Source organism: Panthera tigris, chromosome X, assembly GCF_018350195.1.
Source record: "Panthera tigris isolate Pti1 chromosome X, P.tigris_Pti1_mat1.1, whole genome shotgun sequence".
NCBI classification, from domain to species: Eukaryota; Metazoa; Chordata; class Mammalia; order Carnivora; family Felidae; genus Panthera; species Panthera tigris.
Genome location: NC_056677.1, coordinates 22880323 through 23024501, shown reverse-complemented (window position 1 = coordinate 23024501; position 144179 = coordinate 22880323). Strand labels below are relative to the sequence as shown.

The 144179-nt window shown below is 37.5% G+C and overlaps 1 protein-coding gene and 1 long non-coding RNA gene across 2 annotated transcripts; one reads left to right on the top strand and one right to left on the bottom strand.

The window, feature by feature from the left end:
• Positions 1–44824: 44824 nt before the first annotated feature.
• LOC122235481 lies at positions 44825–85120 on the bottom strand. Its single transcript, XR_006213564.1, has 5 exons — positions 85006–85120; positions 82985–83104; positions 81360–81469; positions 48343–48413; positions 44825–45001 (listed from the first exon to the last, which is right to left on the bottom strand). It is a non-coding gene; the product is annotated as an uncharacterized LOC122235481 (long non-coding RNA).
• Positions 85121–97802: 12682 nt separating this feature from the next.
• On the top strand, positions 97803–101224 carry LOC102968278 (serine/threonine-protein phosphatase 4 regulatory subunit 3B-like). The gene has a single exon (XM_042975114.1). It carries the CDS (start codon positions 98131–98133, stop codon positions 100489–100491), a length of 2361 nt encoding a protein of 786 aa, XP_042831048.1. The 5' UTR covers positions 97803–98130; the 3' UTR covers positions 100492–101224.
• Positions 101225–144179: the final 42955 nt, after the last annotated feature.

Sequence of the window (144179 nt, the reverse complement as noted above, 5' to 3'; positions counted from 1 at the left end):
GTTTGTTTGTCTGTTTTCTGAACCCTGCTGCTGCTTCAGCCTCCCACTTGCAGCTGCCTGCCTGGTTCCCTCAGGGTCCCTTATTTCTCCCTGCCTGATGTTAACCCTTTCCCTACTCATTCCTCCCCCTGGAATAGGTTCCCTTAACTGCCATTAGGGAACAAGGATGATATCTGGTCTGGCTTCTTCAAGCTGGCAAGGAACGGTGTGAGGGTACGGCAGTCAGAGCCTACCCAAGGGTTGGTCAAGTGTTCCGCAATATGGTTCTACAGGAAGGCTGGCACGTATGTGGTGGCACAAACATCAGCAGACACAAAGAGAAAAACACAAAGTAAAGATTATACTGACCAACCAGATGGCATCTCTGAGATAATGTCCCCAGTTCCCAAACCACTCAAACAATCCAGGAGAGACCCTGACTTTGTCTAGTTGTGCCCAAATGTCATCTATCAGTTGTGAGACTCTATGGGAATTATCGGTTATATTGAAATGACACAGGTGAGAGCCTCACTCACAGCCCAGGTGATGGAAGAGCAGTAAATAATAAATGGTGGCTCGATTTTCCAAGAGTCGGGACTTAACTTCACTTAATTCTTGATTTAAAGCATCTAATGCTTGTGAGGTGTCATTTAGAGTTCTGCTGAGGGGGCGCCTGGGTGGCGCAGTCGGTTAAGCGTCCGACTTCAGCCAGGTCACGATCTCGCGGTCCGTGAGTTCGAGCCCCGCGTCAGGCTCTGGGCTGATGGCTCGGAGCCTGGAGCCTGTTTCCGATTCTGTGTCTCCCTCTCTCTCTGCCCCTCCCCCGTTCATGCTCTGTCTCTCTCTGTCCCAAAAATAAATAAAAAAACGTTGAAAAAAAAAATTAAAAAAAAAAAAATAGAGTTCTGCTGAGTAAGAACTCTATTGCTTTATTTTGCAGTGTAAAACTTTTCCAAAAACAAGGAGTCCTACCAGACAAAGAGCTAACACAGCTGTTTATCATTATTACTTTGCAAATTTTTAGGTAAAGCCAAACCTGGGTATTATTCGTAAAGTAGAACTTTTATTACTTTTTGTGCAAAATGGAAAGCCTCTACCCAACTAGTAAAAGTATCAACCCATACCAACAGATGTTGGAACCCGTTTGACCTTGGCATAGGAGTGAAATCTAATTGCCAGTCTTCCCCTGGATAGCTTCCAGTTCCCTGATTGCCTGAGAGAGCAAGTTTGTGGTTGAGAGGGTTGTTTCTAAGACAGACTTCACAGGCTGATACTACTTGCTGAACTGTCCTTGACAAATTTTTCCCAGTAAATATCTTTTGGGCCATTTGATAAGTTTTATCCCTCCCTAAATGAAAGAAGGGCCTGATGCAGTGCTTTAATGATCTTCCAGTTCTGTGAGCTAGGCAATAGTAATTGCCTCTGCTCTGTTTGTAACTATCCTGAGGGCTGGAGACAGTGTCCATGAGTCAGACCCCAGTTCATTTCCTCAGGGGAGTAGGTGGGTCTAAATTGAGCAAGGGAGTTATCCCAAATAAGTGAAGCCTCAATAATATCTTTTTGTTGAATGGACTGCTTGGTGGTGACTTTTGCAGCCATATATGCAGAATTATTACTGACAGCCGTCTCATCGGTCCCTTTTGTATGCCCTTTACAATGCATAACAGCTACCTCCTAGAGCAACAGGATAGATTTGGAAAGTTATTGATCACCTTATGATAGGGGAACCATTTGCAGTCAGAAAATACTGTTAGAAGTCTTAATGCAAAAGGCTGGAACTTCTAAGAGCAAAGCCTGGGAAGATGAAGGTGTAGGAGGACGCTGGGCTCACTGTGTCCTGCTGATCACTTACATTCCACCTACACCTGCCTAAATAACCCAGAAAACCACCAGAAGACTAGCAGAACGGATTCTCTGGAGCCAAGCGCAGACAGAGGCCCACGGCAGAGGGTAGGAAGGGCGGAGAGGAGAGGCAGTGCGTGCTACACGGAGGACTGGCGGGAGGGAGCCGAGGCAGAGGGGCAGCCCGACGGCCAAGCAGAGGCCCTGAGTCTGGCTTGCAAAAGCGGAGGGGCCGGACGGAGTGTGTTCGGACAGCAAGCGGGACTTAACATCTGGAAGGTTATAAGCTAACAGCTCTGCTCGGAGAGTGGGAGGGCAGGAGCACAATGGGAGGGAGAGTTGTTGAGCCCCAGATGACAGAGGCACTTGCCAGCACCATCTCCCTTGGCCATCCGCCAGCCAAAATCACAAAGGGAACCAGTTCCTGCCAGGGAACTTGCTTGCACCGCACAAACACCCAACGCTGTGCTTCTGTGGATCCATCCCTCTGGCGGCAGGTCTGACTCCCTCCAGGTGCTGCAGGGCCCCTACTGAAGTGGATCACCGAAGGATAAGTGAGCTGAGCCTGCCCCACCCGCCCCTGTGCACCTTGCTGATCCACCCAGCTAATACGCCAGATCCCCAGCACCACAAGCCTGGCAGTATGCAAGTAGCCCAGACGGGACACACCACCCCACAGTGAATCCGGTCCCTAGGAGAGGGGAAGAGAAGGCACACACCAGTCTGACTGTGGCCCCAGCAGTGGGCTGGGGGCAGACATCCGGTTTGACTGCGGCCCTGCCCGTCAACACAAGTTATTCAAGACAGCACAGGGGAAGTGCCCCCCAGTCCCGCACCACTCCAGGGACTATCCAAAATGACGAAATGGAAGAATTCCCCTCAAAAGAATCTCCAGGAAATAACAACAGCTACCGAACTGATCAAAAAGGATTTAAACAATATAACAGAAAGTGAATTTAGAATAATAGTCATAAAATTAATCACTGGGCTTGAAAACAGTATAGAGGACAGCAGAGAATCTATTGCTACAGAGATCAAGGGACTAAGGAACAGCCAGGAGGAGCTTAAAAAATGCTATAAATGAGCTGCAAAATAAAATGGAGACAACCACAGCTCGGGTTGAAGAGGCAGAGGAGAGAATAGGTGAACTAGAAGATACAATTATGGAAAAAGAGGAAGCTGAGAAAAAGAGAGATAAAAAAATCCAGGAGTATGAGGGGAAAATTAGAGAACTGATGCACTAAAGAGAAATAATCTACGCATAATTGGTATTCCAGAGGAGGAAGAGAGAGGGAAAGGTGCTGAAGGTGTACTTGAAGAAATCATAGCTGAGAACTTCCCTGATCTGGGGAAGGAAAAAGGCATTGAAATCCAAGAGGCACAGAGAACTCCCTTCAGATGTCACTTGAATCGATCTTCTGCACGACATATCATAGTGAAACTGGCAAAATACAATGATAAAGAGAAAATTCTGGAAGCAGCTAGGGATAAACATGCTCTAACATATAAAGGGAGACCAATAAGACTCGTGACCTATCTCTCTACTGAAACTTGGCAGGCCAGAAAGGAATGGCAGGAGATCTTCAATGTGATGAACAGAAAAAATATGCAGCTGAGAATCCTTTATCCAGCAAGACTGTCATTTAGAATAGAAGGAGAGATAAAGGTCTTCCCAAACAAACAAAAACTGAAGGAATTTGTCACCACGAAACCAGCCCTACAAGAGATCCTAAGGGGGATCCTGTGAGACAACGTACCAGAGGCATCCCTACAAGCATGAAACCTACAGACATCACAATGACTCTAAACCCATATCTTTCTATAGTAACACTGAACGTAAATGGACTAAATGCACCAACCAAAAGACATAGGGTATCAGAATGGATAAAAAAAACAAGACCCATCTATTTGCTGTCTACAAGAGACTCATTTTAGACCTGAAGACACCTTCAGATTGAAAGTGAGGGGATGGAGATCTATTTATCATGCCACTGGAAGTCAAAAGAAAGCTGGAGTAGCCATACTTCTATCAGACAAACTAGACTTTAAATTAAAGGCTGTAACAAGAGATGAAGAAGGGCATTATATAATCATTACAGGGTCTATCCATCATGGAGAGCTAACAATTATAAATGTCTATGTGCCGAATACGGGAGCCCCCAAATATATAAAACAATTCATCACAAACATAAGCAACCTTATTGATAAGAATGTGGTAACTGCAGGGGACTTTAACACTCCACTTACAGAAATGGATAGATCATCTAGATACACAGTCAATAAAGAAGCAAGGGCCCTGAATGATACATTGGATCAGATGGATTTGACAGATATATTTAGAACTCTGCATCCCAAAGCAACAGAATATACTTTCTTCTCGAGTGCACATGGAACCTTCTCCAAGATAGATCACATACTGGGTCACAAAACAGCCCTTCCTAAGTATAAAAGAATTGAGATCATACCATGCATACTTTCAGACCACAATGCTATGAAGCTTGAAATCAACCACAGGAAAAGTCTGGAAAACCTCCAAAAGCATGGAGGTTAAAGAACACCCTACTAAAGAATGAGTGGGTCAACCAGGCAATAGAGAAGACATTAAAAAATATATGGAAACAATCGAAAATGAAAATACAATCCAAATGCTTTGGGATGCAGTGAAGGCAGTCCTGAGAGGAAAATACATTGCAATCCAGGCCTATCTCCAGAAACAAGAAAAATCCCAAATACAAAATCTAACAGCACACCTAAAGGAAATAGAAGCAGAACAGCAAAGACAGCCTAAACCCAGCAGAAGAAGAGAAATAATAAAGATCAGGGCAGAAATAAACAATATAGAATCTAAAAAACTGTAGAGCAGATCAACGAAACCAAGAGTTGGTTTTTTGAAAAAATAAACAAAATTGACAAACCTCTAGCCAGGCTTCTCAAAAAGAAAAGGGAGATGACCCAAATAGATAAAATCATGAATGAAAATGGAATGATTACAACCAATCCCTCAGAGATACAAACAATTATCAGGGAATACTATGAAAAATTATATGTCAACAAATTGGACAACCTGGAAGAAATGGACAAATTCCTAAACACCCACACACTTCCAAAACTCAAATAGGAGGAAATAGAAAGCTTGAAAAGACCCATAACCAGCGAACAAATTGAATCAGTCATCAAAAATCTCCCAACAAATAAGAGTCCAGGACCAGATGGCTTCCCAGGGGAGTTCTACCAGACGTTTAAAGCAGAGATAATACCTATCCTTCTCAAGCTATTCCAAAAAATAGAAAGGGAAGGAAAACTTCCAGACTCATTCTATGAAGCCAGTATTACTTTGATTCCTAAACCAGACAGAGACCCAGTAAAAAAAGAGGACTACAGGCCAATATCCCTGATGAATATGGATGCAAAAATTCTCAATAAGATACTAGCAAATTGAATTGAACAGCATATAAAAAGAATTATTCAGGGGCGCCTGGGTGGTTCAGTCGGTTAAGCGGCTGACTTCGGCTCAGGTCATGATCTCGTGGTCCGTGAGTTCGAGCCCTGCGTCGAGCTCTGTGCTGACAGCTCAGAGCCTGGAGCCTGTTTCAGATTCTGTGTCTCCCTCTCTCTGACCCTCCCCCGTTCATGCTCTGTCTCTCTCTGTCTCAAAAATAAATAAACGTTAAAAAAGAATAAAAAAAATAAAAAAAAATAAGAATTACTCACCATGATCAAGTGGGATTCATTCCTGGGCTGCAGGGCTGGTTCAACATTCGCAAATCAATCAACGTGATACATCACATTAATAAAAGAAAAGATAAGAACCATATGATCCTGTCAATCCACGCAGAAAAGGCATTTCACAAAATTCAGCAACTTTCTTAAAAAATCCTTGAGAAAGTTGGGATAGAAGGAACATACTTAAACATCATAAAAGCCATTTATGAAAAGCCCACAGTGAACATCATCCTCAATGGGGAAAAACTGAGAGCTTTTTCCCTGAGATCAGGAACACGACAGGGATGTCCACTCTCACCGCTGTGGTTTAACATAGTGTTGGAAGTTCTAGCATCAGCAATCAGACAACAAAAGGAAATCAAAGGCATCAAAATTGGCAAAGATGAAGTCAAGCTTTCAGTTTTTGCAGATGACATGATATTATACATGGAAAATCCGATAGACTCCACCAAAAGTCTGCTAGAACTGATACGTGAATTTAGCAAAGTCGCAGGATACAAAATCAATGTACAGAAATCAGTTGCATTTTTATATGCTAATAATGAAGCAACAGAAAGACAAATAAAGAAACTGATCCCATTCACAATTGCACCAAGAAGCATAAAATACCTAGGGATAAATCTAACCAAAGATGTAAAAGATCTGTGTGCTGAAAACTATAGAAAGCTTATGAAGGAAATTGAAGAAGATATAAAGAATGGAAAAACATTCCGTGCTCATGGATTGGAAGAATAAATATTGTCAAAATGTCAATACTACCCAAAGCTATCTACACATTCAATGCAATCCCAATCAAAATTGCACCAGCATTCTTCTCGAAGCTAGAACAAGCAGTCCTAAAATTCATATGGAACCACAAAAGGCCCCGAATAGCTAAAGTAATTTTGAAGAAGAAGACCAAAGCAGGAGACATCACAATCCCAGACTTTAGCCTCTACTACAAAGCTCTAATCATCAAGACAGCATGGTATTGGCACAAAAACAGACACATAGACCAATGGAATAGAATAGAAACCCCAGAACTAGACCCACAAACGTATGGCCAACTCATCTTTGACAAAGCAGGAAAGAACATCCAATGGAAAAAAGACAGTCTCTTTAACAAATGGTGCTGGGAGAACTGGACAGCAACATGCAGAAGGTTGAAACTAGACCACTTTCTCACACCATTCACAAAAATAAACTCAAAATAGATAAAGGACCTGAATGTGAGACAGGAAACCATCAAAACCCTAGAGGAGAAAGCAGGAAAAGACCTCTTTGACCTCAGCCGTAGCAATTTCTTATTTGACACATCCCCAAAGGCAAGGGAATTAAAAGCAAAAATGAACTACTGGGACCTCATGAAGATAAAAAGCTTCTGCACAGCAAAGGAAACAATCAACAAAACTAAAAGGCAACCAACGGAATGGGAAAAGATATTTGCAAATGACATATCGGACAAAGGGCTAGTATCCAAAATCTATAAAGAGCTCACCAAACTCCCCACCTGAAAGACACATAACCCAGTGAAGAAATGGGCAGAAAACATGAATAGACACTTCTCTAAAGAAGACATCCGGATGGCCAACAGGCACATGAAAAGATGCTCAACGTTGCTCCTCATCAGGGAAATACAAATCAAAAGCACACTCAGATATCACCTCACGCCAGTCAGAGTGGCCAAAATGAACACATCAGGAGACGATAGATGCTGGAGAGGATGTGGAGAAATGGGAACCTCTTGCACTGTTGGTGGGAATGCAAATTGGTGCAGCCGCTCTGGAAAACAGTGTGGAGGTTCCTCAAAAAATTAAAAATAGACCTACCCTATGACCCAGCAATAGCACTGCTAGGAATTTACCCAAGGGATACAGGAGTACTGATGTATAGGGGCACTTGTACCCCAATGTTTATAGCAGCACTGTCAACAATAGCCAAATTATGGAAAGAAGCTAAATGTCCATCAACTGATGAATGGATAAAGAAATTGTGGTTTATATACACAATGGAGTACTACGTGGCAAGGAGAAAGAATTAAATATGGCCCTTTGTAGCAACGTGGATGGAACTGGAGAGTGTTATGCTAAGTGAAATAAGCCATACAGAGAAAGACAGATACCAAATGTTTTCACTCTTATGTGGATCCTGGGAAACTTAACCGAAACCCATGGGGGAGGGGAAGGAGAAAAAAAAAAAGAGGTTAGAGTGGGAGAGAGTCATAGCATAAGAGACTCTTAAAAACTGAGAACAAACTGAGGGCTGATGGGGGGTGGGAAGGAGGGGAGGGTGGGTGATGGGTATTGAGGAGGGCACCTTTTGGGATGAGCACTGGGTGTTGTATGGAAACCAATTTGACAATAAATTTCATATATTGAAAAAAAAATAAGAGCAAAGCCTGATACTTAGAATGCCGACTACCTATCAACCAAAGATTTCCTTTCGTTTCTATTAGGCCGGTTATGTTATGAGGAGCATATATGGTTATGTCTGCCCCTAAGCTTATTTTGGTGGCCTCAGGCATTAGAAGGGCAGCAGCAGCTATGACCAGCAGGCATGCTGGCCACCCCTTGTCATCATATCTAGCTCCTTGCTAAGATATCCCACAGATTGTTGAGTGGGTCCCCTGGTTTGGGTTACAACTCCAAGAGCTAGTTCTTTTTTTCAGTAACATACAAATTAATTTTTTTTCTTACTGGAAGGCTTAGGGCTGGGGTTTTTAACAAGGGATGTTTGAGTTTATAAAAAGCCTGTTGGGCTTCCAGTTCCCATTGTAGAATGGAGGCTCCATCAGATTGAGTCTCCCTTAATAATTGACATAGTGGGTGACATAGCTATTGACATAGCTATTTCCCTGAACCTGGTTTCTATAGCCTAAAATATCCAATAATTCCTAAAAACCCATGCAATTATTTATCTGTCCTGGAGCTAGTAACACTGTAGTCTCTAATTCAGTTATAATGTCCCTTCCTCACAAGGCAGTGAGGCTCTCTGGCATTATTAAAAAAAGAAGGAGAAAAAAAATCAGGTTTTCCCATATGTTACCCAGGGGCTGAGAGAAAAATTAGGCATAAGTTTTCCAGAGACGCCTCTAATCATTATGCTGCATTTGGATAATTGGCTGGAGTGGAAAGGAGGACACAAAAGGTGGCTCTGGTATAAAGAAGGAAATCAACTGGTTCTCCTTCTATTCCCAGAGTTACCACAGGCTCTGGGTTTCCAATAGACAATTGGTCAGGGGAGCCAACCTGAAGAGCCCCAGGCCCCATCAGTCACTTTCAAGGACACTGGTTATCTAGCCCTCATAGATGGAGGTCCCTGAGATCATTCAGATATTCCAGGGTCTCCACACAAGGGGTATGTCTTATGGGGTTTCGACTTCTGTTGTCCCTTCTGAGGACAGTCTCGTTTCCAGTGTCCTGGCTTGCCACATAGTGGCACTTGGTGCCAGGACCTGGAGAAGTCTGGTCTGGTACAGTTCAGAAGGCCATGAATAAGGCGTCAGATTTTTCTTAAGCCTCCTTTCCTGTTCTTGACTCTCCTCTTGATCTTGGTTGTAATATACCCAATCAGAAGCTCATTTTAAGAGCTCTTCCAGGGTCACTTCCGGGACAACAGTCAATATTTACAGCTACCTCCAAATATCTAGGGCTGATTGAGTGACAAATTTGTCCTTTAAAATCATTTCAGTCTCAGGGCTTCAGGGGAGATTACCATATATCTAATGAGAACCTTCCTCAACCTTTCCAAGAAGGCCACCAGGCTCTCATTCTGTGTTTGTAAAGTAGTGGCTAAAGCAGAATTTTAATCTTGTACCAGTGTACTTTTAAAATTAATTTATTTTAACCTTAGTTTTGACCACGCATAAAATTTTTCTTAAAGCTTTCCCTTTATAAACCTTCTACAACTTTCTTATGCTTTCAGATTTTGACCTAAGCCCTTTTTCTCCAAACAACGAGTCTCATCTAGGATGAAATTACTTTCTTTTACTTTTAACAAAAATGTGTTCCCCTTTCTTAGATCTTTCTTGTATACCTCCTGCTTTTCTATATACAGAATTGCTTTCCTTATTTCCATCAGTCTTAATTATATTTAGCAGAATTTTAACTCTTAGAAACCTAGTCTCCAGTGAAAACTAAGTAGTAACAAATTGTGAACTGTCTGTTATACCAGAATTTTTTAGATGGAAATTTTATGAATAAGTTAAGGACAAAGCATGATTTTTAACATATTTAAATATCCTTAGTTCTTCTGTCATAAGAAGCCAAAAGCACAAACCTATATTTAGTAAGCAGTGCTTTAGCATTCCATCTGATTTGGAAAAGGCCTAAATGTCCAATGAATTTAATCCAGTTTAGCACCCAAACAAAACTGTAAAGTTTCAGGTTACCAAAGACCCTGAAAGCTATCTTAACAATTACCCATGAAACTTTGAGACAGACAAAATTAACCATCATTTTAAGTTTTCTTTTGCTTACAAATTGCAACAGAGATATTCATGGGCTTATTTGACCTTCAGTAAACCTAGGTAGAAAAAGTTTCATGTATTTAATGGTGTTAACTCTAAAGACATGTCTATCTTAATTAAACCAACAAACTTAAATTAGTTTAGTGAATATGTTCCACCTGTGTCCACTTAAAAGTCAATCAATTTGTTCCCCATTGTCAATTTTTATCTAGGGCGCCAGTGAGGAAATCTGAAGTGGGTGGTGTAAGTCTAAGGGGGTGTTCTTCACTCCCTGAAAGCAGGGGAGGAGGGAGAACCCATTGTACTGGAGGCACCCAGATAGTATGGAAGCCAGTTATGCAGGCTGCACCCCAGGTGGTGTAGAAACAGGAGGAGGGGGAAGGTAAGGCCAAAGATGTGTGGTATCACCTAGAAGCCTGAAGGCAGATAAAAGGCCAGAGGACAGAGAAAAAGGTTTCCTGGTCCTAAACCTTGTCAGCTCGGACATATCAGCAGATGCAGATTTTTTTCACCAACAAGTGGAAATGGGTAGTCCAAGTCACGCCAGAGAAGACAGGAAATTTCCCTGAAACAAAAGGAGTTTGCTGCTTGGGAATATTCCTTAAAGTCCCCATCCCAAGTGGACTAACCAGAGACAGTTGGCTCTAATTATTATAGTCATTAACCCAAGGAATGAATGAGGGAGAAGCCCCACATACAGTTAACCAGAGTTTATTAGGAGAAACATCAAGAGAGGGTGTCAGAGTCCCCTTCATTAGGAACAGCCTGTATTTTCTTCAGCAACCTGGGTTAGGTTTTGGAACACTTCTATATATTGATCAGGCTTGTCTGCAAATTTGCCCAGGTCCTTCTTGTTTGCTTAAACTATTGCAAGGAAAATGGAACCTTCATGGGGCCAAATTCACCAGAAGGCATTTCGGTCAATGGATACATTCAATGTGCCTTGCTTTCAGGGGGAAGATTTTTTATCCCTTGAAATCCTGGATAAGGAGGGCATGAGGGTCTAACAGGTGGCTTTTCCTGAGAAGAGGCCTCAAGGAGTGAGTCTGCAAGTACTCGACCTTCCAGTTCTCTTGTAGGGGCTGGAAGATTGGTACCTAATTTACAAGACTTACATAAGTCTTCCTGGTCCTATAAAGCAGAGAAGACCTGTACATAGGGAACTTCTGACCATTAACCCTCTCTTCTACAATATAGATCTAACTGTAACATAGTACTGTACTGAATACTTCCCTCAGGAGGCCAGGATTCTCCATCCTCCAGGCCAAGTCTGGGAGAAAACAAAACAAAACAAAACAAAACTTCATGCACTTCTTTTTGAGTGTTTGTAGATCAAATCTTTCCTAATTTTTCAGAACACATTACAGAGAAGTCCCGACTGAGAAAGGTTTCCCTTCTCATGATCCTGGTAGGAGTCAAGAACCTCAAGAACCTCTGTACCTGTTATATTTGAGAGGTAACTATGAAGGCGTCCCAACATATCAGCTCTCCCTTTTAGAATCAAGGTGTCCTTGATCTGCCTTCCCCAAAGTGGGAGGATGGCCGAACACCTTGGGTCAAAGAAGGATTGGGCCAGTGGGAGTAGCCATTCTGACCCACTGCTTTAGCCCCCTTCCCTCCTCTGGATCCTTCTCAATCTCTTAAATCTTAAGGAGTTTGGCGAGGTTAGTGATTCAAGCCTTGTTATTTATAAAAGTTATGGGTGCAAGCAAACAACTGGGGCGATTACGGGGAGGCATGTGCTGCTTATGAACGCTTCCCTGGACCGTGACCTCCAGGGCCAGTTTCCATCCTTTTACCTGTTTTGGGTGCCCAATGGGAACCATAGGGAAGATTCAGAGTGCTGGATCACCAGTCCTTATGTGCATCCCCTGGATGAACTTTTCATGTAACAGAGAAAGTCCCTCATGACCTCATTCTTCAGAGCCCCCTTGATTGAGTCCTCATTTCTTGGTCATACTAATTTGCTTGCAACCCCAACCCATGGAATCTAGTCCACACGGTCAATTATTTCCTTACCTAACCTCCAAGCATCCTTCCTTCCTGCATGCCTGATGTCCTATCAGCAGATGGGTCCCGATTCAAGGGTGTAATCCTTGAGACCTAGCAGCACTGTAGTTCCTAATTTTTTGTTCTTGAAACAAGAAAGCTTTCACAAGGTATCCTGTTAAGGTTCCCACTGCTATTGCACACAGAGAAGGCACTGGTGGTAGATCTGTTCTCCCATTCTTAATGTTCAAAATTCAGGGGATACAAAGGGATGACTCTAATATTGTCTGCTGATATTTGAAGCCTAGAGTCCTGGCCACATTTATGTCTGAGTTGTATCTGACAAAAGAAACATGTTTCACCAAATAAGTCCCTAATTGTTGGAGCATATTGATCAGCAGGGGTTGGAAAGGTTTTAAAAGCCATTTAAGGATAGGTGAAGAAAGAGTAAGGGAAGAGCAGAAAGTGAAACTGGTTAGAGGTAGGCCGAAGTTCCCCTTTCACAATGGGGGATTGACCAAACCTTTACCCAGAAGCCTGTCACCTGAGACTTGAGACAGGTGGCCATGCTACCTGCTTTTAACTGGCCAGCAGGTGCTTGATTTTGAGAGTCTTGGTAAGGCAATCCTCCATTCAGAAAAGGAGAGGAAAGAGACCGCTGTTACTCACCCTCTGATGGTTCCTGGGTTTTAGCACCAAAACGTTACAGGAGGGTGGAAGAGATGCTGTCCTTGTCTCACCGAGTTGAAGAATGAATCCCATAGACGACAACAGAGAGTGAGCAAAGCAATAGAATTTATTGAGAGAAAGTATACAACTTTGAAGAGTCAGAGGGGTCCCGACCGGGTAGTCGCCAAGGATTTTTGTCCCTGATTTTTTATTGGAAGCTTATCAGAAAGTTTGTGAGATTCCATGCATGGCATCTAGCCCAGGCAGGTCTGAAATATGTTTATACTTTTTTTCTTTCTTTTTTTTTTTTTCCAAACCCCGCTTCTGCTTCAGCCTCTTGCTTGCAGCTGCAGCCTGCCTCCCTGAGGGTCTCCTATCTCTTCCCTGCCTAATGTAAATCCTTTCCCTGTTCAATAGCATCGAGCGTGCTTGGGATTCTCTCTCTCCTTCTCCTTCCCCTTTTTAATTTTTTTTTTAATTATTGTCTTCTTAAGGACAGAGACAATTTTTTTTTTTTTTTTTTTTTTTAGTTATTGTCTTCTTAAGGACAGGGACATGTTAACATTTCAGTCAGATGCAGCTGAAAGGACATTAATCTCAATATTACAAGATCAAGATGCTAGTTTCTTTTGTTTAAACTTTAATTCCAATATAGTTAACATATGGTGTTACCTTACTTTCAGGTATACAATACAATGATTCAACAATTCCATACATCATGTAGTGCTCATAACGACAAGTGTCCTCCTTAATCCCCAACACCTCTTTCACCCATCCTCCCACCCACCTCCTTTCTGGTAACCATTAGTTTGTTCTCTAGTTACCAGTCTGTTTCTTGGTTCTTCTCTTTCTCTTTCCTGTGCTCATTTGTTTTGTTTCTTAAATTCCACATATGTGTGAAATCATATGGTGTTTATCTTTCTCTGTCTTATTTTGCTTAGCATTATATTCTCCACTTCCATCCATGTCATTGCGCATAGCAAGATTTCATTCTTTTTTTTATGGCTGAGTAATATCCCATTGTATATGTATACCACATCTTCTTCATCCATTCATCAATCAGTGGACACTTGGGCTGCTTTCATAATTTCACTATTGTAGATAATCTAATGCTGTTATAGATATGAGGGTGCATATCCCCTTTCAATTATTGTTTTTGTATTTTGGGGGTAAACACCCAGTAGTGAGATTACTGGATCATTGGGTAGGTCTATTTTTAATGTTGTGTGGAACCTCCATACCGTTTTCCACAGTGGCCGCACCAGTTTTCATCCCCAGCAACAGCGCATGAGGGTTCCTTTTTCTCCACACCCTCACCAACACTTGTTGTTTTTGACTTTCGCCATTCTGACAGATGTGAGGTGATAGCTCATTGTAGTTCTGATTTGCATTTCCCTGATGATAAGTGATGCTGAGAATCTTGTCATGTGTCTATTGGCCATCTGGATGTCTTATTTGGAGAAATATCTGTCTACGTCTTTTGCCTATGTTTTAATTGGGTTATTTGTTTTTTGGGTTTTGAGTTGTCAGTTCTTTATAGATTTTGGATACTAACTTTTATCAGATGGGTCATTTGCAAATAGCTTCTCCCATTCACTAGGTCGCCTTTTAGCTTTCCAAGACCCTAGTTTCAACTTCACTATGGTGAGATACTTAAAGAGTTTCTTAACTTTTCTGAGACTTAGATTCTTTTTATAACATATCAAAAGAAAAATATAATATATAATTTATGCTTTCCTAATAGTGCAATGATTGAATAAGATACATGGAAAATAACTTTTTTTCTCTAAAGTATCATGAAAAGAAATCTTGTTTGGTTATTATGTTTTCACTAACACTTCCTAAAAAGAAAGCAAAAAAGGACAGGGAGATGAGATACATATATATATAGAGAGAAAGAGAGACAGCAAGAAGATGCACCTTATTCCCTTTTATAAAATAAGAGACCATCATAATCCTCTAAATCAGTATTATAAATTGTCTCCTAAATGGAGAATAGGAGGGTATTGAGGAGGTTGAATACATGGGAGTGTTTTGGTTGTCACATTGTCTGGAAAGTGCTACTGTGTCTCTGGGGGGTGGGTAGCTGGGAGCCTAAACTTTCTATAGCTTGCAAGAAAAGAATTATCCTGCTGAAAACCTATACCAAGAAAATATTTTTAAGAAGCTTTTTTCATATTGGGGTGCTCAGTCGGTTAAGCAGCTGATTCTTAATTTTGGCTCAGGTCATGATCTCATGGTTTGTGAGTCTGAGCCCCACATTGGGCTCATTGCTGTCAGCATAGAGCCTGCTTTGGATCCTCTGTCTCCCTCTCTCTGCCCCTCTCCCACTCGTGCTTGCTTGCTCTCTCAAAAATAAACATTAAAAAAAATTTTAAGATTTTGTTTTCATATTTGAGCTAAATAAATTAAATCATATATCAGTACCTATATTTTAAAATTCTGGATCAAAAATAAGCATTTATATTAAACCAACTATAGTAGTACTCATATGCTATGTAATAAAATATTTTATGAAATCCAACAAAACCTATTATATATGTATATAATGTAAGAGCTTTTATAAACATTTAATTAATTATTGATGGTGTTATATAGACCTAACTTTATAATTTCAATTATTTCTATTCCATGTTAATTTTTGATATACTGTAGGAATATTTTAACATCAACGTAGTACAAAGTTTTGGGACAAAAGAAATATGTTATTAGTAATGAAGCTTGGTGCCTAAAAAAAATAATAATTAAGTTTTCTCATATTATTTAGCCCTAGGCAATTGTAAAATTTTCTGTAAAATTAAGAAACAAGCCTATTATCCCCAACCCCAATTCTTTGTTGAGGCAACTTTTAAACAGTGCAATGAATCCAATGACTTGTCTTCACACTGGAAGGATATCTTTGCAAGGAGAATTTAATCCCTCCTCCCTCCAAATTAAAAAATACCTTCCATGGCTCAGTGCTAAAATCAATGCATTCATTATACATCATCAAATCATTCACACTCCCTTGCATTTGGACAGTGTAAGATGCTTTCCAAATACCTTTATGGGGATGGTGTTCAGCTTTTGTGATTCTTTAGATAAGAATGGTCTTTTAATCTTCTTTCTTGCCATTAATGTGCGTTCTCCCCATGCTGTAAGCAAGTTAAGATCCACACACTCCATTTTATCAAGACCCATGTTTTCTGGAGACAATTTATTTTGAAAATTTGTGGCTAATGTTGTAGCTCTCTAGCTTCATCCTAATGAAATGTTGATAATAAGATTTCCACTTACAGTTCCCACTACTTTTATGAAAGCAAACCACTAGGCTAATTGGTTTTCTTCTTGGATTTCAGTAATGATTTAGGATTTTTTCCCTACCAGCCACCTTGGAGACAGATACTATTTTTTTGTTTTTCCATTTGTTCACCTAATATTTACTTCAAGGAAAGTACTGCTCATTTCCATACAATTCATACCTACTTATACAATGATTCAGTCGAGAAAGTTAAGGAGTGGAATATAAATATTAAAGGAATATTAGTAATGATAGAATATGGTAATGTCATCAATCAGGAAAAACTATACTTAGCTTGGCCCTTATGTACTCTGGAAAAGTTCAATTTAATTGAAAAGGGGGAAATGAATAAAAATTGTAAGCCTTCTGAACAAATATAAGTAGTTTGTTCTTTTATTATGTGACATCTTGGTTAAAATACTTTTATTTCTTCCAACTCCAGCATTACCTAGAGCCAAGTTTAATTTTTTTGTAAGATTTGCTAAATCAATCTTCTTCATTCTGTTCCCTTTTTATGTACAAATCATGAGGAGATAAAATTCAAACAATATGTTTCTTGACATAGGCACTTGGTCATTTCCTCTTTGTGTTGGGTAAATTAATCTTTCATCTCTCATCACAGAATACAAAATTTCCAGGAAAATGTATAAGAAAATACAACTAAAATTTTATTAAGCTGACTAAATACTGTATGTAGCAAATACGTTGAATTATTTTAAAATAATACTCATTTCACCATTTCTGTTGTTGTATTTACGTTGCAAGTGCTTGCTACATTTATTTTCCAAATTGTTTCTTGCAATGTGTTTGCCTTATTTGCTGCTTCTCAACTCTGTAAATTCAAAGTCTCCATGCACAAGAAACACAGTTTCTGAGATGTGGATAGCCCATTCATGGCCAGATAAACAACTTTTTGAGATGATATATAACTTCTTGGTGGACATTTTCTTAAAACCATGTCTACTCTCTAAGATTACAAGTTCTCCATCTAAATGGAATTTACTTAGTATATTCAAGGTATACTAAAGGCATCAACTATAATCTTTGATCTGACAGTTTTATTTTCTAGTTCTGGATCCACCACTAAATGAGTGACCCTGAGAATTTACTTGTCTTGATTGCAGTCACTCCCCTTGTTTCTAAAATGTAGGGATTAGCCCTTGTCTTTCCAGTTTATTTATGTACTTTGTGAGTATGGTTTTGTTTTCCGTTGCTGTTTTTTTCTTTTTTATTATTATTGAAAATTAGAGACATACACAACAGAAGAAAACAATACACCACCTCCAACCAACTAATAATAGAGAACATATTAAAATACTTAAAGCCCCCTGTGTACCCTTCCTCAACTACATTCCTTCTCTATTCACCATAAGATTTATTCTCTTGAATTGGATGCTTTCCTCCTTGCATTCTTAATACATGGATGTATATCACAAAGCAATATATTGACGCTCATTTTAATTACAATTTCTTCATATCTTCCAAATGCAAGTACTAGAGCTGTTACATAATCAAATATATATCCTTTGCTTCATATCTTCCCAAATTTCCACTTATAAGATTCTTTGTATTATGAGGCTACAGCATATCAGGGATTATCTCTACTGCACTTACTACTAGCAGTATGATCCTTGCTTCTATCTAGCCAGCCTTTGATATGATTCCAAAATTCATTCTTAGAGTCAGCTTCCTAAAACCACTGTCATTATCAAGTATCTTAGTTTTCCCCGACAATAGATTCTGTGATGAGAATTTGAATGAAAGTAGTTTGAATGAAAGTAGGTGAGCCAAAATCTTGGAAACCCTGGTAGGGGAATGAAAATGTGAGAGATGGAAGAAAACAAACCAATAAACAATTTGTTACTGAGCAGCTAACTCAAGAGGTTAAGTTGGGCTCAATCTGTATGGGGAACCAGGCCCCACAGTCATCTACTCAAGGATAAAGGAGGCTGTGGTATTTATCCTCTCGCTCTCCACCGTCATTGGCAGAGGGAAGATACTACTCTCTGGCACTTTGGACCTGCCCCATGGATGCACTGGGAGAAAACCCTCGTAGGGAGAGCTGCTGATGCTTCCTGGAGGATGCCATTGGCACGTACTGAAATGGTGAGTACAAAATGGACACGGGCAAGACACTGACAGCACCTGCTGCTATCTTCCACTGTCCGTGGACTTCTCTTTCTATACACAGATCTGATGACATCATAGCCCGGATTAAAAATGCTAAATGGCTTCCCAATTCCTGTAAGAAAAATAAATCCAAACACTCATATGTGAAACTTAAGAAACAAAAGAAAAGAACAAAGGGGCGGGGAGAGAAACAAAAAAAAACAGACTCTTAATTTATAGAGAACAAACTGATGGTTACCAGAAGGGAGGTGGGTGAGGGGATGGGTGAAATAGGTGATGGGGATTAATTACACTTATCTTAGGGTGGCTGGGTGTCTCAGTCGGTGGAGTGTCGGACTTCGGCTCAGGTCATAATCTCATGGTTTCTGAGTTCAAGCCTCTCATCAGGCTTGCTACTGTCAGCACAGAGTCTGCTTCAGATCCTCTGTCCCCCTTTCTCTCTGCCCCTCTCCCATTCACACACACTCTCTCTCTCAAAAATAAACAAACTTAAAAAAAAGAGTACACTTACCTTAATGAGCATTGAGTAATATATGGAATTGTTGAATCACTGTATTGTACACCTGAAACAAATATAACACTGTATGTCAATTACCCTGGAATTAAAGTTTTAAAAAAAAACCTAAAAAAAAGAAGAAAAAGAAAAAGAAATCCAAATACTAAAATAAAATGAAGCATAAAGAGACTCTTCAAAATCATTAATCTAAAAAACAAATGAACAAACAAAAATAAACAGAAACAGAATCATAAATACAGAGAAAACTGGTAGTTGCCAGAGGGGAAGGGCATTGGGGGATGGGCAAAGTAGGTGAAAGAGATTAAGAAGTACAAATTTCCAGTTACAAAATAAGTAAGTCATGGGGATGATAAGTACGGCATAGGGAATATAGTCAATAATATTGTAATACGTTTTTATGGTGGCAGATGGTGACTACGCTTACCATAGTGAACATTTTCTAATGTATATGTTGTACACCTGAAACTAATATTATCTATCAATTATATTTCATTTAAAAGGTTTTAAAAATCATTTCTAAATCTACTTAAGAAGCTATATTCTAGATGTGTCATTTTTCTCGTCCCTATCCACTTTGGAGTGTGATATTTTATTTAACTTTTAACTTATTTTTTATTCCAATTACCCAGGAAATTTATAGGCCTTTTTCATGGAGAGAGTTAGAGAAGAACCCCATATAACAATACTAGCGCAAGAAGATGTGCTTTTACCTGTCAGAGATGATGTGGGTCCGACAGATTCTCTACACTCTTATCTAATGACCACAAGTAATCTGTGTATACTATATTCAAAAAATTAGAATTTTTCAGGAATCTCAATTTCCACAGTAAATCCAGATATAATATATGATGTGTTTTATATTATATCAGTCATTTCTATAACTTATTTGAATGAAATAGTTTTCAGTTTGTATAAAGGAGAATCACTGGTTCCAGTTCTCCAGAAGCTGGGGATGGGAGTGGGATGGGGAGTGAATGCAGTAAACTCGTCTTCTCTACCCTCGTTTACTTCCTCGAATCAGTTTATATGTCATGGTGTGTGAGTTGCTCTTTCAGTTGCTTTAAAATAGTACTTCTCCTAATGTTTTTCTGTACTGGTAGTAGGCGCTACTCAGTAAGTCCCTTTGATGACAAGATAGTTCGTGTTTCTTAGATTCTCTCAGAGCACAGAGCCTGCTGGCTAATCATATGATTAAGTGCGCTTAGGCCATTCTGGATGAGTGTGGAAAGGAATAGACCTCATATTGTCCAAATTCATTTACTGCCTGCCCTTAGTACTATTTAAGGAGGTAGAGGTTTCAAATTACGTCTTACTTTCATCTGTGGTTTTGACCACAGTAAAAAAAGCAATACACTTAAGTCTCTTTGGGAAAGTTGTTTTGTCAATGCACTAACTAGCTTCTTGTTACACATTCTTTTGCATTTTACTTCAACTTTGGATTCCTGAATGCAAGTTTTCCAACAATATTTTGTGCTCTAATAAAATGGAAATAGTCTACATCATTTACATTTTCTTTTATGCATACATTTTTAAAACTACAATATTTCAATTTATATTTGGTAGTGTACAAATGAACTGAACTGAAAATACACAAGAGAAATATTCCAAAAGTGATACTAAATGTTTAGGAGGGAGAGTGTAGTGGAAACCACCCCTTGGGCCTCCTAGTTCTTCAGAAGCTAAACCAAACATTCTCTTTTATGATTTTATCTTTATTGTTGCTACATTACAAACCAAAGCACCTTGCATTTCACCTCTTATATTTTCTCTAAAATAAGATCAATAAACACAGTAAAAAGGAACTTCTTGTATAGTTCTTTTATTGACAATTTTCTATGGATTTTGCAAGTGTATGCTAGCCATTTCTTTAAATGTAACTATATATCTCAATATAGGAAAAACATGTGGAAGATAGGTTATTATTAAAAATCCTTCAGAAATATTTTGGTAACAGTATATTGAAAAATGCTTTTGTGTTTTTCTGTTGGAAAGACATTTTTAAAGGCTTAATACAGGGTTTTATGGTGTGAAGATAAGTACATGTTTATATCTATGTAATATAATTATGTTTTGGAAAAAAATGAAAATAAAAAAATTCTATAGATGCAGGACTTTAAAAACATGGGGATAAAAATAATCTTTCTAAAAGCTCAAAGACAGGGTGCCTGGATGGCGCAGTTGGTTGAGCATCTGACTCTTGATTTCGGCTCAGGTCATGATCTCATGGTTTGTGAGATGGAACTCCACATTGGGCTCTGCACTGATAGTGTGGGGCCTCCTTGGGATTCTCTCTCTTCCTCTCTCTCTGCCCTCCCCTGCTCACATGCATGCATAGGCACATTCTCTCTCAGTCTCCTCAAAATAAATGGATAAACTTCAAAATAAATAAATAAATTAATTAATTAATTAATTAAAGCTCAAAGAGTATGTAATGGAAAATTTGAATGTTATGGCCAGGAAATAGCAATTAAAAGATGGACAGGCTATTGTATTACTAAGCTGTCTAAAAACAAACTCCCCATGATCTATATTGTTTCTGATTATAAAGATTTTTTTTAGTCAGTAACTATCTGAAACTTGATTTTTTTTCAGTTCTTTGTCTTTAGAAACCAGAGAAGACAGAGAGTGGGAATAAAACTGCAAATAATTCTAATACCCCCATCTTCAGGGACAGACAATATACAGAGATATATAATTTAACAATCATTTCAGTAAAAATGTTAAATATGGAAGAATACAACAGAGGTAGTAATGCCAGCCAGGACAGGAGGATGATATGACACATCAGAAAAGCTAGTCCTGGAAGAAACATGAAGTAGATATTGTGGGAGTGAATAAACCACACTGCTGTGAACACTCTTATCCATGCCTCTTGGTGAATAGATGTAAGAATTGGTGTTGGATAGATATAGATATAGATATAGATATAGATATAGATATAGATAAATATATAGATATATAGATATCTATGGAGAGAGAGAGAGAGCAACTGAGTCATAGATATGCACATCTTCAGGCTTAGTAGATACTGCCTAAAAGATTTCCAATGTGTTTGTCCCAATCCACACTTGAATCAGCAGTATATGAGAGTGTCACTTGTTTTATAAACATGTCACTACTTGGAAGGTAAAAGGAAGACAGGGGCTGTTGGAGGTAGAGTTTGGAGGTGAATAGAATGATCCAGGCTGAGGTACAGAATATACAAAGGCCTAAGGAGAAAGGAAAACACAGCTCATTTGAAGTTATCATGGTGTGTATGTTTGTGGATGAGCAATGGTAGAAAATGAGACTAAAAAAAAAGAAAGAAAATGAGACTAAATAGGAATAAGCAAGGCATGAGATCATAAGAGGTTTTGCGTGCCATATGCAAAGATTTGAAATTTATCTTTTGTAAGAGACAATTTTATATTTATATAATATTCATTTTATAATTCATATATATATAATATTTATTTATATGTCTACTCTAGAAAGCTCTTTCCTTTTTTGCTTTTGAGGCATAGTTGACACATTAGTTTCAAGTGTACAACATAGTGATTCCACAAGTCTATATGTTATGCTATGCTCACCATAAGTGTAGCTACCATCTGTCACCATACAATGCTATTAGAATAGCATTGACTATCTTCCCTATGTTGTACCTTTCATTCCCATGACTTTTTTATCGCATAACCGGAAGCCTGTACCTCCCACCCCCCTTCATCCATTTTGCCGATCCTTCCACCCACCATACTCCCCACCCCAGCGATCATTAGTTTGTTCTCTGTATTTATGTTTGTTTCTCGTTTTGTTTGTTCATTTGTTTTGTTCCTTAGATCCCACATGAAATCATATGAAATCATGTGAAATCATATGGTATTTGTCTTTCTCTGGCTTATTTCAGTTAGCATAATACCTTCTAGGTCCATCCATGTTGTTGAGTATAAATGACTAAGTTTAAATCTCTTCTGCTTGTAAGGCCCTTATCATGGAAGGGCAAGCAGTGTCATATGAAAAGCAACAAAAGAGAATTGGTTAACCAGGACTGTCTGTGGTCTGGATTTCAAAAGAGAAAAATAAAAGAGAGTCTTTGAGATGGGTGTGAGCTGTGTCTTCTTTATCCATTCATCTATCATTGGACACTTGGGTTGCTTTCATATCTTGGCTATTGTAAATAGTGTTGCAGTAAACATAGGGGTGCATATATCTTTTCAAATTAGTGTTTTCATTTTATTTGGCTAAATAGCCAATGGTGGAATTACTGGGTCATATAGTAGTTCTGTTTTTAATTTTTTGAGGAACGTCAATACTGTTTTCCATAGTAGCAATTTACGTTCCCAAAGAACATTGCACTAGGGTTCCTTTTTCTCCACATCCTCACCAACACTTGTTATATCTTGTCTTTTTTTAACAAATTTTTTTAATGCTGTTATTCATTTTTGAGAGAGAGAGACAGAGCATGAGCAGGGGAGGGGCAGAGAGAGACAGAGAGGGAGGCACAGAATCCAAAGCAGGTTCCAGGCTCTGAGCTGTCATTACAGCACCCCACGAGGGGCTGGAATCCACAAACCATGAGATCATGACCTGAGACAAAGTCAGACACTTAACCAACTGAGCCACCCATGCGCCCCCTTGTCTTTTTGATACTAGACATTCTAACAAGTGTAAGGTGACATCTCATTGTGGTTTTGATTTGCATTTTCCTGATAATGAGTGATGGTGAGCATCTTTTCATGACTCGGCCATCTGTATGTCTTCTTTGGAAAAATGTTTATTTAGTTCTTCTGCCCATTTTTAATTGGATTATTTATGGGATTTTTTTTTATGTCGAGTTGTACAAGTTCTTTATACATTTTGGATATTAACCCTTTACGGGATATGTCATTTGCACATATCCTCTCCATTCAGTATGTGTTCTTTTAGTTTTATTGATGGTTTCCTTCACTGTGTAAAAGCTTTTTATTTTGGTGTAGTCCCAATAGTTTATTTTTGCTTTTGTCTCCCTTGGCTGAGGAGAACATATCTAGAAAAATGATGCTAAGGCTAACGTCAAAAAAAATTACTGCCTATGTTTTCTTCTAGGAGTTTTATGATTTCAGGTATCACATTTAGGTTTTTAATCCATTTTGAGTATTTTTTGTGTATGGTGTAAGAAAGTGGTCCAGTCTCATTCTTTTGCATGTAGTTGTCTAGTTTTCCCAGCACCATTTACTGAAGAGACTATCTTTTCAAGAGATTTAACTTTTATCTTAAAAGTAACAGGAAACCAATAAATATGTACAGATTTTCAAATGTTAATTAAACTTCAATAAAGCAATTTAGAATAAAAAGGAATGAAGGATTTTGGAAAGACCACAGTAGCCAACCTTAAGGAGCTCCTAACAATCAAAGCTGGACTATTTTGTGGGAAAAAAGGAAAGATGGCATTGGATTTAAACCCATAGGATAAAACCCATAGAAAAATATAAAAATATCCTTAAGTCCATACGGATATAGATAAATCACCAGATAAATAAGTAGAGAAGAAGGGACAGCTCTTTCTTTGAGCAGAATTCCAAATGACACATGTAGGAAGAAAGTGGGAAATAGAAAAATTTACTAGTAAGCGTTCACGATGGTAATAATTGATGCAGACTAGCTCCACTGCTGGAATCTAAAAATGGTGGGTAAACGTTTGTTGAGAAATAGAATTTGCATAGTGTCAAACTATCTCTTCAGAAATATTGTCAGCTACAAATGGAAAGATAGTAAATTTACAGTGGAAAAATCTGGAAACAACTATCTTACTGGTAACATGGGTAACAGAACCAGTAATAAGACATGCTGACATAATGAAGGCTTTGATGTAATGCACAAAGGGCCCAAGATCATGTCTGTGGTATTCTTGACAAAAATGTATAACCTCATTCAAATCATGAAAAAACATCAGACAAGCCCAAATTGAGGACCATCTACAAAGTAACTGACTGGTACATGTCAACAGTATCAAGATCATAAAAGACAAAGAAAGACCCAGAAATCATCAGAGATTGGAAGAGACTAAGGAGACACAGCAACTAAATGCAATATGGAATATGACATTGGATCCTGCAACAGAAAGATGGGAATTAGTGGAAAACTTGGTGAAATGTGAATAAGATTTATAGTTCAGGGAATAGTACTGAATCAATATTAATGTACTGATTATGATAGTTGGTACATAAAATGTTAACTTTAGGAGAAGCTGGATGAGGGATATATGAGGACTCTTCACTATTTTTGCAAATTTTTTGTAAGTATAAATCAATTCCATATTAGTAATTTAAAAAATATAACTGATTCTTCATGGTAGGGAAGGAAGTAGAGATGGTCATTGCCTGAAACACAGTGACTTCAGTGAGTAGCTGTGAAAAGAATGAATATATGAAATGATAACAGATAAGTTACCTAACTCACAAAAGGTGAGCAGTGGCCGAAAATGCCATAATAAAAGGGACCTAAATGCTTCTTCATCATTTATTTCAGAACAGAACATCTAAGTCAAACATTAAATTTCAAAATGTATTAAAACCCACAGCACTTAGTTCTCTTAGAACAATAACAACAAAATACAAAGAACAAATGGAATAGAAGTTTTATGTTGGAGAAAGACAGAAGCATCTTACCAAGTAGGCCTCAAACAGAAACAAAAACAAGTTTCTGTTTTTAAAACAAAAATAAAAAACCAGAATGTACTAACAGAGGGAGCAGTGATACATTTAATCCCTGAGTTAAAATACATTACAAAAAGGCATTTTAATACCTATATGTAAACACTTCATAGAAACAGGGAGATTGAAATCCAAAAACCAGTACATGTAGCAACTTAAAATACCCAGTAGAAAGGAAAGTGAGAATTGTGACACCTATGTGTTTTGTTAGCACAGTGAAAAGAAGGAAAATAAAAGCAGTAAAAATCATGAAGACGACATTTAGGACCTCAAGTTAAAGCTGCTTATGGAAGCAAAATTATTACTGCATAGAATGAGTTGCCTAGTATGTTCGCCACAAGGCTTAAGTGGTTATTGAGCACTCCAACTATAGGTAGTCCAATTCGAGTTGTGTTGTAAGTGTACAATATGTACCCTATTTTGAAGACTTAGTATGAAGCAAAGAAGTACGTTATCTTATGAATTTTTATACTGATTACATATTGGAATAGTACTCTAGACAGAGTTGGTTAATAAAATTAGTAAATTAATATCATGTAATTATTTTACTTTTTGAATGTGACTACTAGAAAATTCAAAATCACTTCTGTGACATACATTTTATTTCTGCTCGCATTATATTTCGTTTGGATAGCACTCATACAGAAGATGAAAGAGAGCTGAGTAGGGAAGTAATATTTTCAGCAGCATAGAGCCTAATCAGTAAAATTCTAGCATTTCTTTTTAATATTTATTATTTATTCTTACATTCATACTCTTTTAAATTTCCGCTGGCACCACCTTTTCACTTCAGAAATGAAATATTCATCAACTATTTAGTAAGGCCTTAATTCTGAGACATGGTGTTCTGGAGGAACATGATGACAGTGTTGCTAAAGTATCTGATGCTATAGCCTGGCAAGCCTTTGGGGTATAGGTGGACCTGGCTCCTAGGGATGGACCTCATGTGGCATGTTGTAATTTATGTCTTTCAGTATCCAGCGTAGAATTTGCTTTCAATGTCTCTTAAAAGATCCTGTCACTTTTTTCTACACTTACCCAGTTTCTGGGGGCTAAAGGACAAAAGGGACACGAGGGAAAAAATAATTTTGTTCCTCTTTGTGTTTATACCCTATCTTCCTTTCTGCTCTGAAATCCTAATGAGATACAGCACACTTCCAATAATATCAAAGCCTCTCTTCTATTTTTCTCTGTTGAAATTCAGACCATGGACAGTCCTGGTTAACCAACTCTCTTTTGTTGCTGTTCACTTGATACTGCTTGGCCCTTCCATGACAAGGGCCATATAAGAAAAGGAGATTTAAACTTAGCCATTCCTACTTGATATGTCTCACTTGAGTCCTCTATTAATTATTATCAAACTCCTTGGTCTCATGAACCCTGAACTCTGATCAAAGAGATCTGATCAACTCTGATCGAGGGCCCAAAGGAGATTTTATTAACATGCATTATAACTATCCACAGTTGCCATATGAGAAATTAAAACCACGATGTTTTTAAAAAAACATTTATCAATTCGTTTAAAATGACAATAGGGGCACCTGGTTGGCTCAGTCAGTTAAGCATCCAACTTTGGCTCAGGTTATGATCTTGCACTTTGTGAGTTCAGGCCCCACATCAGTGCTGATAGCTCAGAACCTGGAGCTTGCTTCGGATTCTGTGTCTCCCTCTCTCTCTCTCTGCTCCTACCCCGCTTCTGCTGTCTCTCAGAAATAATAAATGAATAAATTTTTAAAAAATAATAAAAAGTGAAAATGACAATAAACCTATTAATATGTTTATAACATTTTTATGAAAAATAACAACTACATTTTTTAAACAAAAATTAGTGAGAAGAATGAGATTGTTTTACATTTTTTTGAAATCTCTAAGTCTGGCTTAATAGAAGACAAGTGAATATCATATCTGTTTCTGCATTTAAGCTGGCGCAATGTATAGTTTTGGCTGATGTGTATGGATAAAATCTGGCCCCATACAGGTATAGAGGCTGAAAAGGGAGGAATATGTTAACCATTTTCTCACGTAATTGTATGTATACCTCTTCATCACTATACTCAAATGGGCAAGTGGCAATTTCTTAAAGGTTGGTGATAATGTGGGATTTGAAACTATTACCAATGATCTTTTTGTTCTTTGTTACAGTATAATCTTGCATACCAGATTTTTTGACCTCGCAGATTTCCTTTAAGTAGTGTCATGGACTCCATGGACTGTTGCTCTAGACAAAAATGCAGGCCTAAATAACCTCCTCAGTTCCTTTCTCCCGGAATGGCACTCTTGTTATGCCTGTGTGTTCATTGTAAAGGACATTTCCTTCAGTGCAGACATAGGTTAGAAAGGTCTTGGTCAAAAGCAGAAATTTTTTAGCATATCACTTTTCCCATGTAAATCTTCCTTCTCAGAGCCCTAGGTCTCCTGATGACCCTTTCTTTTTTCTTTTTTTAATTTATGTCAGAGAACCAACTCCATGACACTGATCAAGGAGCACAGGAGTAAGTTGTCAAGATTATAAATATTAGTATAAGTAGTCAATAAAAAGTTACTAAAGATGTAAATGTGATATCACACATTTGTAGTTTTCGCTAATTTCCTATCTCTGGATTGTAGATGTTAGCAAGTGAAAATATTGACTTAATTAGGTTTCCTGGTATGAAAAATAATGAGTTAAAATTCAGACATACACAAGAAATGCAAGTACAAGAGAATTTTACTTGCTGACGAATTTTAATAAAGATGGCCATATCTTATTTATATTTAAGTCCCTTCTCACACCTAGAACTTTGATTTATAGGTAGTCTTCTGTCACAATCAGTTCATCCATAAATTAACTCCTTTAATGAAATGGTGAATCCCTAATTTATGAATTTACTCATTACCCTTCCTCAATTTCTATGGTGTATCTTTAATATTGACATATAAATCTTGCTTTTAATTATTTTACTACTTTATATTATATAGTAACCTTAACATCTACAAGTCAGCATTCTTTCTCCATACTTTTAGGAGATAGAAGAGTACAGATATAACACTTTTTTCTCTCTGTTCATTGTGCCATGCGCAACTGTTAGTAAATTTTTTCTTTGGTTTCCCTAAGATTTATGTAAGGTCCACTCCGATCCTGCTATGGGGTGACTGTACCAACAGACACAGCTGCTTTGGGCTATCATATTTGAGTCATTCAGTTGACTCCCTCACTAGGCTTTTCTAACTATACTTGACTTCCTTTGGCATTTTTCCACAGGGAGAGAATGTGCTGGTCTGGCTGACCTAACTCTCCAATCAACTAGACAGTTGTGTTTCTCATTGTAAATTAATAGATTGGCATTCAGTTTTATTCTAAAGTATCCTGAGAGTTGGTTAGCGTGGGCCAACTTCCCGAAGTCTCATCAACACTAAACCACTGAAAACATGGACTTTCTAGACCTGGGTCATGAGAAATGCATTAACGAATTTCTACTGGGTGAGAGCCCTTAGCAGCTTTTTTTCTCTGTCAATGCACTTATATATCAGAATGCTATTTGTTGCTTTTCACATATCTCTGAGATAATATCCATAGTTGAGATATAACAGATGTCTTGAGTTCAATATTAGGTAGAAAAATTACTATTTCCTTATAAGGGAGAGCATTTTTCTTTAGATAAAGCTGCTTTAAATAGGCTTACTGTATCTTCCGTATAAACCAGGAAGCAGACTTAATTGCTATACCCCAGGAAGAATTTCAAAAAAAATCATACTCAATGCATTATTTTTTTAAGTTTTTTTTTCTTTCTATATTTTGTACTGGTTGAGTTGAGATAAATTTAACGATTTTTGTCTTAAAAAGGAGAAGGAAACAAGCCACAAGAGACTCTTAATGATAGAGAACAAACTGAGAGTTAATGGAGGGAGGCGGGTGGGGGGTGGGCTACATGGCTGATGGGTACTAAGGAGAGCACTTATTGTGATGAGCACCAGGTGTTGTATGTAAGTGATGAATCACCAAATTCTACTCCTGAAACCAATATTTTACTGTACGTTAACTAAAATTTAAATTTGAAAAAAAGGAGAAAAAAATTGTCTTGAGAAATAAACCTATTTGCACTGAGACAAAATATAGTCAGGTTGTCCAGAAGTGGGGAATAATCCTAGAGGTAAATAGAATGAAGTTCCATTTTCCTTTTCAAAGCATCACCACTAAAGCCTTTTGGTTAACACTGGAAAATACTTTGCAGTACACACATACCTGTAATATTTAGTGTGCCAGATTTCTCTTGATACAGCCTGACAGAGGAGGAGAATAAATGCTATTTCCATTTTAGAGATAAGGAAACAGAGGCCCAGGTGGTTCCATGACTTGTCCAAATTCACATAGCTAGTAAGATCCAGGTTGAACAGTGTCTATATTTGTCAAGCAAGAAGACACAGATAAACAATTCAAATGCATTATAAATTACTGCTACTCGGTAGTGAGTTAAACTAACATACAGCGAGATTGCTCTTCCTGCACATACTTTGGAAGAAGTGTTAGGTGAATTGCTATTAGAATACTTATTTTTTTCTTACTTTGCTGAATGCGTTGTTTTGCTAAACTGTTTCATCTAGGTCTCTCAGAACTTGTTCCAACAAAGTGGGGATGCTTTGTTGTCTCATCAAATGGATATATATTAAGATACCATCCAGTGCTTTGAGTGTGCAAAGCATGCAACATCCCAAGCATTACTAGGTATTGGTGATAACACTACAGGTTCTTCCCCCCTCCTTCCATGTGTACCAATGAGAAGTCAGATTGATTCCTTTTCGTAGGACTCTCATCAAAACAGAAAAAAAAAATGTATGGCGCAGTTATAATAGCATATACTGTATTATCAAATATAGTCTGCTTTGACAAACATCACTGGAAACCAAATCCTCCCTTTACGGTGTTATATGACTGATGAGTAGACAAATTTCCCACAGACCAGCTCCTAGCTTCATACATTTCCTTGTTTCTCCTCCCCTGTCTGCAAACCTTCAATGTGGAGTTCCTTAGAGCATGTTCATTTAATAGTTATACCTCTGGTCCTGTGTATCCCTGTCACAACACTGGGGCAGACAGAATGGTGAACTATAGGAGTTTTTGTGGAAGCCATTGCTGTGTGGATGATTAGAAATAACTTTTCTTGGACATGTCTGAAAACCACACAGATATCTCCCAGTAAATTCAAAGTAAATCTTTCCCACCTGACCTTCACCTTAGTCATATCCCAGAAGTTTCTTTGGCTATGCAAGTGGCAATGACAGAAGGAAAATGTGACAGAAGGCATGTCACAATGCAAAGAAACTGGACTACAAAAATTAATCTTAAAGTGCATATTTTACAAAACACAGTATCATGTGAACACATTGCTTGAGGCCTTTGGAAAAATCACCAGCACATATAGGACCTTGATGCTACAGCATCCTTAGCTTCATGGAGCATCTGCTTTGGCCAGATGCCCATATCTGTTCTTCCTGCTCTGTTGATGTTCTTCCATGGCTCTCTTTTTCAGAGTCTACCTTATATTTTCTCATAACCTAAAAGTTTCTTTATACCAAACGACTAGCTCCTCACGTCCATAAAATGCAATAATTAAGTAATCACAAGGTTTAATATATATGTACTCAAGTGACCTAAGCTTCAGAGAACCCTCCCAGGGTAAGGATATTCCAGCCATGCTTGGTTCCTGAAATGCAGTGATTAGTGTCCTTTCCAATTATGTTTCCCTCTGTACAATGTATCTCCTGCATGTTGCATTTTAAAACTTCAAGGGTTGGTGAAAATCTATTGCTCTAGTTTAGAAAAGCCCAAGCTGCCTAATTTTCAACCAGCCTCCAGCCTTTGTCACCAACAATTCAACTCAAGTGCCCTTGTTGACTTTTCTGGTTATTAGATCTGCAGGCCCTGAGCGTACTTCTGCACTCTCAGCCATCTGTTTATTCACCGAGGGTCTAAGTATAACAGATTGTCTATGTCTTTGGCTTGCCTTTCTGAATTGGTTCACTTTGGTGCCTCTGACTATGAGAGATTGGTTTCAGATGCGTTCTTCATGCAGGGCTCTTCTTGACCACATACCTCTCAGTAGCCAGAGACTAGAATAAGAGAATAGAATAAAACATTAAAATTTTTACATCAACAGTCCCAGCCACACTAACTGTGTGTGGTGTGTGTGTAGGTCTTTGTGTGAATGTGTGACTTGTTAAATATCCATTATTTTCATACCTTAAGAAATGGGGAAGGAGTGTGGGTATCAACCATGGTTGGCAGTTAAAGTAAAAATAATCTTGCACTGGTGACCGCTGATACTGATAGTGAAAGTGTGTTGGTAGCTATAATAACATACCCTTAAGTATTTTTTAAAAATATTTGGATCCATAGGAACTAAATCTTTTGATTTCCTGACCTTGGACAAGTGAACCAATAGGACATAAGCCCCTACTTTTGATGTAGTAACAGTGAAGGAAATAGGCCAGTGGAGATCATTCCCAGCGAAGGAAGATCATTTTAGCAGAATTGAGTCCTGTTCATTGATTAGAAATAATGCAGTGTGTAATCTACTTGTTCAGATCATATTTTGAGACTTGCAAAAGTTTTCAGAAAATATAGCTGAAAAAGCTCTAAATAGACAGTTTTTCCCTGGAGAAGGAGCATAACATGTCCATAGCACCCTCAATAAATCTGTTTCAAGACCCCAGGATTTAGGAATGAGTATTTATGACTCATACGGATGGACTAAAGAATACTGGGATATATTGCAGTTTTGCCCCTCACCCTCCTATACGTGTCTAACCATATTTTCCATCATATTTTATAGCTTTATTCCTGGGACAAAAATAAATCAGATATCAGTCTTCCATGTAAAACTATGAGACACAACACTTACCTTTTGACTTAGAATAAGTTAGAGTAGAGCTTGTATTAATCCAACGAGGATACAGAAGTTACATTTTATCTTCACATGGTCTCTGTAGCAGAGTGGTCTTGTCACCTGGAAGCTCAGAGCTCCAAGATGAAAAAAAACAGAAAGTGCCATAAAGACAGAAAATTGCCTATTTAACATTTTGGTCTTTCCCAGTGACCCTGAATGAGCTAACTGATAGCCAAGTAACCTAGAAATCCAAATTCTTGGAGAAGTACTTGGAGTGGTTTATATGGTGACAACCAAACACTACATTCACCCCAGAGGTCACAGCCACAACTAAAGCCACTTAGCCAGAGTACTCAAAGATATCTACAGGCTAGGGAAATATTGAGAGGCATATAGAAAAGGAGGTAACGTGAAGAGAGTGAATTGTGTTTCTCTCTTGTTCTGGTTAGGTATTTTATACAATAAATCATTACAAAACTAGTGGCTTGCCAAAACAATTTACTCTTATCTCTTACAATACACTAGCTTGAGAATTTAGGCAGGGCTTGGTGAGACAATGTTTTTGTTCCATGTGGCACTGACATGGCCAATCCATAGTATTTATCTGGTGGTTGAACTGGTCTGGAGGATCCAAGATGGCCTCACTGACATGCTTACCAACTTGGCATGGACTGCTGGAAGGCTTGGCTCAGCTGTGTCTCTCTCCCCACCTATGCTGCTTCTGCATGAGTTCTGTTCAACAGGGAATTTGGATATATTACTTGTCAGCTCTGGGCTCCAAGAGGACAGAAGTGATAACTGTTCATCCTCCAAAAGGTTACGCCTGTCCTATGGACTGAATGTTTGTGTCCCTCCCCCAAATTCTTATTTTGAAGCCCCAATCCTGAGTGTAAGGATATTTGGAGGTGGGTCCTTGAGGGAGTAATTAGGGTCGGATTAAGTCATAAGGGTGGAGCCCTTATGATGGAATTAATACCCTTCAAAAGAGAGGAAGAGGGGTGCCTGCGTGGCTCAGTCACTTAAGCATCCGACTTCAGCTCAGGTCATGATCTCAGTGTGTGGGTTCGAGCCCCATGTCAGGGTCTGTGCTGACATCACAGAAGCTGATTCTATGTCCCCCTCTCTCTCTGGCCCTCCCCCACTCATGCTCTGTCTCTCTTTCAAGCATAGGGGCACATGTACCCCAATGTTTATAGCAGCACTTTCAACAATAGCCAAATTATGGAAAGAGGCTAAATGTCCATCAACTGATGAATGGATAAAGAAGATGTGGTTTATATATACAATGGAATACTACTTGGCAATGAGAAAGAATGAAATCTGGCCATTTGTAGCAACGTGGATGGAACTGGAGGGTATTATGCTAAGTGAAATAAGTCAGTCAGAGAAAGACAAATACCATATGTTTTCACTCATATGTGGATCTTGAGAAACTTAACAGAAGATCATGGGAGAGGGGAAGGGGAAAAAACTTACAGAGAGGGAAGGAGTCAAACCATAAGAGAATCTTAAATATAGAGAACAAACTGAGGGTGGATAGGGGGGTGGGGGACAGGGGAAAGTGGGTGATGGACATTGAGGAGGGCACCTGTTGGGATGAGCACTGGGTGTTATATGGAAGCCAATTTGACAATAAATTATATTAAAAAATAAATAATTAATTAAAAAATAAAATAAATTTAAAAAAGAAGAAGAGACAGGAGAAGTCTTTCTACCCACCATGTGAAAATGCAGGGGAAAAGTGACTGTCTACAAACCAGGAAGAGTATCTTCCCCAAGAACTGAATCTGCCAACATCTTGATCCTAGACTTCTCAGATTTAAGAACTACAAGAGTAAGTGTTTATTGTTCAAGCCACCCAGTATATTTTGGTATGGCAGCCCAAACTAAGGCAGCCTAGAACTTCTTCCATATTCACTTGGTCAAAGCAGTCACAGTCCAGCCCAGATTTGAGGGCAGGAATACAGACTCTACCTCTCCGTGGAAACTGCCACCAAGAAAAGTGTGTGTATATCTTTAATTTATTACACCTAAGACATAAAGTTATAGAGTCATGTTAACAGAATCCTTCCAAAACCAGAATTCTTGAGAATGACTCTGTCACCAAAGACTTTCCAGCTTGAACACTGACTATAAAAGCCTTATATAAACTGTACCACACCCAAGCACCTATAAACAAAGCCATTGTGTAATAGTTCTGAGGGGAGTTGAACTTCGATTGGTTGGGGAAGGGGGGAGGAGTAGTTAATTATGCAACCTTTACCTGGGAACGTCTAGAGGCAGTTTAAATTTTGCCATTTATAAAAAAATCTATATGGGAGAAACTGGAAAGGATCCAGAGAAGATCAACTGAAAAGATTAAAGGATATGAAATTGCTTCTCTGAACAAAAATGAAGTTCAGGCTATTGAGCCACAACAAAGGAAGCTATCCAAGCTTAATAGATGTCTTCAAGTGTATGAGAGGATGGCCTCAGAAGGAAATGAAGCAGTTGCTCCACTTTGAAAGTGTTTTAGCAAGAGGAAATGACATATCAAAATAGATAAAGCAGGGGTAGGATCTTTCTGTCTATTAGAGAATCAAAGAGCTTGAAACCAGATATTTTAAAAGTATAAGATGCTTTATTGGTTTTGGGAGTTGGTTGAACTCTACTGCTTTAAATGTATGGGAAAAATAAACTAAGTAGCAGGATGAAAGAGGAAGGAGGAAAATACACACAAATCTGATGTGGCCCCTGACAGTCCATTTGGGGAGATGACAAATGTGTGTTAAATAAATAAAGGTAACTGAAAACACTTATAAACATATATAAGCCCCCACCTGGGAAGAGCTGCTCTGAATGGGCTGCCCCAGGCCCATATTTATTCCCTGCCCCCATCTATAGAATATTCATTCTTTCTTCCTTCGGTTACTTCAGAGGCTTCCCTTGCCTTTAGTTGTAGGAAGAGTTATAGAAAGGGGAATAAGGGAAGGCTCTCTTAAATTCTTCACAAGCATTCTCCATTAATTTAATGGACTGCCAAACTCCCATGGGAAAGACAAGAACTGCAGAAGAGAAGGATTGTGTGACCTAATAGTAGTTATAGAAAGAATCAATAGGAAGAAATAGGGATAGAAATAGTCACTGCTGAATTGGTTTCATCTTCACAAATGAAGGAACACCAAACTATACTTCACTCAATACCAGTCTCTTTTTCTTCCTCTTAGCACCCCCCAGCTTGCAGCCTGTTGCTAAGGTTTGATACCACAGAGGTAACCACCTACTTTCCCCTTCACTTTCCCCTAGCCACCCCCCCCCCCCATGGAATACCCTTGAATCACTATCCCAAAATTTGTGCCAAAGAGATCATAACATTTTTAGAAGTAGGGAAGACAACAAAGCAGATTTTCTGTTCCCACACTGAGCTTCTGGAGGTGTAGTGGGAGGCATGGTGGAAGGGGAAAGCTGAACATACCAGCTGTCCCATGAAAACAGCAAGAACTAGAAGTGATTCAGTGCTTTCTGTATACAAAGTGCTCTATATACATTTTTGATTGTGAACCATAAAAATTGCCAATTTTTTAGGTTCCAAAAAGTTGAATCTTGGCAATTTTCATTTGGTTCAACCAAAAAATATTATATTATGCTTTAATCCTTACACTAACTCTCAGGAAGAGGAAATTATTAACTTTTTTATGCATAAGACATTTAACAAGGAAGCCCTGAGGGTTTATTTTTTCATTTTATTTTTTAAATTAATTAATTTATTTTGAGAGAGAGAGCCAGTGAGCAAGCGCAAGTGGGGGAGAGGCAGAGAGAGAGAGAGAGAGAGAAAATCCCAAGCAGGCTCTGCTTGACGTAGGGCTGTAACTCACAAACTTAGTACTTAGGAACTAGGAAATCATGACCTGAGCCAAAGTGGGACTTACTTAACCAACTGAACCACCCAGGTGCCCCACCCTGGGAGTTTAAATTCATGAGGTGCTGAATATCACCAAGGTATTAGAAAAGGAGCCAATATATTAACAGTTTTGTTCAATTCCAAAACCCCATCTGCTATCCCCATTTTACCTTGTGTCTTGTTAACAGCCATTGGTATTTTAAGTCAAGTATGTTTTATTTTGCATACTTTGGGAAAGGCTTTCTCCTGTCTTAAGCATAATTTCTACACTGTGGTTTCTAAAGTTTATTTATTTACTTTGAGAGAGAGAGAGAGCATGGGGGTGGGGCAGAGAAAGACAGAAAGAGAGAATCCCAAGCAGGCTCTGCACTGTCAGCGCAGAGCCAGCGCAGAGCCCTATGTGGGGCTTGAACCCATGAACCATGAGGTAAATGACCTGAGCCGAAGTCAGACACTTAACTGACTGAGCTACCCAGGTACCCCTGCACAGTTTTTTTGTTTTAATTGGAGAATCTTGCTGGAGTTAAAAATTTATATTCCAAGCAGTCTTTGTGAATATAACTTCCTGAAGTTAGACTCTGTCTTATACAAGGAAGTATATAGATGCTGACAAATGAGTCGAAACAATAATAAAGTCAATGAAAGATGGAAAAAAATACTGGCCACCAATATTGAAAATTTGGACTCCTGCCTGATTGAGGATATATGATTATATAATAGAGATGCATCTTGTCTGCTTGGACTCAGATCATTATCAGTTCATTTGGTTAAAACAGTGTCTGTAGGTGGCTGTGCTCTGGCATTCAGAAAGAGCAGGGGAGATCCAAGCTACAGGCAGCAGAAACAGGCTTCAATGGGTTTCTGAGAAAATAAGGGGCCCATACAAATATATTTAGTTCTTAATATAAAAGAAGAACATGTGATTGGGGTTGGTGGCGATAAAGGAGCAGTACTAACTGTGGGCAGTATGTAGAAGTCCACTTAGATATCATTTCATTAGGATAAGGCAATGTCCTCTTCATCTCTCAATCCCTAACACAATGGCTTGTTCATAATGTGTGCTTAATACATGGATGATGAATTGAACTGGTTTCTAGGCAGCAAACTATTCCTGACAACAGAGATTAAAAATTAAGTAGCCTGTACATACATTATAAGTTCCAGAAAGCTTTCTTAGTGATACCTGGTTTCGTGTACATATATATACATGTATATATATATATATATATATATATATACGTGTATATATATGTATATATATATATACGTATATATATATGTATATATATGTATATATATATACGTATATATACATACACACACATACATACACACATACACACTCACATATATAATGGTTGTTCATTAAAATAAACATGTTTTGGTAAATAAAAGCAGGATTAAAATAATAAAACTAATAATAAAAGCAGGGTTTTTTTTTCATAACCAAACATATGTTCCTGAGTTCTCTAGAGGTCCTATTAATAGAAGGAACATAAACCAATAGTTTCTGTTATCAAGGTTGTTATCCGGTGCTAGAACAAACAAACTCAGAGACATGACAACAGAGGAAAAGAAGCAACACTGATAACTTAACATCTCGATATCTTATACAATACTGATCTAATACATCCCTATACTAATTTGTCTTAGAAGAGTAATTCTTTCCATTTAAGCTCTGCCCCACAGTTTTTCTCAAGTGAGAGCCGAAAGAAAGAACAGGAAGTCATAACATTTCACTTACCAGAGGTTACCTCTCTTCAGGACTTTGCCAGGATTGAAAAGGCTTTTAAAGAAAGTGTGTCCCCAGGTTACTAGTTCTATGGATGGCTATGTTCCTACAGAGAAAATTTTACCTTTCTGCTCCTTGGCAACAATTTTGTTTCAGTCTTTTAAGATGAGAGGTAATCCTATTATTCTGGTGGTTAAGATAGGCCCATCGACCCATTACTAGTCTCTCCCTTATCCACTGTGGTAAATTCTGTACAGGAGAAGAAAAATCACATAGCCCCTAAAGTATCCTGATGTAGCATGGAAACCCATGTTGTGTGTATGGTTGGTGGGGGAGGGGGCGGTGTGTGTGCACGTGTTCTACAACCGTGATAAGAATTTACCCACTCTTTTTCATGCTAAAATTCACTTTCATTTGCCTTTTATTTCAATTCAATGGAATTCAAAATTTTCAGACAATTTACAGACACATTGAAGTTAAAGTGTTGAAAGCACAGACCGGTGTAAATTACTTAGAATAAGAGACAGCCACTGGACTCTCTTTATGTAAATAAATATACAAGCTATTAAAATACAGAAGCCATTAGAGCAAATCGAATGAAATGTCTACTTGTTGAGAAAAAATAAAACACATATTGTATGAGAAAGTCATTGCCTAGAAAGTAATATATAAATGTGTATTAAAAAGATTTGTTCTTGTCATTCACCTCTACATAAGCATATTTGAAACTACTTTGTATTAAGACTAAATGGTAGTGTACTCGCCACTTAAGGTAGGATTTCCAATATGGTTTGCCTCTTACAAGTAAATTTCTTTCTCTGTAGCAAAATTGCCTAAATTGATTCGGGTTCTTCAAAGTGCATATTGTATTACATTTTATTTTAGTCAATTCTACACTAAAGAGTGAATGTCCGAGGCATGAAAGATCAATGCATTTGCAATATAACAATTGAATATTGAAAAAGTCATGTCCTAATATCAAAAGGTCAAATTACAGAAAAGGCTAGAAAAAGATGATAAATGCATCTATGGTTCTCTCTCAGGGCCAGTGGAACTCTGTGCAAGGCAGGGAGGGAGAGGGAATTTCATTCAAGACCAGGTAAATCTCTCAGGCTGTACAATTTTATGTGTTTCATCAGAAGAAACTAGTTTGTACTTCTATATCTACAGAATTATAAATAGGCAGCAAAGTATAAATACATGCAAATAAGTAAACAATTAAAAGGAGGAAATTAACCCCTGCATATGTTATCTATCAACTTGATATTCATCCCTTAATTATTTAACATTTGGAGATCATTCACCATGACCAAAAGCTACTTAACAAAATATAGTTAATTATTAGGAAGGCCTCTAAAGTACGTCCAAGTATAACATTTGTGGTAGACATGGTGATGTGATACACAGATCAGTGAAGAAAGAAATGATTTGGTGCCCAGCTTTTGGGAGGGAGTCAGCAGACAGCCTCCAGCTGTCAGCTCTTTCTGGTTTTGCCTCATCTGCAGAGACTGGCCTTACTTGAGGTACACTCTTTTGAGGGCAGCCCACATCTGGTAGCTGAATCAGACAAAGGTATAAAGACTGGACCGTTTTGGCCCCAAATGGGACACTATGATGAGCAAGAGCTGTTCCAGAGATCCCCACCAGTTTAGCCTCTTCTGTCAGGCCTGCATTTCAGTTCGACTTCATCTTCCACCTGATCCTTCTTCCTCTATCTGCCTTAACAGATGTTGATTTCTAATATATAGCTTCTACCACAAACCGTCTCACATCTGCTTCTGGAAAACTTTATCGGCAACAGTTGGTGCCAGGAGTAATCTGAGAAAGCTGCAGTAAGATGGTGTTTTAGAACTAGATCACTCACCACCCAACTTGTTATGAAGACTCCTGTTTGCAAGTGTAGCACAGTGGACTCTTGGCATGAGATGGCTGTTGAGTTATTAAAATTTTCACTGGTGGTGAATTAAGCAGGTGTACCAGTGGGAGGAACTGCCCTAGCAGGTGCAATGTACTAGGTATGTGATAATTATGGAGAAAATATCAGATGATAGGATAAAGGAACACAGAAAAGACACTCAGCACCATTAGTCATTAGGTAAATGAAAAGCAGACCCAGTCTGAGATATCACTTCATACCCAGTGGAATGGCTCTCATGAAAAAGACAGCCAATAATAACTGTTGGTAGGGATGTGGAGAAACTGAAACCCACATATTTTACTGATAGAAATGTAAAATGGGCCAGGCATTTTGCAAAACAGCTCCTCAAAAATTTACTCACAGAGTTACTATATGACTCTGCAATTGTACTCCTAGGTATACACCTGAGAGAAATGAAACAATATGTCCACACAAAAACTTGTACAGAAATGTTCACAGCAACATTATTTATAGAGCCAAAATTGGAACCAACCTTAATGTCCATCAACAAATGAATGGATAAACAAATGTGATGTGTCCATACAACTGAATATTATTTGAGAATTAAAAGAAATAGAGTACTGACTCATGCCATCACATGGATGAATCTTGAAAAAATTATTCTAAGTGAAAAAGGCTAGTGACCAAAAAACACACACTGTATTATTCCATTTGTATCAAATGTCTAAAATAGGAAATTTATAGAGACAGAAAGCTAATTGTTTCATAAGGCTGAGGGCAGAAGATAGGCATGACTCCTACTCCTAATGGGTATGGGTTTCTTTCAGGGAGACAAAAATATAAAGCTTGATCATCATAATGATTGTGCAACACTGTGAGTATACTAAACAATACTGAATGTAGACTTTAAAAGGGTGAATTATATGGTATGTGAACTATGTCTAATAAAGCTGTTTAAAAATTAAACTCACCCTGACATGGGAATGTGAGAGTTTCTCTCATAAAAAAAGAAAACAAAGATAATGGGATTGGGTGGCTATAGCTAAATGCCACTGTTAAACTGCAAAATGTTTTCAAGCAGCCAAGGGAGAGTAGGAAACAAGTGAAAGCCAGGTGTGAAAGCCTACAAACTTCTTAAGTAGCATATAAAGAAGCAAGGGATGCCCTTGGGAAAACACACAAGCTCCAGAGATAAGAGATAAACCCTACCAAGATGCAGAACCAGCCACATTCTTAACATTTTGGAAATCCTCTAGTCAGGGTATGCTAGGATATTCCCTCCAATATTCCACACTTGGCAATACTGCTCCCACCCAAAGATTGTGTGGCATGAAGGACTGCCAGCTTTGAACAGGAACCAGAGAATAATAGGGCTCTGCAGCAATTGCATGCTGCAGTACAAGCAGCCTTTCTGCTTAGGCCATAAGATTTGGCAGACATTATCATGCTGGAAATATCAATAATGGGAAAAGATGCTGTGTGGAAATTGTGGCAAGCCCTAGTAAGAGAATCCCAATACAGGCTCCTGGGGTTCTGGAACAAAGCCTTGCCATCAGCAACAAATAATTATATTCCTTTTGAAAAACAACTTCTGGTGTGCTACTGGCTCCTGATGGACATGGAATGATTCCCATAGGACACTAAGTGACCATATGGCCAGAACAGCTCATCATGAGTTAGAGCCTACGAAAGTCACCAAATCATAAGGTTGGAAAAATCCAGCAAAATCCAAAGTCAGATGGCAGTGGTACATCCAGGATGGAGCATGAATAGAAACAGGTCCATAAGCAAGCTGCATGAGAGGTAACTCAACCCCTCAGGATACTTATCCCTGTCAGTATCACTCTCTCAGCTCACTCCTATGGCTACATAATAGAATTCTATACTACCTGCAGAAGGAAGAGAAAAAACCCACAATTGACTTACACATAGATTGGCTTAGTATGTGGGCACAAGTTGAAAAGAGGATGGTAGCTGAATCATAGCCTAAGTGACCTTTTCACATGGTGGTAAAGAAAAATCCTCCCAGTAAACAGAGCTTCAGGAAGTTCATCTGGTCATCCTTTTCATGTAGAAAAGGAGTATCCCATGTTTAAAGTATATACAGAATCATGGGCAGAAGCAAATAGCCTGGCCAACTCATTAGGGGTCTAGAAGGAGAAAGATTAGAAGGTTGGGAAAAAGAAGTTCTTTGGTAGAGAATGTACATACAAGAGCAGGCATGGAGTGTGAATAGAAGGTCTTTGTATCACATGTTAACACTCATCAGTAATTATCCACCATGGTAGAGGAACTAAACAGCAAAGCAGACAATGACCTGTCCAGCCAGTAATGTTGACAAGCCTTGTCATCAACCATCCTAGTGCTGAAAGAATATAGCCATGGTGACAGGGGTAGCGGTTATGCATTTTCCTAACAACATAGACTCCCAATGACCAAGAATGATATGGCTACTGCAACCAATGATTATTCAGTATGGCAGCACCAAAATACAATTACTATCCTTAAAACGATCCCATTCGTCAAGGAGCACAACTGAATATCTAGTGGCATGTTGACCACATTGGGTTCCTTCTAGCCTGGAAAGGCCAATGGCTCATTTTCATGGCAATAGATACTTATTCTGGATGGGGATTTGCCTTTACTGCCTGTAGGTCCTCAGCTAGCACCAGTGTCCGAGAGTTTATAGTGTTTGATCTCCTGGCATTTGACTCCACCTAACAAAGTGGCTGACCAGGGATCTCTTTACAGCAGAGGTGATGTGGGAATGTCACCCTTGATCATGGGATCCCTGGTCATATAACATATTTTACGACTCAGAATCTGTGGGCCTGATAGAGTTGGAATAGGCTGCTGAAGGCACAGCTGAAGCACCAGGTAGGAAGCAATATTCCATCCCCCACTATTCTGTATACACCCAGAATTAACCATCTTTCTATGATACTGTGTTCCCAGTAGGTAGACTACCTAGGAAGCAAACACTGGAATCAGGAATTTCCATTCACTTGCCATTATTCCCAGTGACCCACTGGGGACTTTTGTTCTCACCATTTCTAAAACTCGGGGCTCAGCATGGTTAGACATCCTTTTCTCAAAAAGGGCACAATTTCTCCAGAAACAGGGTCTCACTGAATTATAAGTTTTACAGGAAAAGGAGTCACTGAGTCACAGGGTAGGAGTCACTGACTCTGATCATGAGGAGAAAGTAGGGGTGCTTATACAATGGGAGCATAAAGGATTATGTGTGGAATCCAAGTGATCCACTTGTGTGCTTCTTGGTATCCCCTGGCCCAATTGTGAATGTAAAGAAATAGGTATGGCCACCATGTCATGAGAACAGCAGAATGACCAGGTACTCAGGGACCTCAAGGGTAAGGATTCGGGCCATGTCAACAGGTAACCCGCTAAGGAAGACCAACATTTGTGGTAGCTGTTGATGAAGTTATGAGAAAGAAACTGGAGGAAGGAGATGAATAGCAATTGTGGTACAGAGCCCCACTGCAGCACCAGGGACTATAGTTTGTCTCAGTAACCTCCTTCTTATAAGTTTCCCTCAGGGACAGATGATCCCGGGATTTTGTAGGAGCTGTTCCCAAACATGCATAGAGATATGGATCTGAGTGGCATAAGGTGTGGACTGCCAGACATGGAAATGCACTGCCCAGATCCACTTTCAAGGAAGGACTTGCTGCTCAGCTGTGGGGAGTGTCAGCAGGCAGCCTCTAGCCCCCAGCCTCTTCACGGTCTCTCTCAACTACAGAGAACTTCCTCATCAGAGGGCACATCCTCCTTAGAATAGCCCACATCTCCCACTGAGCACAGCAGGAATATAAAGGCCCAGCCACTACAACCTGGCATGAGACATTCTGAAAGGCTTTACTCATTCTTGATCTTTCTGACTCACAGTTCAATTGCTTTCCCTCCTTGTCTCTAATAAACATCCTGTCTCCAAACTCTGCCTCAGAAATCACTTCTGGAGAATTCCACCTCCAGAACGATAAAATTACTAGTCTAAATTAACCTTTAAAAGGCATTTTTAATAATAGCAATATTACCAAAGCTAAACACTTCAATTTTCACATATTTACTGTCTTTAAGGTACCAGGAAGGACACTGAAAATTGTTTGATAGCAAGATAATCTAACAAAAAAACCCTATAATATTTTGGCTATTCAAATTGATAGAAAGAGCTTTGGTTCAGAGGAACTTATATTTGAGTTTTTGACTGTTTGTATTCTTTTCTATACCTTTTAATTGAATACTTAAAAATATTTCAAAATCACTTGCACAGTTCAAGCAGCAAGGTTTACATTTCAGTTGACTGATTCTATTTTAATTTTTTCCTATGCTACCAATTTGAATGCTTTTGAAGCCATTTACCTACCAAGTGAAAAATAACACAAATATGTTTATGTGTTATTTAGATCTGAGTATTTTCAGAGGTAAGACAAAATTACTATTGGTGTTTAAATTCTCCCTGTTCCTTTTCTCACCAAAGTTTATCATGCACCGCCTTTAGAGGATGCATTTGGCAGATGAAAAGCACAGATGACCTGTCCCACAGCACATTCCTAATAGCGGCATCTGGAGCTGATGTTATTTTTCTGGACGCATTGGTATTCAGCTGTGTGATAAATATCAACTGTCTGGGATTTCTAAGCTTTATAAACTTGCTTGGGTGATTTTGCACTTCTAGTCTTTGGCTCTTTATCATGTTCTGATGGCACTTCAGTCAGAATTCTTCCTCTAAGTGAAATTTTATGATAGGAAAGGGCATGTTTTATCTTATCACAGCTTGCATTTTCAACTTTTCTGCATGAGTGGGAATGATAATTTTGAAATAATCCGCAAACAACTAGACCATTTTTCAGAATCAGGAATGGTGGTGGCATAATAACCAAACATTTGTATCAATAATCAAATATTGCATTTACGAAGTCAATCATCTAACATCATTAATACAAAAATAAAATATCTTGCATTTAAGTTTCACGTTACACTTACCAAAATGCTTGTACCTGCATCATATCAATTGAGCGTTAGAAACAGCATGTGATCTTGTTTGGGCAGGTTTTAGTATTCGCTTTATAGACAGGAGTACTAGGGGCCAGAGCAACTAAATTTGAAACAGGGAAAGTTTAATATAAAGGAGTATTAAGCTATGATACAAGAATAACATATAAGAGAACTTCATATAATAACCTGGGGCCAAGGAGACTACCCAAGAAGGTGCAAACTTAGGAGAGACCCTCCTTCCCAAGGCAGGCACACAGACTTCGTTGGAGAAGCTGGGGTTGCAGCTCACCGGTTGGCACAAAAGTCTGCTGGTTCCTCTGGGCCACAGCTGGGGCTATAATCACTGGTGAAGCAGGTGAACAACATCTGATGGAGGGGTGCACAGGTCTGCAGAAAAGACAGGGGCATCAGTGCTGACAGAAGGCCTCGAGCACGTGATGTTAGTGTCACATGGGCCAGGGAAGGTGATCCCCAGGCAGCGCCAGAGCTGTGAGGTCACCACCAAGAGAGCACACATTCTTGGCACATGGCTGAGGCAGAACACCACAGGACATTTTGGAACTCACACCTCTGACCAATGGCAGAGCAGCCAGAATCAAAGTTTCTTCCTCCTGCAACGTCACTACAATGACCTCTAGTGAGAAAGCTTAACATCATGTTCCCTGTATGGGAGAAATGCTTATCTGTACATTATTCCAGAGTAGGGACTGAAGGGTAAATTTGGAGCTGAGAAATAATAAATTAATAAGGTCACGACCTTGGGTGAGGTGGCTGTTTTTGGCACAAGGTAATTCTTGGAGAGGGACCCGGATGTCTCTATGACACTTCCAGCTCTGGGGGCAAAGAGCACGTCAGTTCTGAAAAGACAGTCTGAGCAGCTCACCGCAGTGGCCATTACAACCATTTATAAATTACTGCTTGGAAGCTGTCGCAACTGTACTACGTGAATATCCTCTTTCACTAAAATACGTCAACGGGCCTTTAATTATTGCCTTCAGTGATGTTTTCTCAAGCCTTCTTTTATTTATTGGTGTTACATTGAAATCTGCGGCCTGAATATGGAACGTATTAAACTTCAACAATAATAACTAATACTTACCAAACAGAATATTCTTTTTCTTTGGCAATCCCTATATTTCATAATAAACTGTCTCCAACATTGCCTTCTTTTGAGTTATCTTTCCTCAGAACGCTTGGTATGGCTATTGCGCTGCTATGGACCATGACTTTCAAAGGACTGGTATGAATGGCAGTTACCGAATATCATCGTGTATACATTTTCAAGATGCTTGTGATCAATGATATTTTTTTCACAAACTGAAAAGGCAGTCACTTCATATGTCTTGGTTACTGAAAGTGCCCTGTTTCATCTACTTTTCAGATTAAGGGGAAAAAAATTGTAAAGGGTGATTTATTTCAGAATTTGAAGGGGATAAAATAGAAGGATATTTCTCTTATATACAAATTAATGTAATTTCCACTAATTAATGCTGCCTCCCACTGGTTATGTAATAAAAATGATTACTTGTATTTACTCCTGGAACTTCTTCTGCAGTCATCCAGGTGATTAAGGATGCTTCCTACACCACAGACACGGAACCATGGCCTTGTGTTTTGCTTCTGTTCTGGATCTCTTTTGGTGTAGGCACATGCATAATAGATTTCTCTTTGTATTTTGTTTTTATAATTACTCTTCTTTGGCTAAAATACTTAATGGTTCCACGCCACTCTGAAGGAAGAGTCCAAAAACCTAGCCATAATAGTAATAAAAAGACTCATTTTACTTAGGGCAACCTTTCCAGTTTTAGCTCATCAAATGCTTCATTTCAGTGACTGGTAGGCCCTGAATATTCCCTCACTGCTTGAGGGAGTAACTCTACACAAGTTATTGCTTTGGTTTGGAATGACTCTTCCCATCTGATATATCCATGCACATATTCAACAGTCAGCTTCATTCCTACATCCTTCAGGAAGTCTTTGCCAGTCCCTCCTTAGTTACTGCATACGACCCACTGTTCCCATAACATTTAGAACACATCTGGGTTATAGCATTCCTCATGCGTTTTTGTATACGTGATTGTCTCCATTGATTTCTAATCTTTTTGAACAAAGGATGTAACATATTCTGTCCTTGTCCAGATTGCTTCTACTGAGCCAGGCACACGGCTATGCTGTTGGTACTGGCTTCCCTTACTCTTGGCTGGAAGATTGCTCTTGGCTAACTAGAGCCATCACAACAGAAGACACTATGAGGTAGTATTCCTCCTTGCAGCACCTCCAGTGCTGATCCAGGTATACAAGAGCCTACCCCCTCCTTTTGTCTGGAAAACCCCTGTGTTGCAACTTATACTCCTCATGGGGTCAAGTTGAGGCTAAATTTCTGAAACCATGTCTTTGACTAGCTTCTTCATCTGACATATCTGCTTCCCTCTCTTTCTTACAACTTTTCTCCCTCAGTAAATCATCTTGCTTAAGAGTCCCCATTCATATTGTGCTGAGACACAGAGGGTCTAATATTTGTAAACCCTGGACTTAGCATAGTGCTGCTATGACATAGGATACTCAAGAAATGTTTACTTAGTGGATGGGATTGAGTAATTATATTGAATACATTTGTAAACTCATGCTTTTCCTGCTTCACTGCCACTCCTGTCTGGCTTCTCTCTCAATCTCTGCCTCAATGAGGTCCTGGAAAGTACTTAGTTTCAGTTGAGGTTATTTTGTCAATCTTGAGATCCCAAGCCATATTTTTGCTTCTTAGGTTTTACATTCATGATTTCCTTAACTCTTTCTCTATAAATTAGGGCCAGAGCTATCTGGATTATATAATCAATATGTAAATCACACAGAAGCGAATAATTTTTTTTAGGAAGTGCAGAAAAGTTAAAAAAAAGTTACATTGTAAATGGCTTATGTCAAAAGTCAACTTTGGTGGTCTTAAGGTTTCATTCAATCCACACATATGTCTTATGGGATTCATACAGTGTTTAAAATTTTTTAGACCAATTGCCAACACTTAAACATTCCAAATTCAAGATTTTAACTCACACTTAAATTAGAAGATCTCTGATTATTTACTCTCATAACAGCAATGGATAGGTGTCCTTTGATTCACCGTAGTCCTAGTTAATTCTATTATCTTACATCCAACCTGCTTATTTTTTTAAGGGACTTCCTTAACTGCTTTAGGTCTTTTGGTTTGGGCCCATAAGAGGTACGTGGGTGCATATAGGCAAGAACCATACCCAATCCATTTCTGAATCCCTAACATTTAGCATAGTATCTGCCAAAATAGGCTCCCTGTAAATGTTTATTACATTTACTGTTTAAAGAGGAGGGGGAAAAGCCTGGTTTTCAGCCCAAAGTAAGAATCCCTGAATCTTACAAAATATTTTAGAAAAAGGGAAGCAGTAAAAAGGTAGGAGTAACTGAGAGATGTAACAGAGATGAGGTGTTTGGTTTCCAGTGACAGTGGCAGTGGCAGTTCCAGAATCATCCAGATGAACACGACGGCAATTAGGGAAAGAAGTAGTAACACTGATTGACCTAGTAGTACAGCTGATTAATTCTGTATCCAGGAAGAAAGATTTCGGGACAGAAAGGAAAGCAACTGCAGGCAGAGGGACACTGATAAATTACCACAATTACCATTTCTGATAGCCTAAAGCAAGTAGCACAGCATGATAAAATGTGGAACATAGAAGCTACAACAGGTGAGAGATACAGACCTCAAGTGAAGATTGAGGCCTCTATCTAGATAAAGACTGTAATGCCTTCTGGATAAGGCAGCACCAACATCCTGTTAAGAAACAAAAAAGGGGAATTAGTTTAAGCTTTACATCAGACATAGATTTACATCAGACATATATTTTCTGCAGTTAACTGTGACTAACTTTATTAAACTCTATATGTGTGTATGCTCACAGATATACACACACTATTTGTCATAGATTCTCTCAGCCAAAGTTTTACTAATTTAATTTCCAAGCAAATATTGAAAGCTTTGCCTTCAGGCATTGTTAGATATATTTAAAGCAGATGAACCCAAAAGTATATAGCATTTAATATCGTGGTGTTAAATAGGATAGACTAGGAAGTACATCACTCACAAAAAGGCACCCTCCTGTTACATTGACTGTGTCCCCTTCCAGTTTTTGTTTTCTATTTTATGTTCCCTCTGCTTCTGCTAGATTCCTTTTCTACTGTCCAGTCATCATCTGCCACAGGTCCGTATTAACTGCTTTTAACTCATAGCCAAGGCCAAGTTGTCTGTTTAACTATCATGTTCTGAAGCTCTACTTTCAAAAAGAGAAACCCGAGTTTCTTCCTTCTCACACACATACAAAAAAAAAAAAAAAAAAAAAAAGGTCTACATGAAATATACTTGTAATTAAGGAAGAAGTCCATCAGTAGGAAGAACAGGCATGGGTAGTGTAGAAGTCATCAGTGCAGTTTGCTAAGTATTTCTTTATTTCCAGGTATCTGTTAGGATCACATTTCCCTGACACGGGTTAAGTTTGGCATAGAAAGATAGATTTGTTTGGCCAATAAAATGTGAAATGGAAATTTCATAATTTGAACATGAAATGTTCAGGCACATAATATGCCTCTTCTGAGGCAGATTTAAGAGGCAATGAGTGCTTTGCTAAAGTCTCTTTTCTCTGTCAAGACTATCATGGAACAAATTTTTGAGAAAGTACTTTTATCAGTCTGAGTTCCTGAGTGTTTGCAATGAGCAGAGCCTTTACTTACCTATGTCATATAGCGTGAGCAAAAAAGAAATTTTTGTTGTGTTAAGCCACTGAGGCTTGGGGTTTGTTTGTTACAACAGCATAACCACCCCCCTTCCCCAAACCCACCCCTACCTGATACTGCTGTTAAAGTTCAAACAGCTATGGTAGGAAAACTCCACTGTGATGTACCGGGAAATTTTAAAAATTCTTTGATGTTTCAGCTCAGAATTTGACAAACATGTAAACTAGAGAGAAATTTGGATACAAATAATATAGGGCCAGATGACTTAGGACAGTGAATTTAATACTGTGCTCAGTGATCTCTAGGGATTTCCCTGAATGTCATTAGAGATCACCTGAGGGATTTGAGGAGGGGACTTTTCTGTAGACCCTAATTAAATAAAACATATGTTTCTGAGATCATCTGAGATAATTTGTTTATAAATGGGGTTTCCAAATACTGCATTTGAGCAGAAGATCACATGGTGAGATAATATTGGGAAAAACATTCTTTTGAGAATAACAGATAACATAAAATGTTACTGATATATATCAAATTCCTCACCAGTTGTTAGCTATACCATATTCATGCATACTTCAGCATCTTTGAGAAATCTGAAACACATCCTCTCCTTGTCAATCTCTTTCTCACAAACTGCTGTGCACTCTTTAACATGCACATAAAATGGTGCCTTCTCTGTAAAACCACACTAGATGCATGTTTGGGAATGCATACGTGCATGCACACACAAACTAATATATGCTGTTCTCTACCGTATTCTTCCATCATTGAATTTACCATGGTGTGGTGTAATAAGTTTGTAAATCACTCTCTTTACTAGATTATAAGTGGCCGACAGAGTCTAGAAAGATATAAGTAGTTTGGAATGAGTAAAATAATATTTAAACAATAAAACTTGATTTTATCTACTTAATTCACTTTGTTGTATTGTTTTAAGCAAAATGTCTAACTTTAAATAAACTTTCTAGGCCATATTCTGTCTTAAACACTTACGTGAATTCCTCACAGGCTATAAAATTAGATGTTATCCAAATACCTTACTACAACAATTTCATAGCTGTATAATTTTTTTGTCATTTCTGTGCATGAACTATAACTAACAAAAAGGATTAAACAATCTGGAATAAGAGAAACGGAAGGCCTTTGTTCTTCATTATTTCAGATATTCCCTACCCTTCCCTACTGACAGACCTCTAACCAATCCTCTGTACCCTTCTGTTTTGATTTTTTTAAGTTATTGCTCGGACTGTAAATTCTTGTCTTTGTACGTTCAGCAAAAACACTCAGTCTTTAAAACATACCAAGTATACAAACTGTCATACTAGATTCCATTTACAGAGCACCTCTACACGTGAATGAAATGTTTACATTTTACAAATAACAGTGTTTTTAAAAAACTATTATTTGGTAAGTGGTGCAACAAATAACAGTAATTTTAATATGCACCTGTCAAATGAGAAAGGCAAAAAAAATAGTTGTGGTTTTTATTTCTAAATACTTATGGAAAGGGAAGGCATGAGAGGACCCTCATTTTATTTTCATTTCAAAATATAACAGAGAAAGATATTATCGTCTGTACTCCACTTTCCTCTTTAGAAGTGATTGTCTCAGTGTTTTTTTTTTTGTTTGTTTGTTTGTTTGTTTGTTTGTTTGTTTCTTATTCTACCATAGACGGAAAGAATTAGGAAGTGTTAAGGCGCAGTATTTTAACTCTCAGTGTCAACTGGTAAATACCCATTCCAGAAGAACATCAGAAACCTACCTCACCTTCAAGACTGTCTTAGCCTAGAGCCAAGCTTGAAGTACACATCAAAGCAGAGAGTTTAAATACACAATTAATTAATACAGTGATTTACATATTTATTAGGTTTGGCTTTTTCTGTAGAAATAAACAGACTGTCAAATTTGTAAGAATTTGAAAGATGAATAAAAGTACATTTTTGCAGAAGGCAGTGTTCTATTTGGGATGCTGCTTTTTTATAGGGGGAGTATTTTTGCAGATTTTCAATAAGTATGTTTAAATGATGACATTGGACATAAGCAATATATATATTGCTCAAGACATATATCCCTCAAGGTACATATATATATGTATAATTGCATATATATATATATATATATATATATATATATATATATCCCTCAAGACAACGTAATTATTACAAGTAACAACTTGCAATGACTAAATTCTAAAAGTTCAAAATACATTTTGTTTGTTCTATACTTTAAGGGATAATACATAACTCTGCTTTTATTTAATCATTTCAATAAATATTTGTGGATACTATGCATCAAGTATGGTAAGTACTGGAAACTTAAAAGATCAATGTCTTTCTACCTGCAGGAGCTCAGTAAAGAAAGAGATAAATAAAAATCTGCATTTGGGTGACATTCACATTATAGAAGTATGCACCAGATCCAGGGGGTCTCAGCAGAGTATGAAAGGATACAGCACTCTGGCAAAATCAAATTATTTAAGATGGCTCCAGAAAAATGTGAGGAAGGTGGTAGGAGTGAGAATAGGACAGACAAGTTAAAAGAACCTTTTGGGTAAGCAGAGGCCAGGGTGTGAAGTGCTGTGAAGCTTTGTGAAGGTGTTCGTAGATTGCCCTAGGCCAGTGGAGGGCTACTCAAGAATTTTAGGCAAAGGATTGGCATGTCATTATCAGGATTGCTTTTTAAAGTGATCACACTGGTGGCAGTTAATGTCATGATATATGTCACTGTGACAAGTTGACTTAATTTTTCCTTTTTTTCCTTTACTTTCCAAATTTTTTACACTGAAACTCTATGTTACTTGTTCATACAACTTTCCTTACGTGGTAAAGAGGACTTACATCTAATTGCTTTTTCCAGTAGAAAGCAAGCTTCATCAAACTGAGCTATCCACATATACCTTGTTCACTACTCTAGTTCCAGGGCTGAATACATAGAAAATAAATATTTATTGACTGAATAAATGTCAGTATGAGTGGAGACAAGAGAGATTAAAGTATTTTCTTATAACCAAAAAGTATGGCCCATACTCAACCATTATACATGGGTGGAACAGAGATAGGTTGTATACAGTAAACACTTGTATTTAAAAAATGGAAGAATGGAAGGCTATGCAGGAATCACTTGTCTATTTTAGTTTTGATATCTTACTAGAGAAGACTATACAAGAGACTACCACCCAGTGGGCAGATAATGTTCCTTTGTTAGACTCTACCTCTGCTTCCTAGGCCACTGTTCTCCTGAGCCATTGGTTCTGCCCGAAAGGTCCCTCCTTTTCTGTTCTCCTTAGCCACCTTGGAAAATTGAACTTTGGAGAATATGTTCTCCTTGTCCAATATTTTTCAGTCTTCTTTCTGTTCATATAAAGTTTGAGAGCCAAGTATGTGTTTAAATCTCAAACAGTTAGCCTCTTTTATTCCAGACTTTCTCAAGAACGTGGCCAGGTTCTCACTGATTTCAGTAAGCGCCATGTGCCAACAGTCACACCTACAGTTATTTGCAGAACAAAATCTTCCCATGTGCTATTGTTGATTCTTTTTCACTTTACTGAGAAATAATTGACATACATCACTGTATAAGTTTAAGGTGTACAGTGTGATGGTCTACTTTATATCTATTGTGATTTCTTTAAATTTTAGACCCTGTTATTACCCTTCTAGATTTAATTGCTGGTACCATGAGAATATGACATTATTTTCTTTTCCTAAGATGTCATGTTTAATGGAAAGGAGTTTCTGGGTACTGTAGTCTTCACTGTGAGGCTCAGATACTTAGAGGTAATTTGATGCAGTCTCATGTTTCAACAATTTGTGTGATGATCAACTCTTGATTTGACACTTCATGAAATTCTGAATTTTAATCAGCCCTGTTTTACTCAAAGCATTTCTTAAACATTTCTATTACTGTTTGGGTTTGAGAATCACTTGCCTTTTTCAACCCTACAGGTCCCTAAATTTGAAGATTTTTCTCTGTGCTTTTTCATTCCTACTTGCAAATCATTCAATTATTTTGCGAGCTCACCTATTTCTTAGTAACACCTTGTAAACAAAACCAGTAGCAGCCAGCAGTTACTACTAGCACTTTATTATTCCCTTACCTCCCTGGGGCTACAAGTTCATTACATACCTGACCTAATTTGTTCCTGGAGTTGAGAGTTTAACAAATATTTTTTACTACACAGTATGAACCTCTTTGCTTTTACTTTCTAGTAATAATTTCTTAACTCTTCACTGCATTGTGTCTAGTGAGAGTAGGTATCCTTGCCTTGTTCCTGATCTTAGAGGAAAATCTCTCAATCTTTCATCATTGAGTATGATGTTAGCTGTGGGCTTGTTATATATGGCCTTTACTACATTGAGGTGATTTTCTTCTATTCTTAGTTTGTTAAGTATTTTTGTCCTCAAATGGTGTTTCATTTTGCCAAATGCTGATTCTGAATTTGTTGGTGATCAGGTGATTTTTATCCTTCATTCTGTGAATGTGGTATATTGCGTTGATTGATTTTCATGTGTTCAGTCATCCTTGCAATCTAGAGATCATATCTACCATATTGTGGTGTATGATTCTTTTAAGGAGCTTTTAAATTTGGTTTGCTTGCATTTTGTTGAGGAGTTTTACATTTATATTCATCAGCGATGTCAGAAAGGATGCCCATTCCCACCACTTCTATTCACAATAGTACTAAAAATCCTAACCAGAGCAATTAGGCAAGAAAAAAGAAACAAAAGGCACCCATATCTGAAAGGAAAACATAAAGTTACCTCCACTCATAGTTGACACAATCTTATATGTAAAACACCCTAAAGATTCCACAGAAAGCTGTTAGAACTAATAAAAAAATTTCAGTAATTTTGCAGAATAGGAAATGAACATACAAAAAGCAATTGCTTTTCTATACATGAACAATGAACAATCCAAAAAAGAAATTAAGAAAACAATCCCATTTTCAGTAGCATCAAAAAGAATAAAACTGTTAGGATAAACTTAACCAATGAGACCAAAGACTTATGCACTGAAACTATAAAACATTGATGAAAGAAATTAAAGAAGACACAAATAAATGGAAAGACATCCATGTCCATGGCTAGGAAGAATTAATATTGTTAAAGATTTCCATACTACCCAAAGCAGTCCACTTATTCAATGTGATGCCTATCAAAATCCCAACGGCATTTTTTATAGAAAGAAAAAACAATCCTAAAATTCATATGGAACCACAAAAGACCCCAAATAGCCAAACCAAATGTTGAGAAGTAAAAACAAAGCTGGAGGTATCACACTTCCTGATGTCAAAACATATTACAAAGCTATTATAATCAAAACAGTATGGTAGTGGCATAAAGACAGATATATAGTCCAATGGAATTGAATAGAGAGCATAGAAATAAACCTACACATAGATGGTCAATTGATATTCTACAAGTGTGTTAAGAATACACAGTGGGGAAAGGAAAGTCTCTTCACAAAATGGTCTTGGATATCCACATGCAAAAAAATGAAATTGAACCCTTATATCACTACATACACACAAAAAAACTTAAAATATGTTGAAGACTTGAACATAAGATCTGAAACTATAAAACTCCTAGAAGAAAATATAAGGGAAAGCTCCATGATGTTGGTCTTGGCGATGACTTCTTAGATATGATACCAAAAGCACAAGCCACAAAGGCAAAAAATAAGTAAGTGGGACGTCACAAACTAAAAAGCTACTGTGCAGCAAAGGAAACAATCAACACAGTAAACATCAAGCTACAGAAAAAATATTTTTAAACCATGGATCTCCTAAGGGGTAATTATTCAGAACTTACAAGGAACTCCTAGTACTCAATAGTGAACCCCCCCCACAAACAATGGAATATAAAAACAGGCAAAAGACCTGAACAGACATTTCTCCACTGAAGATGTACACATAACCAACAAGTAGGTTGGTGCTCAACAACAACAATCATCAGGGAAATGTAAATGAAAATGATATATCATCTCACATCTGTTAGGATGGCTATTATCCAAATCTTGCCATTTGCAACAACATGGATGGAGCTAGAGAGTATGATGCTAAGTGAAATAAACCAGTCACACAAAGACAAATACCATATGATTTCACTCATATGTGGAATTTAAGAAACAAAACAAATGAGCAAAAGGGAAAACAGAGAGAGGGGGTATACCAAGAAACAGACCCAACTATAGAAAATAAACTGATGGTTACCAGAGGGGAGGTGAATGGGGGGATGGATGAAATAGGTGATGGGGATTAAGAAGGCCACTTGTGATGAGCACCAGATGATGTATGAAGTGGTGAATCATCATATTGTACACGTGAAATTAATATTACACTGTATGTTAACTAACTGGAATTTAAATAAAAACTAAAAAATACCAACTAAACAAAACAGAAAATAACATGAGTTGTTAAGGATGTGGAAAAACTGGAACCCTTACACATTGTCGTTGGGAATGTAAAATGTTGCAGCCACAGTGCAAAAACACTATGGAAGTTCCTAAAAAATTTTAAAGGAAAACTGCCATATGACCCAGCAACTGCACTTCTGGATATTTATCCAAAATAATTGAAATCAAAATCTTGAAGAGATATAATGCCCACAATGTCCATCAACAGATGAATACATGAGGAAAATATGGCACACATTTACAATGGCACACATTTACAATATTCAGCCATAGAACAGGATTCGCCAAATAGGCAATCCGGTTATATGCCACTACTTGAATGAACTTGGAGGACATTATACTAAGTGAAATAAGCCAGTCACAGAAGGACAAATACTGCTTGATTCCACTTACATGAGGAATCTAAAATAGTCAAACCCATACAAGCAGAGAATAGAAAAGTGGCTCCCAGGGGCCGGGAGGTACAGGGTAAATGGGGAGTTGCTGTTCAATGGGTATAAAGTTTGTAAGATGAAAAAGTTCTAGAGATACGCTGTACACCATTGTGCTTATAGTTAATACTGTACTGTACCCTTAAAATTTTGTTAAGAAGACACATATCATGTTATGTGTTTTTTTTTTACCACAAAAAAAGAATAACAGTCATTGAAACAGCAATGAAATATTACAAAACTAAAAAAGGGTGAAAACAAAACACACACACACACACACACACACACACACACACACACACACATAAATACATACTTGGTTCAAAATAGCAATGCTTCTAAAATATTTATTCAGAAAGGAGAAGCGTTATTTTGCAAATTTGCATAAAATTTTCCCAAAGAAATGGCATCCTTTCAGCAAAACAAGAGTTTCCAAAGAGATGTCCTGAAATCTGTTATCCTGCATGTATCAGTAGCAACATAATTCCATTTAGGAAAAAGGCAAATATGTTTCATTTATCTTGACTTTTTTCATTCCAGTAACCATAGATGTATTTCCCAATTCTAAAATTTTACTCTTATGACAGATTTTCACTATGACAAGTATTTCGAAATGTAGGAGATGTATGTCTAGCTCTATGTCAAAAAGAAGATATTAGTTTTTCATTTCCTATAATTGTGAGATAAAAACAATTTTAGACTTGTACATAACTTCGTAGTTTATCCTGTGAATGTATTTATAAACCTTCACCAAAAACCAATCTTTAACTCAATAGTGAAATCATGCATTTCTACATTTCACTGTGTTTTCTGTAGTTTTCTGTACTGCTGTTGAAGGGCTCCTTCTTTTATTTTCTGTTGAAGTGTTCTATGGGGATTAAAGCTTAACTTCAGGACTTCAGGTTAAGCAACAGAGAGTGAAATAGCCTGGAAGAGATAGAGACGTGCAAAAACATAAGCTGTTCCTACAGAAGTATGGCAAAGCAGTAGGATTGAAAATTGAAGTTGAATGTGGCTTCTTAGCCAACAAGTGGAGTTTTGCTTTGTACATCCAAATCACTTTTAGAAAATGTTTTTTGAAAGAATTCTGGTGTCAAAGAAATTATTTGAAACTTGGAAATGAAGCCAAAATCTAGATAGCACGTCTGTTCAATGTCACACGGTGGCGAAGGCCATATGAGGATTATGTAAGGGAATGTGCTTAGTTCATTTTTAATCTTTTAAAAAGTAAACTTATGTGTATATATGTGAAGAAATGTGTTGAACAAAATTAAGTTTACAATTATTATTTTAATATTTTCATGAAAGACTTGAATTTACATGGAAATTTATACTTACACTCACAATCATTAAGATATATTGTAGAAATATTCATACAGAAATAAACTCTTGTTTTCTTTCTCCCCAGAGGATGACTTTATATTTTTCCAGATAAACTCTAGATATTCTTTAAAACACACATATTAGTCAGAAAGTACTCAGACTTTGAGAGTAAAATCTAATTGGGTTAAATCGTTAGGAAGAGGGTGGCTTACAATTCTTGTCATCTCTGGCTCTGAGTAGACATAGAGATAAAGATATATTCAGTTACTGACACAATTTCTAACCACTTGGCTTTATCAAGACAAGAGGTATTTCTTTTTTTATTAAGTTTTTATTTTAGTTCTAGTATTCTAAACACACACCTATATATATTAGTTTCAGGTGTACAATATAGTGACTCAACAATTCTACATATTATTCAGTGCTCATCAGGATAAGTGGACTCTTAATCCCCTTCACCTATTTCACCCATCCCCCAACCCACTTGCCCTCTGGTAACTATCAGTTTGTTCTCTATAGGTATGAGTCTCCTTTTTGGTTTGTCTCTTTTTTCCTTTGATCGTTTTGTTTCTTAAATTCTGCATATGAGTGAAATCATATGGCATTTCTTTCTCTGATTGTCTTATTTTGCTTTGTGAAACAGTTGTGCTATTATCCTATAATGACAGAATTTTCTAGTGAATATAACAAAACACATGGAAGAAAGAAATATTATCTAAAAGGAAAGAATATTTTATATAAAAGACATTTATATAAATGCACCTGGGTGGCTCGGTTAGTTAAGCATCTGATTCTTGACTTTGGCTCAGGTCATGATCTCGCGGTTTGTGGGTTCAAGCCCTGCATCAGGCTCCGCACTGACAGCGTGGATCCTGCTTGGGATTTTCTCTCCCTGTGCTTCTGCCCCTCCCCAGCTCATGCGTACTTGTGTATGTGCTCTCACTCTCTCTCAAAAATAAACATAAAAAAACTTTTATAGAAATATGTGAACTTTATATTTCATCTAATTTACCAATATTTTAACATACTGTACAGTTAACAATTTGATTTTAAAATCTTTAACATTCCAGTAAAAGTATCTGATTGAACATCACACAAAAAAGAAAGTTATTCACAGAACTTTTATTTTTAACCTTACTCTTGCGCTCACCTCACAGTTGGCAAATTGCTTTCACATTCAATGTCTCTTTAATTTTCATCCCCACAAGCTGCCTATTAGACAGTTTAGACAGATAAAATTATCACCAGCTTTACATTTTAGATAAATAAGCTCAGGCCCCAAATTTGTACATGACTTACCCCAAGGTCACTGCACAATCCAGTGGCAGAGCCAAAACTTATTCTCCAATTCAGATCTTATATAGAGGGGCGTAGAGCAGACTTTATATTTAGAAATGTTTTATTATCATAGCACATTATCTTCTTCAAAGAATTGGCTATTCATCTTTCCCCAACATATTAGAGCATGTAATTCTTCTATTTTATTCCTTTTACAAAAAATATTTCATAAGTGATAACTAAGATTGTATATGGAGTCAAACTGTTCTATTCCATTTATGCTTGGAAATGTGAACAGCTGTTTGAATGCACATGTGAAAAATTTCAATTTGTGTGTACGGGAGTATTCTGGTGATTCTAAGGATAAGAGAATTAAGTCAGTTTACCTTTGCAAAGGAAAACTGCTCTGGGAATTATTTAAGGTGGTTAAATTACATAGCTTTCCCCCCCACAAGCTGTCAACAATAAAGAGATTAAGACTTCATTTGCAAGCTTTATCTTTAACGTAAAATGACAGTAATTGACATTTAAAAACTGTATTCTACAATACTCTACATGACACAGGCAGAAACTTGTACAAGCTTTGGAGCCTAGCTCCTGCACATATTTGCTTCATTTGTCTATTACAGGATCTGGAGTGTTTTTAGGAGTTAAATCCTCTAAATATTATCTATGAGAACGCAAAACGTTACCTGAGATAATACTATGGAAAATCAAATTATGGACACAGAGTACATAATACTTTTGACTTCTGGCCCTCCTTTAAGACTGAGAGAGTTAGAATTCCCAAAGTATAACATTATATGAATCAGTTACTCCATTTGCATAATTTGCTTTTCAGTGCAAAGTAACAGGCCCTGACCCAGATGATCTCAAAGAGAATTGTCAGCAGGCCAATAAAAAATCGAGCAGATGGATGTCATTTTTCAAAATTAGGCTTTCTTTGACAATAATCATTCTTGATGTTCTAAGATAATAAGAATCAGTAGGAAGAATTCATCAGGCATTTTCTTACATAAGTATGTTTACAGTTTATATAGAAGCAGAGGGATGACTCAGAAAGGAGGAAATTCCCTCCTAATTTCATGAGAGGAGTTTGAATATAAACACGCACGCACGCACACACACATTATCAGTTGCTTGAAGTTGAAGAATATAATATATTCCTCCTTGCTAAGTATGTTAGAATATCTCTTATTTTTCTCCTGCGTATAAGTTTGGACAATTTTCATGTCCACTCCCAGTTTCTATATATTGTATGATTGAAAGCGTAGAAAAGATAATCATCTTTTATAAAGAACAATCTGTCTCTTCAATTAATAGCCGATGCTCAATTTGAAATTTACATCCTACACACCAGTCTGGTTACAAAATAATTAATTTGATTCAGATGTTTAATTAAGCATGACAAGGAGGCTTTAGTTTTAAGTTAAGAGGAAAAAAATGAAAGAGTCGCCTTGGAAAAGCCTGGAGCATATTTTGCAGAGATCTTGGAACAAACAGTTTTAACTAAAGACTTAGTTAGCCTATTCCTTTGATGACTTCATTAACAAGTCAGTGTTCAGACCCACGAGGCCTATGACAGAGAATAGTAGATAGTAGAATAGTAGATAGATGTAGGACACATAGAATTTGGATTTTTTGATCAAATTGTAATAAATATCTTTAATTAAGCAGGCTTTTCCTGGGGAGTTAAAGGAAAGAAAAAAGTGCCTCATTATTTATTTTTTGAGCTTCCTCTATGTTAACTGAAAGGATCTTTTATTTATAGATTATTATTATGACTTCTATAAATAATCAACCCATACACTGTGCACATATTCACTCTGTGTGCTCTATTATGTTGTATAAATTCTCCTCGTTGATGTTCAAAACTATAATTAAAGCCAAATCTTAATGTTTCCCGTTCACTAACACTTACCTTTTGTTGCAAGCTAAAGAACTAGAGTTGAGCCTATCATGGTGATTTATTTGATTTTCATTTCAGTGATAAATTTACATCCATCCCCACACAGAATGGAGAGAAATCAGTGAACAGTCACAGAACCGACATAAAAGCCAACTTAAATTTGCTAAAATACAATAATCATTAGACAACCTGCAATTGCTTTTCTTTTTTACATTTTCAGTTACAAGAATATTTTGTGTAGAATTACAGTCTCTGTTAAGAAGTTAGGAAATGTCAAATTGTCTGACAAATGTTCTTATATCCTAGATTTACAGCAAAATCTATGCTCACAAAGAAGTTTTTAAACAGACAACAATTTTATACAACTCCTTACAAATTAATCACGGGTACTAAGTCAAGGGCTGAATGTCTTTCAGTAATATTCAACTAAGGGAAGACGGGTGAATACCATGGGAGACATGGAGGGGCATGACGTGGTGTCAGAATTTCTAGGGGATATGTTTCAAATCTTAGAGTTCCTGAGTTTCTTAGATGCTCTATGTCTCTGCCCAAGAGAAAGGCAGTGAAAAGCCACTGTAGGAATGGCAGAACGTTGCATCTACCATCTGATACAGATAGGGGGAAAAAAAAACAACAACTTACAAACAATTGTTCCATTAGAACAGCTATGCCTGAAATTACAGTGGGTATTGTGGTGATCCTCTATCTTCAAAGATGTCTGAGGATTTGAACGTAGTCCAATCTTCTTTGCAACACTAACTCAAGGAATTTATGGGCACACATTAAAATTTTTTTTAATGTTTATTTATTTTTGAGAGAGACAGAGACAGAATGCGAGTGGGTTAGGGGCAGAGAGAGAGGGAGACACAGAATCTGAAGCAGGCTCCAGGCTCTGAGCTATCAGCACAGAGCCCAAAGCAGGGCTCGAACTCACGAACTGTAAGATCATGACCTGAGCCGAAGTCGGACGCTCACCAGACGGAGCCACCCAGGTGCCCCTATGGGCACACATTAGATCCAAGAAAGTCCTGAGCACTATGAATCAGAACAAGCACCTATACTTCATCATCAAGGGGCTTTATCAAGTGATGTGCAACTAGTCTTGGTGAGACCCAGTTGCATCAGAGAATAGGAGCTACTTTTTTGTCTTGAAAGAGTTACATGGCTTGCAAGGTACAAAAGTTGAAGGGCAAGCATAAGAGACTCTTAAAAACTGAGAACAAACTGAGGGCTGATGGGGGGTGGGAGGGAGGGGAGGGTGGGTGATGGGTATTGAGGAGGGCACCTTTTGGGATGAGCACTGGGTGTTGTATGGAAACCAATTTGACAATAAACTTCATATATTGAAAAAAAAAAGTTGAAGAGCACTCAGAGCCACTGAATTTCTTGAACTGAAATAGTTTGTGCCAATGCAACCTCAGATAGTGTGATCACACATGTTCTAAGGATGGAGTGACTGGGGCACTAGAAGTTGTGTTTATGAATCATAAAAGCACCACAGTGTTGCTGTGCATGCTGTGTTGCTGTCTATTCAGTATCCCCTCTCACAACGAAGCAAACTTGAATTTGGGGAAAGTGCACTATGTCTCGTAAGCTTGACTGTCAGTCCAAACTTAGACCACTTCCTCTGGTTGATCAGAGTGTACCCTGTACACATCTATTTCATTGAGCTTCCATTTCACGTTCATAGTGTACCTTTGGCTTTCCTCATAAGAGTATGATTCTAGCTTTTCTTCTGCTTCTCTTACTGTACTTGTGGTTTCACTTCAAAAGCCCTTGTCCTGTCGTCCATCCCCCAAGTGTATCAATTTGCCACTGAGGTGGATGGATCAAAACTGTTACACCTATACACATCTGGATTTGCATCCTAGCTCTGAAACACACGGGCTGTTTTATCCTGAGAAAATTAGTCGATTTCTTGGAGCATCAATTTCTTATTGGTATCCTAGGTGTTCTATATCTCACGTTATTTATGACACATACAAAGTTATTTCAAATGTGTAAGTGCGTGGATGAATGAGAACAAATCTAGTAAATATACTTACATGAACTTATATGTTGCAAAATTAAGAATAACTGTCTTCAATCTTAGTATCTTACAACACTTGTGGTGTGGGACCCTAATATGTATTAATGGAATGTACCATGCCATATATTTACATAGATTATATCACCCAAACCATCAATGTAAACACTATATTCATTTTACATAATACCAGAAATTCTGAGGTGTTTTTTTTTGTAATTTGAACTTTATTAAATATAATTGCTAGGAAACAAGGACATTTTATTAATTTCATCAAGAGCATTGTGCTAATGCCATCATATTTAATCTTCAAAACAAGTCCATAAGTACTATTTACCCATTTCATAGATGAAATAAATGGATATTTAGAAGAATTATTAGCATGTTGTGAAGCAAGTGTTGAAACTCAAGCTTGCCTGACTCTAATGTCTATAATCTTTCAATTAATGATGCTCTAATTAGTTCAGTGACTAGAACACAATATGTGAGTAATATATATTTGATGAATGCATACAAATTACTTTTGTACTTTGTTCCTTTGAGGTAATATCATTTTATTGTCTCACACTATAAAAGGGGTGCAATATCAATCAACCTGTGGATGATAGGAAAATATGTGAGTGATATTGCAACAATTTATATTAATATAATCTATGATAGAGAATTTCACTACATCTGGAACACCTAAAATTAGAATAAATTTCAGAACGTTAAAAGAAGGTGTAATAAAGGAAAAAATACTCTTATTTAAAAGATAGAATTTGGGGTGCCTGGGTGGCTCGGTCGGTTAAGCGTCCGACTTCGGCTCAGGTCATGATCTCACGGTCCGTGAGTTCAAGCCCCACGTCAGGCTCTGTGCTGACAGCTCAGAGCCTGGAGCCTGCTTCAGATTGTGTCTCCCTCTCTCTCTGACCCTCCCCCATTCATGCTCTTTCTCTCTCTGTCTCAAAAATAAATAAACATTAAAAAAAGAAAGAATTTATTTTTTTTTCATGTTTATTTTGAGAGAGAGAAAGAGTGTGTGCGCTTGTGCACATGAGAGTTGGGGGTGGGGCAGAGAGAGAGGAGAGGGAAAATCCCAAGCAAGCTCCACACTGTCTGTGGAGACCAATGTGAGGCTTCATCCCACAAACTGTAAGATCATGACCTGAGCAGAAACCAAGAGTCAGACGCCTAACCAACTGAGTCAACCAGGCACCCCTAAAAGATAGGACTTGTTAAATGCTTCTTTTAGATACAGCGAGAGCTGTTATTTTATGGAATTATATATAATGAAAACTGTGCCACAGTATTGCCCACAATCTCTTGAAGAGTACAACAATTCAAGTATTTCAGGGAAAACAGGATAGTAGAAAGGTGTGGGATGATAGAAAGCATAATTTGTTTGACTGGAATAGAAAAAGTTGATGTAACAAAGCCAAGGATAGGTGTTTTTAAAAAAAGACTTTATAACACAAAGGAAAGAAACAATATTTGTTATGGTTGAAGTGTGTCCCCTCACCAAAAAATATGTTGAAGTCTAAACCCCAGGACCCTTTGAATGTGACATTATTTGGAAATTGGGTCTTTGCAGATGTAATCAAGTTAAGATGAGGTCATTAGGGTAAGTCTTAATCCATTAGGACTAGTACATTTATAAGAAGAGGGAAATTTCAGGCACACACAGAAGAATGCCATCTGAAACCACAGACACATTAAGAGAAGACACCTACGTGCAGACCGAGGCAGAGACTGGAGTTATATTGCCACAAGCCAAGAACACCTAAGGCTACCCAAACCTAGAAGAGGAAAGGAAGGATCTCATAGGGAGACTTCATAGGGAGTAAGGCCCTGTGAAGATGTTGATTTCAAACTTCTATTCTCTAGAACTTAAGAATAAATTTCTACTGTGTGAAGCCCCTAAGACTATGGTACTTTCTTATAGCAGTTCCAGGAAACTAGTAACACTATTTTTGATATTTCATTGGGAAAAAAGAAACCCTAAAAACAAACAAAACAAAAACCTCCACACTTATCTTTTCATAGGCCATGGAGTATACAAAGTTGTTTCAGAGTGAAGAGTTGTGTGAAACCCTCTATTTTCACTCTGTAAATATCTTAACGTAGGTATGTTCTCATTCTTGACAAAGATTCGAAGTGAGAATGAAAGCTTTTTCACTGTTTTATAAATCTGTGATAACATGGTTTTTCTTTGTCTTCAGTGACAAATATGATTGTTTTCCCTCATTGCTCTGTTTGCCAAATCTTGACAAACAAAGAGCAAAGAAAGGTTGAGCCAACTTATATTTTCCTCTGAATTAGCAAAGTTTTTTTGAGGCTTGAGTCTCAGTTACTTCATAATTGCTTCAAGGTCACATTTTACTTTGATGTAGGGTCCTGATCAAAGCAAACCACCAGAACACAGCAGTATAAAAATGAATAACTTATTTGTATGAGTTATTTATTACTGTGTAACAAATTGCCCCAAAACTTAATGGCTTAAACCAACGGCACTTATGTCACAGTCACTTTGAGTCAGGAATCCAAACACGAATTAACTGGGTCCTCTGGCTTTAGGTTTTTCTCAAGACTGCCTACATCTATAGGCTCAACTGGGAAGAATCTGCTTCCTCCTTTATTCAGGTGGTATTGGCAGGATGAGGTTCCTTATGGGCTGCAGGATTGATGCCTTAGATCCTCATGAGCTGTTGACTAGAGGCCTTACTCGGTTTCTTAACATGTGGGCCTCTCTTTAGAGCATCTCACAACATGGTGGCTTATTTTATTAGTGAGAGGGCAAGAGAGAGTAGCGGCAAGAAAGAGAACTACAGCACAATAGAAGCCATACACCTTTGTAACCTTATCATACAAATGATACCTCATCACTTTTGCCATATTCTATTCATTAAAATATTCTAATAATTCCAATTATATTCATTAAAAGCAAGTCACTGGGTTCAACCTTTACTTATGGGGAGGGAATTACATAAAAGTATGAATACCAGGAAATTGGATCACTGGGAGCCACACTAGAAACTGCCCACCATATTGTTGTGAGGTCAAATGATAAATATGGCTACTACCATTAAATGATGATATATCTATTTATTGCAATAACAAATTAATAATTAATAACTTCTCATCAGCTGAATCAATAAGTAGGTATAATCTTATTTTAAAAAAAAGTCTTTGCAATCAATAATTAAGAAATTACATAAATTTCAATGGAAAAGTAAAAGAATGAATGAGAATTCCAAGTTAGTATTTTGGCAAATTCATGTATCAATTCCAAACACTTAGCCACCAGTTTTACATATTCTGCACTGGATGAGAGCAAAAACTTTGAAGTCATACACACATGGGTTCAAATCTAGGGTACATCACTTAATAGTTGTGTGACTTTAGACAAATTATTTTAAACTTTTGAGTTCTATTTCGTCATCTATAAAGTGAGCACTAAAGCCTGCATATGAGATATTCAAATCTGATCTTACATATAAGGTACTTAGCAGGAATAAATAGTAGCCATTGTTATTTTATGAGTTTTACTATTTTAGGATGATCATTTGCTCTTCAGTAAAAGAGAGAGTTATAATTAGAGGAAGGAGTATTTCAGTATCAGTGAGAAGATAATTATTGATGCCAGGAGTAACACTGGGAAGATATATAAGCTTCATGTATGGCAAGCAAAGATACAAAAAAATCATTGAACATGAGAAAAATTCTGCCCATAAACAGAAAAAGAAATGTGGCTCAAAGAAAGTATAGGGAACAAAGTTGGGGAATAGACAGTACATTGAGGTATAAAGAAATAGGATGATGAAATTTGGCAGATTCCTACCAAAGATATCCTTACACCTCAGGGACTAGTTTCACTGATATTCACATGTATGACAGTTTTGTGACCTAAAGATTCAGCTTGAGATCCATGGAAGATTTGTTGCCTCCATCAGTCGGCCCAATTCTTCATTCTTCCTGTATCCACTCCACTGGGTGCTTCTCTCACTAAGAAGCAGTGGGGCATCAGGGATGCTATAAATATTCTGTACGATGAGACAGTGCCAGACAATGATGTCTACACAATTCCCCCTCACAGGTGCCCTTCATTTGGTTTTCCATGGATTCACTGTCCCATGATCATAAGACTCTTCAAAAGAACAATAAACACACATGTCCTACTCTTTGCCAGGTATTTTTACAAACACACACACACACACACACACACACACACACACAAACATAACCAGCATGCTATTTCTGAGCTAGTGATTATATCATGTGTATAGAAGAGAAATCTGGATTTTTGAGAAGAGTTAAGAGATATGGCTAAAATCACAAAACTCATAAATGGCTGATGCTCGGTTTAAAAATAGGTCTTCTGACTCCTAGTTAAGTGAGTTTCCACTAAGATTCTTGGGCCAATAAGATGTTAGAATTAGGGTCAGATCAGATTGATCTAAAAGGTAATCAAATAATTTAGGATAATAAAGTTTTTAAATGACTTTGTGTTCATTTGCATTTGATTTATATGTGCTTCCATTTCGCAAAACAAAATATTTTCACAGAGCACAATGTAATGGATATTGCACAGTAATTATTGCAGCTCACATGGTAAAGCAAGAAAATTCCGGTTTATAAGCACAAGCAGTGGGTCTATGTTTCCTCATGTATAACAACGAGTAAGAAAATTTCATCAGAAAATTGTTTCTGAACTTATAAAACTCTGAAGAAAATAAATTTATACTTTTTCTTCTGTTTTTTAATTTGTTTACTGTGTTCTTTTTGGTAAAGCCAGGAATGAATAGTTTATACATCTATAAAATGCTGTATAATGGCAGTGTAAATAACCACAAACACATATTTATTAGGGGTGAATAGATAAGCTAAAGTGAACTAGAATAGCTAAAACAATTTTGAAAAAAGAAGACTGTAGTTGGAAGAATCAAACTATTTGATCATACTATTTGATCATAGCTGTATAGCTACAGTGTGATATTGCGAGACACATAGATGGATCAATGGAACAGAAGGGAGAACCAAAAAACAGATCCACACAAATATGTCCAGCTTATTTTTCCCCAAAGTGTAAGAGCAATTCAATGGAAGAAAGATCATTGTTTTCAGCAGTGCATGAATAATTAGACATCCCTAGGCAAAAATAAACAAACTATAACAACAATAAAATACCTCAACCCAAACCTCACACCTTATACCAAAATAAATTCAAAATGGATTACAGATTTAAATATAAAATGATCAAGTTTTTGGAAGGGAACACAGGAAAAAATATTCATGACCTACAGTTAGGCAAAGAGTTCTTATACATGATACTGAGAGCACAATCTATTAAAAATATAAGGATAAGTTGGACATCACCAAATTAATTTTATTTTTTTTTTTGCTTTGGAAAAAAAAAACTCTAAGAGGATTAAAAGATAAGCCACAGACTAAGAATATTTGGAAATCACGTATCTGAAAAAGGACTCATCTGATATTAAATGTATCAAACCAACATGCTGTATACCTCAAACTTATACAATGTTTTATGTTAAACTCTATCTCAATAAAAAGAGTACATAAAAAACTCTCTAAAGTCAACAGTAAGAAAATGAACAACCCAATTAGAAAATGGACAAAGGCTTGAATAATCATTCTATCAAAGATGGCCTGCATGGACTTCTCTAATGAAGTAGAAGGTGAAAAAGTTTTGGAAAATATTTGCTTTGCTTATATGGATAGCAGCCTTTTCCTTCTTCTCTTCTTTCATATTCCTGTCTGGAAAATGTATCTAATGTTTGGAAATATGAAATCTATCTTGAAATGAGAAAGATAAAACTCATTTGATCAGTATAGTGGAACAAGGAGATAAAAGAAAACTGATACCTGTATGACATTATTGAGTTACTGTATCAGCCTGTCCCCTATTTCTCTAGATTTCCTCTTTCCTTTGAATATATTCCCATGAAAAAAATGTAGAAACTAAATACACTGGCAATATGAGTTATCTGTATTGTTTGAGAACATTGATTCTGCTATAGAGGGCAAGAAAATAAATGGGACAGGTAAAACTCATACAAAGTATTAAGCATAAAGAGCAATTTAAGCAAGTAGCTTATAAATGATAGGTGAAGCTCACAAGATTTGTTAAGAATAAGTGGGGTGCCTGGGTGGCTCAGTCGGTTAAGTGTCGGACTTCGGCTCAGGTCATGATCTCACAGTTTGTGGTTCAAGCCCCGCGTCGGGCTCCATGCTGACAGCTCAGAGCCTGGAACCTGCTTCAGATTCTGTGTCTCCCCCTCTCTGCCCCTCCCCTGCTCATGCTCTGTCTCTCTCTGTCTCAAAAAGAAATAAAAACATTTAAAAAAAAGAATAAGTAATAAGTAAGCAAGTGTCTTGTAAGCCATAGGAACTTCATAAGATGAGTTAAATTTAGATAGTAAGTTAGCAACTGGTGGAAGAGTCCAAGCCCTGGTTAAAAGCCTATGTGTGATTGTTTTTTTAGGCCCGACCATAGGCAGTGGCAGTGACCACAGGCTTTATCTGACAGGCCTCATGGGGGAAAGCTGCACTCCCCACCCCAGAAGTGGTACACAGTCAATACGGTGCAGTCTCTGAAGGGAGTTGCAGCCAAGGACTCAGGCCCCCTGGCTGGTCATGCTATTTCCTGTATTTATATTCCCAGTTCCTGTGCCTTCATTTGTAGGTCTCTTTATCTGAGGCCTCGAGCAGAGGTATTGAGGAGCCTCTGCCGAGGCCTTCTTATGGAGAAGGAGAGGGGGAAAACCTGAAGACACTTTTGTCCACTCTGACTCAGTATTCAGTACTTTTCCATTCCTAGCTCTCCCTCCTTGTCTCCCCCCAGCCCCATCTCCACTTCAGGGTCTATAAAACTATCAGAGCATTTGGTGACTCCGTCAAAAGTGAGACAACCCACACGACTGTGCAGAGCCATTTGACCCTTGACCTGTGAGCCATTCCATGGGGGAAAATGGAACAGAGTTAGCACTTCCTCCTGTTTTAAACTCTCACTTGTATCATCACAGTGAGTGATTAAAGGCTTAAGTCTTTCATTTTTAGCTTGCTGTTTTAATCAGCCACTCTGACACCTGACAGCTCAGCTGAACTTCTTAAACTGGTAAGACATATAAATATGTAATATATGATGGAAACAAATATCACTTATAGATAGAAAGGGATAGAAAAACAAAGTAATAAACATGGCAAACTTGGGCATCCATGTGTTTTATGTCATACGGGCCCATTCTGACCACACGTGACATCTGCCTAAGTAACACACATGCGCGCGCGCACACACATACACACACACACACACACACACACACACACATACACACACACACACATACACACACACACACACACACATACACACACACACACACACACCATAGTTCTTCATAAGGCTCATTGGTGAGCTCCAGCTATGGACCAGGCATATTGCTCCCACATACCTCCAAGTGAGCAAGCATGTGTTAGGCACAGAAAATTTATTTTGACCCACTTGCTCAAAACTGAATTATTTTTTAAATTTCCTTCTTTTTTTAATTTTTCAATTTAAATTCTAGTTGGTTAACATATAGTGTAGTATTAGTTTCAGGAGTAGAATTTAGTAATGCATCACTTACATATAATGCCCAGTGTTCATCACAAGTGTCCTCCTTAATACCCATCACCCATTTAGCCCATCCACCTCCCACCTCCCTCCATCAACCCTCAGTTTATTATCTATAGTTAAGAATCTCTTATGGTTTGACCCCCTCTCCTTTTTTTCTTTTCCCTATGTTCATCTGTTTTGTTTCTTAAGTTCAACATATGAGTGAAATCATATGGTATTTGTCTTTCTCTGACTGATTTATTTCACTTAGCATTATACTCTTTAGTTCCATCCATGTCGTTATAAATGGCAAGATTTCATTCTTTTTCAAAACTCAATTTTTGTCCTCATAATCAACTTTCTGGTCAACACAGTAGCAGTAGAGAAAGGCATATGAAGTTTGCACAACCCATGATCAAGTAGGACTTGAAGGTGGAAAACAGTCCTTCAACTCCCATCTCGTATTCTGAGTATGTTAACCCATATCTTTTCTCAATCTTTACTTTTAACTCTGTGATTTAAATGGATTTATTAAACTGTGATTAAAGTACCTTGATCTGGCCTGTTATTTTTGGTTCTATATGACATCTGGTAAAGCTTGCCAGGTAGTATATGTGGAAGCAACTATTGCATCAGAGTTATTTCCCATGTAGTATCAGTTAAGACTATATACATTTTTCTTTGGGACCTACTTTGTTTTTATATGCAGAACATTAATGGCCATTCGTTTAAAATGTTTCTGTGGTTACAGTTATAATTGACTTTTTAGCCCAAAAATAAATTAAAAGACTGTGTTTCTCAACTAATTTCTAGGCCAATACATTGGATTTTTTTTAAAATGTTCAGTTTTTAGTTAATCATGATCATAGAAAATGACACATCTACCCCTTTGAATTTATTTCAAAGCTCTGTATGACGTATTACATGACCAACCTGTGAAAAATTCCAACACTGTATGAAAATTATTTCTTTTTAAAAATGCTGTTTTCCCTTTCCCTTCCTCTCTTTCTCATTTACCAAGTGATATGTTAGCTTCTAATTATTAAAGTTTCCAGTAGGAGTGTTTACTTTTAAATTTCTTGCTGTATTTGTAACAGACTAGAGGTTGAAGTATTTTATCTTTGGATGGACTACACAGTTTTAGTATGTTATTTGGAGGGCGCCTGGGTGGCTCAGTCGGTTGAGCGTCTGGCTTCGGCTCAGGTCATGATCTCACAGTTGGTGGGTTCGAGCCCCTCATTGGGCTCTGTGCTGATGGCTCAGAGCCTGCTTCAAATTCTGTGTCTCCCTCTCTCTCTGCTCCTCCCCCACTCATGCTCTGTCTCTCTCTTCCAAAAGTAAATAAAAACATTAAAATTTTTCTAAGAATAATATGTTATTTGGATATAATCATAGATACACATGCAGAGATAAAAAATAATAGAGACATCCTATGTACCCTTTACTCACTTTCCCTCAATGGTAACATCTTACAAAACTATATATAGTACATTAGAAGAAAACTATATAGTATATATTAGAAAACATAGGGGAGAAGATTCATGACAATTTTTGCAGTGATTTCCTCAATTTGACACCAAAAGCATAGAAAAAAAGCAGAAATAGACAAACTGGACTGCATTAAACTTAAAACTTCTTTGCATTAAAGCACATAATCAACAGAGTGAAAAGGCAGCCTACAGAATGGGAGAAAATATTTGCAGATCATATACCTGATAAGGAGTTAATAACAAAATATATAAAGAACTCCTTCAACTCAACAACAACAAAACAAGTAACCCAATTAAAAAATTTTTTAATGTTTATCTATTTTTTGTAAGAGAGAGAGAGAGAGAGAGAGCGCAAGCAGGAAGGGGCAGAGAGAGAGGGAGAGAAAATTCTAAGCAGGCTGTCAGTGCAGAGCCCAACGCAGGGGATCCATCTCACGAATCGTGAGATCATGACTTGAGCCGAAATCAAGAATTGGATGTCTAACTGACTGAGCCACCCAGACGCCCCCAAGTAACCCAATTTAAAAATGGGCAAAAGATCTAAATAGACGTTTTACCAGAGAAGACATACAGAAGGCCCACAAGCATATGAAAAGATGCTCAAAATCACTAATCATTAGGGAAATAAAAATCAAAACCACAATGATGTATCACCTCACACCCATTAGGAAGGATGCCATCAAAATATCAGAAAATAGCAAGTGTTGGTGAAGATATGGGGAAATTGGAACTCTTGTGCACTGTTGGCAAGAATGTAAATGCAGCAGTCACTGAGGAAAACAATATGGTGGTTTCTCAGAAACATTATAAATAGAATCACTATTAGATCTGGCAATTCCACTTCAAGGTGTATACCCGAAGAATTGAAAGCAGGATCTTGAAGAGATATTTGCATACCCACACTCATAGTACCACTATTCACAGCAGCCAAGGCATGGAAGCAACCCGAGTGTCCACCAATGGGTGAATGGCTAAAGAAAATGTGGCATATACATAAAATGGAATATAGTTCAGCCTTAAAAAGAAAGGAAACTCTGATATATGCTATGACATGGATGGATCTTGAGCACATTATGTTAAGTGAAATAAGCCATTCATAAAAAAAGGCAAATACTGTATGATTCCACTTATATGAGATATCTAGGATAGTCACAGTCATAGAAACAAAACACAGTGGTGGTTTCCAGGGGCTAGGGAAGGGGAAAATGGGGAGTTTCTGTTTAATGGGTATAGATTTTGTTTTGCAAGATGAAAAAGTTCTGGAAATCGGTTGCACAACAATGTGAGTATACTTAACACCACTGAACTGTATACTTAGAAATGGTTAAGATGGTAAATACTATGTTATATGTTCTTTTTATCACAAAAAAACCACACCTATAGTAACATCACCACCAGGATGTTAGAATTTTGACATTGTTACAATCCATAGTCTTACTTGTATTCCTGTGTGTGTGTGTGTGTGTGTGTGTGTAAATTTATTTAATTCTACAAAATTTTACTATGTTTAAGTTTGTGCATCTACCAAAGAAGTAAGGCACAGAACAAAACCATCACCACAAGGATCACTCATTTGGCTTTTTTATAACCCCATCTACCTCCCTCTGGAAGTTTCCTCACCCCTGCCTAAATCCTAGAAATCACTAATCTATTTTCCATTTCTGACATTCTGTCTTTCCAAAATTTTAGAAATGAAATCATATAGAATATAACATTCTGGCACTGACTTTTTTTCACTAAACATAATTCTCTAGATATCCATTCAAGTTGTATCAATAGATCATTCCTTTTTATAAACAGGAATTCTCAAAATTTTCTGGTGAGAATGAAAACAGTTGCAGCCACTTTGACAAGCAGTTTGTCAGTTTCTCAAGATGTTAAACATTGACTTATCATAGTGTTCACCAATTGAAAACTAGGTTTCTACAGAAGAAAAGTGAAACACAGGACTCTCCAAGACTCGTAAGTGAAGGTGTTTAGAAGCAGTATATATAATAACCAAAAAAAAATAAGAAAATGGGAATATCCTTCAGCTAGTGAATAGTCAAAAGGTTTTGCATCCATACAAAGGGATATGATTCTATATCGGTGAGAAACAACATTGTGCTAGTTACTACAGGGCTGACGATCCTCAAGCATATCATGATACATGAAAGAAGCCAGCAACAAAAGACCACACATGGCATGATTTCCATTTATAAGAATTGTCGAGAAAAGCCAAATCAATAGAGACAGAAAGCAGATTAGTGGTTTCCCAGAGGTAGGTAGGAAGGAAGAGTGGCAGCAAATAGGTTCAAGCTTTCCCTATGTGATAATTTCTAAGATTTAGATTTTTCTGAGGGTTTTACAACTTGGTATATTTACAGAAAACCATGAAATTATACGCTTAACATGGGTGCATATTATATAAACTACCCTCTGTAAAGTTGTTTAAAAACATCAATTGCATTTCTATATAATAGCAATGTATAATCTGAAATTGAAATTTAGAACACAATGCCATTATCAATAGCATGAAAGAGAATGATCTCTTGTAAAATTATTATCAGTTGACCGATGCACCGAAAATTATAAAATATAACTGAAAGTAACAAAAAATAGTATAAATACATGTAGTAACATTCCAGACTCATGGATTTGAAGAATCAATATGGATTACATGTGAGTATTCCCAAATAGATCTACAGATTCAAGGTCATCATTCTCAAAATGCCAGGAGTGTTATGCATAAATGGATATGCTAATATTGATGGAAATGCAGAGGAGGCAACATGGACTATACTTCAGAAAATTTAAAACCATCACTATCCAAAAGACTCCATCAAGAAACAGCAAAGGCAAGAACCAACTAGAAAAATATTTTTAACTCATATAACAGATAATAAATGTGATTAAAGAACATATAATGACCACTTTTACTCAAGAGGAGGAACACAAATAACCCAAGATGTGAAAACAGTATCACCTTCATAAAATAGTGATGGTGGAAAAAAATGATGCAACCACTTTGGAAAACAAATTGGCAATTTTTAATAACATTAACAATTTTCTTTCCTACAGGAAACAGCAAGGGCACAACCAATAATCTAAAAGAAATGAAAACAATCCACATGATAACAAGTACATGAAGGTCATAGCAGCATTTTTCATATTATCAGTAAAGAGGAACCACCACATGTCCTTCAACTGAGGTCAGATGAAAAATAAAACACATATATACCCACACAGTGTAGTACAATCCCATGAAATACAAATCCATGTTAATGTATTAGAAGATTCAACATTGTTAAGATGCCAATAGAATCAGGGAGACCTACAGATTTTAAAACATGGCTATTAAAATCACAGTTATATTTTTTAGCAGATATTGACACAGACACTAAAATTCACAAATTAATGTCAGCATTCCAGAAGAGCCTTAAAAAATTCTTGAAAAAGAAGAACCAAGTAGTAGAATGAAAACTTTTTCATTTCAAAACTTAGAAAGAATGCTACTGGTAATCGTATATAAACACAGACCAAACGAACAGAATTCACAGTCCAAAACAAATGCATATATTTTTCAACAAAAAAATTTGGCAGAGTTGCCAAATGATTTGATTCAGAAATAATATTTTTTTCCACAAAAGATATTGGAATCATAACACATCATCATGCTAAGGATGATTGAAAGACCTTAATTCAATCATCCTCCAAAAGCAATTAATGAACAGTAGATAACCGACTTACAAGTAAAGGCCCAAACATTAAAAACATTAGAAGAAAATGGAGTCCTACATCTTTGTGCTCCAGAAATATGCAGTGATCACTTAGGCAAAACACCAACAGCCATACATGCAAAAAAGAGATGAATCTATCAAAACTAAAACCTTTTAGAGATCGAATACCAATATTAAGAAAGAGCAATAGTAAGTCACAGACCCGGAAAAGTATTTGGAAATCATATATTAGGTAACTGACCTGTGTTTTGAATATGTAAAAAATCCTTTAAATGCAAGAACATGAATAAGTAAAAGTCAATGCAGGCAAAAGATGTGAATAAAAATTTCACCCAAGAAGATGTGCAAATTGCCAGGAGTCCTATGAACAGATGCTCCAAATCATTTGATTTAAGAACATAAAATGTCCAAAGCCATTTTATAACCACAGGAAAGGGAAAATTAAAAAAAAAAAAAGGAAAGAAAGAAACACAAAGTAACAAGCGTTTTGAGGATATAAAGAAACTGGAACTCTCACACCTTGCTGGTGAGAATGAAAACAGTTGTAGCCACCTTGACAAGCAGACTGTCAGCTTCTAAGACGTTATAAATTGAGTAAGATTCAGGAATGTTGTAAAAATAAATTTGTACAGAAGAGAACTGAAACACAGGTCCACCCAAAGACTTGCAAGTGAAGGTATAGGAGCATTACATGTAGTAACAAAAAAGTGTAAATGTTTAGAATGTTCTTCAACCGGTGAATGCATAAAGTTGGTGCATCCGTAAAATTGAGTATGAGGTACATTATGAAGAAACAACATTATGACGCATACTACAGGATGATGATCTTCAAACAATTATGCTAAGTAAAAAAAGAAACAAGACCAAACACATTGTATGACCCCCTTTATAAGAACTGTCCGAAAAGGCAAGCAATAGAGAGAGAAAGTAGATTAGTGGTTAGGTAGGATTGTGGGTGGGAACAAGGATGGCTGGAAATAGGCACAAGGTTAGGATCTGGTATAGTATTATAGCTATGTTAAAAACTGAATTCTGGCGATGGCTACCTACCCAATTTTGTTTCTTTTTTTTAAATTTTTTTTAATGTTTATTTATTTTTGAGAGAGACAGAGACAAAATGTGAGTGGGTTAGGAGTAGAGAGAGAGAGAGAGACACAGAATCCGAAGCAGGCTCCAGGCTCTGAGATGTCAGCACAGGGCCTGACGCGGGGCTAGAACTCCCGAGCTGTGAGATCATGACCTGAGCCGATTTCGGATGCTCAACCAACTGAGCCACCCAGGCGCCCCAACCTGTTTCTTTACTAAAATTCACTGGATTGTTACATGTGTGAATTTTTATGCTAGGTAAATCAGACATCAATAAAGTTGTTAAAATAATCAATTCTATTTTTCCATGCCAGAAATGTAAAGTCAGAAATAAGAATTTAGAAAACATTATCATTGTCCGTATCACAAAAAAGAGAAGAATTTGGTGCAAAATTACTAGCAGATAAGCAGATGCGTACATATTTTCTGCCTTGGTGCCTTGTTTGAGTCTTTGCTGTTCTTTTTCTCCTTTCAATACAGAGTGAACAACTTATGATTTTTTTGAATTGCTTTTATATATCATGTGCACTCAGTAGCCTGTGCGTCTAATATAACAATCCTTTTTTTGCACAAAAGGAAAGAAACTTGTTTAAAGCATACAAATAATTGGAAGTATTGTGAAAATAAAGTATAACTTATTTACACAGTATTTTCAATTACATACTCATTGTTTCCAAATAAGACTGATCGGATTCTAACTCATCCATATCTATAAAGCATATGGGGATACCTCATTTAGCTTGAGCATAAAATTACAAGTTGTTTTGCTTTTGTTTTCATAGTTATTATCATTGTAATCTGGATATATTATTCATTTTCTGTCGCAAATGGGGGCATGGGGAATTCCTACACTTCAATGGTCACACTTTCTTCTCTTTTTGAGTTAGTACAATAAAGATTTTATAAGTTTTAAATGGAAGAGGACTTGTGAAGCTCTGGAGAAGGATTTGAATTTAATCTGAAAATCATTGTGAGAACAAAAATAGTTTTGAAAGGTTTGAATTTTCACCAATTAGTAGTTAAGACATTGTCAAGAGATGTGTAAACACTATACAAATACTTCCCTACATCTATCGGCATTTTTGTTTTGCTGTCCCTGAAGAGATGAATAATGTTTAATAATCCTCCAACTGTATTTGAAATTGTTAATACTTGCTAATTGGCAAGGCTGAGATACTCAAATTCTCTCATACCATTATTAAAAACAATACTTAAAAGAATTTACTTAGGTGCCAACCATATGTCTCTATCCTTGAAATGACATCAATTAGAAATGCCAAACACCAGAGACACCTGGGTGGCTCAGTCGGTTGGGAGTCTAACTTCGGCTCAGGTCATGATCTCGTGGTCCATGAGTTTGAGCCCCACGTCATCTGTGCTGACAGTTCAGAGCCTGGAGCCTGCTTCCGATTCTGTGTCTCCCTCTCTCTGACCCTCCCCTGCTCACACTCTGTCTCACTCTCTCTCTCAAAAATAAATAAACATTTTTAAAAATTTTAAAAAAGAAATGCCAAACACCAGAAATATCTGCTTCAGTTTCTTATACATTGATTTAAATTCTAGCTCATTCACACTGATTTTCTGTATTGTAGAGTATTCAACAACAAAGCATATCTAACTCCATGGAGGCCACACATCCTTTCCTCCGCAGCCACTATGCATTTTCCTGCTTGAGTCAGGTCAGTTCATTTGAAGCAGAGAATCACTTTTTTGTGGAGGTTGTCTGAATAGATGACATCTCAAAACTTTGTAAAATGGTGTACAAATGGGAGTGGGAAACTCTTACGGCTTGTAGCTAGCCACACCTTCCACTTCAACCCAAACCATGACTGTGTACCAGAACATTCTCCCTCATGCTTTAACCCTAATTGGCAAAACCCAAGTCAACAGAAGTGAAGTGGAAATAAATCTATTTGAATCTAGATAAAGGACTGGATTTTTGTATTAAATTATATAATTTGATGTACTATAATACCAAAGTATGTCTTACGTGGTTTTATTATATTATACAAATTAAGCCATTCAATGAATCTAGTTTTGTTCCTCCATCACCAATTACACACTATTCTACAAAAAGTTCAATAACCGTTATGCATTTACTATTTGAAAAATCACCTTTAATCGTGTCTTGTATTGATAAATGGTGAACATTTCAAGCCCATTTTGCATGTCTTTGTGAAAAGAGTGCATACTCTCTTTCCCTGTGCGTACAAATGGTTGAACGTTCTATTCTCTTCTGCATGAGAACACTATCCCTTATTGATATGATTTTCATTACTACATGATCTTTTACCAAAATTGTTATGTTAAACTGACATAAAATGTTTAAAGTAAACATTCAAGTAAAGATGCTTGCATCAATGCAATGCTGTTTTAAATTCTCTTGGCAAAAAGCAGCTGCCAGATGATAGCTACTTGGAGTTCTATGTTATCCCTGAATTAATAAAAACACATAAAATAAAGACAGCAAAAACCAACAAACAAAAACAACAACGAGAACAAAAATACACCTCTTCACACACAAACAGATTAAAAATAAGACAATTTGGAATTACTTTTGAAGGTATAGAGAGCTTGCTTGAAACACAATGAGATGCCATTCTGAAAGGAAAGTGGTAATCTCAGAATAACAGATTATGTGATCTTGACAGACGTCTTTCTTGACATAGAGTTTAGAATGTTACTAAGGTGAACCTGACATGTGAATTAATCTAGTAATTTGCAGTCAAGGAAAGTTGCCCTCCACATTTTCTCCAAAAGTTCTCTCCATTATCATTCTACAAAACCCTAAAATAAGAAAGTTCATTTAAAAATACTCTGATTTTTTTTGTAAAGGAGCATTCTCAAAGTACTGAGCATAACTATATTCAAAAATCAGATTTTTCTGGGGCACCTGGGTGGCTCAGTTAAGCATCTGATTTGATTTCAGCTCAGGTCATGATCTCACAGTTTGTGAGTTCAAGCCCCTCTTCAGGCTCTGTACTAATGGTGCAGAGCCGGCTTGGGATTCTCTCTCTCTCTCTTCCTCTGCCCATTCTCTCTCTCTCTTTCTCTCCTCTCTCTCTTTCCCCCTCCCTCTCAAAATAAATAAGCAAACTTAAAAAAAAAAACTTTAATCACACTTTTCTTCCTGGTATTGTTGAAGTTGTTGAATGTTTCTAGTGACTTGACTAAAACAGACGTCCACATTTTCATTCCACATACTTTGAAAATATTACATTATCATATCTAAATGTGAGCTTAAAAGAAAAAATGAAGAGGAACCTATGTCAAGAACCTTACATGTATAAGGTAATTAGCTCTTTTTTATGAAACCCAAAGTAATTCCTATTTTCTGAGCACTAAAATTTGGAATTAGCGTTTGTTCCATTGACTTACCTCTGAAATGTAGAAAATATTTGCCATTCTATTTTTCTCTCATACTATAATTTTCAGAGAGGACCACATTGATCACCATGAACTACTAATTGTTGCATTTCTACACTTGATCTTAGCCAAAAGGCCGAGAAGCGATCGAATTGTTGCATTTCTAAAATTCATTCAATTTTCCATAAGATTAACAATGTTAGTCTAGGAGGAGAAAAAAGTGTCATCTTGAAAAGCTTAATTTAATTAAAATTTCCAAAACTGTACTAAGCATCTAGTAGTATATGTCGAGGGATGTGGAAAATAGAAACACTAACATGAATGACATATGCTTATAGAAAACTAAGCGTTCCAAAAAGTTATCTAAAATATTTCCAAATGGAAATGCTTATCTTACTAAGATCACAATTAACAAGTTCATCTAATCAAGATCACAGATGACATATCTAAAATGTGTCCAGATCAACTCTTTGCTAGTTGACTATCCAACAGAGCAAAAGTTTAAAAATCCAGTAAAGGGGATTATTAATGCTAAATCCAACACTGCCATCCTAATAGACTCTTACACTATTTTTCCAATGATACTCAAATTTAAAAAAAGAGGTCCAAAAAGAACTTATTTCCTTCCCAAATCCATTCTTTCTCTAGTTTCTCTAACCCATTAAATGGCAACATCATTCATATTTTTGCCACAGAGAATCAATTATGTCACCTCCCTTACCTCACCTGATTTAACCCCCATCCAAAGGATCACTAAAATACTTTAAAGAGTTTTAGGATTTTATACAACATTGCCCAAACTAGCATCATTCTTTTACTACAATTACTTTTTGTCTCTTGTACCAGGATCTAATTATAATCCTTCCTAATTTATTCTGCACATATTAAAACTTTTAAAAATACACACATTGGAATATGTCACCTCATTGCTCAAAACCACTTGCTCAGAAACCCATGAAAGGTTTCCCATTGCTCTTATGATAAAGACCAAACTTCTTAACATTGATTATAGCCCTGTAAAATTAGTATTTTATGTACCTCATCTCATGCCATGTTACCCATAGCTTTCCAAAACTTCAACAACACTGACCTTCAAGTTGTGGGAAATTACAAGCACTTAATTTTCCTGGAATGTTTTCCTGCCTGTCTTACCCCATTTTGGCTTAGTTAGTACATATTCGTATTTCCAGCTTCAGCTCATCTCTGACATCTTCAGGGAAAGTCTGCTTGACACATCTCTTCCCTAACCAGGTTGAGTGTCCCAGTGCAGTAGTCAGGGACCAGTTAGGAAACAGAACTCATACCAGGTAGGTATAGACTAGAGCTGGAGTAAAGTCTAGGGAAGAAATAGTGTTACCAGATGTCAGGAGTTGGAACGACCAAATGGATACTTGAACCACACAGGTAGAAGCTGTCCAGTTGGAGCGAAAGGCAAGGAGTAAACAGAGCCACTGCTGAGAGATCCTCCTGAAGCAAAGAGAGAGGGGAGAGTTATCCTGGCCTCTCTCTCCAATCTTCTGCCCATGCCTGCCATTAGTCAAATCCAAGAAGACAGCAGATGGCAGAGAAGCCTGCACAATGTTCTTTGCAGAATTAGCCTTCTTAATATAAATTGAGCAAGGGAGGGAAGAGAAAGGATCTGAAAACAAACAGGCAAATAACTGACACACCCAGTTATATGCTTCCAAACATTTTCTAATTTGTCTTCCCAGAACTCTCCATGATGAATATCTGGCCTTCCTACTAAAGTGCAAGCTCCTTAGGAGAGGAATCACAAATGCCTTTTCAGTGTTGTAATGCTACTGCCTAGCATGGCCCTTGATAGATGTGTTGAGTAAGTATAAAAATTATTTAATCAACCAACTAACTCTTATGATGTTTAAAACAATGTTTTTAATCACGATAACAGAATTAGTCTGGTAATACCTGGTACCCCAGGTATTCTAAACATATTTGAGGACCGCAAGGCTTTTTTAATATCTTATGAAAGTCGGGGCACCTGAGGGGCTCAGTTGGTTAAGCATCTGACTTCAGCTCAGGTCATGGTCTCGCGGTTTGTGGGTTTGAGCCCCACGTCAGGTTCTGTGCTGATGGCTCGGAGCCTGGAGCCTGCTTCAGATTCTGTGTCTCCCCCTCTCTCTGTCCCTCCCATGCTCATGCTCTGTCTCTGTCTCTCAATAATAAATAAACATTAAAAAATTTTTTAAAAACCTTTAAAAAATATCTTATGAAAGTCAGGAACCTTTTCACCAGAAAGATGCACATAAGCACACATTTTACGTTGACTTTTTGGAGACAGGGCTTATAGGCTGAAGCCCACCCAAGAATTTTTTGCACTTCTAATCTAGAACCAATATGATCCTCTCCAGATGGATGTGGAATTCTTTGGGTATATTTTTATTTTCCCAATATCTGGGACCCACTACTATTATTTAGAAGAAGGGGACCAGGCAATGTAAACTTTTTGCAGAGAAAAATTTTCTCACCCAAAATGCTAATTACCCATCATGAATCTCAGGGCCTTATAGTGGAGAGGAAAATTACTTGTCCATCAAAATCAAAATCATGTTTCCTCTTTCTTTGGTGGCAAATTCACCATGAAAACAGTCTGATTTTAAAATGGCTTCTGGGACTATATATACATTCCATATTTATAAATGTTTAATTTACATAACAGCCATCACTGAGCTTTGATAATTTATATACAATAGAAATGTAAATACATAAAATGCAGTATAGTAGTGAATATTTATTTGGGATTTTATTAGTTGCCTATTTCTCCATAGCAAATTATCCCAAAACTTAGTGCCTTAAAACAACACACATTTATCAGCTCGTAAGACCTATGGGTCAGGAATCCAGATACAGTTTACATGTGCCCTCTGGCTCAGAGATCAGCAGGCTGTGATCAAGGTGCTGGACAGGGCTGTGATCTCATGAGAAAGCTCTACTGGGCAAGGATCTACTTTCAAATTTACTTACATGGTTGTAACAAGGATGCAGTTCCTCAAGGGCTGTTGGACAAAGGGCTTCAGTTTCTTGTTGGCTGTTGGTCACAGGCTACCCTCTGTTCCTTGCCACACAGGCCTCTCCATAAGGCATCTTGTTTCATCAGAGCAAGCAAGAGAGAAAAGCCAGAGGGAGTGCCAGAATGAGAGAGAGAGAGAGAGAGGAGAGTCATAGTCTTTTATAGCTCTACCTTAGAAGTAATGTCCCCTCACTTTTGCCATATTCCATTTGTTAGAAGCCCGTCACTAGGTTGAGCCCATACACAAATGAAGGGGGTTACAAAGAGGCATAAGCACCAGAATGCAAGATCAAGGAAAGTCATTACAGAAGGCTCTGTACCACAGGGATGAAGCCATAAAGGCAAAAGGAAATAAGCTTCTTGAAAATGTAAGTTATCTAAAGGTAGTTCTACTTTAGCTGCTAAATAGTCAATGCTTTTATTCCTAACTTTTTAACAACTTTCCTCTTAATCAAAAGACAAATATATGAATATTATGTAAGATTTCTCTCTGCTTTCCCTCTAATAACTCCCACCTCTGTATCTGGGCATTCTTTTAATGGCAAAATTAAAAAGAAGGGATTATGTTTTAAAAGTTAAGATAAAACAAACTGGAATAAGTTATTACAGAATAGTTTCACTATCTTACTCTTGGGAGTGATAATATAATTTTACTTGTGAGAAGACCTTTACAACTCATTAGCTTATGAATTATGTATCTTTCACACAAAGAAAGCAAATGTAATCCTAACTCTTTATGGGTGAGACACCCTATATTTATTTCTCTTAAAACTAAGTAGAGATGCCTTCAGATATTTCATTAGTCTTAAAGAATTAAGTGACTCTAGCAAAAGTCAACTTTCTCTTCTCAGCAGGCAAATAAAAAAAGCACTTATTAATGTGTGAATACACTCTTCAGCTTGTATATACTTTAAAAATAAGAAGAGGAAATTTACATTTTCAAAATGACTTTTAATTTTGTACCTCCCCCGTAATTACAACTGCAACAGTTAAAAGAAGAGGTGGGTGCTAATATTTTATTTTAGCTCAAAATTTCTGTCTTACTTGGAGGTATAGGGTTAACAATATTTAAAGGTCTGTATATAACTGAGGGGGAAAAAACTTGCCTTTCTTGATATCAGTCTAAAAATATCTATCCCCAAAATAAGAGAATGGCAAAGCAGAATTGGACACAAGAGACTAAAGATTCGTCGAAAATCATAGTTGGGAATGAACTCAAATCAATGGGGTCATTGCAAGCAGGCCACACATCCCTACTCGGTGAGCTAACAATCCACATTCTAGGCATTTTTATTCTAAAAATAACTGAAAGATTTATTGTAGAAGGCTTACTTGAAGTTTAAAATGTGGAGCAGTTTTTAGGCTTGCCAGTTGTCTTTGAATGACTGTACATAGGGTCGTTTAACATTCCTTATCGCTAAACGCCCACTGACACCACTCCCCCCTTCCCCATACACTGTATACCTAAAATATAGTGTCTGATAGGTTTTGATGGCAAAATGGGTTTGGGAGACTTCTAGAAAAAGGGTTTAAAGAACACTGGGTCTGAAGAGAGTACTGGGTAAACGCCTGCACAGAAAGAGGTTAAAACAAAGTCCAAGTGAGGCAGCTAAACACACACACACACACACACACACACACACACACACATATGCACATGCACACACATACACACACAGAAGCACTGAAAATTAGCTTCTTTATTTCCCCATTTTTACCTGGAATCATTTCTGTTTGCTCCTTCTCAGAACGAGGAAGTCCAAATTCCAGACCTCTGCAGACCAATTACCATGTTACTTTAAATATACTCAGAAGAAGCAGGAGGTTATGTCCTACATAATGCTCTTGCAACTTTTTAGGAAAGGAAAGACAGAAGAGCTGGGAAAACAATTCCACCTCTTGTCTGACATTACTTCCAGGAATTTAAGGGTGAGACAAAAACAATGCATCGTCCTTCTTTCAAGGAGTTACCTACTTTCAGCTTGTCCTCGTGAGTAAATGCAGGCAGCAGAAGAAAGAGGAGAGCAGTAATTCTCAACTCTGCCATCGCAACTTAGAAGCACAGTTTTCTCTGTTTCTATATTGGTAGAGTTTGAACGGAATTAAACAGAGACAAACCTAGAAAAGAAAGAAAAGCAATGCTGTACAAAGAAAAGAGAAGCACAGGTGGCAAAATTAATCTCACTTGCCAATTTCGCAGTGGTTCTTTATTACTATGCACTGACACCTCTCTCTTTGGCCTTGACAGTTACCTTGAGCTTTTCTGATGGAATAGCTAGCTCTATGGCATGAAAATAGTTGGTTCATCATTTCTGAAGTCCCTCCAAACACTCTGCAGAACATCACTGTGTCACATCCACATAAATAGAATAAAAAGATGAAATAACCATTGTATAACTCTCAGCCATATTATTGTGGTATTCTGTCTTATAAGTATGCCACCCTCAATTCATCCAAACTAAACTAATCTTTCACCCTAAACCCACCCTTCTTTCTAATTGAAAGACATCACCATCTACCAAGTTGGTAATTATTTTTTATTGTGTCTCCACTTGCCCTGATCACCCTCATTCTAATCAATCAGGAAGTTGTGTTAATTAAAACCTTTAAATGTCTCGTGAATTTATCAACTTCTCCTTATCCTCACTGCTAAAATTGCAGTCCAGATCACAACCATCTCTCACTGAGAGGTCTGCAACATTCTTTATTAGGATCTCTGGTTTGCTTTCCTTCTCCATTCTCACAGATAGGATACAGATGATACTGCCATGTTCATCTTTTCAAGTTTATTTACTATACATGATTTCCATGACCTAGGACCAGCTTTTCTTCCTAACTGTGATCCCTGCTCTTGCCCCCTTGCCACTTCCCCCCCCACACACACATCTATAACCCTAACTATACGTCAAGATACAACTTAATCGTCATTTTCTCTGGAAAGACTCCCTGATGTGTCTAGGTTGTCTTGTGTGGCCCTGTGATGTGCTTACATTGCAGGTGTTCAAGTGTCTCCCTTTCAAGGCTGAAGATTCAAGAGGGGCTAAAGGTGAATATCCATCTTAGCATTCACCATTGAGTCCTCAGGAAATTTCCTAGCTCATAGGAAGTACTCAATGAATACTCACTGGACACTTGAAATAACTTCATTTAACTTTCATAAATATCAGTTCCAGTTTTAAATGTCTAGTCTCTGACAGTGTGTCGGTTTGCATTTAAATACTTCTGCAATTAATTTTGTTAGTTAAGCATGAAATTCGTTCTCTGATATTTTCAGCACTTATATGGTAAAACTTAGGTGAAAAACATACTTTAAATCTTATTTCCCAGGTCCAGTCTCAAAGGAGAAGTCTTAACATCATTCCGGTCCCATCACAAAGGAAACTGAGGCAAAAACAGGAGTTAGTCACTTACCCAAGTGACACACTGACAATCCAAAATAAATCCTGAAATAATCCTCTGAGTATTCTGAGCCACATACGTTTGCTTAGCTCCTGAGCTGTGCTCTTTAACATTCATAGGGGAAAATGCATTTTGCACAACTGTTAGACCCTTGAAGATGAATGTTACTTTATGCGAAATGTATAAAAATATCTTCAAATATAAATTGGCTCTAGACTGGAAAAAATCTAGCAAAATTTAGAAATTTTGAAAAGTCAAGTGGTAACTAGAGAAACTGTATACGTGATTTGGGAAATTTGACTTTGGTGATCAAAATGTCATGGTAGAAAATTGCACAACTCAGGGTACAGTGCTTACCTCTAAGGGAAGTGGGTGTCATGATATTAGTGTGCTCAGCAATTTAAAGTCCTTTTGTTTAAGTAGTAACCCATGGAGAGATGAGACTGCACAGCCTGACTCTGCCCTGGACTCAAGCTGTGAGTGAAACTGAGCAACTTGAACTCTTTTCACAAGAAAACCAATTACAAGCAAGGGTATTGAGAAAGGGCAAGATTACCCAGAGGCTGTGGGGGCGGGGGCGGCTCCTGAGGAGAACCCCCATTACACACCACTCACTCTCACTTTAAAACGCGCCTTAGTCCAGCCCTTCCTCCAAAGCCTCCCAAACAGGGAGTGAATCCTGCCCCCCCTTTCTCTGAGGTTCTCTTTGGCCCCCTTCACCTCAGACAACTCCCCGGGCCAGGGAAGCAGGGAGACGGACTGCATGTGTCTTATGTAGCTCCATCAGGGCTCTCGACCACTCACTCTTTGCTTTTGGCAATGTGTCCAAGTCGTAATAAATTTGCATTTACCACCTAGCCACTTGGCCAACAACAACAAAAAGCTTTCAGTTTCTTGGACCCATCCCCCTTAGAAGAGAGTGAAGTGTGTTAAAGAACACTTTTTTGTTTTTGTTCAGGTAGGAGATTTTTAAATGGACCGACATGCTTAAATAATAACTTCACCGGGCATGGGTCTAAGTGTCTTATACCTGTTACCACTTTTAATCCCATAACAACCAAATGAAGTGGTTAATGGCTCCACTTGAGAGACGCATAAATTGTAGGCCACACATAGTAGGTGTTCCTGTCCATGTCGCATGACTGGTGCCTGGCAGAGCCCCAGTTTCCACTTGAGGTATCGAATTTTGTGTTTGAGCTCTTACTCACCAGGTCTGCATCCTCTCAGGCACAGACAAGATATGCGTGCCTATGTAGGAGACGAACAAATATAGGTGCAAATATAGACGTAGATGAATATAGCTATATGCCACTGCATCTATATTTATCTTGTGACTATAAACAGTAAATATATAGCATTGTACTTTTTTCAGTATGCTCTTTTATTTTCTTTGTAAGTTTTCTTCTTTCAGTACCTTGTTTCACTAACTAGGTTTCTTCCTGTCTTTCCTTGAACTATTCTCTGCGTGGGGATAATTGCTTCTTGTACCGTGAGCAACTGACACTTCCCTGAAATAACTGAAAAGACCTGAGGGACGGATTTATAGTCAGAGGCCTTAGGTGTTAAAATACCCTCGAGACTCCAATTGAGCCTGAACATTAAAGCCCTAGAGAATGGATATGCCTTATCATTTTTCTTTGCTTTTCTTTGCTGATTATTCTTAATAAATGGCAAAGTCCTGTAAGTATGTGCCCAGAGCAACCTCAAGAATATTGCAAAAAAGGCACATCCTTCCTCTCGTTTCTTCCATTGTTGAATTAAAGTGAAACACAGGCTTATATTGCCAAAGGCAACATAAGCACACATGACATGGAGACTGGATAATTAGATAGGTATAATTTTAGAATAATGGAGAATTCTTTAAAGATATTTAGAATTGTCCTCTATTAGAATGATATTCCTCTTTGAGACATGCAACTGCAAGTAGTTGTTATGGAGAGAGAAAATGCAACAAAAAAGTCAGATTAACAGTCAGTTACAAGAGAGATCGTGAGTGCAGTGGTAAGGTCAGGTGTATTTGGCCTGAAGAAGACTGGAACGTACCTTCAGAGGAGAGAACGCAATTCAACATATATAAGCCCCCATTCTCTGCCTCGGTCAGTGAACAGAGAATAGGAAGAAATTAAAACAGGAAGGCTTATTTGAGAAAAAAGGCAAAAAAAGTATCCCACTGGTGCAATCCGAATGATACTAGCAAATACTGTTTATGAAAGTTCTCTCCTTACCTAGAGATCTTTAAAATTAAAGCAAAACAAAAAGCTGCTCAGTATAATAAAGCCAGTTTAAGTAGCACAATTCTAACTGTGGATAGCATGTGCTTGTGTGGGGTGGGGAGAGAAGATAGGTATCAATTAAATAACCTCAGTTGGAAGATTTTAAAAGGGCTTCTCTGTATACAACTGCATTAAACGAGATAGAGCTTGGGAAATTAATGACAGGCTCCATAATGTAATTATTCCAAAGAATAATCCTACTGAACAATAAAAGAGACAAATGGCTATAAAACCTATGTTTACAAAGATCCTTTGAGACTCCAGAGTGGAAAGAAATACAGAAAGAACAACAACAACAACAACAAAAAGACATTTGGAAAGGGGAAGAATGTGTAAAAAGTGAAAGGGGCAAGATATTGCTAAAGGCAAGTTCAAGTAAAACATCACAAGCATGAGAAAATAAGAGAATTAGTTTTTCTCTATTTAGAGCAAAAATCATAAATAGGATAGGAATGTTTCTATTTGAGGGGCAAGTACTTGTAAGGGAGAGAGATAACCAAGTAGAAGCACACGATATCTAATTGTCCTCTATGCTTTCCATTAAGGAGAAAAAGAGAGGGGTAAGGGATGTGAAGGGAGCTATAGAGACATACATTTGCTTGTCCCCAAACACTTAAGATCCTAACCTTGTGCAGGGCGCCTGGGTGGCTCAGTCGGTTGTGTCTGACTTCAGCTCAGCTCATGATCTTGCAGTTTGTGAGTTTGAGCCCTGCGTCGGGCTCTGTGCTGACAGCTCAGAGCCTGGAGCCTGCTTTGGATTCTGTGTCTCCCTCTTTCTCTGCCTCTCTCTCTCCCCCACTCGTACTCTGTCTCTCTCTCTGTCTCAAGAATAAATAAACATTAAAAAAAAAGATCCTAACCTTGTGATTTTATAATGTGTATTTATAATGTAGCTTCAGTATCTATTTAAAGAAAAGGAAATGAGACTAGTGACGTGCTGTGTAGCAAAGAACTTAAGTGCAGATTCTTGAGTGTGACTAGTAGGGTTCAAATCTAAACTCTGAATGTTTACTTACTGTTGAAACTTGGGCAAGTTTGTTAACCTCATTATCTTCATGCAGAAAGTAGTTTAGGAAAGAACTCAAAAAAATCTGGTATGTGAAACCACATACTAAAGTAATAGATTTTAATAAAATGACAAGGGACTTAATTCTTTTTATAATGTAGTATACGCATTCTAAGGCTGAACATTATTCAATAGAGATAGAGATAGAGAGAGATAGAGATAGAGATAGAGATAGAGATAGAGATAGAGATAGAGATAGAGATACATACATGAGATAGATATAGATGGAAATGTATATGTGTGTATATATATACATTTCAATAGATAGAAATACAGATACACACACGTATAAATTTCTATCTATCCATCCATCCATGTCTTGCTACAGGTACAACTATCTATAATTGAGAGATAACATGTCTAGATTAAGAGAGCAAGGCATCCATGACCTTCAATAAGTTACTTATTTTATTTTATTACTTATTTTATCCGTACTTATTGCTATGCCCCAGTTTCTGTATCACTAAAGTGAAACTAATGATGATATCATCTGTATTAAGAGGACTGAGAGCACCTGTGGAGTACTTAGAATGGTGCATGCCACACAGAGGGAACACTGGCAACTGTTAACGGCTGGCTGATGAACGAATATTCACACTGCATGCCGGCTATGCACCAGGCTCTTTTCTAGACCTTGGGAATATAGCAGGGAACCTAACAAATATTTTTACTCTTGTTTTAGGGTACTATCAGCATTATTGTTAAAGTTATGGATGTGATTCTTGTTTTTGAGAATCTGTTTGACTATTTTAAGATAGAAGAAAATGGAGCACATTTAATTGAAGGGAGAAAGAAATTATTCCTAGGCAGAGTTTAAAGACCGAAGTCACAGAAGGAATAATTTATGACACAAAAGGTATCAGGAGGCCAGAAAGGGTGTAACATACAGAGTACAGGTTAAGAGGTGATTCATGAAGAAGAGAAGGCTCACTCTTTTTTCTGAGATGGAAGAGGGAGGCGGAAATTGCTAAACATATGAATAAGGCTGTTTGAAAATGGAAGGTGAGCCTTGAGTTGGTACCTATTCTCCTGGTGAAGTTTTAGATGAAATGTCTTGCCAAAAGATAACTGGAGTGTAATGTTAATGTTGAGGAGAAAATGTTGAGAGTTAGACTAGCAAATGTAGATAAGAAGGAGAGTTGACTATGAACTTCAAGGAGGGCTAAAATACAGACCCAGTGACAGGTGATGATATCTCAGTGAAGATCCGTTTAATGAGATGACTTCTTACAAATGGTAGCCGTGTCTCTGGAATGTAGAAAAAGCGATTTTACGCGTTCTTTCAAGAGCTCCTTCACCAAATATTTGCTGAATGCGTATTGTCTTCTAGGGGAGAATAAGACTAGCCTGGATTCATCTTTGCCTTTGGTGGGGTGGGAGTATAATAAGACAATAAAAGTAAACAAATGATGCGGCAGTTCTAGATTGTGAAAGTTCTACTGAGAAGCAAAAATAGGGTGATGTTAGAATGAGAGGAGAAGGAGGGTGTTGTCTTAGATTGTGTGGGCAAAGAAATACTTTCAGAGGGAATGTCTTTTGAGATGCAATGTGAATGACGATGAGGGGGACATGGAAATACAGTGGCATCGGGTTTTAATCAGTGGAAATAGCAAGAACAGAGGCCTTACATGGGCCAGAAATATTCAAGAAGGCCAGTGAGTTGGTGCAAGGTGGGGGAGATGTACTCAAAATGAGTGTGAAGAGGTGAGGCCCTGTGTGAAGCTAAAGGGCCTGGACTTGCAGAAGGGAATGTGAAAACACTGGGTGCTGCAGGGAGGGACCTGAGAGAGACAAGGAAGGTGGTTGCTAAAATGATGCAGTCACATAATTATTATCTTGGAGAGAGGTCTGATAATAAACGTCACTTATCGTTTCACTATAAATGTGCAGAAATCCTGGTTAATAGAAATCTTGGGTGGGGAAAGTTCAAATAAGCTGGTTTTACTATATCAGACAGGAAAAGAGGGGGCCACAAAATGTGTCCTCTTTGAACTACTTTGTGCATTTTTAAACACTTAGCAAATGATAAGAACGGAAAATACTTACTAGTAGCTGATCTCAACTGAGAATGATTTTACCCCCGGGGGGACAGCTGGCACTGTCTGGGGACATTTGAGACATCTGAAACAACTTGAGACAATTGTCACAAGTTGGGGAGAGATGCCAGTGGCATCTAGTGGGTAGACAACAACTACCGTACTCGTAGTAATCAACAAACCGATCGTACAAACAAACCAACACAAACGTAGGAGTTCGTAAGGCAAGGGACCTTTACCAAAGTTCACTCTATAAGATCAAGTTTCATGGGAAATATAACAACTAAGAGCCATCTGAGACACAGGAGAACGATGCAGTCACTGTACATAAGAAGTTATGCAGCACATGTTGATTACAAAAACCTTTTTATGTTTGTCTTACATGATGCTGCATATATCACTTACATATCTGATAAAGAAATTTGCTAACTTAAGAGGTTTTTAAAATTATTCTTTTAAGTAACTGTAAACAAAAGTTTTACCTTTTCCTAAATGATGTCAGCATGTGATTCAAAAAGACATTCCTACACTCCGTGGCAGCACTCCAGCCTGAGAAGGTGGCAGAAGGTCCCCTAGCGGTAACAAAACACAGAAGGTTATTTTTCAGGACGAGTGAACCAGATCTTCACACTTCAAGTAGAAACACATCCAAAACCAATACCCAAGGTGTTTATGATTTTCCCTTATCATGAAAACACTATTATTTTTCTGTTTCTAACTCAATCTAGTTATCTCAACAAAAAATCAAATGCATTCAAGGCACTCCTTTAACTGTTAATGGAATTAAAGCAAAAATGTTAAGCTGAAATCAATTGCTGCCTAAAAAAATGAAAATTTATATTTTATGGTATAAATATATCTAGTGCTATACTGAAGAAATGAAGATGATTTCTATCTGTAAGCAAAAACTGAGCGGTTTTTAACTTCACATTATGCTCATTGCTATTAGATAACATGGTTGTAGGGTGATTCATAAGAAGTCAGCTAGTGTTATTTGTGGAGATCTAGGTAGGAACAGGAAATAATATGATCTATCAGGATAAAGAGGAGGGTATCTGTGCATTATTCAATTTAAAACAAACCTCAGAGTCCAGAAGAACTATTGGAATGGAAGAAAAAGAGGAGAACACAGCACTGAAAGTCTAAAATGTTCACGAGGTCAAGAGAACAACATTTGCTCCCCCCACTCTCACCAGTGACCAACACTTTCTTCCTCCTTTAATTCCATGTGGTATGAGTGAAAGATTTGAAGCTTCCAAGCAAGCCAAGCACTCAGTGGAAAATGTGCTAGTGCTAATAGAAACTGCCTGTGGATCCAAAAAATACTTAAAATGGTTCTTACCTCTGAGCACTGGGAAGATAATTGCTGGTACTGCTGCCATGCACACATAACAGGATGATGTCTGCAGCTGAGAATAAAAGGTTTTAAATATCCACACATCCTAACATTCTTTATACAGGGTGACCATATATCCCTCCTTGCCCATTCAAGTTCTGAGTTATAGCTGTTTTGTTCAAGCTTGTGGAAGACTGCATCAATGTCCCCGGTGCTGCATCCTTCCTTCCAGCCACTTCCTTTGCCATGTAATTTTGCTATGATCCCCCCCCACCCCTGCTTAGGGGGGCATACCTCCTGATCTCTTGACCCTAGGCTTGGCCATGGACTTGTTTTAGACAAGATACGAATCAAAAAGAAACTTAAAATGCAGTGGACATTTTAATATTAGAAAATTAAGGTTCTTTCAATACCTGAGAGTTGATGGAAAAGCCGTGACTCAGCACAGGGTTGGGGAAGGAACATTTGACACAACACGAAGGCAAACATCCAGCTTATTCAAGAAACTAGTTTTTCGTGCAATTAAAAGTCTAAAACAGGAGACTAGTGCTTCCTTGGTCACCATCAATGAGAAGAAAACTATCCAGAAGAGTGGGACTGGGGCAGCAGGGAAAATGCCAGATGTAACCCATAAACTAGAAATATCTCCAGTTAAAACTATTTATTCCATAAAAGACCTAGAAATAAATTTCAAATTCATTGTTTTATCCCCCATGTATGGACTGGGGCCTACACATAACTCATAACTTTGTGAAGATTAAATAAATGGATTACTGGAAATCATCCTAGAAATAATATGTATTCATTTATGTATTTATTCAATAAATAACTGTTGGGAAACTACTATATCACGCCCTATGGCTGATAGAGTAGCACACTAGGCACATAGCAGTGAGAAAAAAGACCGGATAAATCATAGCTCTCAAACAGCTGACAGTCTGGCTGCAGAAAATGGAATAAATGAAGTACAAAATATTCAGATGATGCTAAGTGATATGGAGAAAAGATATATCAAAGTAAACAGATGGATGGGGTAGGGTAGAGGGTCTCTGCAATTTTAAAAAGGTGCTTAGGGAAGGTCTCACTGGAAGAAAGGGGCATTTGAGTAAATTGTTTAATGAAGTGAGGGTGTGAGCCTGTAGATATTGAGAACCAGTGTTCCAAGTAGAAGAAAGGACAGGTGCAAAGGCCCTGTGGCAGGAGTGTGCGTGGTGTGCTTCTGACAGAGCAAGATGGCTCTTGTGGCTGAACCAAACTAAGGGAGACAGAGACTAACTATTAAGGGAAGAGCTCAGATAGGTCAAGGGGGCCAGGACTCATAAACCATAGTTAGAACTTTGGCTTTTATTCTAAGTAAGGCAGAAACGCATTGATTTTCAGGAGAGGAGGAGGGGAATACAGTATGTTTTAAATGAGTCTTCTCCAGCTACTGTGTTGAGAATCTAGTAATTGGAGGAAAAGGCAGAATCCAGGGGAGACTATTACAGATTTCAAAATCAGAGATGATAGTAGCCAAAAAAAGGCAACATGCCAGTGAATAAGTTACCTGGGGAACTTGTAGAGAACATGCATGTGTTTGTTTTTTTTTTCACTAACGGTTTTGAAGTTGAACATTTTAGAGCAGATACATTTGAAAAATTCTATTTTAATGCTATTTCATAAAATTAAAAATCACCTTGCTCTTCTCACGGTGAAATGTTCTCTCTTCTTATAGATAGAATATTTAGATATCTAAATGTTCTACATATATACATGTGGCCTATCCTAAAATTCAGAAATGTAGACTCATTCCTTTATCATTTTCTAAAATAACTAGGAGAAATATAAAATTTAATCTCTTAGTACTCATAAAATATGGATGAATTACAAGATCCCTCTCTAAAACTATTTTCAGGGCAGAGTCATCAAGAACTACTTCTTACTACCCTCAGGTCACGGGGAGGAATATGAGAGAGACAGGCATCCGAAACAGAAGAGGGATCCAGAGTCTTAACATTAAATCTACCTATTTTTAAAAATTTTTTAATGTTTATTTATTTTTGAGAGAGAGAGAGAGAGAGGGAGCAGGGGACGGGCAGAGAGAGAGGGAGACACAGAATCTGAAGCAGGCTCCAGGCTCTGAGCTTTCAGCACAGAGCCCAACGCGGGGCTCAAACTCATGGACCACAAGATCATGACCTGAGCCGAAGTTGGACACTTAACTGACTGAGCCACCCAGGCGCCCCTAAATCTATTTTAAGTTTGAACTGGCTTCAATGATTTTCCTTCACAAAATAAAACAGAGAAAAATCAAATAGCAGTGATAGTTGGGATAAAAAAAAAATCATAATTATTACAAATATCTGCTATAACAATTTATGCATAGCCTAAGAGAACGCTGTGCATTTTGGGACTGGTAAAGTGGAGGGTTGGAAGGATACAGGCCTACTTTCAAATCCCAGCAATATCACTTACAGCAGAGTCTGAACCAGATGTATGATTCAGCTTTGGAGTTTCAAGTGTTTTTCCTCTGTAATATGGTAGTAATATCTTCCTCAGGCTACTACTGTCTGAGGGTTAAATAAAATATAAATAATGCCTATAAAAGAGACTTATGCAGCTCTTAGAATATGGCATTTGTTTATGCATATCACCGTCCTCTCTGTAAAACAACAAAATAATGATAATCTTAGGTAGCTAGAACTACTGGAGCAAAAAAAAGGGCTTTGTTCTACTTCCCAAACCAAATAAGACAGGAACTGAAAGAATCTAGTGCAGAAATAGCAGTAAGAAATTTGGACTTGAGGCTCTTTTAGACTGTAAAGAGATTCTCGTTAACCTAATTAAGATAAAGGGGCCTTAATTGGCCTAAGGGAAACTCCCTGTGATAAAATTGTGAGAACACATAGGTTTGTGCAGAATGCCTCTCAGAGAATGAAACCTGAGGGCATATTCAGACAACTGACAGTATTATAATTGATTCCGATAGAAACTTTAATATAACCATGGCAGAGAAAAAAAATTGGACCATTAGCATGCATGTCATTATTGTTATTACGATTTGCATATTCTCTCGTTGAAATCAGACAGGAATTTTAAACTAGTGAGTACATATGTCAGTGTTTGTATTAGGCACTTATTAATTCTTATGTTTAAGTATTATTAATGATTTGTAAAGGTTTCTAAACCAGCAGTACCCTGGCTGGCATTGATTTGAGTTTTCTCATGAAATGATTGTCATTTCCATTCAATTTTCCAAGTGTTCTGGCTGTCCTGTCCCAGGGAATAATGCTGTACTATAATCTCCTAGAGGCGACACTGCAAGAGCGGTATGTGAAAGCGTTTTTTTCTGTGTTCCACTTAAGAACTGTCACGCATTTCCAATGCCATGTAAAATGAAGTGACCGTTACAAACAGTACTCATCAAATCCAAATGTGCTTGATATGGCCCAATTCTGTTTTTCCCTTGCAATAACAGGGTTAATGTTTGGAAAAAAAAAATTAAAGAAAACTGCAGAAGTTGCTGCTACATCAAAAATCAACTTGGTTACCATTAAAATTATATTTAACAAAGTTCCCATATACAAGCTTCTATTTTTTGGTTGGCTATACACAGATGTGGATCTAAAGAAGGAAGTGCGTGACTTTCATCGTCTCGATAATTTTATGTTGATTACAAATTATATAGATGGAAGGAATGTGAAATAAAATGTAATGAAGGCCAAGAAAAGAAGGGGCTAGCATAGTTCAATGGCTGAGAAAACCAATTTTGGAATCAGAAAGACATGTATTCAAATCAGAGTTTCTCAACTTATTAGGAGTGTGACCTTTGGCGATTTAACTTCTCTAAGTTTTCTCCCTGATCTTAGAAGGACCCTTAAGACTCCTATATCACTAGGTGATTATGAAAATTAAGTACAAAAAGATATAAACGTTCTTGTCACAGTGTCTTGAACATAATAAGTACTAAAGTGCTATATTTGATCAATTATGTTATTACCTTTCTTGGTAATAACAATAAGCCCTCAAGTAATATTACATAGTTGTGGTTCTTATCACTGTAATGATCAAGAAAAGAAGTGAAACAATTGACCTGTGATGTTCATTACTCACTCTTAGCTAATTTCAACCCAGTTTCCCTCTGGCCCATTCCTCTAAGAACGAGGAGTGGGGTTATAGATTGGAAAAAGTTTTTCCCATTGCGCCAAAGACAGCGGCGCTTTAGGCCGAACTGAACAGAGTAAAAGAGTTGCCAACCAACTCCGTCTGGGAACAAGATCCTACCCCAATGGCGGGGGGTGGGGGGGGGGTGGGGGTGGGGGAGTAAGTGAATGACAGATACATAGACCAAGTGTTATGGAGAAGACGCACCTACAGATCTCTGATTATTGTTAATAGCGTACACTTCACTTGGCTCCCGTTTCTGTTCTGGGGTCGGGGGTCAGGGGTGGGGCGGGAGCCTCAACACGGATGTCAGGTGTTGAACTGGTCAGGACATAAGCGATTAACTTTCTTTTGTCTCAAGTCCTAAATCCCCGCACACCTGATAAGTGAAAATGTTTCTGAGGGACGAAAGCTTTTATGCTAGAACAGTGCTTTGCTCTAATCACTAAGCCTCTACATAATATTGGGGGCAACTGCCTCGACATGTACAGAACGTTCCTTTGGGGTAGAATCCTGGGAGAATCGTAAGAATCCTGTCATAATCGAGGCTTTCCCAGACGACCGTGAGCGGACTCACGATTTAAACCCACATTAAGAAGAAATATGCGAGAACAAAACGAAGAAAGGCGAACATAAGATGAAAGCGAGAGGAGGCAGGACTCCGAACACTACAGACCTCCGTAACTGCCAGCTTCGCGACCGCTATTTCTCCGCCATCTTCTACTGTGATTTTCCTAACCGGCCACCTCGGCTACCGTCGTCGCTGCCCCAACGACGGCAATAGCCGTTGATTCTGGGCAGGCGCGAGCCAGCCACCTCACACGCCGACGCCACCGCTGCCGAGAAGATGGCAGAAAGCGCCATGGCCGACAAGTGTCGCGTGAAACTCTACTCCCTGAACCGAGATCAACAATGGGATGACCTAGGCACCGGGCACATCTCTTCGGCTTACGTGGAGCACCTCCAGAGCGTGTGTCTGCTAGTTCAGTCGGATTCCAGTGACGCGCTAATCCTGGAGTCGAAGATCAATTCAAATACGCCGTACCAGAGGCAACAGGAAACGCTGATTGTTTGGTCAGAAGCGGAGGGCCACGGTATGGCTTTAAGTTTCCAGGATGCCGAAGGTTGTCAGCAGATCTGGGAAGACATTTGCCGAGTTCAAGGTAAAGATCCATCCGTCAGTATCACACAAGACCTCTTAGATGAATCAGAAGATCAGTTTGACGACATACTCGAAACCGCTGATGTGTTTGACTTGCCTAGCTGTGAACTCGGTAAACTTGAAGATATTGATGACTTTGTTACCTCGATTCTCGCTTTACCTTTACCTATCCATAAGGAAAGACTGGCTCTGATGTTAGAAAATGGGGACTATATTAAAAATTTGCTGCAGCTGTTCCGCACTTGTGAAGACCAAGGGGACACTGAAGGTTTACACCATTTGTATGAAATTATTAAAGCCATCTTATTCCTTAACAAGACATCTCTGTTTGAGATCATGTTTTCTGATGAGTGTATCATGGATGTGGTGGGATGCCTCGAATATGACCCTGCAATGGCTCAGCCGAAAAGGCATAGGGAATTCTTGACTCAACATGCGAAGTTCAAGGAAGTTGTACCAATAACGGACTGTGAACTTATGCAAAAGATACATCAGACCTATAGGGTACAGTACATTCACGACATCCTTATGCCGATACCATCCATGTTTGAAGAGAATTTTCTTTCTACTCTTACAACTTTTATTTTCCTCAACAAGGTCGAGATAGTCCGCATGCTGCACGAAGATGACAACTTTTTGTCTGAAGTTTTTGTGCAGCTAAGGAACGAGACTATAGATGATGATAAACAGCGCGAGTTGCTATTTTTCTTCAAGGAATTCTGTAAATTTTCGCAGACATTACAGCCTCCGAACAAGGATGCCCTCTTCAAAACATTGACGCATTTGGGAATTCTTCCTGTTCTGAAAACCGTGATGAGCAGGAAGGATTTGCAGATACGATCAGCTGCTACCGATATACTTACTTATCTAGTAGAGTGTAGTCCATCCATGATCCAAGAATTTATAATGGAAGAAGCCCAGCAGAGTGTAGATGGTAACCTTTTCATTAACTTAATAAGTGAGCAAATGATCTGTGACACTGATCCTGAGCTGGAAGGTGCTATTCATTTAATGGGACTTCTTCGTGCTCTAATCCATCCTGAAAATATGCTGTCAACACCTAGTAAATGCGAAAGAAGTGAGTTTCTAAATTTCTTCTACAAGCATTGTATACAGAACTTCATAGCACCACTTTTTGCCATCACTTCAGAAAATATATGTGAAGGGGATAATGTAGTTGGAGCTGACAAAAACAGCCCCAATAATTATCAAACAGCAGGGCTGCTTTCTTTAATTTTGGAGCTGCTCACATTTTGTGTGCAACATCACACATATTACATAAAAAACTATATTTTGAGCAATGACTTGCTAAGAAGAGTCTTGATCTTGATGAGTTCAAAGCACACTTTCCTGACTCTGTCTGCTCTTCGCTTTATGAGAGGGATGATTGGCCTTAAAGATGAACTTTATAATTGTTACATCATCAAGGGAAATCTTTTTGAGCCAGTTGTAAATGCTTTTCTGAAAAACGGGACTCGATACAATATGTTGAATTCAGCTGTTATTGAGCTGTTTGAATATATAAGAGTGGAAAATATCAGATCTCTTGTTACACATATAGTTGAGAAGTTTTATAAAACACTTGAATCGATTGAATATGTTCAGACATTCAAAGGACTGAAGATCAGATATGACGAAGAAAAAGAGCAACAAAATCAAATTCGGAAGAATTTACATTCTATACTGTATAGTCAAATACTCTGCAGAGGCATCAGAGTCTTGGAGAAGAAGGAAAAAATATGTATTAAAGAAGATTCAAAGGAAGAAGAAGCAGTTATGCCACCATTGGAAGATGATTTTCCAGATCCTTATGATAAGTTTATGGAGACTAAAAACCCAAAAGAAAATGAAGACAAGGTAGATCTTCCTAAAAGAACATCTTCTGGGAGCTGCAAAATCAGTTCATCCCCTTCTGCTGGTGGTGCTAATGAAACGAGTAGCCAGAGCAGTAGCAGCACGGTTGGCTTAAAGAATGATCCAGATGATGAAGAAAAAGATGAAGGAGATGAAGCATCGCCCAAGAAGAAACCACATCTTAGCTCGTAAAACCTGTAACATTACTAAACTCTACTAAAATTACTAAATTCTACTTTACTAAGTTCTACATTACTAAAATTTTATGAACATCAATTAGTGAAAAATCTGAATCCAAAAGCTTTCTCATTTGAAGTTAATAAATACACAGTAAGAAGGAAAGATGCTCAGTGTTATCATCTAGGAGGTTTTAGTTCTGTGAAAACCAAACTTCACAGAATTAAAAATAATAATAATAATAAACTAACCAGAATCTGAATGATAACTTCTTTGCAAGAAAAATCTTGGTTTGGTGGGGGGAGGAAATAGGTTGATGATATAATATTAATGCAATTTTGTTTCAGGGGTATGTTTTTAAAGCAACTATTAACACTGCAGTGGCAAAGCTTCTAACATGACTTGTTCAATGGTTCTGGTTTTCTTTGCCTCAGTTGCCTTTTTTGAAGTAAAAACTTAGGTTTATATGGAAAACAAAGACAACTGTAATAAAAAAAATTAAGCTATTCACATTTCTGCAAAGATTTAACACAAAATCAGCCTCTGGGTAATTGGAGGGAAGTAACTTGCAGTGTGTATTTTTCATGAATAAAAAGGAAAGCTAGATTCAAAATCTGCAGTTGCTAATTTAACTTTTTTTTTTGAGGGAAGTAACTTGCAGTGTGTATTTTCATGAATAAAAAAGAAAGCTGGATTCAAAATCTGCAGTTGTTAATTTAACTTTTTTTTTTTGGAGGGAAGTAACTTGCAGTGTGTATTTTTCATGAATAAAAAAGAAAGCTGGATTCAAAATCTGCAGTTGTTAATTTAACTTCTTTTTTTTTTGGAGGGAAGTAACTTGCAGTGTGTATTTTTCATGAATAAAAAAGAAAGCTGGATTCAAAATCTGCAGTTGTTAAAGTTTTGTTTGTTTGTTTAGATAAGTGAGGACAAAAATCAAGCCAGTAGTATTCTAGAATGGTATTCTCTGTTACCTTGGTAGCGTGTCAAACAGAATGCTTTCAATTGCCAGATGGTGAAAGGTACTTTTGAAGGTATTTCCTGACGTATTAATAAAGTTGCATCAGTCTTCAGAGCAAGTTAAGTTTTAAAGTATAATTTGCAAAGGCTAACGTACAAAAAAGAGGTCTGCCTCTCGGTGGACCAAGAATTTGTAAAAAGTGGTAGCAAAGAGTTCAGAGGATTTATTTTTAGAGAACCAAGTTAACTGGGTCCATTTTTCCTGGAATGGCTTGAAGTGAAATAGTTTCTACTGTTTTAAAGATTTTAGAGTTAATTTCAGATTGGGTCACTGAACCAGGTGGACTGTCTGTGTAGATGTGATGTATAGTTTTCCATAAGACATTTTTTTATTTTATATTCAAAATACCACCGTAGTTGTTTCGCACCATTTGATGATATTCATGCTGAACTGTAAAATTGGGGAGTGAAAAAGTCACCTTGTAATTCCAAAAGTAAAAGGGACCATTTTAAATGCATACTGTGCCAATAGGAAACACATCTTATACAGAGGTAAGAAAGTTGCATAGGAGCTACAAAGAGAGTGTATTCCTGATGCAAGAAATAATCATTTTATCAGATGTAGAGTCTGCTCAAGTGTGGACATGACCTCAGGAGATATAACCACACTTTGCTGAGGACCTGACACAGTAAGAAAACTGCATTTTTACATCTCTCAAACCATGCTGGTTGAATTAAATGTTGTAATGCGATTATTCATGTTGTGAGTATATGTCAAAAAAGGCAGTTTGTTCCAAAAGTATCTCATGTTTTCCTTCTGGCTACTGCCATGGGGAATGTTATCCATAGTCCACACATTTACATACATACACAGGGTGTTGTTTTGAAAAAAAATATCCTTAACTCTTTGTTTTGGTGGGAGTGGCCCCAATTCCCTAACAGAGCAGCTATTTACAACTACACCGAGAAGAACAATTTTTCTATGTCCTTTCTGATTAGTCTCTCCTTTTCACCTAGTTTGAATCAGCCATTAATAAATGGACGCTGTAAAAAAAAAAATTTAATGGACACTGTAGGAGAAAAAAACGAATACTTGCATTTCTTGCTGTACTGTTTCCAGTGAATTTGTAAAGAAGGGTGAAGGAGGAAATAAGTGTAATGAGAAGTTAAAAAAAAGAAGGGGAAAAAAAAAAGGACAGACATTCTATTGAGCTGTATAACCTCTATGAGCCCTTTTCTAGTCTCAGCTACTTAATGTTAGGGAAACAACATGACAGGCAAAGTGGTGCAAAGGCAAATTGCCCATCAAATGGCATAACCTACTATTACGGGAACACTGAAGAGGGCAACGAAACACAGAAGAGCAAGCCTTACTGTCTGCACGCTGAGTGGAAAACAGACCAAAACGTTCAGTCTCTCTAGGTACTGTATGTGAGGAGATAGCGTGTCAAAAATGTCTAATTCCATCTTTAAGATTTTTAGAAGTAATTTTAACAGGACCTTTAAGTGGCTTACTTATGCAAAGAGGAAACAGCTTGAACTGGCTGTATATTTACAGTAAAATATAGGTGGCCATTTTTGGGCAGACACCCTGGGTTCGTCACGACTAGGGCTTTAAATGCATGGCTTCCAGGAATTTTTACAGTATAATGACTTTCTAAATACACTAACAAAGGAAAGGTGATACAACAGGTAAAGCAAAAGCTTCCTATTCAGGCAGCCCTTGCTGATAATGCAGGCTCTGATGCTTACCAGTTCAATGACCTTAGACGATATACTTCTTTGCTCCTCTAACCACGGTTTCTTCATCTTCTCTTAAAAATCAGAAACTATATGTAAATTACCCAGAACATTTTCAGCACTCAACAAATAGCTTTTGAAACTCTGTTATTGGGGCACCTGAATGGCTCAGTTGGTTAAGTGCCCAACTTCGGCTCAGGTCATGATCTTGTGGTTCCTGGGTTCAAGCCCCGCATCGGGTTCTGTGCTGACAGCTTGGATCCTGGAGGCTGCTTCAGATTCTCTTTCTCCCTCTCTCTCTCTGCCCCTCCCCTGCTCACACTCTGTCTCTGTCTCTCAAAAGCGACTAAATGTTAAAAGAAAATTTGAAACTCTTTTTTATTATCAACAATAGTAGCATAATCATTTGCATGAAGATTGGGGATAAAGTCAGGTAAACACTTAAATGACAAGTTATGCTCCTAAATCAATAATCTCATACTCTCGATCAAATGATAGCAACATGACAAATTAAAAATTAATGAGTTCACTTCTGGCTAGCAGACAAGTCTATGCGTATGTGTCATGCCCTGCTGAGACACAACTGAAATAAAAGGCATTTAAGTCAAAAGAAAAATAAGCTTGCATGGCAATAAAGACACTTGGGTGGAGTGGTGTCTTGGATGTTAAACGAGGAGTGCAGAGAAAATGGAAATGAGAAGAATAGCAGGAGAGGTGAGGAGAGCACCCAAGATTTGTGAAAGTGAAGAGAGTCAAGCAGCTCTCTTCTCCTCCTGTGCCCCACCCCAGCAAGCAGAGCAGGCAGCTGGAATGTATCCCTAGATAACAGATCAAGTGTCCTTTTCCTTAAAGCAATTGAAATAATGGGCAAACCCGAGGGCCATAGTATGGATGTTGTTGCCTCAGAGTTAAGCTCTTCTCGTGAGGGTGTTGGAGGATCCAGGATGCTGCAAGTTTACCACCCTACGGTACAAGTCATGAGGCTTTCAGGCGTGAGATGGGTTAATGCCCAGCTCCCACGCAAAAAGTTCAGTCTCAATGGGGCGCCAGGGTGGCTCAGTCAGTTAAGCACCCAACTCTTGCTCTCTTTCATGATCTCGCAGTTCATGAAATCGAGGCCCGGCTGGGGCTCTGAGCTGCCAGCACGAAGCCTGCTTGGGGTTCTCTCTCTCCCTCTTCACCCCTCCTCCACTCACATGTTTTCTCTCTCTCTCTCTCTGTCTCTCTCTCTCTTCCTCCCTCTCTCTCAAAATAAATAAATAAACTTTAAGGCAAACAAAAGAAAAAAAAAAAAGAGGACAAATGACGCCCTTGGAAAGAAAATCCTTACAAGTAGCAGGTCTGTCAGGTAATACCTACATCAGTCAGGCAACCCAGGTTGGAAATGCTGTGGTTAAAGTTCCCAGTTCAGTTCAAGTAACTGAGCCTACTCCTTGTTTTGGAAGATCTGCTAAACGCAGGCAATCCAATCTTATTTGTCCATGCCACCAGCATGGTGGTGTGACATCAGCCCATCGAGGGTGACAAAGATGGGGGGGTGAGGATGACATCCAGAGGGGTGTTTGTGTGTGTGTGTGTGTGTGTGTGTGTGTGTGTGTGTGTGTTGCATGAGCTGGGAGCATCCTTTACATCTTCTGATAGATCTCTCAGTGAGGTTAAGGGAAAGGAAAGGTGATCAGAGTTCTCTGGCTAGGCATGGCAGACCCAGCAATCAGTTAAAGATGCTTCCAACAGTGTGGGAGAGCTTCACCAGAATGTTTCTGTGGGGAGGAAGTCTTCAGAGGCAGATTTGAAAGCCAGAGGTCTTTTATGCCCCTTCCGCCCTGTGCAACCCGAGGTTCTGGGTTGTTGCTCTTCCTCCATTTCCATAACACCTGAATGTCTCTTTCCAGTAACCATAAATGTGCCCCCTTTTTTTCGGTTATTCCTTGCTCTCACCCAAACTTTTCATCTGGAAAGAGCAGGTCTGAGAGGGACAGAGACATTTTTATAACACCAGAATTAAGTTTGAATCACACAGTTCTCATTTTTGCCAGGCTGCCGCCCAGAGGCTGTACCAACCAGCTGGCCTAGGGAAAGAAAGATGCATCATAGAATGGTCAGGACAGAATTCTAAATTTTCAAAATAGGTCTAGATAATTTCCCATATCTTTAATCTGATTCAGTGACCAAATTACCTTACTCTGGTGTAGGGCTTCTCAGTCTCACCACGGTTGACATTCTGAGCCAGATATTTCATTGTTTTGGAAGATTTCCTGTGTATTGTAGGAAATTTTGCAGCATCCCTGACATCTACCCACTAGATTCCAGCAGCATACCCCCAGTTGTGACAAACAAAAATGTATCCAGAAAACGCTAAATATTCCTCAAAGAGCAAACCCACCCTTAATTGTGAACCACTAGTCTAAAGATATGTAGAGCTTGATTCAAGAGCTTCTCTTACTTTATGATTATTGGATTCACATCCACTAGGCTGAGTTACCTTTTATTTTTATCCTCTACCTGAAGGGGCAAAGTATATACAAGGGTTAGGTGTATAATGCACTTGAATGAAAAGAGAATAGGCTTTGCTTGGAATTACAGAGATCCTGATTCCACTTTGTATTGCCTGTATAACCGTGGCATCTTATGTGACACCTCTCATTCTCAGGGTTCTTATTTTTAATGTATGGCTGACAACACTATTATGGCTGAATTATGTTCCCCAAAGTTCGTATGTTGAAGTTCGAACACCCAGGATCTCAGAATGGAACTGTATTTGGAGATAGGGTCTTAAAAGGGATAATTAAGTTAAAATGAAGTCATTAGGATGGACCCAACTCCAATATAACTGGTATCCTTAAAGAACAAATTTAGACACAGACATACACACAGAAGGATGAGCATGTGAAGACACAGGGAGAAGCTGGCCATCCACAAGCCAAAGAGAGAGGCCTCGGGAGAAACCAATTTTGCTGATACCTTGATCTGGGACTTCTAGGCTTTGACACTGTGACAAAACAGATTTCCGTTGTTTAAACCCCCAGGCTGTGGTACTTTGTTATGGCAGCATTAGCACACTAACACAAACATTTAATGGGAAGAAGTTTTATAAGGATTAAATGATATGTATCTTATAAACATCACAGTTACTATGCTAAACAGTTCATAAATGACATGTGAAAATGGTCATTCTTTTATTGAGCATGTATTATATGTCAAGCACGCTTTCCTAGGCAATTTACCTACATTCTTTTTTTTTTTTTTTTTTGGAGAGAGAGAGTGCCTGTGAGTGGGGCGGGGGGCAGAGGGAGAGAGAGAGAGAAAGAGAGAGAGAGAGAGAGAGAGAGAGAGAGAGAGAGAGACAGAGAGAATCTTAAGCAGTCTCTATGCTCAACGAAGAGCCAGACACAGGGCTCAATCCCATGACCCTGGGATCATGACCAGAGCCAAAACCAAGAGTCGGACGCTCAAGCAACTGAGCCACCCTGGGGCCCCACTTACCTGCATCATTTCTAATTTCACAATAAATCTGCAAGGTAGATGTGGTGGCCTTGAGAATGCACCTTGTCAAGAGGGAATATAATAGAATACAAATAAGGGCCCCAGCCACTGTAATCATTGCCTCACTTTTTCCCCGGCCATGCTTCCGAAGGGCTGCTCCCAGCCAGTGATTTGTATGGCAGGGGTACTAAATAAAGCAGGCTTGTTCTTGGGCAGATGAGAGACTCCTCTGACTAGAGACTTTGACTTTCTGAAGGCTCTCCTGAACAATCTGTAGACTACATGGTGATCTAATATACTTCCTTCATTCCCTTTCTTCTTCCTTTGAGGTCAGAGTGTGTCCTGATCTGATGCCTTTTCCACCTTCGTCCGGCCTGCTCTCTGTTGCCTCTCATCGGCATTTTTCCTAACAAAATCCTTGCAGGCTAACTTCTTTCATGATGGCTCCTTCTTGGAGAACACGGACTAACACAGTATGGATTTTGACTGCTTTACAGAAGAAACAGAGGCACAAAGAAATACATAACCAGTACTAGTAAGAGTGTATTCAGATGTTTGTCTGACTCGATAGAGTGAGTTCTTTCTCCTATGTATATAATGTGTCTTAAAATGTATCATGAAAGTACTTTAAACATTAGAACCATTATATGCATACTATATATATTTATTAATAATCAGGTAGAAATAAAGCAAAAATATATCACCATATCATATCTACGAACAATCTATGTACACAATGTCCCTCTTTCTGCTTTACCCATGCTTCCAAAGGTCATGTTAAGCTAACACTGCTTCAATTCTTCTCCAGAAAAACACAGTACTCTGCAAGCCACTGTCATCACACTCAACTACAGGAGTTGCTAAAGAGGTAGCTAGTGAAATTTTTACTCTTGTGTCAGAAATCAAGAGAGATCAAATAGCTAACTTGCACTATGTGCCAAGAATCATGCTAAGTACTTTATGTGTGTCATGGGATACTTTGTCATTAACAATGGAGGTCCATATCCCCAATTCTCCTCATGCATTCCCCCATGCTGTTGTTTCATTGCTAATGTGAGAGAAGTGTGGGGAATAGAGGCCTCCTTAATTTACTGAGATAAAGGTTCAGTCCCATTGAAGAATGGGGGCTTGAAATACAAATTATGTCCAAGTATATACGACTTGAATTAAATACCTTGCACATCTGACTGGTAAACTTGAGTTTCTTGACCACTACACTTGGATCAACTCCTGTTCCTTTCTACCTTTGGATGTGTGTTTGTTTGTTTGTTTGTTTCCCCTTCCCGTTTATTGTTTTGAAAGGTATCCTTTTGATTCTAATCTAGTAGTTAGTTACCTTTAAATTGTAATATGCACACTTCATTTTACAAAGACTAAATTTAATCAGTTTATCCTTCCCTGGAATAATAAAGGAAATTGTTTTCTATCTATCATCCCTGTATAGTATTGCATATGATTGCTATTTTAACAGAGCTGGCACTTATGGCTGTTTTTACTAGGTTTTTGGTCTCCAAATTGTTGCAATCAAAAGCAAACCAAATTTGAGATGCTTTGTTTCCTGCCCCCACTACAATGACTAAATTGAGCAATTACGTGGGTAGTATTTGGAGAAAGCTGCAGAAAACTACTTTTGTCGGAGAGTTACTAAGGCAACCCTTTAGAAAAGAAGGGCATATGAATGGGCTGAGGAGCCTGATAAACCACCCAATAATATTGGGATGTTTCTGCTGTACACATTTTCAAAGATATCCTACAAAATCTGAGGAGTGCTTTCGTCTATCACATTTGGCAATGGAAAACATACAGCATTTTTGATGTATTTCCAAAGATTGCAAAATATCAAAGAACAGTAGATATTCTCTGGATAGCGATTTATGCTTTTCTCAGATTTGAGTATTACTCCTGAAATGTAATGAAAATTTGTATGATTTCTATTGATCTTAAATATGAAGATCCTTTCCAATGTAGAATAGATTACGTATTAGGGGGAAATCTAACACTATGTTAGAGCTTAGAAACTACAGCAGTATTCTTTATATGAGTACATTTTTATTAATTATTTTTCCAGATTTATTAAGATATAATTTACATATAGCATTGAATTAGTTCAAGGTGTACAACATAATGATTTGATATATGTGTATATTATGAAATGATCACCACAAGTTTAGGTAACATCAGTTAGCTCACATAGTTACAAATTCCTTTAGGTAAATATGTATGTATTAATAGTATTATGCATGATGGCTTTATTTACCTTCACTAATATTTCACACATAGAGAAAAAGTGTATTGAATCGGATATGGATTTAGAATGGCTGAGTTTGTGTCATTATTGAAGTACTGCCTACCTATTTGGCTTTAGTTCATTCACATAACCTCTCGTAGTCTCCAGGTACTTATCTATAAAACGATGCTTATGCTGTAAATGACTATGTACATAAAATTATAAATGTTAAGAACCACAGGGATGTCAGAAAATATTTTCTACTTCCCAATTCTTAGCCAAGCAGTTTGAGTGGGATTGACCCTATCCCATCAGCAGCCCCAGGGATGTATGAGTGTATTCCTTGACATTTGTCACCGATACACAGATAGACATACAACAAAGGCAAAGCAAATGAAATGTGTAAGTTTCTAAGAACTATAATCTCTTCTTCCATGAGAACTACTTGAAGAGATTCTCTTTGCTGCTGGATACAAATGAGAAATGTATCATTTTTGGAGCTGATGACAATCGTACTTTGAGAACAAGGGAAGAAACTCTGCAGAAGACACAAGTAGCAAAGAAACAAGGCAGATAATGTATTGAGAGAAATGCATCTATAGTATTTAATCCCTAGATCAAGCCGCACCTGAAGCTTTACTTTTGGATATTTGGATAACAAGAGAAAATGTTTCCTTTGTAATTTAAGGTAGTCTACATTGGGGTTTTTTGTCATTTGAAATATTCTGAGGCTATAACAGGTCAATTTTGTTTAATCTTCAAATAAAAAAATTAACTCCAGGGCTATTTTAACTGTGTCGGGAAACACAGAGAGAAAAAAGCTTCCAAAGCCTTTAAAAATTGCATCAGAATTTTGCTAGAAGGAAAGCAGACAAGGAGAATGCTGCTCCAAAAAAAAATTTTTTTTTATATTGAAGCAAATTCCTACATAGAGTATCACCAGTTTTAGCCTATCAGTGCATTATGATCATTTTTTTCAGAGAGTAAGGATAGTTTTTAGTATTTATGTTATAGTAAGAAAAAAAATATTCCTCTCACAGAAGGCAAAAAATTTATAAAATCCAATGCCTGTATCTTATAAAAACTAATACTCCCTTAACTGTGTGTAGCATGTATTTATAGCACTGATACAGAAAATTAGGTGGTGTTAAATTGGACTGGTTGCTCAGTGTTCATGATAGAGGTCAGAGCCTGTTGGATGATGCTATAGTATGTTTTAAATATCATTCCATTTTATGTACTGGTGTGTGTGTGTGTGTGTGTGTGTTTTAATGAAACTATGTTCTATATGTATATATGAAAATCAGAATCATATTTAAGGATGAATCCAGAGGACTCTCTATTATAATCAAGAACAAGATAAAGATGTCAATTAGCAACCATTATTTTACATTGAACTGTTGTTCCTAGCCTATGCAATTAGATAAGAAAGAGTAAGAAATGAGAGCTATAAATATTGGGAGGAAGGAGGGCATATTTTCTTTTTCAGATATTATGCTATGAAAATTCAAAAGAATATGAAAAACAAAAAGAAAATTCAGTAAGGGTATTGGTGGCATAAATTAATACTTGGCAACCAATAACTTTTCTTTATCTAGTAATAAGCATAGTAGCTGCTTAAAATTAAATGCCTAGTAATAAATATGATAAGAAATGTATAAAATCTATATGAAGGAAGCATTAAAGTTTCTTAAGCTACATAAAATCCTTTAATAAAATTTTTAATAAAAATCCCTTAATAATAACATGCCTTGATTTGGGACAGGAAATCATTCTTCTGCAGAATTCTGCTCTCCAAACATAAATTCATGAATTTAATGTAATCTGTGGAAAAGCACTATGAGGATTATCTTGTCTTTTCTTTTTGAAAATACAAAAGGATTGTGAAATTAATCTGGAAATACTGTTAGCCAGGAATAGCATGGACTTTTATGAAAAATAGTAATGTTAGAAGATGAGTTCTACCAGATATCAAAATAGTAAGTCCAGGTTGATAGGAACGTTACTGCATGGGTACAGCAGAAAACAGTTCAGTGGAAAGAAAATGGAGAGATATGTGTATGGTGTTTCTCATATGCTAAATATGGGGTATGCTGTGTCATGCAAAACTGGTGTTGGTTCAACAATCTAGAAACTAGGATAAAAATGCAGCTTGATTTTATGTTACTTCTCTTATTAAAATAGATTTTACCAAAATCAAATGCTTCAAGAAAAGAAATTATAAATCTATCAGAAGAATATTTGGTAAAGATTTTACTAACTATAGATAGTATTGACCTCTTCTTCTTTTTATTTTTTTATTAAAATTTTTTTTTCAAGTTTATTTATTTATTTTGAGAGAGAGAGCAGGGGAGGGGCAGAGAGAGAGGGAGAGAGAGAATCCCAAGTAGGCTCCTCACTGACAGTGCAGAGCCTGGTGTGGGACTTGAACTCACGAACCATTGAGATCATGACCCAAGCCGAAACCAAGAGTCGGACGCATAACCGACTGAGCCACCCAGGTGCCCCTCGTCTTCTTTGTATAATGACAGGAAATCCAAGTGGTGACAACGGGAAAGACTGATACATCTGAAGACTCAAAAATGTTCTGTATTGGTGGGGGAAAAGCCAAATATATAGCCCTTATTCTATGGGTTATGCCTTCTTTTTTACAATGAAAATAGAAAAACACAAGTGACCAGATTTGATTGTAGGAAAAACAGAAATTAGCAGTTCACATAAAATTAAATGCCCCAAATCAGTAAACATATCATATACTCTGTGACAAGATGAAAAAGATATCACCCCAAAAGAGTCACATCCTGCAACCTGTGGATGTTACTTTATATGGCAAAGTCTTTGCAGATGTGATTGAATTAAGGATTTGGGATGGCAAGATTATCCCGGATTATGCAGTTTAGCCCTAAATGCTATAAGCACATGTGTCCTTAGAAGAGGAAGGTGGAGGGAGCATTAACACACACACATACAGAGCACAGACAGTGTAAAGACTGAGCAGAGACAGATTTGAAATGTTAGCCTCAAAGACTGGAATTTTGTGGCCATAAACCAAGGAATTCCAGCAGTCACCAGAGGCTGGAAGAGACCAGAAACAGATTCTCTCCTAGAGCCTCTGTAGGGCATGTGGCCCTGCTGATACCTAGTGTTACTGATTTTTGAACTTTTGACCTCTACAACTGTGAGAGAACAACTGTTGTTGTTGCTTTAAGGTACATAGTTTTTGGTAACTTGTTATAGCCGCCACAGTAAACTAATCCATGCTCTACCAAATAAAAATATAAATTAAAATAACAACAACATGTTATTCTGTGCTAATCTCATGGGGAAACATTGAAGACCTTGATGAAATATGGGGATAGAAGAAAAGGGGGGTATTTGTATTCTGTTCCATTGCATTTTCAAAGTATGCACAGAAATAAGTACAACCCTTGGGGCCCCTGGGTGGGTCAGTCGGTTAAGTGTCTGCCTTCGGCTCAGGTCATGATCTCGCGGTTTGTGAGTTCAAGACCCGCGTCGGGCTCTGTACTGACAGATCAGAGCCTGGAGCCTGTTTCAGATTCTGTGTCTCCCTCTCTGTCTACCCCTCCCCCACTCATGCTCTGTCTCTCTCTGCCTCTCTCTCAAAAATAAATAAACATAAATTAAAAAAAATAAGTACAACCCCTTGATTCATACATTATCTTTGTGGAATTTTTCCTACTGACATATTCAAAAATTGTGAAGAGACAAAGGTACCTTGGTATTTCTTGCAGCATCGTTTAGAGTAGCAAATTCTGGAAGTAGCTGTGTCTCTCCAGTAACTAGAAGCACACATTAAACATAGCATGCACATATGTAAGATTATTTTAAATGAGATCCTTTTGTCTCAGTCTCAGCTGAGGTCCTAACATTGAACAACAAAACAATAGCTGCCAAAATGAGGCACTAATCCATTTATGCAGTTCATACAAAGAAGTTATGTGAAAAAAGGTTTTGTAACCCATCGGCCAAACCTGAGACTTATAAAGGAATTTAAACTGAAGTTAGGTAAGGAGAAAATTTTTTTGGAAATTGTTGCAGTAGGACTCATACTTTCTCTTATCTCACCATTACGCTTAGTTCTTGGAAGGAGAAGATGAAGGCACTTTTCATTGCTAGCCTAGTGAGAGCGGCTTCATTTAGGGAAAGCAGCTGAAGATTTTGAAAAGTGTCCACTGAAGTTTGGGGAACACAGTTCTGGTATATGACTCATACCAGCGAATTCTAAAGAGGCGGTGGGATTATCCAGAGAGAAAAAGGGTCATGGTGGGGACAAATTCCACTTCCACACGCAGAATGAGCAAGGCTAGGAGTGTGTTTTCCACAAACTGGTATGTTGATATGTGATCAGAGAGAGAAAAAATGGCTTGAAGCCATCTGAGCAGAGAGTTGGCTCAAAACAGCTATCTGAAAGAGAGCTGGGGATCCCGTCTAGATACTCTGGGGTAGCTTACCAGACACCAAGGAACTTAAAGGCCTTTACACACGTTATATGGATGAATTTCTCAGAAATATTTAAAAATCCTCCTGTGAGAGAATAAGCTATTTTTGAACAACTGCCAAACCGAGATTGCTGGCTGAATATATCTGTAACTCTAAACAACCCCCTTCCTTAAATGGTCAGAAATTAATATAGTTAGTTAGGGAATAAAGAGCTGGTTGGCTATGGGAGAGAGAGAGAGTGAGAGAGCAAGCTGATACTCTGCAGATTTCTTGCCTGAAACCCGATCAGGTTGAATCAAGGTGGGCCCTTTGGCGGTTCCTCTTGGGAGGTTCTTCACACAGAACAATTTATTATTCAAGTGAAATGGACATAGCATCCAGAAGGTACCAGAGGTCTTTTGTTATTACTATCTGAAAATAAATGGGAAAAGTTATGAAGAGAGTCCACAAAGCAGGTAGGAAGGCACCATGGGAATTCTTGCACCCAATCAACCTGAACCTCTTCAATAAAACTGTTGAGAAAATTACAGAGTAAAGCTGACCAAGATATATGCACTCAGGAAAATACACCAAAGATGCGTTTTTAAGTAACAGAATATAAAATGGATATAGAAGAATATGAATAGGTATATTCCATTATGTATTTTTATAAAAATGCTTTTCTCTAATGGAAGACTTCAGTGAGGAAGACAACGATGAAGAAGGTTGCAATGACGATGCTGACAAACAAGAAGAGGAAAAGGGGAAACAACGACTTGTACCCTTTGCTGCTACAAAATTGTCCCTTGTGCTCTGTGCTTCCACAGGACCAGCTTTACTGCTTCAGCTTTAAGAGTCTGGCCAATAAAAACCAAGGGTTTGTTCAAGCCCTACATGGATTGAATACCAGGCACTGTTCCCTCTAATCCTTATCAGTGGTTCTTTCCCCAGCCTTGGGTAGTGTGTTCTCATATCAATCTGCTGATAGGTTATCAGCCAAATGCTTGAGGTGTGCCCTCTTCAGATCTCTGGAGTTTTCTCTCTATATAGCTAGCTTTCTCCAGTACTCCTTTCTAAGAATAATAGCCACCATGGTCTCACTGGACTCTCAGGTCCATCCCAGGGATCTTATGGGGCCATGCCTAGAAACTGGACGGCCAGGAAACTCTCTCTAAGGAGTGAGCTCAGACAATTCTAGGTCTTACCTTGTTTATTTCCCATCTCTCAAAAATCACTATCCTTTGTTGCCTGATGTTCAGTGTTTTGAAATTATTGTCTGTTTTTTTGTTGTTCCAAGTGAGAGGATGAATCCAGTCCCCATTATTCTACATTGGTCAGAACTGTAGCTCTGAGGTCTTTGAAGTAAAATCGCCATGGAAAAACCATGATGATATTCTAAACAAACATAAAAGGAAGTTAAATCAAACGCATGTATCTTCCCTCTCACCCAAGAGGTGTTTAAATGACAGAAAAAAAAAAAGAAAAACCTCTCTAAAAGTCTGAATTCTTGGTCTTCACCTAGTTAACTCTTCCTTCAGATCTCAGCTCACCCTTTCAAGATTCATTTCCCTTATCTCTCACTTTCAAGGCTCTTTATGCCCACAATTCATAGCATTATACCTCAGTTACAATTTTATATCTTTTTTATTTTTTTAATGTTTATTTTTTGAGAGAGACAGAGTGCGAGCAGGGGAGGGGCAGAGAGAGAGAGAGAGAGAGAGGGAGACACAGAATCTGAAGCAAGCTCCAGGCTCTGTCTGAGCTGTCAGCACAGAGCCTGATGCGGGGCTCAAATCAAAGAACCTTGAGATCATGACCTGAGCTGAAGTCAGACGCTTAACGGACTGAACCACCCAAGCGACCCATAATTTTATTTTTGTTAAACAATCATTTGGTTGATCTCCATTTCCCTTCCTAGACTGCAAGTGCTGTGAGGACAGGTGCTTGGGCCTTTTTTGCTCACTACTCTCTCCCCAGCGGCTATTTGTTACAGCTCTAGACAACAAGCATCTGTGTCTCCTACATAATTTGAGGTACTGCAGGAAGATCAACATAGATGGAATCACACTGAGGGAGAAATTTGAGCAAAGGGAAATATTTCCTAGGAGTAGGCCATCAAATGTATTTGCTAACATCTTCATAGGAATTTTGAAAAACTATGTATCCTTCCAGCACACATATTTAAGTGGCATTTAAAATTTCAGGGGCACCTGGGTGGCTTGGTTGGTTAAGCATCTGACTTCCGCTCAGGTCATGATCTCACAGTCCGTGAGTTCGAGCCCCGCGTCGGGCTCTGTGCTGACGGCTCAGAGCCTGGAGCCTGTTTCGGATTGTGTGTCTCCCTCTCTCTCTGCCCCTCCCGCGTTCATGCTCTGTCTCTCTCTGTCTCAAAAATAAATAAACGTTAAAAAAAATTAAAAAAAAAAATAAAATAAAATTTCAGCATAGGGCGCCTGGGTGGCTCAGTCGGTTAAGCGTCCGACTTCGGCTCAGGTCATGATCTCGCGGTCTGTGAGTTCGAGCCCCGCGTCAGGCTCTGTGCTGATAGCTCAGAGCCTGGAGCCTGCTTTCGGATTCTGTGTCTCCCTCTCTCTCTCTGACCCTCCCCTGTTCATGCTCTCTCTCTCGCTGTCTCAAAAATAAATAAATGTTAAAAAAAAATTTTTTTTTTAATTTCAGCATAGTTAGAAATTATTGTGAAGGATGTAATTTCTGATATGCTGTAAAAATTATAATTTAAACTAAAACCATGACATCATTTTCAAACTTGTAACCCATGTCACTTAAATATCATGAGTTTTTACTCATTATCATCCATTGGAAAAAATTTATGAAAAGATCTTTACTTAGGGATTCTTTATTTTCCTTTTACTTCTTGAAAATTGTCATGATCTCTTTTATGTTTGCACATATTTTGTTGATCACTGTTAATGGAAAATTAACAAAAACTCAGAAATAAGACACTTGAGACTCTAAAGAAGTTCAAGTTGAAGGTAGGTAAAGAGATCTTGTTTTCCTTTTTTATACTGGAGCACTGTTCAAAAGGTTCACTTGAGATTATTTGATTCGTTAGGGGATTGTACCTTTGTTTGTTTTACTATTTATTATTTACTAGGGTCTAGGCTCTATGAAGTTACATCTTAACTTACAGAGATGGTATTCAGTAGAGATGCATTGTTTCTCTCGGATAGAGAAAATAATTATAATGATTTGTTTTTCCTGTAAGATATTAAACAGCTTTGTCTCAAATTTAGCAAATGTCTTTCAGCGTGCCTTTGTTAAACTGACCACATAACCACTGTTTGAATTCTCCTTTGAGCTGGCTTTTCCACATGCTGTTTTCCTAATTATTTCCCTCACTATTGAGTTAAATAAATATTAGACATGTGGACACTTCATAACTTTAACTGTTGAAAGTTATGCCTGTATAATATCCTACCGTAAGTGAGAAAATGAAAAAACTATATGTACATGGATTGAAATTTAATGTGTTTTATGCCCCTGGACATAAGAATTTAAGGATTAAACTAGGTCTTGGGGATTTATTTTTGTTATAATGATGGTTAGTATATAATTGGTCAAAACAGTATAAGTACATTATACATTTTTATAATTATCACAAAGTAAAGTTTTATGGAAACTGTACTTCCTCATAAAATAAAATAGGATAGAAATTAGCCTCATTATTCAATATCTGGCAGCTAACATTTTATTTTTTTGTTAATGGGTGGTAGAAGGTATTAAACATTTTACAACATGAAATGAGAATTGAATGTAAAAAGAATAAATATTTCACAGTATGACAAAATAGGTTTAACTTCATTATCAAAAGCTTACACTAAATCTGAATGAAATCACATAAACGTTTTGTCCTTGAATTTTATCTAATACGTCTTGCAGATGCTGTATCTGAAAGTTCCACTTCCATATGACAGTATTAAGGTCACTAACCAATATTACTTTGGCTACTGGAAGGTAATTTTCTTTCTGGCGGATGAGTTGCCCTTAGGGATGAGTATTGAGAAAAAGCTGAAAAGAGTTTGCTTACATTTATATATGGGGAAAAACATCATTTTGAGCATTCAGTATGTCTTCCTAAAACTTGCCTTACTTTTCTCTCTTGAGACTTTCCTGCAAAGGAGATGTGTTCCCTAATAATAGTCTGATAGAAGAGGGAGTCATGAAATAAAAATTACCTTTACATGTACCATCACACTGTACCACATACCTGAATTCAGAAGATCTCATCCGGGGCAAAATACCAACTTTCTAACAGATGGCTCATAACTGAAATATGTAGAAAACAGGAAAATACAGGAAACTTTACATGTTTAGGCTTTCTTGATTCAAGTTTAAAACAGGCTTTTCCTTGGTTGGTGCCCTGGAGATGTTCATACCCTGAGGCAATGCTCCTTAGTGAGCCTAGGGTTGGGTGAGAACTGCAAAGATGACTCAATATGTAATTCCTATGTAAAGACAGAGGAATTCTGTGAACTCAGCTTCCTCTGTTAAATCAGTTTCAGAGAAATGTACCAATGGAAGGTGACTATTTGGGATTTTATGCCTTTAAAATGATCTATTCGTAATTCCATGCACCCAGAAAAGTTTTGGCTAACCTCCAAGGTTGGATAATCTCCAGATAGAAGACTATTCCTCTAAGGCATTCAATGCACTTCAGAGCAAAGAAATACAGAATGCAAAATTGTGCAGAGTTTACTAAATTTTTCGAATGATAAGAATTCCCCAGGGCACCTGGGTGGCTCTGTTGGTTGAGCATCCAACTCTTTAGCTCCGGTTATGATCCCAGGGTCATGGGGTGGACCTCTCCAAGGAGGGCTCCATGCTGAGCATGGAGCCTGCTTAAGATTCTCTCTCTCTCTCTCTCTCTCTCTCTCTCTCTCTCTGCCCTCTCCCCCACCCACACACATACACAATCTCTCTCTCTTTCTCTCAAAAGAGAATGAAAAAAAAAAAGAATTCCCTGATGTTGTCAATAAACTTTCAATTCTACTGCCCTTCCATAGAAATTCTGATTGAATAGGTCTGGAGTGGGACCCTGCAATCTGTAGTTGTAACACATGATGAGGTGATATTTGCCAACATCTGAATCTACTTGGGAAAATTGCCTCAAGGATGTGGTTTGCAAATCTGGCTTCTCAATTACTGATCAAGGACTGCTAAAAAAATAAAAAATTGAAAAAAATAAAAACAAGCAAAATACCAGTTGCCTGGCTTACTTCAATTTAAATAAGACTTTCTAGGTCATAGAGTATAGAAACTTTTTTTTGAGACTTTATTGTTCAGTGCAGTTTTACGTTCTCAGTAAAATTGAGGGGACTGTACAGATTTATCCTTTATATTCCCTAACCCCTACCCCCACATGCATAACTTCCCCATTGTTAACTTCCTGGTTCAGAGTGGTACATTTGTTACAATTGATGAACCTACATTGACCTATCATAATCACCCAAAGTCCATAGTTTACTTAGGGTTCACTCTTGATATAAATTCTGTGGGTTTAGACAGATGTATAATGACATGTATCCATCATTATGGTATCATACGGGGTATTTTCACTGCCCTAAAAGTCCTCTGTGCTCCACCTGTTCACCCCCTGCCTTCCCCTCCCCAGACCCTGGCAAACAAAGATCTCTTTACTGTCTTCAGAGTTTTACATTTTCCATCATGCCATATAGATGGAATCATATAGCATATAGGCTTTTCAGATTGACTCTTTCACTTACTAATATGCATTTAGGGTTCATGGCTTGATAGGCCATTTCTTTTTAGCACTGAAAAATATTTTTCTATTGTCTGGATGTGCCACACTTTATTTATCCATTCATTTCCTGACCGACATCTTAGTCACTTCCAAGTTTTATATATTACAATTAAAGTTACTATAACATCCATGTGCAGATTTTGGCATGGAAATAAGTTTTCAAGTTCTCACTTCCTTTGGGTAAATACCCAAGAGCATGATTGCTTGATCTTATGTTAAGAGTATGTTTAGTTTTCTAAGACACTGCCTGTCTTCCAAAGTGGTTGTACCATCTTGCATTCCCAGCAGCAGTGGATGAGAGTTCCTGTTGCCCCACATGTGATGTTGTCAGTGTTCTGGATCTTGGCCATTCTAATAGCTGTGTGGTGGTATCTCATTGATGTTTTAATTTGCATTTCCCTGATGACATATGATGTGGACCATCTTTTCATATACTTATTTGCGCTCTGTAGAGACATAACTTTTTAAAGTAACTCACATGTTTTAGTGGAAACTCTAGAATGGAGGAGGGTAGCAAACTACTTTACACAGGCCAAATCTGGCCCACTGCTTCATTTTGTAAATGTAGTTTTATTGGATAATAGCCATACCAATTTGTTTATGTATTGTCTATGGCTGCTTTCATGTTACAATAGCATAGTTGAGTAGCTGTGATAGAGACCATATGGCCTGTAAAACCCAAAATATTTACTATCTGGCCCTTTATAGAAAATACTTACTCACCACTGCCTCAAATTTAGAGCAATCATCATGGTTTTTTAAGAATTGCTCTAGAAAGACCTGGGGTAACTGATTTCTTGTACCCCAACTCAGAGAAACATGGCTCATAGATTCATGTTCTCCTTCAATATTGCACTTCTTTAAGAAGTGAATGGTTTTCCTGGAAAGGGCTCCTAGTAGGGTCTGAGGCAAATGGCACAATGTTTGAGGTAACCCCAGACTTCAAAACACAGACCGGTAATTGTTTATGAGATATTGTAGTCTCCCTTTATTTCTGGTTTCTCTTTCCACAGTTTCACTTTCACGGTTTCAGTTCTCCCCCGGTTAACCACAGTCTGGAAGCAAACTGTCCTCCTGATGAATCATCAGAAAGTCAATAGTAGTTTAATGCTACATCACAATGCATGGATCATTCACATCACTTCATCTCATCATGTAGGCATTTTAGCCTCTCAAACCATCACAAGAAGAAAGGTGAATACAGTACAATAAGGTGTCTTGAGAGAGAGAGAGACCATATGCACATAACTTTCATCACACTCTATTGTTATAATTGTTCTATTATTAGTTACTGTGGTTAATCTCTTCCTGTGCCTAATTTATAAATTAAACTTTATCATAGGTATGTATGGATAGGAAGAAACAAAGTATATATAGGGTTTGGTACTATCTGCAGTTTTAAGCATCCACTGGAGGTCTTGGAACATATTCCCTGCAAGTAAGGGGGAACTACTGTCCATATTTGGAATTGCAATTTTGCTTATAACAAACTAGTATATGAATAAAATCCATTATCCAAAGGAGAGGAAGTTGATTAACTACTAAGATTTGGAATTAATTAATAGCTAAGTTTCAGATAGCAATGTCAATTTTACAGAAAACAGAGTCTATATGAATAAACTATAATCTTTGCTGAAGCACATAATAGAGGTCTTGCATAAATGGAAACCATTTTCTTATATGGGAAAATTTAATATTGGTTATCATTTTCTCTTACATCAGTGTATAACTCCAGTACAATTCAAAATGATTTTACTTTTATCAATTAAAATAATGGAAAAAGTTATAGAAAAATTAAGACAGAAGAATTTCTAGAGGAAAAAAATCACAAACATAAGAATGAGGAGAGAATTCCTCTCCAGATATCCAGTTATTTTTAATGTCTACAATGGAATGTATTATTGACTCGGGAATAGACAAATCACTGGAAATCCTCAATATATGAAAAGTTACCTTTTTATATCAATTGGAGATTGATTCTCCAATTCTCTCAAATACGATGAAAAGTGTTCGCTTACCACAAGAGTTTGAAAACAACCTTATTAAAAGCTAGATGCTGTAACTTTAGGTTTCCTAAAGTTGGATGATGTGTGACCACATAAAGAAAGATCAACAAAGACCCAGAAATCAATAAATAGCATTTGACTATAACATGGCCAGTCTCACACTATCTAATATGATGCTGGGAAAATCTGTTTGGTATTTATGGAAAAAATAAAGAATAAATCCTGATTCCTGCTTTATCAAATATAAAAAGATGAATTCCAGATGGTTTAGAAAGCTACATATGGAAGACAAAATTATAAAGTCAGTATAGAACAATTTAGGAAAATATAATTGTCAAGTAATTTTGGGTGAGAACTTCTTAAATAAGGCTCAAAAAGCTTCAGTCTCGAGGCCTACAAAAGGATTGATTTTATTACATCAAAATAAAAGTTTTTGTGTTTTTGTTTTCCCAGTGAGAGGCACTGAGAATAAATGTAAGAGACAGAAAAGGTGAAGAAATGATTTTGCAACATCTAAAACTAGTAGTAACATAATCAGAGGATATGAACAGACAAGTCCGTAAAGAGGACACTCAACAGGTGATGGAAGAGATGAAAAGATAATCAAACTCATTCATATTAAAAACTGAAATTACAATAACAAGGAGATACCATTTCACATTGGTAAATAAGAAAAATTTGCACACTGCAAGTATTGGTGAGGATGTGGGAAATAGGAATGCTTGCATCCTGCTGTTGGGTATATTGACTATTACAAATCTGGGTATCAATTTGTCAGTACTTAGTCAAATTGAGTTTGAATGTACTCTATGACTTAGTGATACCACTGAGTATATATCTGGAAACAACCTAAATGTCTTCAACAAGTGAATGGATGAACAATTGTGATATATTTGCCAAATGGAAGGATATTTGGATATATGCTGTGTTAGTTTCCTAAGGTTGCATGGGAAAGGTTTGGAGAAATTCCTTTTTTCCCTTTTGTCCTGAGTCTTAAAGGTAAAGGGAAGTGTGAAGAGCGAACTCATTGCCAACAATGTACCACAAACTGGGTGACTTAAAAAATAACAATTTATTATATCATTCCAGTCTAATTCTGAAGACTAGAAATCTGAAATCAAGGTATTGGCAGGGCCAACCACCCTCTGAAACATGTAGGGAGACTCTTTTTCTGGTGGTTGCCTTTTCTGATGGTTTCCAGGCAACCTTGGGTGTTAATTGGCTTCTGAATGCGTCACTCTAATGGTCCATCATCACATGGCATTCTCCCTGTATGTATCTTCACATAGTCTTCTCTCTGCGATGTCTTTGTTTATGTCCATATTGCTCCATTTTATAAGGACACCAGTCATATTACATTAGGCCCCACTTCGCAGCTGCAGCACTTAAATTTCTGCCTCCATCATCACATGATATCTTCTCTTGCATGTCTGTGTGTCTCGCTCATGTCCTCTTTTTTCTTTTTTTTCTTTTTTCTTTTCTTTTCTTTTTTCTTTCTTTCTTTTTTTTTTTTTTTTTTTGAGAAAGAGAGAGAGAACTCACACACACGCGAGCAGGAGTACGGCAAAGAGAGGGTCTTAAGCAGGCTCCACACCCAGCATGGAGCCCAACAAGGGGCTCAATCTCAAGACCATGAGATCATGACCTGAGCAGCAATCAAGAGTCGAACGCTTGAACAATTGAGCCACCCAGGCTCTCCTCTAGTGTCTTCATCTGATAAGGATACCAGTCATAGTAGAATACAGCTTGCCCTACTCCAGTATGACCTCATCTTAACTTAAATATTTATATCTGCAATGACTCTATTTCCAAATAAAGTCACATTCTGAGGTACTGGGTGTTAGGACTTCAGCCTATCTTTTTAGGAGCCAGAAACCAACCTCTAATACAAGCTTTTATAATGTGGATGAATCTCAAAACCGTAATCTGAGTGAAAGAAGCCTGACGAGGAAGAGTATATACTGCATGATCGTATTTCTACGATCTAGGAAATTTAAAATGAATGTATAATAGCATAGAGAGGTTGCCTATGGGTGGGAGGCAGTGTTAAGGGTTAAAAGGAGAGATTATGAAGGGCCATGAAGAAACTTTTGGGGATGATGCATGTGTTAATCACCTTGAGGGTCTCATAGGTATATACATATGTCAAAATTTATCAAATAATGCACCTTAAATATGTGCAGTTTATTAAATGACAATTATACCTAAATATTTATGTTAAAATAGGTGCAAATTTTCATACTCCTAAAAACGTATGAAGCATTATGCATTGCAGGATTCTTAATTTTATGTAGGCTTTGAAACTGTGATATAAAGCAAAGAGGCATCATGATGTCTTGACTCACAATTTACTTTATATTTTGCCCCAGGCAGACACATTTGCTATTGGAAGGGAAGTATGTATTGTTTTATCCACATCTCTAAGTAGTACGTAATACTGTTTTCAGTCATACTGTAATGGTCAAAAAGTATATGCCTGGACCAATGATACCACTAATGCATGTCCCCAGGAAAAATTTAAATCAACTTTATTTTCATTAAATTCAAATGAATGCCAGCAGCCAGGCACTTTAATTGTTTTTTTCCTCACAAAGAATGGAGCAGATTTTATTGTGTGAATATTAATGGTAGTCCCGGTCTTGAAATTAATTCTTTTTGCACTCTTCATTGCATATATGAATATTGCATGACAACATTAATGCAACAGTCAGGTAACAGGCCATCTATTGTGTGAACTGTTTGACCATAGTAGCAGGAAAAGAATCCATTCATAACACCAACCCAGAGAACATTAAATCCTGTTGTTTTAACACAGAGTGCTATTTGGCAATGAGTTTGCTCTTCATACTTCCCTTTATCTTTAAGACTCAGGACAAAAAGAAAGAAAAAGGATTTTCTCCAAACCTCTCCCATGCTCCTTCTGTTTTTTCTTTTTCCCTATTTTGCCCTGATTATTATCCCCTTCCTGATCTTTTTCTCTTCTATTCTATTGAATCTCCTTCCTCTTAAAAAAAAAAAGTTTATTTCCCCTAACCTAGTAAAATGACAAGAAAATGAAGTATCAAGAAAACTTAGGGGTTTTGTTTTCTTTTAAAAAATTAGCTGGCAAGATGGTCTAAAACAGTTATGTCAACATCTTTTCAAACTACCTGTCATTGTTCCCCTTTCCATGATCCGGGTACAATTGTTTATTCTTATCTCAGTGTTCAGAGTTTAGGGTCACACAAGGTATTTGTTGTAGATGAACTTGGTAAATAGATTTAAAGAAAAGAATAGAGAATAAAAATTTTAGATCATATCATCTAATGAATACCATTTATATAGTGACATATTTTACAACCTTAATGATAATCTCACCAGATTAGGGCTTAATAATTTATGTGAGATATAATCATTTTCTGATATCTAAAATATCTAGCAATTTCTAAAATATGCTAAATATATGGAAGAAGGGGGAAACACTCTTCATCCAGCTTTATGCTTTTCTTCACTTTTTGTTTGGTAAGATAGTGTAACCTTTAATTTGTCACCAACCCAAACTAAACTAAAATATCGAAATAACTCAAAGACTCAAAAATGTAATTTCTACTGGGTTTATAGTTCTCTTTGCCAAGTGTATCTTAAAATATCTCTCATATTTAATATATCTTATATAAACAATCCAATTTTCCTTCTAAGAATCCCTTGAATAGGTGTTAGAATTTTTTTTAAGTGTAACGGATTTTTTTATTCAGCATTAAGTATTTTGGTTTCATATGCAGCTGGTTCTATTTTATTCTGAAGTCTTCCACTTTTCTTTTTTCTAGAGCATCAAAGAGCAGTTACTGAGCTAATTTTCTTATTTCTTCCTAGTTGTATTTCAATCCAACTTGCACGATGTTTCCTTCTTTACTTAAAATCTTGCCTCTTTTCCTTGTTGATCATATGCTGTCAATTTTTTTCATGGGTTTTTTACCATCATAAAAGCATATACAGTATACATATATCGTAGAGACCTGTTAAGGTTAAAATGGTGAAAGACCAATGTATGAATGAGTAAATGCCACTTTGCGAAGCCTGTTCTAGCATCCTGCTTCAAACGCTGGGCAGATTTACTCAGGTCCCCCACTGAGCTCATTTTGTTCTTATTCTAGGTATGACGCCTTTCATTATTTAAGGTTTACTTATTTACTTTAAAGAGAGGGAAAGAGAGAGAGCAAGGGAGGGAGGGAGAAGGAGAGAGAGAGAGAGAGGAAGAGAGAGTCTCAAGCAGGCTCCATGTTCGGCGCAGAGCCCGATGCAGGGCTCGATCCTACAAGCTGGGCGCTTAACAGACTGAGCCACCCAGATGCCCCTGCCTTGCATTTTTTAAATTTAGTTTTATATATGTGGATATAGAACTCCTCCTGTAGATAACAAACTTCAAATGGTCTAGGTCTAGGTTTTGCCAATATTTATATGCCTTAATAAATGTTTATTGAATTAATGCAGAAATTCCCCCATGGTCTCCCTTTATACATACCCATTAATAACACATTTTTATTTTTTATGGGATGTTATAAATACATTATTTTAAAATGAATATATTTCCTCTCATTTCATGGAGTTTTAATCAGGAGTTAGGGAGATGCATGTGCTCTGATAGTAAACGTAATTTTACAAAATATAGTAACAAAATGTGTCTTGAAGATAAGATTTTTTTTCTTCCAGAATTTTATTTAAAATGTATAGAAAAGGAAAAGGAATATGTTTCTAGAGAAAATATAAGTAAATATGGCAACGGGCCTCTTAGGTAGTCTACTTTTAATTATTGCTAATTTGGATATGTCATCTCAGAGAAGGAAATATGTAGTACACATGTTTGCAGAAGCAGAACTAACTTATGATACATGTAATACAATGAAAATAAGGTATGCATGTGTATGCATGTGTGTGTATATATGCATATATACATATAGTCATACCAATGCATATAAATCGTGTGATCTGCAATTTTCAGTGACTCGGTGAACTACAGAAGTTAATCGTACTGTGATATGACAAGTGTAGTGTAATTTTGAATTACCATTTCCTTACCATGTGCTTGAATAAAGAATATGAGTGTAGCCATATAGACATACATTATTTTTCTTCTTATCCACCCTGAGAAGATGATAAGGTACTGTTTTACACATACATGCAATATCTACTACTTTTCCACAATCTTTTTTTCCACACGAACTTCCCTCTCACCCACTGTAGTTTAGATGGTGAAAAGGATTCCTTTGGGGCTTTGGATTTTTTCAGAAAGCACAGTGGTCGTTTGTATTCTCTTGTCCCAACCTTCCACTCGAGGATAGGAGTGAGTTGTTCTTACTCACTCCACAATCCCTTTTCTGGTCCCTTATCTCGGATTAAAGATGAGGTTTAGATTCCCCTTTGGACTGGTTGCCTTATTTTTATTCTGTTATTTGTTCTGTCTTTTTAATACTTTTTAAGTCTTAGGAACCAGATCATGCTTAAATGTGGACAAATGGGTTTGAAATGCCTGTCTGTAGAGGCTGGATCTAGAACACATCAGTTTTGTAGCCAATGGAGGAAAACACCAAATGATTTCTAGGTCAGCCTAGATCATGATGCCACCTAACAGCTGCTCCAAAAGAATAATCAGCATCATAACCAATTATTCTGTTTTAAAATGATTATTAAATTGTCGTGTTAATACAGGACAACCTCTAATATCAGTTTTTGTTCGTTGTTTATAGGAAGAAGGGGAACGGATACTTACTGGTCGTCTAATATGAAACATGATCTGTGCTTAGAAGTGATGCATGGGAAGATCTGTAGACTAATTTGTGAAACATTTCAATAGAAACAAACAGCTCTGGCATGTGAGCTGACAATTTACTTTTCATATGCTCCAGGTGTGTCTTTACCCCAGCCTCGCCTCTCCTAGTCAGTGCTAGACTGAGTTCCCCTGATCCCTGATTGTCACTGGTGGCCCAACTCTCCCTTTGTCCTTTGTGCAGAGAAAGGAGAAAGAGAAGTCTTGGGATATACACCACTTATGGCACATTTTGGATTCAGATGACAGTAGATCGGCTCAGAGATGTACTTTCCCCTGAGCTGTGCTCTGAGCACTGTCACTTCTGCCTCGGGACTGATGTTTGATCAGACCGCATTCATCAATGAGCGAATATATCCCTCAATTCTCTGGTGTTCTTGGTCACACATTTTGGACTTGGTAAGGAGTAGTGCAACCTCTACATAGACTAGTGAATTCTAGAAAGTTGTTACTACCCAAGAAGTTCCCGTAAGAATGAATAACCAGAACATTTCAGAGCCAAACTGAATGGCAGGACACTTTACAAGAGTTCTGACCCAAATAGGGTAAAACTGAGTGCACTTGTTTCTTAGTGACTCAGTATTACTGCCCTAAAACACAGACACTTTTTGTTTGAAGGTTGGTTTCATTTGTTATTTCTTTCAACTTTATATTTAACTCATGGAAATTTTTTTAATGAAATTTATTGTCAAATTGGTTTCCATACAACACCCAGTGCTCATCCCAACAGGTGCCCTCCTCAATACCCATTACCCACTCACACCTCCCTCCCACTCCCCATAAACCCTCAGTTTATTTTCAGTTTTTGGGAGTCTCTTATGTTTTGGCTCCCTCCCACTCTAACCATTTTGTTTCCTTCCCCTCCCCCATGGTCTTCTGTTAAGTTTCTCAGGATCTACATAGGAGTGAAAACATATGGAATCTGTCCTTTTCTGTATGACTTATTTCACTTAGCATAACACTCTCCAGTTCCATTCATGTTGCTACAAAAGGCCATATTTCATTCTTCCTCATTGCCACGTAGTATTCCATTGTGTATATAAACCACAATTTCTTTATCCATTTGTCAGTTGATGGACATTTAGGCTCTTTCCATAATTGAGCTATTGTTGAGAATTCTGCTATAAACATTGGGGTACAAGTGCCCCTGTGAATCAGTACTCCTGTATCCCTTGGATAAATTCCTAGCAGTGCTATTGCTGAGTCATAGGGTAGGTCTATTTTTAATTTTTTTGAGGAACCTCCACACTGTTTTCCAGAGTGGCTGCACCAGTTTGCATTCCCACCAACAGTGCAAGAGGGTTCCTGTTTCTCCACATTCTCTCCAGCATCTATAGTTTCCTCTTTTGTTCATTTTAGCCACTCTGACTGGTGTGAGGTGATATGTGAGTGTGGTTTTGATTTGTATTTCCCTGATGAGGAGCGACATTGAACATCCTTTCATGTGCCTGTTGGCCATCCAGATGTCTTCTTTAGAGAAGTGTCTATTCATGTTTTCTGCCCATTTCTTCACTGGGTTATTTGTTTTTCAGGTGTGGAGTTTGGTGAGCTCTTTATAGATTTTGGATACTAGCCCTTTGTCTGATATGTCATTTGCAAATATCTTTTCCCATTCTGTTGGTTGCCTTTTAGTTTTGTTGATTGTTTCCTTTGCTGTGCAGAAGCTTTTTATCTTCATGAGGTCCCAATAGTTCATTTTTGGTTTTAATTCCCTTGCCTTTGGGGATGTGTCAAGTAAGAAATTGCTACGGCTGAGGTCAGAGAGGTTTTTCCATGCTTTCTCTACTAGGGTTTTGATGGTTTCCTGTCTCACATTCGGTCCTTTATCCATTTTGAGTTTGTTTTTGTGAATGGTGTGAGAAAGTGGTCTAGTTTCAATCTTCTGCATGTTGCTGTCCAGTTGTCCCAGCACCATTTGTTAAAAAGACTGTCTATTTTCCATTGGATATACTTTCCTGCTTTGTCAAAGATGAGTTGGCCATACGTTTGTGGGTCTAGTTCTGGGGTTTCTATTCTATTCCATTGGTCTATGTGTCTGTTTCTATGCCAATACCATGCTGTCTTGATGATTACAGCTTTGTAGTAGAGGCTAAAGTCTGGGATTGTGATGCCTCCTGCTTTGGTCTTCTTCTTCAAAATTACTTTGGCTATTCGCGGCCTTTTGTGGTTCCATACAAATTTTAAGATTGCTTGTTCTAGCTTCGAGAAGAATGCTGGTGCAATTTTGATTGGGATTGCATTGAATGTGTAGATAGCTTTGGGTAGTATTGACATTTTAACAATATTTATTCTTCCAATCCATGAGCACAGAATGTTTTTCCATTTCTTTATATCTTCTTCAATTTCCTTCATAAGCTTTCCATAGTTTTCAGCATACAGATCTTTTACATCTTTGGTTAGGTTTATTCCTAGGTATTTTATGCTTCTTGGTGCAATTGTGAATGGGATCAGTTTCTTTATTTGTCTTTCTGTTGCTTCATTATTAGCGTATAAGAATGCAACTGATTTCTGTACATTGATTTTGTATCCTGCGACTTTGCTAAATTCATCTATCAGTTCTAGCAGACTTGGTGGAGTCTATCGGGTTTTCCATGTATAATATCATGTCTTCTGCAAAAAGTGAAAGCTTAACTTCATCTTTCCCAATTTTGATGCCTTTGATTTCCTTTTGTTCTCTGCTGATGCTAGAACCTCCAACACTATATTAGACAACAGCGGTGAGAGTGGACATCCCTGTCGTGTTCCTGATCTCAGGGAAAAAGCTCTCAGTTTTTCCCCATTGAGGATGATATTACCTGTGGGCTTTTCATAAATGGCTTTGATGATGTTTAAGTATGTTTCTTCTATCCCGACTTTCTCGAGGGTTTTTATTAAGAAAGGATGCTGAACTTTGTCAAATGCTTTCTCTGCATCGATTGACAGGATCATATGGTTCTTATCTTTTCTTTTATTAATGTGGTGTATCACATTGATTGATTTGAGAATGTTGAACCAGCCCTGCATCCCAGGAATGAATCCCACTTGATCATGGTGAATAATTCTTTTTATATGCTATTGAATTCAATTTGTTAGTATCTTATTGAGTAATTTTGCATCCATGTTCAGCAGAGATATTGGTCTGTAATTCTCCTTTTTTGGGGGTCTCTGTCTGGTTTGGGAATCAAGGTAATGCTGGCTTCACAGAATGACTCCAGAAGCTTTCCTTCCATTTCTATTTCTTGGAACAACTTCAGAAGGATAGGTATTAACTCTGCTTTAAATGTCTGGTAGAATTCCCCTGGGAAGCCATCTGGTCCTGGACTCTTATTTGTTGGGAGATTTTTGATAACTGATTCAATTTCTTCGCTGGTTATGGGTCTGTTCAAGCTTTCTATTTCTTCCTGTTTGAGTTTTGGAAGTGTGTGGGTGTTTAGGAATTTGTCCATTTCTTCCAGGTTGTCCAGTTTGTTGGCATATGATTTTTCATAGTATCCCCTGATAATTGCTTGTATTTCTGAGGGATTGGTTGTAATAATTCCATTTTCATTCATGATTTTATCTATTTGGGTCATCTCCCTTTTCTTTTTGAGAAGCCTGACTAGAGGTTTATGAATTTTGTTTATTTTTTCAAAAAACCAACTCTTGGTTTCATTGATCTGCTCTACAATTTTTTTTTGATTCTATATTGTTTATTTCTGCTCTGATCTTTATTATTTCTCTTCTTCTGCTGGGTTTAGGCTGTCTTTGCTGTTCTGCTTCTATTTCCTTTAGAAATGTGCTGTTAGATTTTATATTTGGGATTTTTCTTGTTTCTTGAGATAGGCCTGGATTGCAATGTATTTTCCTCTCAGGACTGCCTTCGCTGCATCCCAAAGCATTTGGATTGTTGTATTTTCATTTTCATTTGTTTCCATATATTTTTTAATTTCTTCTCTAATTGCCTGGTTGACCCATTCATTCTTTAGTAGGGTGTTCTTTAACCTCCATGCTTTTGGAGGTTTTCCAGACTTTTTCTTGTGGTTGATTTCAAGCTTCATAGCATTGTGGTCTGAAAGTATGCATGGTATGATCTCAATTCTTGTATACTTATGAAGGGCTGTTTTGTGACCCAGTATGTGATCTATCTTGGAGAATGTTCCATGTGCACTCGAGAAGAAAGTATATTCTGTTGCTTTGGGATGCAGAGTTCTAAATAATCTGTCAAATCCATCTGATCCAGTGTATCATTCAGGGCCCTTGTTTCTTTACTGATCTTGTGTCTAGATGATCTATCCAATGTTGTAAGTGGAGTATTAAAGTCCCCTGCAATTACCACATTCTTATCAATAAGGTTGCTTTTGTTTGTGATGAATTGTTTTATATATTTGGGGGCTCCCGTATTCGGCGCATAGACATTTATAATTGTTAGCTCTTCCTGATGGATAGACCCTGTAACAATTATATAATGCCCTTCTTCATCTCTTGTTACAACCTTTAATTTAAAGTCTAGTTTGTCTGATATAAGTATGGCTACTCCAGCTTTCTCTTGACTTCCAGTAGCATGATAGATAGTTCTTCATCCCCTCAGTTTCAATCTGAAGATGTCCTCAGGTCTAAAATGGGTCTCTTGTAGACAGCATATAGATGGGTCTTGTTTTTTTATCCATTCTGATACCCTATGTCTTTTGATTGGCGCATTTAGTCCATTTACGTTCAGTGTTACTATAGAAAGATATGGGTTTAGAGTCATTGTGATGTCTGTAGGTTTCATGCTTGCAGCGATGTCTCTGGTACTTTGTCTCACAGGATCCCCCCCTTAGGATCTCTTGTAGGGCTGGTTTAGTGGTGATGAATTCCTTCAGCTTTTGTTTGTTTCGGAAGACCTTTATCTCTCCTTCTATTCTAAATGGCAGACTTCCTGGATAAAGGATTCTCAGCTGCATTTTTTTTCTGTTCATCACATTGAAGATTTCCTACCATTCCTTTCTGGCCTGCCAAGTTTCAGTAGACAGATTTGTCACGACTCTTATCGATCTCCCTTTATATGTTAGACCATGTTTATCCCTAGCTGCTTTCAGAATTCTCTCTTTATCCTTGTATTTTGCCAGTTTCACTATGATATGTCATGCAGAAGATCAATTCAAGTTATGTCTGAAGGGAGTTCTCTGTGCCTCTTGGATTTCAATGCCTTTTTCTTTCCCCAGTTCAGGGAAGTTCTCAGCTAAGATTTCTTCAAGTACACCTTCAGCACCTTTCCCTCTCTCTTCCTCCTCTGGAATCCCAATTATGCGTATATTATTTTGTTTAATTATGTCACTTAGTTCTCTAATCTCCGCTCATACTCCTGGATTTGTTTATCTCTTTTCCTCAGCTTCTTCTTGTTCCATAATTTTATCTTCTAATTCACCTATTCTCCTCTCTGCCTCTTCAATCGGAGCTGTGGTGGCCTCCATTTTATTTTGCAGCTCATTTATAGCATTTTTTAGCTCCTCCTGACTGTTTCTTAATCCCTTGATCTCTGTAGTAATAGATTCTCCGTTGTCCTCTATTCTTTTTTCAAGCCCAGCGATTAATTTTATGACTATTATTTTAAATTCATTTTCTGCTATATTGCTTAAATCGTTTTTGATCAGTTCATTAGCTGTCGCTACTTCCTGGAGTTTCTTTTGAGAATTCTTCCATTTCATCATTTTGGATAGTCCCTGGAGTGGCACAGAACTGCAGGGCTCTTCCCCTGTGCTGTCTGGAGTAACTTGCATTGGTGGGCGGGGCCTCAGTCAGACCAGATGTCTTCCCCCAGCCCACCGCTGGGGCCACAGACTGGTGTGTACCTTATCTTCCCCTCTCCCAGGGGCAGGACTCACTGTGGAGTGGTGTGGCTTCTGTCTGGGCTAGTTGCACACTGCCAGGCTTGTGCACCTTTGATGGGATCTGGCGTATTAGCAGGGGTGGATCCGCAAGGTGCACAGGTGCTGGAGGGGCAGGCTCAGCTCACTTTGCCTCTGGTGGTCCACTTCAGGAAGGGGCCCTGCAGCACCAGAATGGAGGCAGACCTATCAGAGGGATGGATCCACAGAAGCACAGTGTTGGGTGTTTGCGCTGTGCAAGCAAGTTTGTGACAGGAACTGGTTCCCTTTGGGATTTTGGCTGGGGGATGGGCAAGGGAGTTGGCGTTTCCCAGCACCTTTGTTCCCCCGCCAAGCTGAGCTCTTTCCCCCAGGGCTCAACAACTCTCCCTTCTGCTCTCGGAGCAGAGCTGTTGACTTATAACATTCCAGATGTTAATTCCTGCTGGCTGTCAGAACACACTCCATCCAGCCCCTCTGCTTTTGGAAGCCAGACTCGGGGGCTCTGCCTTGCCAGGTGGGCTGGCTCCCCCTCCACCTCCCTGGCTTCCTCCCGCCAGTCCATGTAGCGGGCACCGCCTCTCTGCCCTTCCTACCCTCTTCCGTGGGCCTCTCGTCTATGCTTGGCTCTGGAGAGACCATTCTGCTAGTCTTCTGGTGGTTTTCTGGGTAAATTAGGCAGATGTGGGTGGAATTTAAGCGATCAGCAGGACGCGGTGAGCCCAGCATCCTCCTATGCCGCCATCTTCCTGGGCACCTCATGGAAATTTTCAACTGGTGTATTTTGAAGTAAACTTCAGCTCCTTTCTGTATTTTTTAAAAATTTAATTATGTCAACATAACTGGGATGAGCTTCCCTGCTCCTGTAGAGATTGCATACAGGAATATGCTGTTTCTTGCTGTGCACAGTCCAACCAGTGCCTCCATATACAAATTCTTATAGGAATTTAAGAAGAACAGAGTTACTGGGGTGCCGGGGTGGCTCAGTTGGTTAAGCTTCTGATTTTGGCCGACTTCATGATCTTATAGTTTGTGAGTTCGAGCCCTGCATTGCACTCTACACAGACAGTGCCAAGCTTTCTTGGGATTCTCTGTCCCTCCTCTACTCTCTCTCTCTCTCTCACAAATAAATAAACTTTAAAAAAAGAAGAAGAAGAAGAAGAAGAAGAAGAAGAAGAAGAAGAAGAAGAAGAAGAGAGTTACCACCATCATGAGTGTGTGTGAAGCAGTTTACCACACTGCCATTTTGGAGAAATCCAGCCAGATTTTGATAAGTAGTTAAAACTCATAAAAAAGAAATTTCATGAAGATCCTGCATCTTGTATTACAATGGACTATGCCACAGGTCTTGGGAGAACTCCCGTGATTATTGCCTGAGCATTAAATGAAGGTAGAATGAAATACAAGGATTCAGTACAATTCATAAAACAAAAGCAATGCGGAGCTTTTAACAGTGAGAAACTTTTGTATCAGGAGAATTTTCATCCTACAGTATACTTGCACCTTAGAAATGCCAGATCCAACTATTCCTTTCAGTGAAAGCCTGCCGCCTGATGCTCTGGCCTTGGATGTGAAACTTGAGACAAAACCTTATTGTATTTATTTATTTATTTATTTATTTATTTATTTATTTTTATATTAGCCAACATGGGCCCTGGTGAATCCTATGTCAAATGAAACTTCCATAGGAACACTGAAAAGCAGTTTTAGCAGGCCACAAACTTGCCAGAATTAGAGCCTCTGTATATTTGATCTTATTTTCACACTTAGTGAAAGAGTCTAGGTCTTCAATATTTAAAATGTGTTTTCCATTTGTATCAATTGTATCTTATCAATGTATAAGAAATCTAGAGTAATGAGGTATGAGAATACCCAGCGCAATACTTGTACATCTCTAGTCTCAAGTAGTTCTTAGGTGATTTATTCCTTCAGTCACTTAAAACATTGAAGGTAGGACCTGTATGGTCACCTGCTCACTTATATTTAGATCTTCCATGTTCAAACTTATATATAGTAGAGTTTGTACAACCATTACTTCTGCTGAATTCATACAAAGTCTTAAGTGAATTTTAATTTGTTTCTATAAATTTAATTTTTCTTCTATAACAGTTACACAACTATAGAATTATATCACATGAGCATTGCTACTAAAATTACAAAAAGAAAGATGATGGATTCTGGAGTTGTATATTCTTTTTCTGATCTGTTAGTATTTTAGAAAATAATTATATTGAATTAAGATGACAATAAAACTGAATCTCTCTAATTTTGTCTTCAGAAATTTGTATCCTCTTCTGATCGAGTCATTAGCTATTATTTTATCTTGACATAACTCTTAATTATGTTTAAGATTATTTTCAAGTATCAGCAAGTTTAGAGCAGATAATTCTCTGTCTTTCTGTCTCTCTCTCTCTCTCTCTCTCACGTACACTACTCACTCCCTTAAAACATTTTTGCCAAGTCATAACACCATTGCGGTCTATATTTAAACTGATAGATGGTTTTATTCCAGTGCTGTATATATGTATATATGTATACATATATACATATATAATGTGCTATAACACAAAGACAAGTTCAATATTTTGAAAGACAAGTTCAGTGTTTTGTTTTATTTTTGAACTACACAAGGATTGCCTGTTTATAATACATGAGCTGTAGAGCTTGAAAATGCCTTATGGAAAGCATTACCCTGAGGAGCATAAACTGTTCTACTCCTTCTTTCACAAATGTAAACGCTGTGATCAAAGCCAGCAATTATCTTTCCTTAATAACAGCTGTAAAGGGCCTTTTTGTTACCATATTGGTGCTTACTAAGTTGATCTTGGTTTTATTGAGTACCAAAATTTGAATATCTTAGTGCCTCTCCATATTGGTATATTATACAATTACAGGTCTAGAAGTAGTTCTTCCTAAGGAAAAGTTTAATGAAATTTTTGTAACTATCAATTTATAGAAATTAAGTCATATGTAAATTTAACAAGTTTATTGGTATTTCCTACAGTTGCTTTATTGAAAAACATGGTCACAGTGATTAAATGAGCAAACATAATGGTCATACCATGCAATATTGATTGCCTGTTATTGCACGTAACACATACTTAAACAGAAGGAGAACGTGTAAGCACCATCACTGTGAAACTGTTTACTGCTTTATGGTCTGAGTTTACATAAACTGAGATGGGTCTTTCTATCAAGGACAAGTCAGCCTGCCTCTATATCTATAGTGTATGCTTTATTTACTTTCTGGGTTAAATATCACCAAGCATTTACTAATCAAAGTACAAGTTAACATAAAGCCCTGAGAAGCCATCATATTAAATTCAAATTAATGAAGTTGATGTATATCCCTCCCTTTGGGCTCTCAGGGTTTTTTAAGGATTATTTTTTTCCCAATCACCTTATTGAAATACAACTCACATATCAGACAACTCATGTATTTAATGTGCACAGTTTGGGGCGCCTGGGTGATTCAGTTCATTGAGCGTCTGACTTTGGCTTGGGTCATGATCTCTCAGTTCATGGGTTTGAGCCCTGCGTCGGGCTCTGTGCTGACAGCTCAGAGCCTGGAGCCTGCTTCAGATCTGTGTCTCCCTCTCTCTGCCCCTCCCCATTCACGCTCTATCTCTCAAAAATAAACATTAAAAAATAATAAAGTAAAATAAAATAAACATTCACAAAATTTAATGTGTATAATTCAATGGTTTTTGGTACAGTCACAGAATTGTACACTCATCACAATAAATTTCAAGATATTTTCATCACCTCAAAAAGAAAACCTATATTCTTTACCTATCATCCCTTAGTGCCCCAACTGTAAGCAGCCATCATTCTACTTCTATCTCTATATATTTGTTAGTCTAGATCTTTCACATAAAAAGAATCATACAGCATGTGGCCTTTTGTGACTGGCTTTCTTCACTTAGCCTAATGTTTGCAACATTTATCCATGTAGCATCTATCAGTACTTCATTCCTTCTTATAGCCAAATAGTATTCCATTGTATGAATATACCACAGTTTTGTTTGCCTGTTCATTAGCTGATGAATACTGGGTTGCTTTTACCGTTTGTGTGTTATGCATAATGATGCTGTGAAAGATTATGTGCAAATTTTTGTGTGTACACATATTTTCATTTTTCTACAATATAAACCTAGGAATGAAAATGCTGATAATTCCATGTCTACTTTTTTGAGGACACTGCTTTCCAAAGTGACCACATCATTTTGCATTACCCCTAGTAGTGAACGAGGGTTTTAGTTTCTCTACATCGTCGCAATATTTGTTATTATCTGACCCTTTGTTTATAGTCATCCTACTGGGTGTGAAGCATCTCACTGGTTTCTGACCACTAATGATATTGAGCATCTTTTCATGGTTTATTGGCCATTTCTATATCTTCTTTGGAAAATGTCTATTCAGATTCTTTGTCCATTTTTTATTTGGGTTATTTGTCTTTTTATTATTGACTCCTAAGTATTATTTTAAAATTTTTACTTAAACTTTGTTTTTTGCCCAATTAATCTTATCTTTATATTTTTCCAGCTTTGTTGAAATATGATTGACAAATAAAACTTGTATATAGTTAGATTGTATGGTGTTAAAGTATACAATGTGATGATTTAATATGCTTAAGCATGTATATATATATACATATATATATGCACATGTATACACCCATTCAATGGGTGAGTTGTTTAATATGTGAATTATATTTCAAGAAAGCTATTAGAAGAAACTAATCCTTAAAAAAACCAAGAGCCCAAATAGAGGGATATGCCTCAACTTCATTAATTCGAATTAATATGATGGTTTCTTCAGGTTTGAAATACATACACATTGTGAAATGATTACCACAATCAAGTTGATTAACACATCCATCACCTCACGGTTATCTTGTGTTGTGTGTGTGTGTTTCTGTGTGTGTGTGGTGAGACCACTTAAGATTTACTCTTCTAGCAAGTTTCAGGTATACAATACAGTACTACCTATGATCACCATGCTGTACATTAGATCCCCGGCATATATTTGTCTTATAACTGCAAGTGTGTACCCTTTACCAACATTTCCACATTTTCCCCACCCTCAGCCTTGGCAACCTTCATTCTACTGTCTGCTTTTGTTTGAGTTTTTTAAATTCCACATATAAATGAGATCATACAGTTTTTGTCATTCTGTGTCTGCTTTATTTCGCTTAGCATAATGTCCTCTGGCATGATATTGTGTTTTATATTAAGAAATATATCTATTTAGTCTTTATCCTCTTCTGGCACAGAACTTGTAAAACTCTTGGAATTTCCTAAGTGAGGAGACCTTTAGAGGTGTCTTTTGTTATGTTAATGAGGTGGCAATTGCCACCTAAGGCTGGGGGCTGGTTGCCAGTGCAGCCAAATTTAAAGGGCTGGAGGGAAGAGAACTTGAGATTGAATTTAGACACCAATGGTCAATGATTTAATCAATTGTGCATATATGATTAAGTCTCTATAAAAAAAATCAAAAGGGCAGGGTTTGGGGAGCTTCTGGATTGGAGAACACCTGGAGGTGCTGGTAAGAGTGTTGCCTGGAGACAGCATGGCAGCTCCACGCTTGCCTTGCCCTGTGTATCTCTTCCATCTGGCTGTTCCTGAGTTCTAGCCTTTTCTAACACACTGGTCATCTAGTAAGTAAAATATTTCCTGAGTTCTGTGAGCCCCTCTAGCAATTAATCAAACCCAAGCAAGGAAGGGGTCATGGGAACCTCTGCTTTATATCCAGTTGGTTAGGAGCACAGGTGAAAACCTGAGGCTTATGACTGCCTTCTGAAGTGTGTGTGTGTAGTCTTGTGGAACAGAGCCCTTTACCTGTGGAATTTCATGCTACCTCTGTGTAGTTAATGTTAGAATTGAGCTGAATTCTTGGACACCCTGCTGCTATTTGACAATTGTTTGTTGGTGTGTGGAAGCCTCCACACACACATGTTGGGATTGGGTCCAGGAACTCAAAAGATCTAGGTAACTGCCTGCTGCAGTTTAGATCCTAGGGACAAGTCCCTTATCAGATATATGATATCCAAATATTTTCTTCCATTTGTAGGTTGCCTTTTTGTGTTCTTTATAATGTTGTTTAATATTTTTAATTTTATGAAGTCCAATTTATCTATTTTTTTTTGTTTTAATGCTTTTGCTTTTGGTATCATATCTAACAATCTATTGCCAAATTCAAGGTTATAAAGATTTGCCTATATGCTTTCTTTTATGAGTTTTAAAGTTTTGACTTTCACATCTAAGTTATTGATTTATTTTAAATTATTTTTTGTATATCATTTGAGGAAAAAGTGTATCTTCATTCTTTTTCGTTGTACTATTCAGCTGTTCCAGCAACATTTGTTGGAAAGGCTATTTTTTCTCCATTGAATGATCTTTACTGGAAAACATAGTTACTTTTAGTGAACATGTTTTACTTAACTTGTCGTGAATCTATTATTGCTATTTTTATTAAATAAGTTGTTACACAATTTCTTACTTTTTATTTTTACATCATTAATGGTAGATACAACCTATAAACAAAATATCTTGTAGATGTCTTGCAATTTTGAGTGTAAAGAGGTACTGAAAACAAAATGGTTAAGAACTGTCGGTTCAGATTATGGCAGAGACAGCAGAGTTCTGGAACCAACAGCTGCAGCAAAGGTTTTCAGATTATGGCAGAGGTAATGTGGTTTGAGAACTGACTGACATCTGGAGTTGTAGATTCCCTTTTTGAGAGGCAACTTCCTAATTCTGAATGACTGATCTTGACAAGTTCAGAAGCCTCCTTGTTGGTCCATTTCTGTTCATGGCTCTGAGGTTCAACCATTTCATATTTTTCAGCCTGGTCAATTATTCAGTGATACATTTAATACTGTGCACTTAACTTTCTCTTCTAAAATAGCCAGAATGGATTCTCTTCTCTGGCAAAGAACTAGGAACCACATAAAAGAAGCAGCAGATTTTCAAATAAATCAAATAGAAATTCTAAAACCAAATAAGACTCCAAGAACCTTGGAGAGAAAAAAAAAGTACAGAAGAGAAGGTAAGGGTAAGATACATAGGATATAGCAAGAACTTCCAACGTTATTTTAATTAGAGTCCCAGAAGCAGGAAAATAAATGTTAGACCAAAAGAAATATTTGAAGATATAATGGCAGACAATATTATAAATTGGTAAGAAACTCTTACAAAGTCCCAGTAGCATATATACATTGGTTAGACAGTAATTTAACAGAAACAATGGAAACTTGAACCCAGTGAAATGACACATTTAGACAGATGAATGAAAGTATCCTACTAAGATTTCACTTTGTATTTCCCCAAAGAATAATGATATTTGGAAACTTTATATACTTATCAGCTTTTTAGACCTCTTCTGTGAAGTGCCTCTTCAAGTCTTTTGTTCATTTTTAAAGTTAGGTTTTCTTTCATATACTTATTGATTTGAGGAGGACTTGCAGAATACACAGTCTTCTCAAGCAGGCATTGACAACTTATAAAAGGTGGCTTCACAGTGGATCGTGAAGCAAATCTCAACAAATCTCAAGGAACTGAAAACATTCAGAGTTTCTTTCTCTCTCTTTTCTCTATAGAGCTGTCTTAGAAATCAATATAAAAAGATGGGTAGTCCTTGCAGTATGTGAGATAAACTTTAATTATAAATTATAAAAGAGGGGTGCCTGGGTGGCTTAGTCAGTTGAGGGTCCAACGGGCTCAGGTCATGATCTCACATTTCGTGAGTTTGAGCCCCACATCAGACTCACTGCTGTCAGCCTGTCAGCGCAGAGCCCGCTTTGGATCCTCTGTCCCCTTCTCTCTTTACCCCTCCCCAGCTTGCACCCTCTCTCTCAAAAAATAAATAAAACATTAAAAAAAATTAAAAAAATAAAATTTAAAATTACCCATTAGGTCAAAAGCAAGACTACAATGGATATTACCATTTCAATAAAGAATTGTACTGTTAATGATGATCATAATGAAATTACGGGGAAAATAGATAATTGCCAAGAACAGTACACTCAAAAGCAGAACAAAGAAAAATAATAATATACAATGCGAGATAATCATTTATGCCAGAATTGGTTGACTATATCAGAGAGCTAATCAGAAAAATGAAGAGATAAGACAGAATAACTCTAAGCCATAAAGATAGAATCATCTTTACAAAATCAGTAGATATCAAAAGAGATCATGTAATGATAATATGAACAACTCTATCTTGGTCTATTTGAGCTGCTATACAGGATACTACAGACTGGATGGCTTATCAACAATGCTACAACAGGACACCATAGACTGAGTGACTTATAAACAACAGAAATTCTGAAGACTGGGAAGTCCAAGGTCAAGGTGCTGGGGTATTCAGTGTCTGGTGAGAGTCTGCTTCCTGGTTCTCAGATAATTATCTTTTCTCTGTCCCCTCACAGGGGAGCTCTCTGGCCTTTTCTGATAAGGACTGTAATCCCATTCATGAGGGCTGTACCCTCAAGACCTAATCACCTCCCAAATGCCCCATCTCCTAACATCATCACATTGGGAACTAGGCTTCAGTATGAATTTAGGGGACACCCAAACTGTATACCATGAAACTGGGAAATTTTTATGAAGTTGCCGAATTACAAAACAAAAAGAAAATAAAACTGACTGAATAGTTATATAACTATTAAATAAGTTGAATAAATTATTAAAATTATTTTCCAAAGAAAACTTCTATCCCAGTTGGCTTCACTGGAGAATTATAATAAACATTGGAGGAGAAAATCAAAACAATTTATACAGATCTTTCCAGGAAACAGACGTAGTTGGAACAATCACCACTATTATGGAAAATAATACTTTTCTGTAAGCACAGGGAATTCTCTTGTCTTTCTCCCAGCTCATCTAAAAGGGTTGGGGTAACTCCATTTTTCTTGAAGTATTGCTTCACTGACATTCTGTTCTAGAGCATGGCTTTGAAAATATTCTCCATTACACTTTGGAGAAACAAGAAAATGAGAAACAGTTTATGCTCTTTTTTATCCTTTATTCAATCCAGCCTGATTATTATTATTTTTGTTTGGATTTACTATTGAGGGTTTTTTTGTACTGTATGTAGTGCTAACACTTGTACACTCACTCTGTAATGCCAGGGCAATACAAATGTATTGAAATGTTAATTTCAATTTACTTTTGATTCCCTAGTCAAATTCAGCCAACAAAATATTGAGCCCACTAATAAAAAGAATTCTCTAAGTCATTTTTGCTTTGGACATTCTTATATAAGAAATAGGAAAAAATAGTCTACGGCCATACCACCCTGAACGTGCCCGATCTCGTCTGATCTCGGAAGCTAAGCAGGGTCGGGCCTGGTTAGTACTTGGATGGGAGAAATAGGAAAAAATAAAATAACCTGATAATTTAGAAATGTATCACCAGGATTCTTATTGTAAGATCTGACAGGATCGTTTTGTCCTGTTTTTAAGCCATTGTGGTTTAAGTAGTAAAATTTAATAATGAACATAAAAAGGTTTTCATAGTTATCTGAGAAAATAGTTGTAGCTAATAAGGGACTGACACGAAAAGAATTGCTTGCTATTTGCCAGTATAACCAATGATAAACACAGTGAGCTCGTCAAGTACCTGCTAGTACTAATCCCACAGGTTCTGGCAATGAAATTCTTATAATGATGAACAGTCATTGTTAATGAAAATGAAGATTATACACTAGATTCAACAAGGGAACTATTTATATAACAAAAAGATTGACTTTAATCTAGTCAATGAACACCAAGGGGGAGGATGGAGTGAAGGGATAGAGGCTGGTTTATAGCAATAAAGTGTTTGACTTCTCAGACCTCAGATCGTGTTACGGAGTTTTGGCTTGTGTAGTCCGCCATGGATGCAAACAAAAAACAAACTGATAAGGAATAGGAAGCTAACTCTTTCTCTTAAAATTAGGCCATGAAAATAGTATGCAGATATACACTTTTAAAATTATACTTGATTAATTAGTTGGACCTATGGCTTGGTTGTGCAATCCATTCACAATCAGAATAGAATCTTTTCAGAATATTTCATACACAGTTATTCTATATTCTGTGAAATATAAAATTAGGAAAACTTGGTATTTTAGTGGATATCCACAATAGAAAGTGTAAAGCAACTCTCTCTACACACTTGGATAAATGATATTGAATCAGTTGTAAGTGCAATAATTTGTGATTTAATTAAGCAGCTTTATTTTTATTAGTGTATTAACATGGGTACCTGTTCTTCAGGATTAAGGTTCAAATGTAACTTATTTTGAAATAGAAATTTTGGCATATTGTACATCAAGAGGCCCTAGAGTTTTGCTTTATTCTTAGTTTTAGATTCTGATATATATTAATAGGAACAGATCTTATAGAGTGGGAACTCATACATAGAGTCATACTATGCAGTACATCTATAAATGATGTGTTCCTAATAACTCTACATTTTACTTGTCTTTATTTAACTGTATCATTATATAGCTAATGACTTCGTAAGTTTTTGAATTTTATGTTGAACTGTTGAATATGCCCAGAATGACAGAGACTCAAATTGAGAAACATAATATGTTTAATGTACAATTAAGAATTCATTTTATTGCTAGAGTCCTTGATCACATAGAATTAATTGAAATTGCAGAATGAGAAAGTGAATTTAAAATTGAAATCCATAAAAGCTGCTGCTATCAAGAAGTTGCTATAACCCAGTAGGTACTGAGTAAATATCCGTTGTTTGAACCGATTCTATGTACAAAGTAAAACACTAATAATTATATTCATTTTGCCCATTACATTTGGTAAAAATTTTTTACATAATAGAATATTTCAAATAATTGATAGCTTCCAAATATATACCCATAAATATGTATAACTTAGTATTTAAAATTGAAATTCTATAAACGGTTTATAAACAGGTAAGAATTGGTGTCCTATTTTCACATTAAAATATCCTTTTTTTGAGAAGCTACTAATCCTTTTATACTTTGTCTAAGTAGTTGGCTATAAAAAAAGATTTAAAATGTAAATCTCAAATATCTGACATTCAAGACCGTGTAAGAACATGTGCCATAACCTGAGACTGAAAAGTTCATAAGAATTTTGAAGAATGAAATGTATCACCTAAAGTATAATTTGCAAAAAGTATAATGTATTAAAAAAACTAGAAGTTTGCTTGACTGAGCATTCATTCCAGACTGAATAGTGGGTTGGCAATGGGTCAGCTTCTGGCAATTCAACTGAGACTTCAATCCTATTACAAGTTTACTTATGGATCTCAGCTCTGGGATTTATCCAAAAGCACAATTCACAAACTAGAATAACTCCAGGTAAAAATAACCTCTAATGTCACTGAGCCTGATCCTGCAAACTGCTTTGGAAAACCATCCCTGAAATCTTTGTATGAGCCCAAATGAAGGTATTTTATACTATGCCACCATGTGAGAA

Excerpts from the sequence above, each read along its gene's own strand:
- LOC102968278 (XM_042975114.1), top strand. The coding sequence starts at position 98,131 with ATGGCAGAAAGCGCCATGGCCGACAAGTGTCGCGTGAAACTCTACTCC.